General features: G+C 33.0%; 5 protein-coding genes, 2 long non-coding RNA genes and 1 pseudogene across 9 annotated transcripts; 4 read left to right on the top strand and 4 right to left on the bottom strand.

Moving 5' to 3' along the window:
- Positions 1–17090: 17090 nt before the first annotated feature.
- Positions 17091–19069, top strand: LOC120182897 (glycosyltransferase BC10-like). Its single transcript, XM_039187733.1, has 2 exons — positions 17091–17786; positions 18412–19069. Exons 1-2 carry the CDS (start codon positions 17091–17093, stop codon positions 19042–19044), a joined length of 1329 nt encoding a protein of 442 aa, XP_039043664.1. The 3' UTR covers positions 19045–19069.
- Positions 19070–21907: 2838 nt separating this feature from the next.
- Positions 21908–29093, bottom strand: LOC120183141 (plastidic glucose transporter 4-like). Its single transcript, XM_039187901.1, has 14 exons — positions 28917–29093; positions 28536–28804; positions 27188–27302; positions 26669–26736; positions 26143–26275; positions 25956–26055; positions 25765–25877; positions 24498–24591; positions 24231–24384; positions 23880–24026; positions 23712–23785; positions 22781–22869; positions 22539–22653; positions 21908–22229 (listed from the first exon to the last, which is right to left on the bottom strand). The coding sequence occupies exons 2-14, from the start codon at positions 28792–28794 to the stop codon at positions 22047–22049; spliced, it is 1644 nt and encodes a 547-aa protein (XP_039043832.1). The 5' UTR covers positions 28795–28804; positions 28917–29093; the 3' UTR covers positions 21908–22046.
- A 4340-nt stretch (positions 29094–33433) lies between these two features.
- LOC120182896 lies at positions 33434–34397 on the bottom strand. The gene is made up of 3 exons (XM_039187732.1): positions 34383–34397; positions 33557–34287; positions 33434–33521 (listed from the first exon to the last, which is right to left on the bottom strand). The coding sequence occupies exons 1-2, from the start codon at positions 34395–34397 to the stop codon at positions 33592–33594; spliced, it is 711 nt and encodes a 236-aa protein (XP_039043663.1). The 3' UTR covers positions 33434–33521; positions 33557–33591.
- A 35650-nt stretch (positions 34398–70047) lies between these two features.
- Positions 70048–71180, top strand: LOC120182895 (annotated as a pseudogene).
- A 2036-nt stretch (positions 71181–73216) lies between these two features.
- LOC120182833 (transcription factor bHLH75-like) lies at positions 73217–74545 on the bottom strand. The gene is made up of 6 exons (XM_039187692.1): positions 74104–74545; positions 73925–74026; positions 73763–73828; positions 73622–73690; positions 73440–73520; positions 73217–73327 (listed from the first exon to the last, which is right to left on the bottom strand). Exons 1-6 carry the CDS (start codon positions 74419–74421, stop codon positions 73232–73234), a joined length of 732 nt encoding a protein of 243 aa, XP_039043623.1. The 5' UTR covers positions 74422–74545; the 3' UTR covers positions 73217–73231.
- Positions 74546–89572: 15027 nt separating this feature from the next.
- LOC120183025 lies at positions 89573–104377 on the bottom strand. Of its 2 annotated transcripts, XR_005521906.1 has the most exons (4): positions 104303–104377; positions 104162–104205; positions 89783–89927; positions 89573–89676 (listed from the first exon to the last, which is right to left on the bottom strand). It is a non-coding gene; the product is annotated as an uncharacterized LOC120183025 (long non-coding RNA). The 2 variants fall into 2 exon arrangements; XR_005521905.1 differs by having other exon boundaries at positions 104162–104362.
- A 2961-nt stretch (positions 104378–107338) lies between these two features.
- On the top strand, positions 107339–108906 carry LOC120182935. 2 transcript variants are annotated; one of them, XM_039187752.1, is made up of 4 exons: positions 107339–107456; positions 108019–108217; positions 108312–108375; positions 108509–108906. In XM_039187752.1, the coding sequence occupies exons 2-4, from the start codon at positions 108057–108059 to the stop codon at positions 108788–108790; spliced, it is 507 nt and encodes a 168-aa protein (XP_039043683.1). In that variant the 5' UTR covers positions 107339–107456; positions 108019–108056; the 3' UTR covers positions 108791–108906. The 2 variants fall into 2 exon arrangements, with proteins under 2 accessions (XP_039043683.1, XP_039043684.1); XM_039187753.1 differs by having other exon boundaries at positions 107347–107456; positions 108022–108217.
- A 2946-nt stretch (positions 108907–111852) lies between these two features.
- Positions 111853–140013, top strand: LOC120182990. The gene is made up of 4 exons (XR_005521897.1): positions 111853–111966; positions 120004–120074; positions 139370–139492; positions 139851–140013. It is a non-coding gene; the product is annotated as an uncharacterized LOC120182990 (long non-coding RNA).
- Positions 140014–144179: the final 4166 nt, after the last annotated feature.

Raw genomic sequence — 144179 nt, 5'->3', positions numbered from 1 at the left:
CCCTGAGTTTATATGTTATGTATTTTGGCTGAGTTTCGAATTTATCTCTGACATTTATAAATATTATATTTTAGTCACTGATCTTAGGTGTTGTGTACTTTCTCTGATATTCAAATTTGGCTATGATAGTAATCTATTTTTTAGTCATTATCTTACTTTTAGTTTAATTATGATTCGGCCTTCATGTTTTTGGTTATTGCAGTTAGTCCTAGATGTTGTTTATGTTTATTTTCATTCTAGTGCTTGTAAATGTTTAATATTTGATTTTGGCTCTGTTTTTTTATTTACCGATTAATCCCTTCATATTTCTATTTATTTCATTTTAGTCCTTTGAAATTCATGTTTGTACTATTTTGGTCCTTTGAGTTTATATGTTGTTATTTTGGGTTTTTGTAATTCAAAGTACTTTTTGTCATTATAGTTTGGTTTGTAATATTAATTTTCTTTTATTTTAATCCCCTATGTAGTACATTTTTCATGTTATGTATCTATTTGTACCATATGTAATTAAATATTTAATTTATTTGTTGTAAATATTTATTTCACATATTTCTATTCTATTTATTTCCATTTTTCTTTATTTAAATATTGTCCAAATACTTTAAGAACACGTATGCGTAGAATGAGCGTGGAAAGTATCACTGGTCGAAGTGGTGCGATCCGATACGGCATTTTAACATAGTAACTTAAAATAAGTTGAGTACATTTTGTTAATTTGTGCAAATGATGCAATGTGTGTTATTTTAAATAGTATTTATTTTACTTTATGTAAATATAAACTTCAAATTTTTTTCCATTTTATTTTCGATTCATGTTTTAGTTAATCAATTTATTTTGTTGTATGCAAACGTCAATTTTATTTATATTCGATTCACATTTTATCAAGAGGGAAATATTCTTTATGGATGAGAAATAGTCGAGTTAGCTTTCCCGATGGAGGATTGCTAATTTCGAGATTTCTTTTCGAGTTAAAGAATTTTCTCTAATTATTTAATTCGAAGCAAATTAATCAACGTTCGATAAATAGATCATATTTTAACTTTATATTTGATTTATAATTTCCACCATTTACAACGATGTGTAAGCGACACAGTACCAATTTTGGGCGTTGTGGGGGTGTTTACCCTTCCCCGCACGTAACCGACTCCCGAATCCATTTAAATGAATCTTTGGTAACGCAGACCGAATCTTGTCTTAAAAAATGATTTTTCTTAAAATTGTTTTAAAAAGACGTTTTTAGGTATTCGACCTACCTAACCCAAAGGTTGATGGCGACTCTTTTTAATTTTATTCAAATCAATTCAAAATCACCCATTTTTTTCAAATTAAAGTCATAATTGTAATCGTTTTTTAAAATAATATTTAATTGTTTTACTTAAAAATGGTTATGACACTTCCGACTAGGTTTAGGGAGAATTTTAATGTTACCATACCTCTTTCACCAAAATATCTATTTTTATTTGCATTATCTAATAGTCATCTCATCCAATTAACGATGTTATAATTACTGATTATGTCGTATAAATAAAAATATTTTTATCAGTTAGATCAAACGGTAAGTGTATGTAGTTAATTTGATATGCCAATCTAAATCGATTGGCTCTATATCATATTCCAATAGGAAAATAGATTTAATAAGAACATGTTGGATTTTGGAAATGAAGATACAAGTGATGGAATTTTGGATGGTTCAAACGAGGTACGTAAAGAGCAATTATAGGCAATCGTGCAATGTAAGCAATGATGTATTAAGAAGTAGATTGAACATGTCTCCCTTGTGGTGCATGTGCTGATGTGCTGATGTGCATGGTTGTTGTTATTTGTCATAAATATGCTGAAATGGATGGATTGCAAAATTATGCGGCTTTTCATTGTGTTACTAAGCTATGTTACGTACATTTGGTGTTTGGGTTGCCCATTTTCATAATTATCGTAACCGTCTTTCGGTTGGGCCCAGGATTTGAGCTTCGACTTGGATTAAACGAATTGGAGTCGCCACCGACCATTTTAAAACGAATTTAGGTGGGTCGGACACCATCTTACCTGATCTGCGTTTTTACCAAAAATGTGTCGGGTTCGCAAGTCGGTTACGGTCAATGAAGGATTAGCACCCTTGAACCGCCCTTTCGGTACCAATTAATTTGTCTGTTGTCTTAGTTGAGAAAATTCGAAATTTAAATTAAAATTTAACAGACCCGATTCTAATAGTTACCTTTGATCGATTGAAAATATCCCTAAAAAATTAAAAGTACTATAAAAAATATCATAACTATATAATCCTACATCTACCCTAGAAATAATAACGATAAACCACATGTATTATTGATGGAAATCATATACACTACCATGCAAAAAATAAAAATAAAAAATATAAATATATATATATATATATATATTATGAAAGGCATAATGCACGGAAGAAGGGAATATGAAATGTACAATGCAAACAACTAACCTGCAAAATAACTATAATAATATATATATAATATGAAATGTACGCACGAAAAATGTTAATATTATATGAAATGCACACTGTACGAAATCAATAATAAAATATGTAAGATGTGTACAATCCTTTAAATGCACACAACACAAAAAAAAAACAATAATGGCCCACTTTGTTATAGTGCAATCGGGAGAGGAGTAAGACATAAAGCTCCCTGGATGCTTGGCAGTCAACTCTCTGAACTCTTTCATGGGTTCAGGCTCCCTCGAGTATACACTGGTCTCCAGCACATACTGGTAAAGATCATCGCTTTGCAAGAGGCTCTTGTGGTCGACCTCCTGGTGCCTACCCGCTAAGTCCGACAGCCTTCTTGACCACACCATGAAGATCTGCCTTGAATCACGTCTGATCGGGTTGATATGGTACCTGGTAAGTCTGCCATCATTCAACTTGTCTCTCATACCCATTGACGCCATTCCCACACCACTCTTAGTTGTCCTGTATGCAAGTCTCATACAGAGGAAGACGAAAGCAGCGGCGCCGAGGAAACCAAAAAAAAGCATCGCTTCATTGCTGCTGAAAGCAGAAACCATTGTGGATCTGGAACGATGACGTTTAGGTTGAGGACCAGGGGAAAACGAGTCAATGACTCCGAGAACTCCCTCTTCGGTTTGGTTCGAGCAGAGTATTTATTTCAGAGATTGGGCTTTTGGTCTTTGCTGGCTTCGATACTGCTCCCCTCTTGCTTTTCGATTTGTTTTTTTTTCGATGGGTTCGAATCTCACCATCGTTTTTACTCGGTATTCCTCCTTTGTATCCCCCAGTAATCGTGTATTTGCTTTCCCTTTTCTTTTTTTTTCGTGTCTTGATACATTGGTATTTATAGGATTATGTGAATCCTATTTTTTTTAGGAGTTTACATCCTAATGAAATACTAACATTTGGTTTGTTCGTGTTTGTTGGTGACTCTCCACGCTCGTCGGATGGTTCGGGGTTGGAGTCCTATTATCTCACGATGCTTGTTACCGAGAAGAATGGGGGAGGCGTGAAACTCGGTCTGTTGGAACTGCCGCGCGATGCTGTGGGGGGATCTACTAGGGTTCTGGAAACTAGCTTGGTTCGTGGGTCCAATGCTGCTTCGGGCCATTTATTCCTTCTTTGGCCACTAGTTTAAGTTGTGGGGCACCTTCACTTGGGCCTGTAATATGTAAACAATAAAAGTAAATAACATTAATACTAATATATATATATATATATATATATATATATGTAAATATTATAAAATTGCAGAGACGAAATTATGTGTCTACAACTGCCCCTCTTTGCTCATTATCGTGTAACGATAATAGAGCAAAGATTAAAAGACACAAATTTCATCCATTTTGAATATCCTCTGTCGTAGAGTTAAAATTCGATGTTGAGACTGGTTTAAAATGACTCCCTCATCGTGAGGTCGAGTTGATCTGGAAGCTTATGAGCATGATATCCTTCGTCGTGAAGTTGAGATCGAACTCAAAGCTCTTGGCAAGTGGCCTCTGAATTGTCTTCTGGCTCAAGATATCTCGTCGTGAAGGTGAAACTTGACCTGAAGACTTTGGTGTTGTGGTGTTACAGATGACTCCTTCGTCGTGAAGTCGGGTCAATCTGTTTGTGAAGTTGGAATCGTATATGGCCCCTTCGTCGTGAAGTTGAGCCTTGGAATTGGATATCCTTCGTTGTGAAGTTGAAATCCAAGTAAGTTGTACTGTTCCGAGTCCAATATACTCTGTCGTGAAGTTGAAATTGGTTCTGGAACTGGGAAATTGTTTGTTGACAACCAGCCGTCCCTTCGTTGTGAAGTTGAACTTGTGTTGTCTTGAGTCCAAATCCTTCGCTATGAAGTTGAAATTGGCTCTGAAATTGGGAAATTGTTTGTTGACAACCAGCCATCCCTTCGTTGTGAAGTTGAACTTGTGTTGTCTTGAGTCCAATATCCTTCGTTGTGATTAAATTGGCTCGAAATTGAGAAGTTTTTTTGTTGACAACCAGTGGTCCCTTCGTCGTGAAGTTGAACTTGCGTTGTCTAGAGTCCAATATCCTTCGTTGTGAAGTTGAATTTGGCTCTGAAATTGAGAAGTTGTTTGTTGACAACCAGCGGTCCCTTCGTCGTGACGTTGAACATGCGTTGTCTGGAGTCCAATATCCTTCGCTGTGAAGTTGAAATTGGCTATGAAATTGAGAAGTTTTTTATTGACAACCAGCAGTCCCTTCGTCGTGAAGTTGAACATGCGTTGTCTGGAGTCCAATATCCTTCGCTGTGAAGTTGAAATTGGCTCTGAAGTTGAGAAGTTGTTTGTTGACAACCAGCGGTCCCTTCGTCGTGAAGTTGAACATGTGTTGTCTGGAGTCCAATATCCTTCGCTGTGAAGTTGAAATTGACTCTGAAATTGGGAAGTTGTTTATTAACAACCAGCGGTCCCTTCGTCGTGAAGTTGAACTTGTGTTGTCTGGAGTCCACTATCCTTCGCTGTGAAGTTGAAATTGGCTCTAGTTTTGGAAAATTGTTTATTAACAACCAGCAGTCCCTTCGTCATGAAGTTGAACTTACGTTGTCTGGAGTCCAATTTTCTTCGTGCTCATGGTTGAGTTTGTGTCGAACTGGATTTGTTTTGAACTGGTTCTCGAACCTATATGAAATTGGTTCTAAGATGTCAAGTCGGTTGAGTTGTAGCTTCTTACTGCCGAGTTAATCAACCACCATCCTTCTTTGAAGGCGCTTGAGAATCGAGTATCCTTCATCCTGAAGTCAAAACTTGACTCTAAAAGCTGCAAAAACGTGTATGCTAAAATAATGAATGTGATGCACCTAAGTATGTTTAAGATGCATGCAATATAAATGAATTATGTGTTATCTTCTGGATGGAGTCTCGTGCTTTGTCTATCAATCAGGTCCTTGGAATGGATCGTGCCCCATTTGCTTCCCGAGCTTTGGCTTTACAGACATTTCATATCTGATACTGTTATGCTTGAAAAAAAATTTCTCCTTTTTCTTGTTTTAGGAGAGAGACATGATAAAAATGTTGTAAAATATTGTTCGCAATTGAATCAAATTGTAAATGTGAGTTCAAAAATATCAAAGGAATCAAGAGCTCTTTTAATGCTTTCAGAGTTACAAATCTTTGACAAATGTTCAAATGGATGAGTTGGCTTTAGGTTAGCCTCCTTTCTAAGGTTTTGGTAACCCAAAATGTCATTTTAAATACCGCAACATGCTTTGGCATTTTAATTGGGTGCGGACAAAATGACGCGACTAGCATGATCAATTACTAGACCTTTTATTTCGGTCCTCTGGAATCCTCCATTTGTTCAAGTTTTGTAAGCACCTCTAACAAAGGTAGTGCAGAAATATCGGTTTAAAAATGAAATTCTTGAGTGCTCGTGTGAATTCGACTATAACAGGTGTTCCTTAACTCCCTTAGTCCAACATTACCGAAAATTTCTTGCTCAGATGAATTTGATTTAATTTTCCATTGTCTGGCTAGCTGAATCCATAAAGTCGGGGCGTTTAACCAATTACTTTAGAGGGACAGCTTAACATTATAATCACTTTTATCAGGTTTAACTGAAGGGTTCATCTCATCACAAAGTCTTCGGCCTGACAAAAGCAGTGGAGCAAACACCGAATTGCCAAGTGTCCGAGCAATGTCATGGTTTGAATACAATCTATTCATAAAGACAGGGCTTTCGAGTTTCCTCTGTAACCAATTGCCTTAGTGGAATAGCTCAGTTTTACGAATTTAATTTCTTAAGATTGTCAAGAAGAACCTGTTATAGTCTAGGTGTTTGTTGAAAGTAAAAAATTTCATCTTTAGAGTTCAATTTTCAAGCAACTGACCTAAACTAGATTCACTTACTCGATTATTCCATCTGTGAAGATCATTATCATCACTGAACGTCTTAAATAAAAAGTATAATAATGTCATATGCAAAAGGATGCCCCATGTTGTCCGCACCTTATGAAAGGAAAATGTTATATTGGTTAATTACAAGAGTAGGGTACGGTGTTTGAGTGTATATTCTGGGTAAAGTCAAATTCCTTGTTTTAAATCATGTTACTTCGTCAAATATATGTAACTTTGAACCATTTCAGAGTTTCTTAATTCAGATGATATTCAAAGAATTGCAAGTTTGCAAAAGTGATTCATTGTTTAACATCTTTAAAGTAACATAAATTTATTTAAAAGTCCTTACAAATGAAAAAACAAATTCAAACAAAATGTCTCAAATGATGAAATGGTCTTCCTCACTTGGATGCCCCCAAGTTGTTGAAGTCGATCCGATTCTTGTTACGTATTTTCTGTATGATTCTCTTGATTGTGGAGTAATTCCCGATAGTGCGCCTTGGGACTCCGCTATGATTTTCGCAATGAGCGTTCTCATCATACTACCTGGGGTATGGGGCTTCATGGATTTCTCTGGATATGGTGACATCACGTGTGCGTCAAACAATTGTTGGTAAAGCTCCTGATATGTCATAGGATCGAAATGTTCTCATTTTTTATGAGACATGTGAATGTAATAAAAAGGGAAAAATAATACGAATGTAAAGAAAAATAACAAAATGCACAATATGTCTGAATGCATGATGCATGAAATGTTCGAGGCATTGATCCAAAAAATGTACCTGTTATTATAAATAATCCTTATTGGGACAAAAGTGTTATGTCTTAAGAGACAAATATTTAAAGGCATAGACCCCGAACAGCTTCTGATAGGTTGATCAGTCTTCTGCCTTTGTCTGTCACCGGTTGAATACCCTGTTAAACTGTTCCGGCTCCTTTGGCTAAAATGTGCAAATAATGAGCTTATTGCCCCAAAAAAGGTCTCGAAGGACTGCATCTCCGACTTTCACTCTCTACCGAGCTTGTTTCTAACGAAAGTGTCATTGGAGCCCTCCATCGAGAGAAACTATCCGAAGCTTGCTTCTTGAATTCGTCAGCAATGGCATCCAGCTCAGCTAAGGTTTCACCATCTTGTTCTTGTAGTTTTCGAAAGGAGTGACCGGGTCAGTGACCTTTTCCTCGTATTTCCCCTGCAACTTTGCCTTTGAGTATTCTTTGACCACGGTTGGACTTCTGAGTTTTTTATCTCTTTGTATTATAACCCCTTTGTCCGTTAATGCAGATTATTTACGTTTAACAAACACATTTTTGGTGGATCAACACCTCGTTTTAATGATGCGAATGATAAAAAAATGCCAAAGAATAAAAATGAAAGGGAGGAAAAAAAGTTAGTGAGATAAGGATAATAATAAAAAATTGATAAAAATAAAAAGTCCTACCCCACATGCTTATTATTCATACCCGTACATGATCTCTATCCCGCATGCTAATTTCAAACAAATCCTAACCGCATATTTGTCTAGTTCGCATGCTTTGAACAGAAAGTAAAGCAGGAAATAACTCATGCATCATAGGGTTTGAAATGAGGTTTTGGGGTGGGTTCAAATTCTCCATAGTCTCCCGGTTTAGGTTCTAAAAAACGATACTCGAGTTATCCTTGCCGGTGCCCCCTTGGACTTGCCAGACCCTTAGTCCTAAGCCCATTACAAGCTTGTGTGGACTAAGTTAAACTCGAGAGGAAACATTCCCTTATGCCCGCATGGTGAATAAATTCACACGAAGACATAAGGTATATGAATCCCGAAGGCTACTTGCTAGGCCCGCACGGTGAATAAATTCACACGAAGGCGTCGTTTTCACCCCGACTTAAATAGGGTTTGGAGCTCAGGTATAGAGCCTGAGATGAAAACTTTGAAAAAATCTGAAATCATTAAAAAATGTTAGTACAACTATTTATTTGAAAAAATAATCAAAGGTAAATAACTGGAATTGAATAAATAAATTTAAATTTAAATTTACCATTTTCGCATAAAAGGACAACCGAAAGTTAATTTCGGCCTGACTCACTTACATGTCCCCAGCGGAGTCGCCAAGCTATCGTAACCGTCTTTCGGTTGAGCCCAGGATTTGGGCTTCGACTTGGATTAAACGAATTGGAGTCGCCACCGACCATTTTAAAACGAATTTAGGTGGGTCGGACACCATCTTACCTGATCTGCATTTTTACCAGAAATGTGTCGGGTTCGGGAGTCGGTTACGGTCAAGGAAGGATTAACACCCTTGAACCGCCCTTTCGGTACCAATTAATTTGCATGTTGTCTTAGTTACGAAAATTCAAAATTTAAATTAAAATTTAACAGACCCGATTCGAATAGTTACCTTTGATCGATTGAAAATATCCCTAAAAAATTAAAAGTATTATAAAAAATATCATAACTATATAATCCTACATCTACCCTAGAAATAATAACGATAAACCACATGTATTATTGATGAAAATCATATACACTACCATGCAAAAAATAAAAAAAATGATATATATATATATTATGAAAGGCATAATGGACGGAAGAAGGGAATATGAAATGCACAATGCAAACAACTAACCTGCAAAATAATTATAATAATATATATATAATATGAAATGTACGCATGAAAAATGTTAATATTATATGAAATGCACACTGTACGAAATCAATAATAAAATATGTAAGATGTGTACAATCCTTTAAATGCACACAACACAAAAAAAAACAATAATGGCCCACTTTGTTATAGTGCAGTCGGGAGAGGAGTAAGACATAAAGCTCCCTGGATGCTTGGCAGTCAACTCTCTGAACTCTTTCATGGGTTCAGGCTCCCTTGGGTATACACTGGTCTCCAGCACATACTGGTAAAGATCATCGCTTTGCAAGAGGCTCTTGTGGTCGACCTCCTGGTGCCTACCTGCTAAGTCCGACAGCCTTCTTGACCACACCATGAAGATCTGGCTTGAATCACGTATGATCGGGTTGATATGGTACCTGGTAAGTCTGCCATCATTCAACTTGTCTCTCATACCCATTGACGCCATTCCCACACCACTCTTAGTTGTCCTGTATGCAACTCTCATACAGAGGAAGACGAAAGCAGCAGCGGCGCCGAGGAAACAAAAAAAAAGCATCGCTTCATTGCCGCTGAAAGCAGAAACCATTGTGGATCTGGAACGATGATGATGTTTAGGTTGAGGACCAGGGGAAAACGAGTCAATGACTCCGAGAACTCCCTCTTCGGTTTGGTTCGAGCAGAGTATTTATTTCAGAGATTGGGCTTTTGGTCTTTGCTGGCTTCGATACTGCTCCCCTCTTGCTTTTCGATTTGTTTTTTTTTCGATGGGTTCGAATCTCACCACCGTTTTTACTCGGTATTCCTCCTTCGTATCCCCCAGTAATCGTGTATTTGCTTTCCCTTTTCTTTTCTTTTTTTCGTGTCTTGATACATGGATATTTATAGGATTATGTGAATCCTATTTTTTTTAGGTGTTTACATCCTAATGAAATACTAACATTTGGTTCGTTCGTGTTTGTTGGTGACTCTCCACACTCGTCGGACGGTTCGGGGTTGGAGTCCTATTATCTCACGATGCTTGTTACCGAGAAGAATGGGGGAGGCGTGAAACTCGGTCTGTTGGAACTGCCGCGCGACGCTGTGGGGGGATCTGCTAGGGTTCTGGAAACTAGCTTGGTTCGTGGGTCCAATGCTGCTTCGGGCCATTTATTCCTTCTTTGGCCACTGGTTTAAGTTGTGGGGCACCTTCACTTGGGCCTATAATATGTAAACAATAAAAGTAAATAACATTAATACTAATATATATATATATATATATATATATATATGTAAATATTATAAAATTGCAGAGACGAAATTATGTGTCTACAATAATTATTGGGATCAATGATGGACGCAAGATTTTATGTTAGAATGACGAATTTCTAAAATTTTAGAAATAAACAAATTTATAAAATTTCAGAAGGCAAAAACAGATTTTCAATAAAAGAATATATATACAAAATTTAAATATATAATATTTTTAAATTTTTAACGAGGACGACTATACCCACCCGTTTCTCCCTCGGTCCATCCTTGCTAGGTTTTTTTTTAAATTAACCAAAAATATCTCTTGATTTGCAGTGTTTGAAATACATTTTGAACAATCAAACTCGGAATATAAATTTGCATCATACTTCAAAGATCATTTTACCAATGCATGAGGTGATCCGTTTGCGTTTCGCGGAAAATATTGAAACTTCATGAAAATGCAAGCTGTTAAAACTTTGGGTAAACTACTTGAATAACCATCCAACTTGGTATCAAAATGGCCAGAATTTGAAATTTACGTCAATATGACCACTAAACTATTTAAATGAGTTCAATATAATCATTTGACAATATTTAACATAAGTGTTTATGTGGCGGTTAAAAAGATTTGTGTAATTACATATTTTATCCTTAATACTTATACATTCAATCAATTTGGTCCTAATTTTATTTTAATTTAATAAATTAACCATCCAATCAAGATGTGACACATGTCACCATTAGATTAAATGACATTTTCTTTTGGTTAAAAGAATTTTTGAATTATTTTTCAATCATGACATAGCATTATCTTGTGATGATACATCCACATCACCGCTAATTTTTTAAAGATGACATACAAAAATGTAACATTAAGTAAATTTTAAAATAAATAATAGTTGAGTGACCAAACTAGAAACTAGATAATAATTGGTGACTTAATAAGCAATTTACCCTTTTTGGGCATAGGAGGAGTCATGGCCTAAGTAGGCCTAGGCCTAGCTACGCCCCTGTCTAAGCGCGCATGCCTCGCCACTAAGCCAACCTCACAATGGAATTTTATTTTACAACATATATATATTATAAAATAGTTAATGCTAGAACCAAAAAAAAAAATGCTTATGAAAGAATTTGAACCTAGGCCATGAAAAATTTGAAAGTTACAAACCACTAAATCAAACCATACATTTATATACTAGTTTGGTAGATTTCAGGTTCGTTTGTTTCACAGAATACAAATTCTGAAAAATGAATTTCGTAAAATGAATTATATCTCCTATAAAATATTTTCTGAAAATCATTTTAATGTGTTTGGATAATATTGTGTAATTTATTTTTCATTGGTTGATAAAATTTTTAAAAATTATTTATTATAAACTTCAAATGTAATAAAAATATTATTTATTAAGAAAATAATAATATTTTTTCAAATATTAGAATAATTTATCTAATATTATTTATGTCATTATTATTATTATTAAAATATTATATATACACTTTTAAATAAAAATATTAATATTTTTATATTTTATTAAATGAAAATATTATAATTATATTAAATATTTATTAAAATAAAAAATATTATTAAGTATATTAATTATTTATTAAAATAATAATAATATTAAACTATTAAAAATTATAATATTAAAATAAAAATATTATATAACATTTTAAGGAATATATTTTAAATATTTAACAATTCAATAATATTATTTTTATGAAATTAATAAATAATATTAGTTTTATTAATAATTTATTATAAATTCTTAAAATAAAAATATTATATTATATTATAAAAAATATCAATAAATATAATTTAATAATTTATATTTTTATTAAAATGATATATTATTATTAAATATAAAAAATAATAATTTTTTGAGTGTTTATATTTTGAAGTGAAAAGTTCGTAAAATGACTTAGCAAAATTAGACCGTAGGTCATTTTCCAGAAAATGCAAAGGAAATTCAGTTGAACAAAAAAAAAATGAATTACATTGACCATCCGTTTTCCACCAACCAAATATTGAAAAATGAGGAAAACATTTTTCGAAAAATCATTATATGGAAACAAATATACCTTTCATATAAACTTAACACTGATTTATACACTATTAAAAAATTAAATTTAAAATTTATATATTTTTAAAATAAATTTAATATTTTCTTTTTTCACATTTATAATTCAATGATTATATATAATCTTAAATTGAGTATTTTTAATTTAATTAATCATTTTATTTTTATTAAAAAATAAAATATGTATTTTAATTTATAAAATATAATGACTTTAAATTACGCATTTTAAACTACACAACCTAAAAGAGTTAACTAAAATATAAATAATTTATACACTTTAATTTTTAATAAAAATAAAATCATTAACTAAATTAAAAAGACTTAATTAAGATTATATATAATCATTAAATTATAAGAGTGAAAAGGAAAATATTAAATTTATTTTAAAAATATAAAAATTTAAAATTTAATTTCTTTTAATAGTGCATAAATCAGTGTTAAGTTTATATATAAAATCTATCAAACTATTATATAAATATGTGGTTTGGTATAGTGGTTTGGTATTTTCAAGTTTTGAATAGTCTAGGTTCAAATCCCTTCATAAACATTTTTATTTATTTTTTTCTTCTAGCATTAACTATTTTACAAAAAATATATATTATGTTGTAAATTAAAACCAAATCTTGAGGGTTGGCTCAGTGGCAAGGCATGAGTGCATGGTTCCCTCTCATGTTTAACCCACACCTGCACTATTATTGTTTGTCACTTTGCAATTTATTTTTCCTTTAATCAAATGGTAACACGTGTCACATCTTGATTGAATAGTTAGTTTATTAAATAAAATTAAAATCAGGACTAAATTGATTGAATGTATAAGAATGGAAGATTAAATATGTAATCATACCAATTTTGTTAAATGCCACGTAGACACTTCCGTTAAATACTAACGTCGGGTGAAGTTCGGTGGTCATATTGACTCAATTTTAAAAATGGTGGTCATTTTGATACTAACCCTATAATTGGGTGGTCATTCAAGTAGTTTACCCTAAGTTTTATGGCCTCCCGTAGATGGAAGCCCACAATAGATAAATGGGCTCTACGAGGGGTAAGTTTATTGATTATTAATATTTTTCAATTATTAATATTTTTTTCCCAAGGCAAAGAATTTATTAATAAGACTTGAAAAGTTGGAGTAAACTTGCTAATGCGAAAGAGGAAGGACTTGAAAATGTTTGAAGTGATTATTTAGAGAATTACCAATCATTTAACTTTTTATATATTTTCAGAGTTAATTGCACCAAATATTCTTACATTTATATTTTGAATTTTAAAAAATATAGAATTGAGTCGAGCGGCGGAGCATAATATATTTGATATAATTTTGATCTAATAGTATTTTGGTTCATGTAAAAATAAATATTAAAATTAAAAAATATAAAAAATTATTAAATATTTAATCAAGTAAGACCAAACTAAAGAAGGATAACCCGTGTTCTCAAAATTTTTTGTCTAATAATAATTTAGGTCATTGTAAGTCTAAATATTACACAAATTAAGTGTTATCTTGTGGATTTTGAGTTTTTTTTTATTTTTTTAATAAATCTAGGGTGAATAAAGAGTAATATATGTACAAAGACTCTCAACTATTTAACAATGAACGCTCATACCCCCACATGAGCAATGCTCGAACTTGATATCTCAAGGATAACAATAATCTCTTAATCACTAAGGTTGCTTAGTTCATGCTAAATTTTGAGTTTAAATACTTAATAAGTCTATATTTTTTTAAATATATAATATTTTGGCCTCTGTCAATATTTAGTTCTGGTTCCATCCATGATTGAGCCCCTATCAATTAACTCATTTCAATAGTCTAGACATTAACTTCGTTTTTTTTATTAACATTATTTTTAACAAGTTAGATTTAAATTATTCAGATAATAAATATACATATATTTCTGATATAAATTGCGTATTTTAATTTACTTTACATAAAATCCAGACTGATATTTAATGTTTAAATTATAGTTCTTTAAACCAATGATTAAAGTTACAAAAGAATTCATTGAAATAATATTCAGAGTTTTTAGTATTCAATTAATATGATAATCTATCAACAACCAGTTGATCTAGTTGGATGAGACACTAGGTACCTCGCCTCTGCAGTACCCGAACTGAATTAGACGATCAATAGCTCGTATATCAATGATTAATTCAAAAAAAATTAATATAATAATCTTCCTTTTTCCTATTTGAAGCAACTTGGAAAACTTTAGTGCATGCATTTAACCCGCTTTGAAGGATTTATCTTTTTTTACACTCTAAACGTTTTGAAAAATCAGTCCTAAAATTAATAATAAAATCAGTAATTTCTTAACTAGATATATTTAAGGATAGTGCTAACAGTTTAAATTTGAAAAAAGCTAAAAATAATTTGAATAAAAATATTAAGTCAAAACATGAGTTTTAATAAAGAATTAAATTTGTTTAAAATATTTTATCATTTTAAATTTATATATTATATAATCTATAATACATAACACTATAATGTAAACATTAAAAATCTATCAACATGTCAATGTACACGTGAGTAAAAAATAAAGTTAATAAATATATATATAACAATTAAACATTAAATAAATAAATATTTCAATATAAAAGAGCTAATATGATCATATAAAAAATGAAATTGATTAATCATTTATAAGTATAAACCGAATTAAGTAAAACTCTAAATCTATATTTTAAATTAAACAAACATGAACTGTGTTAATGTCATAATAAAAATGGATTCAAATTGACTCGCTGACCACGTAGCCTCTACATTCAAACTTCCTCACCATTAGTTTATATTATTTTTTTAACATTTTGGATTTATTTCCCTTAGTAAATTGATATATATATATATATATATATATATAATGCTAGAAAAGGTTGACAATCTTTCATGCACCGATATAGGTTTTCAGTCATTGCTTTGGTTGACTTTTTATTTTCTTTTTTGTCTTTTTTAATAAAAAAAATCAATCCTAGATTTATAATTATAGACCAATATAAATATCAAAGTTGCACATTATAAGGCTTAATTATTGAATCTTAAAGTTCATAAAATATTGTTCTTTATCATTAGATTAAAATCTCATCAATGCACATAATTCAGATAAAAATGAAGACGAAACTTTAGCTTTTATTTCGGCATAAGAGTAATTTTTGTTCTTGTAATAGATCCAATTTATCTTCGTTTATATCGTATTTTAGTATCAATTCACCTATCGAAGTTGTTCAATTGCATCATTCTATATCCAGTCCCTAACTTAAAACTCTAAATTATAAACCCTAAGCTATAACACAATAACATCTAAATCATAAACCTTAAACCTAATTTAGGACTTATAATTTAGGGTTTTAAGTTAGGAATAGAGTATAGAATGATGCAATTAAAGAATAAATTGATGTGAAAGTACGATAGAGATAAAAATAATAAATTGAATATACTACAAGAGGCAAAAGTGACTTTAAACCATAATTAATAACAGAAAAAAACACGTTAATGTATATAGAATCAACTTATAATATTGAAGTCATAGTAGACTTCAAACTAACCATAAGCACGTTAGCTCTCTTCCATGGTGACAACCGTGTTATTGAATATATGTATATATATATATATATAATTTGCATTTTTTAATACAAAAATGCAATCTATTAGTGACGAGAAAAATAATTTTATTATTTTTAAAAATAATTTATGAGTATAATATTATTTAAAAATTATTTACGAAGATGATATATAATTTTGTTATGTATGATATAATGATTGTCTTCTGTGAAATTTTAACTTGTATGTATCTTGATTTACGTGAAAATACATAAAATAATAATTAAATAAATAAAATTAAAAGAGTATCATACCTACCATAAATTAAATACTTTATTCTCTCTTTTTTGAAGTGCGTTTTTGCTCTGGTGCTTTCTCAAAATTTATGATTTTTTAAATGAATTTCAAACCCCACAAAAGGTATACTTATCAGCCACGTATATCGATAGAGAGTCATGTACGATAAAGATACAATCTATCAAATGTGCTTTGTGGGTGCACGTAGCAAAAACAAAAGTTATTTTCGTAAATAATCTTTGGACGGTATTATATTTATAAATAAATTTACAGATTGATATATTTAAATAATAAAATCGATAAAAATGTTATAAATTAATTATTGAAATTATTTTTTATGTGAATAAATTTTTTATTATTTTCAAACATCCGACTAAAGTTGATAAAGAATGGCTACACGTAATGTGTTTGAAAAGAAAATATAGCAATAAATGAAGGCAAAAGGATATTAAGGAATAAAGGCAACCCCTAAGCACATGCCTAAATCAAAGTAGATGTGTTTTTAAGTGACTCGTTATCACGCATAAATGTTGAATGCATTCTATTATACCCATATTGATCATAAACATATTAAACTATTATTTATTTCTGAAACATCATACCTCATTGGTTAGCCAAGTATGTGAAGTTTCTATGCGACGAGAGAAGTTTGTTATTTTTATGGGTGAATGTCATATTAAAGATTGAAATAATTTCCACTTGAGTTTAAAATATATTTATCAACATTACTCAACCTAAATTCAATTAACATTAGAAATCAAGTGGCTTTGCTATTCAAAGAAGTATTAAGCACTGCACTAATTTTAATTATCAAGGAATCAATCAAATCTTAAAGAAGTGAAACACATGCAGCGTGGCCTTTTCTTAAGCTTTAATCACCCTAACCCAATAGCTTTTTCCAAGTCAACTTTAACCTAATATTATGGTCGTGGCCGATGAACTTTGAACCACCGTGCATGTTTACAATCACTATTTAAAAACCTTCCGCCTCTCCCATTCCAACGCACACAACCATGGGCGTGGAGAAGCATATAGTTCAGCCATTTTTCAAGTCATTCACGACGAACAAACTCGTGTTCCATGTTATCACTTTCTTCATTGGTTTGTCAATTGGTATTCTCATCGCTTTACAGCTTAAAAGCTTCCCACTACTACTTTCTCAAGCCTCCTCTTTGGTCTATACTACTTCTTCTCCACCCGTTCCGCCGTTGTTATCGCCACCGCATCTGTTACCGTCGTCGTCGTCTTCGACGAATGAAAGCACATCGTATGGCTCTAACGTTACGGTTTCGTTGGAACAACGTCAGTCTTTGATTCCGCCATCGCCACCACCACCATTGTCATCGCCGCCACATCTGTTGTCATCGCCGCCACATCCGTTGTCATCGTCGTCATCTTTGACGAATGGAAGAACATCGTCCGGCTCTAACGTTACGGTTTCGTTGGAACAACGTGAGTCTTTGATGCACAATATGAGTGACGAAGTGTTGTTGTTGAGAGCATCCAGGGTTTCGGGAATGCAAGAATATTATCGTCCGAAGGTTGCTTTCATGTTCTTGGCGAGTGGTCCACTTCCCTTGGCTCCGTTGTGGGAAAAGTTCTTTAAGGGAAACGAAGGCTTTTACACGATCTATGTTCATTCACATCCTGATTACAATGTAACAATCCCTCAAACTTCAGTCTTCTATGGCCGAAGAATTCCGAGCCAGGTATATATATATTTGAGAATTTGATTTTTTTTACTCTAAAATAAAATGTTATGGGTCAAAATACTCAAAAAAAATTAAGAGTTAAAGTGATTATTTAGTCAAGCATTAAAGACCCTTTTGCCCTAAAATGAATCATTAAGGGTCAAAATGCTCCAAAAAAATAAGGATTAAAGTTACTACTTAGTCAAACGTTAAGGGTCTTTTTGTCCTAAAAGAAAATATTATAGACTAAAATGCTCAAAAACATTAAGGGCTAAAGTGACTATTTAGTTAAATGTTAAAGGTGAAATGATATGTTATAGTTCAAAATGCTCTAAAAATATAAGGGTTAAATTGACCTTTTAGTCAAATACTAAATGTATTTTTTTTCCTAAAATGAAATATTATGCGCCAAAATGCTCCAACAAAAAATGAATTAAAGTGATTATTTACTCAAACGTTAAAGATCTTTTTATCCTAAAATGAGACGGTAAGACCCAAAATGCTCCAAACAAAAATGAGTCAAAATAACTATTTAGTCGAATGTTAGGGGCATTTTTTGTATTATACCTTTTATTTTTAACTTCAATTTGTTGTTGTTGTTTTTTTTTTTTTTTTTTGCTTTGTTTTTTTGTTGATGAGACAGCCGGTGTATTGGGGGACTGCATCGATGATAGATGCAGAGAGACGACTACTTGCAAATGCACTTCTTGATGTATCAAATCAAAGATTTATTCTCCTATCAGACTCATGCATTCCGCTCTTCAACTTCAACATAACATATGACTACCTCATCACCTCAAACCTAAGCTTCTTGAGCGTATACGATGATCCCAGGAAACCCGGCCGTGGTCGATACAATCCCCAAATGTCGCCTGCGATTAATCTCACCGATTGGCGAAAAGGATCTCAATGGTTTGAAATGCACCGCGAGATGGCCCTTCACGTCGTCTCCGACCAAAAGTATTATTCGATTTTCCGAGAGCACTGTCACCCACCTTGCTATAGCGATGAACATTACATACCTACGTTGGTGAACATGTTTTACGTAGGATCGACCTCGAATCGGAGCATTACGTGGGTTGACTGGTCGAGAGGAGGGCCTCATCCGAGGAAATTCGGTTCTCCCGATGTCAACGAGGAGCTTTTGAATCGAACTCGAAATGGATCGGAATGTATTTACAATGGGAATACGACTTCAATGTGCTTCCTGTTTGCTAGGAAGTTTTCACCGGGCACCTTGAAGCCCTTGCTGCGGCTCCTTGATTTTGATAAGTGAACAACTTGTTTTTGCTCCAAGTTTTTCATTAACAGTTACAAACGTTGGATTTCACCTTATCTTTTTAGGCTGACTTGCGTGTAAAATCTCATCTATAAGAAACATTTAAATTTGTTACTTCTTTCAAAAAAAAATTATAGATTTTAAATATAATATAAAGAATTAATATTATTTATATGTCATGTTTAATTTAAATTACATGTCATATTTCAAAAATTAAAATTACATGCTAACATAACTATTATAAAGTCAAAGATACTATTTTATATATTTTAACAAAATTTAAGAGAGAAATAATTGTCGAAATATTACAGAAAATACGTTTATGCTTGCAATATAAAGTGATTTTTATTAAACTATAAATTATAAAATTGAATATATAATAGATTATAGATATTATTGAAAACATATATTAGTACTTACAAATGTAAAATTTATATTTAATAAGAAATGAATTTGTTTTTTAATACGAACCTCACTTTTGTTGAATGTTTTAAGGAGTTGATTACGGAATATTGTATGATTCGTTGGCGCTTATGGTGGCCAAAAAAATGTATTGTCGTGGAAACGAAGTAATGCTCCGTTTGATATAATTTTATTATCGGCTCTAAGGTGAAACTATCATAGAAGTCCTTATATTAGGTGATTGATTACATTTTGGTATTGCGTTTTGGTCAATTTATAAAAAGAAATAGTAAATTGACCGCTTGTTTAATTTTCCGTCATTCACGTTTAAATAATGATTTGACAATCATTAAATTGGTCTTTGTACTTATACATTTTTATATTTTTTATGTGGTAAATTATAGTCACTTTTATTTTATATTTATAAATTTTTCCTTACTAGATTTAAAAGATGTAATATTTGACCACTTTCATTTTTTTAATTAAAATATACTCACCGAAGGTTAATAGTCGTTAAACCTTTAACGATTTGTTAACGCGTTATGGTAAATATATAAAATTAAAATTATATAATTTCTACGTAGATTAAATTTTGATCACTTTCTTTTTATATTTGTATATTTTTGCTCATCAAATTCAAAAAACATAAGTTTGGTCACTTACGATATTATTTTGTTAAGTTTTGTTTATTTAGACGTGAAATGTCGTTAGCTTAATGATGTGATCCATTAGTAAAATGATTTAATTTTATTTTAACCCCTAAACTTTAGACAAAATACTGATATGAGTCTTTTATAAATTCAAATTAGTTTAGGGATAACATTTCAATTTATCCATTTTTATTTTTTTTCCTCCCTAAACCCATTATTGCTCATTTTCTCATCGCTTCTTCTTCAGACATCTTTGCTCCATTGCAATAACATTCTCGGTTCTAATTATTAGTTGTAATTTTTTGAAGTCAAATTAGATGGGTTCCCAATTGTAAGAAAGGGTATAAAAAAGTAATGAAGATCGTGAAAATTGTAGAGAATTCACTATTAAATCACCACGACAATGCCACCGCCTCAAGCCGGGAAAACTAGAGCTTCTTCAATGGCGACGTTATTGACGACATGGTATCAGGTTTCCATCTCCCCCGCATTATTGACCAACAAAATCCCTGTGAGGCGCGATCGAGTCGTCGCAAAAATAAGCTATTTAGAGGCCGACGCAATGGAGATGGTGCGACAGATCGCTCAGGCCACATGTGTTAACGATTATTCATAAGGTGAACATTGTTCATAGGGATCTAGAATTAGAAAATTGCTTGTTCTCGAGTAAAAATAAAGATTTGACGTTAAAGATCATGTATTTTAAATTGAGTTCGATGGATAAATTCACAGATCCAGCTATCGTGTTGTTTGGATCCATTGATTATGTTTCACTCGAGGCGTTTTCTCAAAGGAAAATTACCACGAAAAGTGATATTCGATTATCGGGTTATTTTGATCCATTGATTTGTATTCTTGTTCCTGGTTGGATTTGATATTTTGCAATCTCAATCTTTGGAAATTGAATTTTAGTTTGTATAACTAAAATTACCCAACTTTATTTTATCTCTAGATATCTACCCTCTCATTTTCTCTAAACTTGTGGTGTTATTTTTTTTTATTAGAAGTTGGAAATTTTGCATTATTCTTGAAATGCAACATGGGTCCTTGAAAGAAGACAAATGGAGCAATGGAGCAGAGACATCTGGAAAAAAAATATTGAGTAAAAAAACCTATTAAAATTGTTAAATTAAATAAAAAAACCCATAATCAATATTTTGTCTAAAATGTAGGGGTTAAAATAAAAATTAAATCATTTTACTAATAGACCACATCATCAAACTAACGACAGTCAATATCCAAGTGACCAAAACTTGATAAAACGATAATATAAGCGGCCAAAACTTAATAAACAATAACATAAGTGATCAAAACATATGTATTTAAATTTAGAAAACAAAAATATACAAATAAGAAAGAAAAGTGACCAAAACTTAATCCACGTATAATCTACGTGAAAATTATATAATTTTAATTTTATATATTTATCGAGCCACATCAACAAACCGTTAAAAGTTTAATGACTATTAATATTCAATGACTACATCTTAATTAAAATGAAACGAAAATGGCCAAATATTATATTTTTTAAAAATTCTATCAGATATTTATTTTGTAATACCATTGAAAAATATGACACGGCACTATCAATTTGGAAACGTGAAATCATTTTCTAAAACAAGAAAATTTCCCCAAAGGCATTCAAGGGTTTTGCATAGGGGCAAATTTGGAAGTTAAGCCCTTTTCCAAAGCTTTTAATGGAGGAAATGATGGAGATTAAACTGATGAATCAATTTGCTAGAAACGAATTGTATAAGAACTAGTTAGCTTATTTTTTTAGCTGAGGAACCAAAAGTACAATTCCAGAATTCAAGCAACAAACGTACACTTCACTAAAACTGGTTGCTTCTGTCTGGCCCTAACCGAAAGATGCAAAATAGGAATGTTCATGACATGAAGATTCACCAGATTCAGAGATTATCTGCATACCTCTGGATATTGTACAAATCAAGTTGTCGGATTCAGAGCTAGCTCTATTTCTTCCAAAGATCGCCCCTTTGTTTCCACAACGTTACCGGCTATGTACAAGACAGCAAGGGCACAAACTCCAGCGAACCCCAAATACACCGAGCTGATCCCAAACTTGTTCACAACACTCAAGAAATACAGGCCAATGACAAAGTTGGAGATCTGTAGGAACAATAGCACAGGCCACAGATGAAACAAATAAATACCCAGTTGGTAGAAGAATACAAAGATACAAGCACCAAATATTCAGAATTAATATAGGTATGTTTCGGGCATTCTCAAGTTTTCTAAGTTTCTCCATGTATTTGGAGAATGATATTGATAACTATGGGTACTTAATGGAAATAAGGAGTCTAGGTAACACAGATAAGAAAGAACAAAATCGTTGCTCCTGTTTAAGTATCTACATTTACAACTTTGCTTTTAGGGATATAAATATCATCTTTGGGAAGGTTCTCTATTGTGACTTACCCAATGTGTGCCAAGCGATAAAGCCACTGCTTTAGCTCTGATTCTGGAAGCAAATATCTCCGGCAGAAGAAGAGCAGGCACAGGACCAGCACCAAGCGAGAAGGATAAAACATAGCTGTGCAAAAGAAATCGAAACCAGGTTTAGATCTCACTAGTCAGTAGGAGGTGAAAACAATTGCAGGCATCAAACTAAGAAGAAAATTTGATTGGCTTCATTAATTTTATAAAAAGCGTCAACTCACAGAACGGTTCCAACAACAGCTAGTGTGCCAGAATAGGGAGCCAGGACCTTCCAAGTAAACGACAAAGAGAGTAGTAACATTGAAGCAGCCTTCAAAAGCCAAAAGAAGACGGAAAAATAAGACCAGTAAAAGATAAAAGATAATTAGTCTAATTAAGCAAATTGGTTATCATATCATGGTGTAATAAATAATAAAAAAGGACAACATATGGTGATTGAAGAAGCAAGTAAGCAAGTCTAACAAAGTTTTCAGGGTGGATGTAAACCATAGGAAACCAAACAAAATGCTATTATGGCATTTTTGCTCATAAAAAATCACTGTACATCGAAAGCATGGTTATTTTTTACTCCTTGTGAAAAGTACAATCCATTCAAGCATCCATGAACATGTTATTGACTTATTTCAACAACTCAATCTTTCAACACAAGTTGAAAAAATCCTTCCACTAGAGGGTCCTTGCCTTAGGGCAGTGGACTTCTTAGAGGGAGGTTTTTAATGATGCATCCTATTCCTATAAAAAAAAAACACAAGTTGAAAAAAGAAAAAAAGTAGCTCAATATACCTAGAAACATCTTTTAGACGAATGATTATCCTAGAGTTTCCAGTCCATACCTAACCTAGCTAGTGTTTCGCATGCAAGAAAGTTCACCAACTTTAACATATTTTGTAATTTGCCATTTCTAACCTAAAACTTTAACTGAAGTCTTCGCATCAAGGTAACATCAGTTTCAATTTAATAAAATTGATCATAATATAGACAAAAAAGATAAAAAGAAATGTTACATAGTGAGGATATATGGGAGATGTTTGTTTTATTTATTATGTATCTGAACTCAAGGCCCAAAATGCAAATGTTGGTGGTTTCAGTAGAATACCACACTCCCTGATTTGGTAAAAGAACTGCTACAAGCCTACAACTTAATAAACCTACCATTCCAGCAAAGCTCGTCATCAGAAGACTTTTTCTTCCTTGTCTGTCCATCAGAGAGGATGCAATAGCTGTGCCTGCAAAGCATATCAGAAGCCAGGAATGTCAAGTATCCTATGTGATTTTTTTCTCCCAGGAATTTATATTTTTGGAAAATAATTAAACACTAACCAAAGACATTCGATGCCCCAACAAGAGCGCTTGCTGCAACATCAGATGCAATTCCAGCACTACGAAACACAGCTGTAGAATAGTATACCACTGCATTTATCCCAGCTAACTGTTGGAATAAGAAAAGTGCAGCTCCAACACTCACAACTGCAACGTGATAAAAAGTCAAGAAAGGGCATTATTATGAAACATTAAAAAGCATTAGAGACTAGAAGGTGTAGCTCTGAGAGAAGAATCATAGGCTATATTATACATTATAATGAATCTTTCATATCTGCTTTCTCTTAATATTGTCCAGTAGCATTTCTAACAATGGATTTTTATTAATGGGCTTTCAAATTTCAGGTATACCTTTCCAGTAACGACTGCTAAATAGATCAAACCAGCCTGCTTCTTGTTCTATAGACCCTTGCCCTGCATTTTGTAATTCATGCATAACCTCAGCAACTCTTTCCTTTCCATATAATGTTCTTATAGCTTTTTCAGCTTCAGGAATTTTCCCTTGCTGCAAAATTTGCATGTTTAATCAAAAAATAATCAATATTATGTATATGATACATATCTATGAGATATGAACAGAAATTCAAAATAGAGAGATTCAGTAGTCCATTCAGAAACCTGATACAGCCACCGAGGACTTTCTGGGGAAAAAGCCATTCCTAGTGCCAATAGAATAGATGGGACAGAAGCAATGCCAAACATTGCCCTCCACCTAAATAGAAAAATGTATAAATAAGACAGAAATAAATAGTTTACTTGCAAAATAAGTCCTAACTACATTTTGGTGCATCATGCACCACATTATATTTTGTATAGTGATTAAGGCATTTTCTTGACTCATTCACTCAATCTCACCAACAACAAAAAAATCCAAAAATAAAGATCGACTTATTCACTCAATAACAGAGAAAAGAAAATAAATATTGATCAGAAGCATACCAAAACAATCATACATATTCTAACTGGCCACATGGAGCTTTTTCTTTTATTCAGTTATTCCATTTTTTATGATTTAGTACAATTTTTGGGGAAGGGAGGATTTGCACCAAGCTCTCTTGGTGGGGGGATAGAAAACCTATGATTGAGACATGCTTAGGTGCACATGGAGCACACATCCAACAGTACAATGAATATGGTATGAACAAATAACGGACAACAAAAAAGCCTAATCCCACACCATGCCGCATGGCATTGACTACATCAATTATATTGCACCTTTGTGTTTGTCTAAAAAAACATTTACGGGATATAATTTCTAAAAGAAAGATCTTTTATCCTTTTCGCCCATGTCCTAAGGTCTGTTCCTCAGCCTTTTGCTAGTAAAATGAATGAGGGAAAAAAGAAATTAAAATATGGAAGAAAAGAGAAAATAAATATTGAACAAGTACCAATAAGAGGAAGAAATGTCTTCAACGCTAGCAAGGGGAAATATATTATCAGATATAGCTACCAGAAATAGAAAGAATTCTAAGCATTATTCTTATACCAAATTAAAGCTCAAATTTTAGAAACACCTACCTAAAATACTCCTCAAAAGTTAGAGGGTCAAACTCTTTAGATTCATGATTGGTAGTTTCCAGACAAATTGTTAAAACACAATTCAAGGTAGCAAATTCAGTATGAACAAATAGTGATAATATCGACAGTTGAATTTGGGTATGGATGAAAGGGAGAAAGCAATTGAAACTTAAAAAGGCTAAAAAGAAGATGGGAATTAGAACCATTCGTATAAGTGGTTCTTTCCAAAATCCCTACAAAGGTGGTGGTCTCCAGTCTGAAGAGAAACTCAATGCCTTGATTATAGAAAAAGATGAAGAGCCAGATGAAGAAACCACTTTGAGGTCAATTCATGTGACACAAGTATAAGAGAACTAAGATAACATACCATTGTGGGTTTCCTGCTAAAGGTAATCCGGCCACCAATGCTGCAAGAATCCCAATACAGATAAAAAGTTGATTTATAGATCCAAGTGCTCCACGAATTTCAGTTGGTGAGATCTGACCAATAGAAAGAATATTAACAGATATTTCCAAAAATCAGACAACCAAAGAAAATAATAGTTCTGAAAATTTTACCTCAGATATGTAAAGAGGAACTATAGCAGATGATATGCCAATACCAATACCAGCCAGTAAGCGGCCAATTATCATAGTCTGAACACTCTGGGCTGTAGCACTAAAAACAACTAAGGCATTTTAATGCATTAATTTTCAACAAACTTCCGACTGTTGAGAAGCTAATAGTTAAGGAAATGATACAAACGTAAGAAATGCTCCAATGATAAGTGGAATGGCATCTAACTGAAAAGTCCTTGTCCTGCCAAATTTGTCTGCCAGTGCTCCCCCAGTAAATGAACCAACAGTAGCACCAGCAAGGAGTGTGCTGACAACCCATCCTACTCAAATTACCATCATATAAAAAAAAAGTTTAAGTTCTTCGAAAAGTTGGACAACTTAAAGCATAACAAATTTGGGCGTATAATCAAAATAACCAAATTGACTAAAAGGAAATACAACAACCCATCAACATCTGACATTGTTTGAATGATTAAAAATGAAGCAAATTATTTTTTATATATATAAATAAAGCACGCAACAAGAGATGAATGACAAGGAGCAGTTGAATGCCGTCAGTTCCACTTAAATTTCACTAAATAAGCTGCAAGCGATAAACATGTATTTATCAAGTCATAATACATATGTCAACACACAGAGAGAGAAAAACACAATAATAACGATGCAAGTTGAGATTCAAATTCTCATAGTAATTAAAAGATCACAATACATGCCTTGCAATACAGTGTTTTCAGCAATTCCCAGATCCTTAGCCAGATACTCGAGAGCACCATTTACCACCCTGAAGAAAGAAGAAATAGAAGGGAGGGGGTGCCATTAGATGCATGTAGAATTATCAGAAGCCAAGCTATAGCAACGAACAAATCAGCCATGTGGCAGAAATTGTAGCAAGCCAACTGCCAAGATATTGATCACAAAATCTTTGCATAAATTTCAGCAAGAAATTTATTTTCTGTAATATAATCAATGGGGTAATCTTATTCAATATTTCAACATTCCTAAACTACTGAAATATTCATCCCCATCACTTGCTGCAGGTAAATATATTTGGGACTCCACATAAATGAACCATAGAGAACCTTCTGATGCTTGGTTATTAATGGAGAATACTTGTCTGTTTCTAAAACACAAACTGCCCAAATAAATCATTGAGATGTTAATACCACTAAAATGACAAGTTTAGAACCAGGGAACAAGACCATGTTCTTTCTAAATTGAAAGGGGAAATATACCCTAGATGGTAACCAAATAATATAGCTCCCAGACAAGCAACACCAACAAATGGCAGAACTGTCCCAGAAGATTTCTCCTGAGAGTTGATCGGTGTCAAATCCTCAATGTCTCCACCTGCAGTATGATTTCAAAATGCCATTTGTAAGGTTATAGAAAAGCAGGTTAGAAAGACTAATTTATTTTGACAAAACTGAGATGCTTAGCAAATGATCCATGCACAGGCCAATACATTTGAATAGGAAGAATGCATGCTTCCAAAAAACTAACCCACTACACATTAGTGTCACATATAATAGGAGGCATCTGACAAGTATACATCCATCATTACCAATACAGCATAGATTGTTAATAGATTTTAGCCAAAAAATGTATGTGCAAATTAAACAGTCACAAAGAGAATTAGCTAATAACATATGCAAGAATAAAGTAAGATTAGCCCATTTAAATAATAATTATCCCATTCGCCATCATCATGATGCTATAGAAGATATAAAACCCACTAGCAACCTCATGAGACAAATGTTTACATATTTGCTCTATGGCTTAGAAAAGAAAAGAAAAAAAAGGCTCCATTGATTATTGTTGTTGAACCTTCTATTTGCTTCTAGAAACAAGAAGTAAACAGGATGTTTGGAATTTGGATACAAAATCAAGTAGCATTCCTAAATAATTATATTTAAAATTTTAACTTTTTAAACACCAAAATACATAAATTTTCTTGCATTCCCTTGAATGTGTGAGATTCAGTTTTAATCAAACAAAATATTTTATTACTTACTTTTTGCTTTTACTTTCCATTGATTATTAAAGATGCAAATAAGTAAGCAGCAAAACTAACAACAAAACAGAAACTAATTGATTCATATCTTTACATGATGCTCCCCACTATTCATGTAGACCCAACAATTCATATTTCCGTACTGTGTTCATATTTAATTTTCCCGTGCCATGCTCTTATTTAAATTATATAAATTTAAATAGGTTAATAATTTGTATTATATAGATTTTGATATTCATGTCAAATTCATGATTGAAACCGTTCTGTTTCCTTATATTTATTGTTTCCAGTATCCGTGCATCGTGTGCATAATTGATACATCAATCCAGTGCCTCCAAAGTTTTCCTATACGAAACATTTGATAAATAATTTTTGTTAAAATAAATGCAGATAATTAACAAGAGCAACATTTAGCCAAACAAAATCCCACCTCACTAACATGCAAATTCGTTCATTGAGAAAATCTTTCTCACATTAAAATCTAGAATTAATTTAATAAAAGAATCAACTAGAACACGGCTTTAAAAAGAAAAAGAAAAAAAACGAGGAAGAGAGAGAGAGAGAGAGACCAGACGCTTGAGCTTTGGCCGATCGAGATTTGGCCGAAGATCGAACGGCGGTTTTGATACCATTTGTAGCACGTACAAGTCCAGCTCCCATTGAAACGTCACCTGAGCTTAAACCGCTGCAAGTGGAACCACTTCGGATGCAAAGATTGTGATTCGAAGTTAAACTCCGTTGCCTAACTTCACTAAAGCGAGGTAAAACTCTCCGTTTTGGAATCTCTAAGCCTAAATTCCCTTTGACTAAATGTGTTGACGCCTGCATCCTGGATTAGCTGATTCGCAAATAAAATAAATAACCGACCAATCAAAAATAAATAAAAAGAAAATGAAATTAAAATCGATAAATTTAAAACGGAATCACTGGGAAGTGAGAGCGAGACGTACCGAGTCCGAAGGCGGAGCTGAGAAGGTGAAATGATGAGTCAGATCCCGAGTTGTGTTTGGCTAATGAGAACAGCTTCGGAAAATCTGTTGAAATGAGTAACAGTTCGCTCACTAGAAGCTTACAGCAAGAAAGGGCAAACTTGGTGGAGAAATCAATCAATCAATCAATTACTCTCTCTCTCTCTCTCTTTTCTTCAGGAAAACAAAAATGGTAGTAACTAATTCAGTTTTGGTGCGTGAAATTATATTACAATTAAATATTTAAATCATAATAAAGCTTAAATTAGAAGATTTTAAGAATAAATTTTTAAAAATAAAATTATATTTTAAATAATCTATAATGATTATAAGATAATTTTTTATAAACTTCTAAAATCTTAATTATTAATAATATATGTATATTTTATGAATATAATTGTTTAAATTTAAAATCTTGAGAGATAATAATAATTCTTGTAATAATTGAAATGGAATGAAACTTTTTGTTATTTTTAGTTTACTTATCTTCCTAGATATTAAATTTTATTTTAAAAAAATAAGATTCGGATGGAAGAATGAGTAAAAAATTTCAGTATTTATGGGACAAAAAAAATTAAAAATGAAAATGTGGGGAGTGTTTTTGTGTTTGGAATTAGATTTTGGATCAGATTTACATTGCGTATGAGATGGCGTGGATGCACGTGAGATCCGTTTCGTCTACGCCTCTCTCGTCCCATGTTCCCGTTGTTTGTTCACTAAGATGGTGTTTATTTTTTTATAGATAAAACATCTGCAGTCTACGGATCATATCTGTAAGTATATACAGTAGAAAAGGTGGATCAAAAGTCTGCGGTCTGTAAGAATAAGACTGTTTGTTTTTTAACGTCTGCAAACTGCTAAAATGAATTGAAATATAAATAAACTGATTTTTTAAACTTAAAAGAGTTTTGTAATACTGAAATTTAAATAATTTTAGTTTTACAATACTGAAATTTAAATAATCAATATAACTACAATAATAAATTATTTAAAATAAATCAATCCATACAATTACAATAATAAATCAATCCATATTTTAAAATAAATCAATCCATACAAATAAATTATTTAAAATAAATCAATTCATACAACTACAATAATAAATCAATCCATATTTTAAAATAAATCAATCTATACTAATAAATTATTTAAAATAAATCAATCTATAATAATAAATTATTTAAAATAAATCAATCTATACTAATAAATTATTTAAAATAAATCAATCCATACTAATAAATTATTTAAAATAATTTAATCCATATTTTATAATAATTTATTTTAAAATAAATTATTTTATAATAAATTATTTTAAAATAAATAATCTTATTAAATTATTTAAAATTATTTTAATAAATAACCATATTTTATAATTGTTCTTGAAGAGGTTTGAAGACCTTTGAAGACATAAAACCATGTTTGCACCAAGAAGAGCTCGCGCAAACGTTAGAAGAACTTCTGTCTTCTAAAAAACAAACGGTAACATATTAAAAATTTCAAGACTATGTATTCTTTTTACATCTAAAATTTTATTTTTTATTTCATTTATAAATTTAATCCTTCAATTTTTCAATTTAAAAATTTAAGTACAAATGGTAACATATTAAAATTGTTTTATTAAATTTAATGATGTGACATTTTTATATAATTGAAAAATAAAATACTATAGTGGACTTAAATTTAATAAAAAAATTATGATATTTATAACTAGACTTGGAATTTTTAAATCTAGAAAATAGATTAACTAAATTCATGAAGGCAAAAGTACAGAGATTAAAGTTCAAATGTATGAAAATAAAAACTTGAAGCATATTTTAATTCAAAAACCCAAGCAAAATATTTTTAATTTTTCTTTATTAAATAATTTGTTTTAAAATTGTTTATTTTCTAAAATCCAAGATTTTATTTATTAAAACATGTTAGTTTTCAACGAAAATAAAAATAAATAAATAAACTATCTATCTAATCATTTATTTATTATTTATGTACTCTGAATCTCGGGTTAATAGTTTTGGGTTAACTCGAGTGGACTTAAATAAATCCATTAGTCTTGTAGAGAAGCTTGGACCAAGTTAACCTTAGTTGAGCTTGGGTTTGGCCCAACATGTGACAAAATTGGTGTTTTTAAGAGGAGATCAAGACTTGAGTGACCAAAGGAGTAATTATACAATTTAAGAATTAAAAAGTTGAAAATCCTTAATGGCTTGATGATATCACGTTATCTCCTTCTCTTTTTCCTCACTCTCCCTTGTCTTCTTACTTCTCCTTCATCTCTTCATTCTTCCTCTCCAAGAACCAAGCAAAGGTGGTAACTTGATAGCTCAATAATCCTAGCCCGTTTAAGTGAAGATAAGAATCGAAATAAATGTTCCTAGAGCTTTCAGTCAAGCCCTCAACTTCCTTAATTCACCATAGTTTTTCAAATATGGATTTTGTGGGGTTTAACGAACTTAAGAGTTTGATCCGTTTTTAGGAAATTCAAGCCTTTGAAATTGTTCTTAAACTCTCCTTAACCCCTTTAGTCAGTCAATAATACCTTCTTTGATCCTTGTCTAGTGAGAGAAGTTAAAGAAAGCTCAAAGAGCAAGAACAAGGAAAATCTTATACTTTGGTGACCTTGAGGTGTTATTATCAGTAGTTAAATCAAAGGCAACTCACTTCTAACTCAACTCTACCATATGTAACACATTAGATGTGTTTTGGTAGGTTATATGAGTTATGAAGCATGTTCATGGTAGCTACACCTTTTGATGTTTTTCAACATGATAAAAGACCTATTATGACCTCTTTTAATCCTCATAAGACTTTGAAAACATTTGGGGACCTCAATAGGATGTGTTGGGGAGGCATTTTCGTGCCCAAAACAAGGTAATTCCTGGCACAAGTATCGTTACTAGAAGAACAGTATCGACATTATTCTTCAGGTGTTAAAAACAAGTGGTTTATGGGCATAATAGTATAGATACTCATGCAATGGCTATCCATATTGTAGATGTATCGATACTCGCAGGGTGGTATCGACACCGAGTTTACTTAGTCGATTCCAGTAGCCAGTGGTATCGATACTAAGGGTAGAGTATCGTACTCCCAGTAGGGGTATCGATATTGAGGTATTTTTAAAACATTTAACCTAAATTTGATATCGATAATCAGGATAGTATCAATACCCAACACTAGTGTATCGATACTCAGCCAAGAGTATTGATACTATCCTCCCTTATCAGCATAATACAGTCAATCATTATCTCCCTTGTTTGACACTCGAGAAACATTTAAATAGTTAAATGATCTGTTTAATCAAATTGAAACATATGTGGTCAAAAATATTTTTGACCATAATTAAGTGATCACCCGTGTAATTTACCCAAAATATTTTCCATGATCTTATAATAATTTTTTTCAAGTTTGACTACAGATAATGCATATTTGATTATTTTTATTGATCTACTCTTAATTTACACTATTGAGTTAGTTTTTTTTTATATTAATAGGTGTTTATGATCATCTAAATAGATTATGTTTGAGTTAAAATAAAATCAATTATCAATATATCGTAATCACTATATTTATTTCTAAGTTAATGTTGATAATACTTATCTTTTACCATCAACAATGATATCTGTTTGTATATTTTTGAGTTGTTTGATTAAATTTTTTAATCATTTTATTGTTGGATCTTATCATTATTTAATAACTTGTTTAATTTTTTTTGTTGATTTTAAGATAAATGTTTTATTAATATAATTAATATCCTTTGATTGTAAATCTTCTTTATGTTATAATATGATTATATTTTTATTTGTTTAATAAAATCGGTGTCGTTATTTATTTAAAAATACACATTGAATTCAAACAACATGAAATATATTGATTTAAACAAAGCATATACCCGACAGATATTGAATATTAAAATGAGATCAACCATGCATTTAATTTAGGGTAAAATATATAAATGGTCCCTGATTAGAGGACGTTGCTTTGTTGAGTCCTCTGATTAGTAAAAGTTATAAAATAGTTCTCTAACTATAGGATGTTGCTTTATTGAGTCATTTGACTTTTAAAAGTTATAAAATGGTCATCCGACTATTCATATATTCGAAACTCGTTATTTTCTGTTAAAATCCATTGTTTGAATTATATAGTCATTTAAGATTATAAAATCAAATTTTATCATATCTCAGCTGAGATGACTACCATTTTTTAATAAAAAAGAAAGAGTTTAAAATATATAAATAATCGAATAATTATTTTGTAACTTTTAATAGTTAAGGGACTTAATAAAGGAGTTTCTATAAATAAAAGATTATTTTATAATTTTTAATATTTAAAATATGTAACAAAATAATACTTTATAGTACGACCACCGTTTACCCTTTAATTAATTACCTTAACCAAGCAACAATAATAAGAAACCAAGCGAATGATATATGTATAGTTCTGAAACCGAAAATCAAGAAACATTCCAAGATAGGAGTCATGAACAGCAGAGACCTGAAAATCTTGATAAAATGCAGGGACAGAGAAAATTATTGAACAGACACCATGAAAACGCTGGCACCTGTCATTTCCATAAGCTTCTTTTGTCTTTCTTGGCACCAATTTCTCTGCACTTTCTCCTTCCTCTCAAATGGTAATTATCAACAAACTGAAATGCCAATCATTTCCTCTTGCAGTGGCAATTCTTAGCTTTCCCATTGGAGAAGTTCGAACCCAACCCGAACAAATTCAAAGAAGGAACATTGAGAGCCGGGTTAACATGAACACCGCCGATAATATTACCATGAAGCTTATAAGCAGTAGTATTCTTCTTCAATGGAGGCTTGAGATGCTTATGTGAATTGATGTGCTTAGGGTTACTGGAAGGCTGTTTAATACTCGGTGTTGAGCCAGTTGAATTGCTTCTCCACAAAAGTGACAAAGGGCATAAGCTCCGGCCATAACTATTTCCACAGGTGAAGCTTCTACTCCTTTTGAAGTTCCAAAATGACGACTTTGAGCTATGTTTCGTGGAATCAACATTAACATCCTCGGGAGGTGGTGGCGGCAACGGCGGAGGAGGAGGAGGCGGAGACCGGTGATGAGTTTGTTCGGAAGGGACGTTGTTTTTCTTGATGTCAGTAGGAAGGATTTTTCCATCGGAGAAAAGTTCATCGGCGGACGACGGTGGTTGTTGTTGTTGTTCGATGCTTTTGGCGACGCAGAAATCGAAATCGAAATCAATGCTGGAATTCAAGGACGAAGGTTTTGATGATGATCTGAGAGGGCGTTGATTCACAGGCACTTCATCAAATGAGAAAGATAGAGAGAAAATGAAATCCTGGGACTCATACCAGAGTTGTCCGAGGCTCTGAGCCTACTACCATTTTTGTTCGTAGCTTTTTCAAAGTAAAATGAATCTTTCGAAAACAGAAAGTCTGAACAGAAATAGTAAGAAAATTTGTGTTAAACCAATGGGAACCGCATCCAGACAATGACGTGAAAAAAAAGGAAAACGGGAAGAAAATAAGCAAAAAAACAAAGCAGGTCAGGAGGAGACTGAATTGAATGAATCGATTGCGTGGCAGAAGATAAGAGATCAAAATATAGACATTTTGCACCCAAAAAATAGACTTTTTGCACCAAAAAATAGACTCTATTATTTGTTATATTTTATAATTATTATTTGTACTTAAAACTTTGAAGAAGAAGAAGAATATGCTGCTATTCTAACATGGTTAGGGATGGGTACGTGTCGGATTCGAGTTCAATTTCAATTAATCTGATTTGATCTATATATATATATATATATATATATATATATATATATATATTATTTGAAATTTGAATCGATTGAAGTTTATGAGTGACTTTACCTAACTCAAATCATACTTGACGTTTTGATATAAAACTCGAAGAATTTGATTTGATCCGAAATATATATATATATATATATATTATTTTTATTCAACAAAACTAGGGTTATAATTAAAAAATATATATAAATGATTATTATTGTATTTATGCCTAAACAGATAAGGTAAATTTAAATTATATTTTGGGTCAGGTGAGATATTTTTCACTCTACACCTAAACATATCTTCTAAAATACCCGACTTGACCTCAATTCGAAATATTTTTAAGAATTGAGTTGATAGAATCGAATCGGACCCATTAGATTCAGGTTTGTGCCAATCCCTAGACATAGGTATTCATTTTATATGGATCACAATGTTTTAGTTTTTAATAAAATAAACGTTATATAGATTAATGGAGGGTAGTGTAAATTATGGATTGGTGGCTTAGAAGATTTCATATCTCATATTTAATTTTGTGGGTCGTGATGTTTTTGGTAGCAACTACTATTACAATCATGATCAAGGACAAAACTAAAATCAAATATTGAAGGAATATCATTATCGATAACCGGTAAAAGTAAATTATATGAAATAAAATAACTTTACTGTCTAATTATGAAAAATAGTTCAAAAATCAATTTTATCATAATCGTTATAATTGTAAGGGTAAACTACACGGGTGACCATTAAAGTATTGTTCATTTTTATTATGACAATCGACGTTTTGATTTGATCAATCAGATAATCTAACTATTTAAACACTTCATTCAAACCATATACCTCTAATTTTTAACCGAAGTGATGACATGTCAATTAATAAAATTGACATAATTATATATGTGATCCATAATTTTTACACAGTCTATCAATTCAATCATAATTTAATTCAATTAAAATAAATTTAATATTCAATTGAATGGTGACACGTGTCACTACATGATTAGAGAATATTTTCTTAATTTTTTATTTGAATAATCAAATGAATTTTTAATTCAATAGGGTGGTGACATGTATGACCACCCTATTAAAGAGAGAAAAGAAAATAAGGAAAATGCACCAAGATAAGATCAAACCAGGGACATCCCAATGGACAAGGGGACAACTACACTCAGGTAAGCATCCCTTATGATCTCATCGTACAACATTTTTTTTAATATAAATTATTCTACTTAATGGTAGACAAAAAATAAAATGTAAATAAAAATAAAGGATTCGAATATGGAATTAAGATCATAGATGAAAACAATTATAACCACTAATCCAAATAAAGTATTTAAAGAAAAGTTCTAATATATTTTTTGTTAATGTAAAATATATTCTCAATTTTTATTTATTAATTATAATTTAATATTATATATATTAATTATAATTTAATATTATATACCCTTATTAATTATAATTTAATATTATTAAGAATTATTTTTTATTAAATTATATTAAAAATTAATAATTATTTATTCTATTAAATTATAATTTATTATATATTTTTAACTTTTAATATTTATTAAGAATGATTTTTAATAAATTATATTAAGAATTATTTCTTATATTAAATTTTATTATTTTATTAAATTATGATTTTGTAACATCCCAATCATCGGGTCAGTGACCAAAATGTAAGAACTCAAAATTTAGTGATTTAATTAGAATAATTAAAAATTCAAGAACTTAATGTGGAAATTTTTGGTTAGGAATTGATATTAAATTTGTATTAGTGGAATGGCATTATGGTCTTTTCACCTAAAATATTTTTTTATCTTTTCTCTTTTAAGGGATATAACACGTGGAATGATACAAAAAGAAGAGAAAAGTCTGGAGTTGGTTCTTATCTTCTTCATAGTGCCCGTGAACTCCACTTCCAAAGGTAAGTTTTTGTAAGTTGTTGGTTCCATCAATTTTTGGTTTGGTATTGGAAGCTTGTGTGTTATAAAAGCTTAAGGAAAGCTTGCAATGGATTAAAACAACAAGAAGAGTGAATTAGAAATGGATTTGTAAAATGGGTTTTGAAATGAATTTTTGATATGGTGTAGTTTTTGGAGTTCTATGGTTAAATTTGACTTATCAATGGGCTATTGAAGGAGACAGAAAGTTTAGAATGGATTAAGAGTATGATTGAAAACATTGTATGATTTTTAGATGTAAATATTCTAGTGAGATTTTGTATGTTAGGAAGTAATAAATGGAGAAAAGTTGGTTTGAATGAAGGAAGTTTAGTTTAAAGGCATAAAAGGAGATCAAAGTAGGAGATTTAGGTAAGTTTTGGTTAAAATTCGAAATGAAAATGGGAATTCTGGGCATGGGGTATCGGTACTGGAAGAATAGTACCGATACTTCTAGGCAAAATCAGATTGAATTCAAAGAATAATATTGATACTAGTAGAGTAGGGTATCGATACCGACTGGAGAGTATCGATACCATTTTCAAGATAAATTTCTAGAATGTCAAAATGGTATTGGTACCAAAGGGGGTATCGATACCATATAAGGGAAGTATCGGTACTATAGTGGTAGTACCGATACTAGTAAGCATTAAATGAGAAATTAAATGTTTCTTTTAGCTTAAGTTGTTATGATTGGATATAAGTGATTTGAAGTACGATATTGATTTTCAACTGTTATGTGTAGACGTTGAACAAAGTCAACTTTCTGTCAACTCGACGTTATAAGTATCTATCCAAAAGCGTTAAGGTTTCGTTTAGGACTTCATTGAGGCAAAGGTGAGTGCAACTTCTTCGTTTTGTATTAGAATTGAGGAAGGCTTGCGATAAGTCAACCTCAGTGTTTTCGATCGAAAACCTTACAATTTCTTTTATATTATATCTTTACAATGTTTTATTCAATTTCTATTATTTAAGATGTGATTAATGATTATGAGTATATGATTGTGGAAATGTGATATGTGAACATCGGTATACAAAAAATTCTCAATGTGAAAGTGCCTATGTGAATAAGAGATACTTCGAATAATGAATGATAAATAATTATGTGGTTAAAATCCCAAGGTATATGTATGAGGATTAGAGGTATAGTTGGCATGCCAAGAGTCGAGGGTTCTATGTGGTCCTTCGGGACAATTATGTGGCACTTTAGTGTAAACTTATGTGGCACTTTGGTGTAAACTTATGTGGCACTTCGGTGCAAATTACGATATGTGGTGATAGCATTAGTGCACAACCTCAATGTACTCAAATACCTAGAGTTCTCAGTAGTATACGTTGGGCATTTGGAAACAAAACTATATAAAACGAATAATATATATAAGTATACCTTCTTATTATGGAAAATAATTTGGAATTCTTTATGAAATGTTTCGATAAAATAATTAAAGATTTCATCTATAAAGTTAGTACTCTTTAGTTTTGACTCACTAAGTCATCGACTTAGTGAGCGATTTCCTCACGCGTAAGTTTGAAGAAATATGAAGGTTGTAGTGTTGAGGATAACATACTCCCGTGAAGATCAGATCAAGACAAATTGAATGTAGGTCTTATTTTTGAAAGTTTGTAAACTGTTGGCATGTACTACACGTTTAATTTGAAATGCTCTGATCTATTTTTGTAAACTGATACTTTTGTAACTATGTGAATTATTAAAGTTTTATGGAAGTATGAATAGAAGTTCATCAATTTATTTGAATCGAAAGGTTTTCACATTGTTAATATGAATAAAAGTTTAAATTTGTTCTTATTTGTGAATAATTTATGTATTGAAAAGTCAATGTGACACATCGGGTTCGTATCCGGGTCGGGTACGGGTTATGAGTGTTACAAATTTATTATATATATATATATAGCTATTAATAAATATATAATATTAAATTATAATTAATAAATAAAACTAAGAATATTTTTTTACATTAACAAATACGAATATATAAAATATACAAAAACTTTTCTTTAAATATGTGATTTAACATAATGATTATTGTTGATTAATCCATGATTTTAATCTTAAATTCGAATCCCCTTGTTATCATTTATATTTCATTTTTTTCTTTCATAAACTTGAATAAGTTATATGCAAGATTTTGTTAAAAAAAACAACTAAATGTAGGCTTGTAAACAAACCGAATGTTCAGCGAATCGTTCGGCAGGAAATTCATTCATATTCGTTTATTTATTAAACGAACGAACATGAATAAGATTTTTTGTTCGTTTAATTAAATGAACGAACATGAACAGATGGCTTGTTCGTCCATTTACGTTCGTGAACGTTCGATTATATGTTAGTTTATGTTCGTTCATTTATGTTCGTTCGTTTATGTGCGTTCATTTATGTTTAGCCCAATCTCTCTAGACCCATTTAAAATATTAAATCCCAATAAATTTTAATTTGATACCCATAAATATTTTAAAATTCAATTAATTTTAAATACAAGTAAAAAAGCTCAAAACAATTAAATAAAATATAATAATAAAATTGTTAGTGCATAAAAAATATATTTTCATTTATATTCATTTATGTTCATTTATTGTGTTCGTTTACATTCGTTCATTTGTGTTCGTTTACTTTCGTTTATTGTGTTCATTTATGTTCGTTTTCATCCGTTCGTTTATATTCGTTCATTTGTGTTCGTTTATCATTTAAATGAACGAACATGGACAAACTACATTCCTTAACGAACGAACATGAACAAGAAACTTTTTGTTCGTTTATGTTCATGTTCATTCATTTAAATACTCCGTTCGTGTTCGTTCGGTTCGTTTACAGGACTAACTAAATGACATGCTTACCTGAGTGCTTCGGCCATCACCTTTGTTGCTGGGATGATCCACATTCGTTTCTACCCAAGCTCATTATTTTGACTTTCTTTTCTCTCTTTAACAGGTGGTGACACGTGTCACGACCTTATTGGATGAAAAATTTATTTTATTAAATAAATGAAATTAAGAAACTATCCTCTAATTAGGTAGTGACATGTTTCACCATCCAATTGGGGATCAAATGTATTTTGATTGAATTAAATTATGACTAAATTGATATAATGTATAAATATTGAGGACCAAATATGAAATTCTACTAATTTTTTTAATTGACACATCATCATCTTCATTAAAAATTAACGGCTAGTGGTTTGATTGAAGCATTTAAATAATTGGATGGTTTGATAAATCAAATCGAAACGTCGGTGTACAAAATGAAAAGGGATAATAGTTTAGTGGTCACCCGTGTAGTTTACCCTAATTGTAAAACATAATTCATTTCAAGCTTAATATAACGTTTTCACATTTGTATACATAACTGAAGAAAATAAAACACGGTTAACATTTTCTTTCCCAAATAAAGAAGAAAACAATTTTAAAATAAGAAAAAAAATCAAAGAATACTATTTATTTTTAATTCTTAATGAGTAAAACAATGAAAATAATCATATTATTTAAACTGAAATTTGGATATAATAATGAATTATAATGTGGAAACAATCAGAAACAAACAACTATAAAAATTAAAAAGTCCTAAAAGTGATTGAATTAAAATAAAACTAAATATTAAAACCATCTTATAAAATATGTCGGTTATGTGTTTACAAAATATAGGTAAAAATAACTTGATAAAAAATAAAGTAATTATCTAAAAAAGAAATATATGTCACATGTAAAAGAAAATAGGGTAAATTATGCATTTAGTACATAAACTATTAATTTTGATCCATTTTAGTACCTAAACTTTCATTTTTTTCAAAACATACCTAAATTTTAGTTTTTGTTTCATTTTAGTACTCATGTTCAAAATTTTAACGTTAAGTTTTAGGGAAAAATGAAAGTTCAACTATTAAAACGGGCCAAAATTAATAGTTTAGGTATTAAATGCTTTAGTTTTTTAACGATGAGATATTAAAATGAAACAAAAACTAAATGTTAGGTATAGTTTTGAAAAAAATTGAAAGATTAGGTATTAAAACGGACCAAAATTGATAATTTAAGTACTAAATATGTAGTTTACTCAAGAAAATATCGCCAATCAAGCAACGATACATATACATATATATTAATATCACCAATCATTTAATAGAAGGAAAATATTAATACTATATTTAAGTATTAATAATAATTTAAACTTCTCAAGTGACTTTAGTTATTAAAAAGGAGTGTTATTTTCTTTTGGGATATTGGGTTCGAATAACTATATTTGTAGAGTGTATGTGATGCCAATGGTTGAAAAATATTCTGAACAAATAATATCTTTGTAACTGCTCCAAAATATTCATAAAAATTACTCTTGATAACTTATACATAATCAATATGAAATTTCACACTTCATATTACTAACACCATATACCTAAATTATTATTTTAACCATCGAAAGTAACATTAACTAATGTATTCACACCTTATAAATATAACTACTTGAATCTAAAACTTTAAAAAATAACAATTCATTTTATCATTAAGATTACTTAATAGGTTCTTATTATAGTTTGAGTGTATTTTATTATAGGCCAAATCGTGTTTGTATAATGGGTACCACATATACAAGTGTACAATTGGATTAATTAAGAACTTGGATCATCAAATTAATAATGTAATTTAATTGACATAATTGTTGAATTAATATTTTTATTTAACATTAAAATTTAAAATTGATTTTAGACTTAATCGAATTTGTCAAAACTTAAAAAAATTAATTTTTAAATATTTTCCAACTTAATCGAACATTTTCAAAAACATACTTAATCATTTTCGCGCTCTAAAGTTGAGTTTCCTAGTATTTTTGGCTCAAAGGATTGATCCCTTAGTAAAAGGATCGATCCTTTGAACAAAGGATCAATTACCTTGAAAAGTCTATCGATCGATCATTTGGATTCCAGTAAGTTTTAGATCGATCCCTTCACAAAAGATCGATCTCTCAAGGAAAAGAATTGATCCCTTAATGAAAAGGATCAATATCTTCCCTTAAAGGATCGATCCCTTTCTTGCAACGATCGAATTATTTAAAAAGGATCGATCCCTTGTGCATTAAATGATGTTTTTAGTTGTACGTAACATCTATAACGACTCCAACGGCTAGAATTGATGAAGAAGGTATAAATTGAAGGTCAAAGTATCCCAAGGCCAACAAGAACCATATTGAATCAACCTACCAACATCAAAGAATTCTTTTGTGCTAAATTTGTCAAATTCTTTGTTGTAAACACACTTGAGAGCTATATCATTTATTTCTTTCAGGTATGATTTTGGTGAGAGCGTATTTGTTGCAAACATATTTGGCTTTGTGAGACTTTCTTATATTTGCTTTGTGAGGTTTTCTATTATTTGCTTTGTTTGTAATTACTCTTTGGGAGAGTATGTAATTCAAGGTTTTTGGTATAATACCTGAAGTGTTTATAAGGTTACGCTTGATCCTTAAAGGTAAGCTAATCTAGTGGATTTGAGAAATCCTTAGTGTGGATGCTAAGGTAGTGGATGTAGACTTTGGTTGATAAAATTGAACCACTATAAATCATTGTGCAAAAGTTTTATTTTTCAATTGCTTTTGCACCAAATTTTTAAAAGGTCAATTCACTTTCTCTTAGCGTATTTCAGTTTATTGTAAGAGCTAATAATTGGTATCAGAGTGGGTCTTTGATGAGTGTCTAGAATCGTTAATATTTGCTCGTTATTTCTTTAATCTTGTGGATTTATTGCTGCTGATTTGGTTGTGTTATACTTATTTTCATACAGGGTCTTAATTTCCAAAAGTAGTGATAAAACGGGTTCATTCTGCATTTTTTTTATTATTTGGTCAAGGCTGGAGACATGGGCACGACTCTGGGCATGACACGGTCTGACGTGGAAGTTTCTAGAAGGTCCAATCAGCGACAGTTTCTAGAAGTTCTACTCAGTGCGCCTTCTGGAAGATGGACGAGCAGAGTTGCATTAGGAGACTTGTTTAGAGTTTGAATTTAGAAAAAAAATATCTTTAGGATTATTTTATTTTAATTTCTTTGTTTATCCTTAGGCTTTGAGAGGCTACAAATACCCTCTTTGGGTAAGCCTAAACACACAACTCAGATTACAATCTTCTTCTTCTTTCTAGTTTTATTAAAGATTTCTCTTTTATTTATTTATTTATTTTTCTCTCAATTTTCGATTTCTCTTTTTATTTTTAAGCATTGTTTTTAAATATGCTAAGTATGACTTTTGTCATGCTTAGCTAAATTTTCCATAAGCCGAGAGCTAAAGCGATGACTCAATTCCAACGGAAAAATTGAAACAAGCCCTTAATATCTTCATAATATCTCTCTCAATCTCTGTGCTTATTTTTCAAAATCAAAACAGTTTTCAAAATCAAAGATATACTTTGGTCTAGATTGTTGTTGTAATTAAACATGTGGGAGGAAGATTCGGTTTATAGAAAGAACATTCGACTTCTTGGGAACACACTTAGCGAGATAGCTTCGTCAAGAGGAAATTGAGATCAAAATTGACGGTTATAGAAGCAACAATCCGAGTCGGTCGCCATGAACTTAAACAGTAATTGATCTACGACAATTGATGTTGATTAGATCAATTTCTGAAGCCGAAATCAAATATTGCCTTGGGTATTCGATATACAAAATAGAGTCACGTGGATAGTCCTTGCAGACAAAGTAACCGACGTGAATCCCGAAGGGAAAATCTAATTCGATGATCTAAAGGAAATTGAGTCAAAGCGAAGCTTGAGGCTATTTTTACCATATCCATTAGCAATATTTATTTTCTTATTTTTTACCTTAATTACCTTTTTATTTAAACTCTTTTATTACTTAATCATTTTTTATCAAAACCCCCCATTCACTATATCACTCCTGGCATAAATATTTCAGACAAAAATTTAGAATTTTCTAAGTCCCTGTGGAATCGACCCTTACTTCTCTACACTACGAATTTTCCTTTATTTATTAATCGAGAAGAAGAAATTTTATTTTGACATCGAAAACGACAGTTGTCAAATTGGCGCCGTTACCTGGGACTTCGCCAAAGTTACTAATTTTTTGTTTGCTTTTGATTTATGACCAGGACAAATCCGGGCGCATTAGTGGAGTACGACCTGGAGATCGAATCCAGAGCTAGGAGACTTCACGCACAAATGCTTCAGGAAAGAAGGTGACAACAATCAAATCTGGAAGAAGAATCAAATTAAGGTGAATCCATTAATACAGAACCAATTTTGATTGCCGATCATACTATCAAAGAGTTAGCCATGGCACCTACTGAACAAGAGCCATTGTGCATTGATTTCCCCAAGGAGAAACTCCATACCAATTGAAAACTGGCCTTATTCATCTCCTCCCTATATTCCGCGGATTGCCAAACGAGAATCCACATAAACATCTCACGGAACTTTACATGGTCTGCTCCAGCATGAGACCACAGGGAGTAATCGAGGACCAAATCAAACTTAGAGCTTTTCCTTTTTCCTTAGCCTAAGGAATGATTATTTTATCTACCCCCTAATTCTGTTACTACATGGGCTCAAATGACTTGTCTTTTTCTTGACAGGTTTTTCCCTACGGCGAAAGTAAGTGAACTACGAAGGAGAATACTTGGAATCAAGAAGCTTGATGGAGAGTCGTTCTATGACTACTGGGAGCGGTTTAAAAAGTTATGTTCTAGTTGCCCACAACATGGGTTAACTGAACAAACACTCCTTCAATACTTTTATGAAGGATTAACTCCCTTGGATATGAAGATGATCGATGCTGCCAGTGGAGGAGCCTTGGTGAGCATGACTCCTATCGAGGCTAGGGACTTAATTTCCACGATGAATGCAAATTCCCAACAGTTTCGCACAAATAATGAACCTCATCGAAGGGTTCATAAGATAAGTTCATCTTCTTTGGAAAATAAGATAGATAAATTAACTGAAGTTGTCAACTCTCTTGTTGCAGGAAAGTCAGGACCAAACATATTATGTGAAATATGTGTATTACTTGATCATCTAATAGACAATTATCCATTGATTCAAGATGATACAACAGCTCATATCAATGCAGTCGGGAACTTTCCAGGACCTCGCCAAAGAGCTTACAATCCCTACGACAATACATACCCCCAGGATGAAGTGATCATCCGAACTTCAGTTATGCTCAGAACTCAATACCGAATCAAGGTTATCAAGTGAGACCACCTCCACTACCACAACATCCACATAAGACATCATTAGAGTCAATTGTCGAGAGGTTAACACTTTCCCAAGAAAAATTCTAGGTTCGTACTGAAGCCCACTTATAAGAGATAGACAAGCAAATAAGCCAACTGACTCAAACCGTAGGCCGCTTGGAATCACAAGGTAAACTTTCATCCCAAACCGAGGTAAATCCAATAGAAAATATAAGTGCCATCACTCTTCAAAGTGGTATAGTAGTTGCGCCACCTGTTTCAAAAGACGAAGCAATCCAAAAAGGGAAGAAGACTGATGATTTAGGATCCCAGAGGAAGAATGACAAAGAATAAATAGACGATCCAACGCCATCTCCCTATGACGTGCCACCACCTTTTCCATCAAGGTTAGTTAAAAGGGATAAACAAGCAGAGGAAAATGAAATACTAGACATATTTCGGAAGATGCAAATCAATATACCTCTCCTTGAGGTTATTCAAAAGGTTCTAAGATATGCCCGATTGTTTAAGGATATTTGTACAATAAAGAGGAAGCTTACCAGGAATGAGAAGATAAATCTAGGTGAATATGTCTCAGTAGTATTCCAACAAAAGTTACCACCGAAATTAAAAGACCAAGGTATGTTCATAATACCCTCTAAAATTGGTAAAGTTGGGATAAAACGAGCCATGTGTGATCTTGACGCTTCTATTAATGTAATGTCTCTCTTTGTTTACAATATGATTTCTAACGAGCCTTTGAAGGATACAAGGATATCAATTCAGCTTGCCGACAAATTTGTAATCTATCTGGAAGGCCTTTTGGAAAATGTGCTAGTGGAGGTAAACAACTTAATATTTCCTTCTGATTTTTATGTAATTGACATAGAGAGTGATCGCATCAATACTTCTTCCGATATTCTATTGGGGCGACCCCTTTTAAGTATTGTGCACACAAAGATTGATGTAAGAAGCGAGACTTTAACCATGGAATTTGATGGTGAGATTGTTAAATTTGATGTGTATAAGAAAATGAAACACCCAGACAAAGTGGAGAGCATAAATTATGTTGATATTATCGATCCTTTAGAAAATGAGTTTGTAGAAATTAATTTTTCTTTTGATCTATGCAGGGAGTTAGGAGATCATGATGAGGAAATCATGAAGTTCAAAAAATATTTTCTGATTGTGCCGATTTAATTCTTTCTATGTCTAAAGTTCTACCTTATGTTTTGCAGGCACCAAAAATTAAGTCGAAACCATCGAGGAATCGTTTGAGGAAATTAATTTTTGGTAAAAAAGATGTTTTGACAGACATTCTTTTCGACAAGATTTTTTAAGTTGGGAAATATCCGAAGAAATCTTTATGAGAGTTTTCAAATTTCTCATAAGGAATTTCTTAGTTGGAAAAAGCGAATGAAGTGGAAGTGTTTGTCACGGAACCTGTAGTCTGAATCAGGTCGTCGAGCTAACGATGTTAAACAAAAGCGCTTCATGAGAGGCAACCCATTGTTTTTAATTCCGTTACATTTTTAATTTTTAGTTTTATTTTTATTTTGATTGAGCATGTTTCATTTAATTTTTATTATTATTTTGCAGGAACTGAATGTTTTTCAAACTTAAACAACGAAGAATTGAGAGATTATCATCCAAACAATGCTAAATTTAAACCATAGGAGCATGTAATGGCGTGCAAACGGTGTGGTACCGATACCGTTAACTCCCTACGGTATACGTTAGCACACTTCTAAGGAGATCGACGCATGTTAGTAAAACCCAAAAAAATTTCCCCCCTTTTTGTTATCTTTTTTCCGCCGCACTCTTCAATCATTTTTCTCCCTTTGACCGTGGTAACTACTTCCTCTCGTCCATAACAGTCGACTTTCCCATTGTGTTTGATGCATTCGGCGACATCGAAAAATACTCTGGAGGTAAATTCTAATCCTAATTCCATTAAACTATTACTAATATACCATCCGGTTTATGGTTTTACAGAGGATTTTAAAGCCGTTTTCCACCGACAACACAACCTGACCATGCTTCTAGTTCACGACATTAAACCCGAGCTGTCCACTTCTCTGCCTCCCACCGTGGCCGAGGCCGTTGATAACTTCCTAAAAAGGCTACTTTTAAGGCCTTTTTCACTTAAGTTATTGTTTGTTTAAAAGATCATTTTAGGCATTTTAGGATCATGTAGTTGCATATAGTTGCATTTATGGTGGTAGTGTTATTTTATTTCTTAATGGTGCAGTTTGAGGGGAAATGTGCAGTTTGTTTGTGGTGTGCAGGGAATAGCAAGAAAAAGGATTCTTTGGGAAGCAATGCTGCGGCATCACATGTTGCTAAAGCAGAATGAAATGCCTCGGCATTTCTGGCACAGAAAAAGACAAAAAAGATATTTCTTCACAACGACAGCTGGCACTAGACAGCTCTCTCTGCACGTGAAGGACTGCTGTAACTGCTTTCCAGAGCCGCCAGAGGACCACTGCCACTTGGAGGATAAGATTCACGATCAACATGTGATTCTAGGGGTATGAGGGGTATTTTGCACCCAATAATATCATCATTACCCCTAGATAATTTTTTTATTATATATGACACCTCATGGGAGAGAGGAAGAGAGGATTCACGCACACGCATACTGTAGCAAAAATCAGATTTTTATTTTCTTTTTTCCTTTATTCTTCCTTGGGATATTCCTCCATTGATAAAGCTCCAAGGAGTGGCAAGCTAGGCGCCGAAAGGAGCTAGCGAGCTAGGTGGTTCACGGTGGCCGAAAGGAGACCTCTAGTGGCGTGTCGAAGGCTTCTTCCCAACTTCCCTTTTTGTTGTTATTTTATATTTATTTGTGGGTTGTTGGAATAAATATTTCTATGACTTTGTGTTTGAATATTTTGAACCCCACCATGAACTAACTTATTTGGTGGTGGTTGATTTAATGGTTATTTGAACTTTATTTTTAATGGTGTATTTAAGTTTATTTTGGTTCTTTATTTGCTTTGCTTATGAATGCTTCACCATCTAGGCTTGTAAGAGGCATGGAAATGTCCATTTCTTAGATGAAGATTAGGTATTCGGAAGAATCCTAGACTAAAAATACTTGTAAGCATTCGGAAGAAACGCAAGATATGATCCTCAAAAGCAATGTGTTATAGTATTTTCAAGCGGCTTTGAAATGGCCTAGGAATATTATAACTTAATCCCTTAGATCTCGTAAGAGACTAGGATAGGATTTCAACGACTAAAAAGGGTGTCTTTATCAATAGGGTAGGCTGGCCAACATCATTGAGTGAGAGCAGATGCCTTGACATCCTATTCTGTTAGGTTTTTTTGAACACTTTAGGAAAGCTCTGTCGAGTAAGTAAAGACCAGGTAGCTTAAATATACTTGAGAAATAAGTTTAGCGACCTTAGATCAATCCCTACCATTCATTCTCTTGGAAGCTTGTCACGTGAGGATTATTTTCTTTACATTCTATTTTTTTTATTTACTGTTTTTACCATTTTTCATTGCCTTGACATTTCACCATACTCAACATTAAACATCCATCATTGCCATTGCATTTCCATTTGCTACGCCATCAGACCATCACTCCATATCCACCAGTATACACATTTACATTGCCGTGACATTTGTATATATCAAGACTAACTATACTTAGATAGAATAGTGCATTGCTTTGGTTAGACTTTTGTAATTTCACCCAATCCCTGTGGAGACGATACTCACTCATCATTATATTACTTGAGCGATTGTGTATACTTGCACATTATTTGCGTATAATTTATAGTACTCACAACACGCGAACAACCGTGGTCGACATTAAATCTGGGGAGTACTCTATTCCTTCTCTTGCATTTTAATTTTACATTTTGAGGCAAAACGCTTTAAGTGAGGGGGAGCAGAGTGTAGATTGAATTTCCCTTTTGCTTATCTTTTTGTTTTGATTCTAGTATGTGTTGGTTGGATTTGCGGAAATTTTATTGAATTTCATTTGTCTTGTTGAAAATTTTTGGAATGCTATGCTTGTTTGGGAACACATGATTGTTTAGGTTAGGATGTTCTTGATAGCAAATAGCATGAATTGTGATCAAGTTGGTATTTTTGTGATATTCCATGATTTTGTTGGTTGAAATATTATTAGCTCAATGCATGAAACCAATTTGGTGAGATTTGAGCCTTTACGAGCATATCATTTTTGCTCTCATTTTTGTTTGATTGAGTGTGTCGAATTTGACATTGGTATTCTAGAACCTGTATTTTAAATATTGTCAAGATTACATCTGAACATAATGCTTAAAAATGATTTGGGCACTTTAGGATTAACCATTCAGTCTTCCCGACTAAATTGCCTACCCATGCATTTTCCCTTAGATAACTACTTTTGAGTCTATTTCCATTTCTTTGTTTTCACCATATTCATAAACCCGAGCCTTTTTATTTTATCCCTATTTTCTACTCTTTTCAGGGTAAATGAATAATTTAACCATTGTATTCTCCATCATAAAAAAAGAGCAGTTCGAAAAAGAGAAAAAGAAAAAAAGAAACAGAAAAAAAAAGAAGCTGTTCAAAAAAAGAGAGAAAAAAGACATGAAAAAATGGAAAAGAAAACAACAAAAATGTGTAAAAGAAAAAAATCAAATGCATTTCGAAAAGAAATTTGTTGTTTGATAGTTTGTCTTTTTATCTTATTGTGCTTAATGTTTTGATGGAGTTGAATTTATTATTTGTTAGTTCATTGCCTTGAATTTTTAGCCATATATTTAGTTTTTTCCTCACCTTTACCTAAGCCCCATTACAACCAATAAAATACCCTTTGATTTATGCATCTTGTTCTTATTAGTAGTGGAGATTTGATTTACTTGCAGGCCTATGGTAATATCATGTCGGTTCTGACATTAAGCGTTTCTATACCCCAAACACATTGAGTGATTTGAGTGAATCCCGGTAAGCTGTTGAGTTATGGGCATTAAGATTGATGAATGAATGAATGTTATAATTGTATTTGACTTGTTACAATTGTATTTGACTTGTTCCAATTGGTGATGTTCAATTGATTGATGTCTTGACTTGAATAATTCGTGTGGTCTCTACCTTGCTTCCTTGAATGTGAAACTTGACAAAGAACAGTAAATGAAGTTTTTGACTTATTTGATTATATCATACTTGAGGACAAGCATGAGATAAGTGAGAGGGAATTTGATGAGTGTCTAGAATCGTTAATATTTGCTCGTTATTTCTTCAATCTTATGGATTTATTGCTACTGATTTGGTTGTGTTATGCTTATTTTTGTGCAAGGTCTTACTTTCCAAAATTAGTGATAAAACGGGTTCATTCTGCATTTTTTTATTATTCGGTAAAGGCTGGAGACATGGGCACGACTCTGGGCATGACACAATCTGACGTGAATGTTTCTAGAAGGTCCAATCAGTGACGGTTTCTAGAAGATCTACTCAGCGCGCCTTCTGGAAGATGGACGAGCAGAGTTGCATTAGGAGACTTGTTTAGAGTTTAAATTTAGAAAAAAAAAACAATTATCTTTAGGATTATTTTATTATAATTTATTTGTTTATCCTTAGGCTTTGAGAGACTATAAATACCCTATTTGGGTAAGCCTAAACACACATTTCAGATTACAATCTTCTTATTCTTTCTAGTTTTATTAAAGCTTTCTCTTTTATTTATTTATTTATTTTTTCTCTCAAGTTTTCGATTTCTCTTTTTATTTTTAAGCCTTGTTTTTAAATATGCTAAGTATGGCTTTTATCATGCTTAGCTAAATTTTTCATAAGTTGAGAGCTGAAGCGATGACTCAATTTTAACGGGAGAATTGAAACAGACCCTTAATATCTTCGGAATATCTCTCTCAATCTCTGCTCTTATTTTTCAAAATCAAAACAGTTTTCAAAATCAAAGATAGACTTTGGTCTAGATTATTGTTGCGATTAAACTTGTGTGCGGAAGAATCAGCTTATAGAAAACACATTCGACTTCCTGGGAACACACTTGACAAGATAGCTTCGCCAAGAGGGAATTGAGATTGGAATTGACGGTTATAGAAGAAACAATCCAAGTCGGTCATCATGAACTTAAATGGTAATTGATCTACGACAATTGATGTGATTAGATCAATTTCTGAAGTCGGAATCAAAGATTGCCTTGGGTATTCAGTATACAAAATAGAGTCACGTGTTAGCCCTTGTAGACAAAGTAACCGATGTAAATTCCGAAGGGAAAATCTAATTCAATGATCTAAAGGAAATTGAGTCAAAGCGAAGCTTGAGGTTGTTTTTACCATATCCATTTACAATCTTTATTTTCTTATTTTTTTTACCTTAATTACATTTTTATTCAAACTCTTTTATTACATAATCATTTTTTTATCAAAACCTCCCATTCATTATATCACTCATGGCATAAATAATTTAGAAAAATTTAGAATTTTCTAAGTCCCTGTGGAATCGACCCTTACTTCTCTACAGTATGAATTTTCCTTTATTTATTAATCGAGAAGAAGGAATTTTATTTTGATATCGAAAATGACAATTGTCAGTCTTTATTGATGATTTAACAACTTTGAGAAGGTCCTAGGAGAGCTCTATCATCTTCTACAATAAACCGTAAAAAATGACTTCAACCTTCGGGTCTTACTACATCGAAGATTCTCAATCGATCAACAAGCCACCATATTTTAATGAAGTGAATTATGCTTATTGAAAGAATGTTGTTCTTCATTCAAGTAAACGATATAAGATCTTAGACCTCCATTATGAAGGGTACTCTATTCAAACCAATGAGATTAAAGATAGGAGTGAAAAAGAGAATAAGTTCTGACTAAATGCTAAGACCATGCATATTTTATTTTGTGAAATAGGCTCGTATTAATATAGAAAAGACACCTCTTGTTCAAATGTTAAGGAGATTTGGGATAAGCTCCAAGTCACTCATGAAGGAACCGATAAAGTGAGGGAAACGAAAATCGTTCTTCTCAATCATAGTTATGAGAACTTTAAGATAAAACTGGATAAAGACATCAAAGCTATGATAGATAGATTCTATTTAATTGTCGATGACCTCAAGGGATATGGAGTGATTATCCCCAACGAAAAATTTATGAGGAAGATTAGTTATTCTCTTTCAAATTCTTGGCAATTGACGAAGACAATGATCATCGAAGTAAAGAACATAAAGTCTCTCACTCTTGATGAGCTTATTGGTTCCTTTCTCACTCATGAGTTGATGGTAAATGATGAGCAAAAAGAAAAGATAAAGTAGAGAAGAAAGAAAACAAAAAATAAGTTGGTGTTACTTTAAGATCCTATACACACAAAGAATGCAATTCCGATGAAGATGATGAAGAAGAAGATAAAGAAATGTTCAATCTCTTCAAAAGATTCAAATGATTCGTGTCATCCAAAGATAAATAGATGAAGTATGAGTCAAAGAAGGAAAAAGATCCTATTATATGCTACAATTGTAAAAATATTAGGGAATGTGAAGTATAATTGCCCCATATTAAGGGAAAGAAACCAAATAAGCCAAATAAAAAGGCTTTTGTGGCTATATGGAGTGATGAAGACTCCACTAATGATGATCAAGATGATGAAGTAGCTAACCTTTGCCTTATGACCATTTAAAAAGATTCAAATGTATCTTCTAACTCAAATGAATTAAAATCATATTCTTTTGATGAGTTACACTATAACACCCCATTTTTACCCCCAATTAAAAACTCTAAAATTTAAGAGAAATTACTTAAATCACTAAATTAAACCTAAGGACTAAAGTAAAATTTTTAGAAATTTTGGTGATCTTTTTACAAAGAAAATAAAGTTCGAGCCCATTTTAAAAACCCTAGAAAAATTCAAGGTTTAACTCTATGATTATTCATTTTTTTATTAAGTACAATTCCTTCTCTATTTTAAAACCCACGCCACGCCTTCACTAATTCTTTTTTCCTATTTCTTTATTTCCATCGTTGTCGCTGCTTATCTCAATTATCTCACCGTGCCATCATCCTTGAAAAAGGTAGGTCATCGGTCATTATCCTAAAGCTCCACGACGTGATTCTAAGCCTCACCGGCGGTGGGGGTTACTCTGTTTCGAAATGCGGGAGCTCGGGCTCGTAAAGCCTCCACCAATATCATCTTGTTTCGGATGTTTACGATCATTTTGAGATTGAGTTCTCACCGAGAAAGGCCTAATCGGCCTGGGTCGCGCTGGACTGCGTTGATTGGTCGTGAAATCCCCCCACTATTAGTTTTGTTTTTTCACTGTCCATTGCCACTGAGTGTTAGCCAACCATTCAAGGCCACGTCAAGGTCAACCGTGATAGTCACCAACTCTTTGGACTTCACCGGCTGTAGTCCATTCCGTTATACTGACAATCCATTATATTCGAACCAAACCTGCAGTCGGTTCCCCCTTTGTAACCAGAAAATATTATTTGTTGTCGTAAAATTTTTATTAATTGGGAATTCGTAACTTTAGAGGACCTAAATTCGAACATTGTGATTTTGCAGAAAAATATCAAATCAAGAATGGAGTTCCTGTCTCTCCACCGTTCTCGTGTTGAGTGTGAGTTGTTAGTTGATGTATTTAGTTTTTTTGACAATGACATTAATATAATAGTAATTCAGTTATTAAATTAATTTGTATGAACTAGTTTGAATTGATCCATTACTCGAGTTGATTATGATAGGCGCTACGACAGTCGTTAGCTATTTGGTCGAGATGTTCTATGTTCGGTGCTACATTATTTTGTTTGAGTGCTTATTTGTTTGTTTGGTTGATATTGATTGAAAGCATGTTTGTCTGTGGGACTCATTGTGTTGGATTAAAAATACCATGTGTTATATGTTAAACTGTCGGAATTGAAATATTATTGTTGATTCGTAATACATGAGTATGTTGAATTACAAAAGTATATGCTTTGGAATATTTGTTATGAAATATTGTTATTTATATCGGATCAAACATCGGATATGTATGTTATTTACATGTCATATTGAGACGAATTTTGATAGGAGAAGTTTAGTGCATTCACTCGACGAGATGAATGTCACTTCAGATTCAGTGACTTCTACTTTCGTGGCTAACCCCACTTTAAATGTTGTGTTTTGATTGTAGATAGTGTGGTTCTAAGGAACCCACTATTCAGATAGTGTTACAAGAGTATGGGTGGGTGCATAAACATTTGCATAACATTCAAATTATGATTATTACTGTTTGATTGAGACTATGATTATTATTCAGATTATGTTATGACTACTGTTTGTTTGCACTTTAGACACACACTAAGATTTATAACTTACACCTCCATAGTTTTTATTTCAGTTACTCAGAATTAGGTGAACTGATACTTGGAGAGTTTCGTCCTTATTTTTTTCGAAAAATTATTTTTTTAGTATGGACTTTATTCATTTATTTTTAGAATTATTTTTTTGTAATTTGAGACTTTCGACATTGTGTTTAATTTTGGAACTGTTTATGTATGTTTCTAAATAATTATTATTTCTATAAGATTTTTCATAGACATTTATTTTAATAAAATTATAAAGTTTGAACTTGAGGATTGTTTATTTAGTTATAATGTAATTGTCTTTAGTTTTGAATTGAACATAGTTTATTCGAGGGAAAAGGATTTTAATTGACCTCTTTAGATTCGACCTAATTCTTCTAGGTAGGTTTTAGGGGGTTATATTTAGTGGTATCAGAGCTCAACCCTCGGATTGTATGGCTCAATCATAAGATTTTTGACAAAAAATATTTTTTACGCGTATATAAATATTTTCGGGGTAAAAATGGAACCTTATGAAAAAAAATTCTATTCTTTTTTTACTTGTTTTTATTTTGAAAGGGGTAAATAAATATTTTAATTCAAAACTCCAAGTATCAAATCCGACCTTAGTATTTTGCTATTTATAGATAGTTCATTATGTCACCCTGTAGAAATTCTCGATTAGCGATCAATTAAGGTTAATATCAATTTCGATATCAATCGGAGGTAGACCTAGGGGTTCTAGTTCGATTAGTAGAGTAGATCAGCTCAAATTAGAGATTTAGTTAGATTTGCAATCAAGCAACCTAAGTTGATATATACTACTCGGAGATATGAGGATCAAGATGAGTTAGACAAATTTGAGTATATCTTCGTAATTCTCTATATTTCTATTCTAGTAAATTTCGAGGCTGAAATTTTCTTTAAGAATGAGAGAATTGTAATACCACGTTTTTACCTCCAATTGAAAACCCTACAATTTGGTGAAAATTATTAAAATCCCTAAATTAAACTAGGGACTAAATTAAAATTTTGTGGAATTTTGGTAATATTTTTGTAAAAAAATAAAGTTTGAGCACATTTTGAAAACTCTAGAAAAATTCAAGGTTTAACTCCGTGATTATTTTTTATTAAACAAAATCCCTTCTCTATTTTAAAACATACTTTGCGCCTTCACCAATTTTTTTTCTTTTCCTTTTCTTTATTTCCATCGTTATCGCTGCTTATCTCCATTCTCTCGTCGCGTCGCTTTTCTTGAAAAAGGTAGGTCATTGTTCATCATCCTAAAGCTCCACGACGTGATCTTAAGCCTCACCGATGGTGGGGGTTGCTCTCTTTCGAATCGTGCAAGCTCGGGCTTGCAAAAACTCCACTATTTTCATCGTGTTTCGGATGTTTATGGTCATTTTAAGATCGAGTTCTCACCGGGAAAGGCCTAATCGTCCTCGGTCGCAGTTGGACAACATTGATTGGCCGTGAAACCCCTTTCATTAGTTCTATTTATTCATTGTCTTTTGCTACCGAGTGGTGGCCAGCTATTCAAGGTAACGGCAAGGCCGACCATGGTAGTCATCGACTCTTTGGACTACTACTGGTGAAGTTTCGTCGCCGACAATCCCCCTCAGTTATACTGATAGTCCATTATATTCAAACCAAACCCGTTGCCGGTTGCCCCTTTCAAACCCAGAAAGTATTATTTGTTGTAAAAAAATTTATTAATTGGGAATTCGTAATTTTGAGGACCTAAATCTGAACATTATGATTTTGCAGGAAATATCAAATCAGGAACCGAGTTACGTTATCCACAAATTTCAAACCGACCCGTAATACCCGTATTTCTCGTGTTGAGCCTGAGTTATTAGTTGTTGTATTTAGTTTATTTTACAATAAGGTTATTAGAATAGTAATTCAGTTATTAAATTAATTCGTAGGAACTAGTTTGAATCGATCCATGCTCGGGTTGATTTGGATAGACGCTATGATCGTCGTTTGCTATTTTTTCGAAGTGTGTCTCTGTTCAGTGCTTTATTATTTTGTTTGAGTGTTTATTTGTTTGTTTGGTTGATAATGATTGAAAGCATGTTTGTCTTTGAGACTGATTGTGTTGGATTAAAAATGTCATGTGTTATAAGTTGAACTGTCAGGATTGGAATATTGTTGTGCATTTGTAATATGTGAGTATGTTGAATTATCATAATCGAAATATATGCTTCCGAATATTTGTTATGAAATATTGTTATTCGGATTGAATCGAACATCGAATATGTATGTCATTTGCATGTCATATTGGGATGAATTTTGATAGGGGAAGTTTAGTGCATTCACTCGACTGAGTGAATGTCACTTTCGGATTCAGTGTCCTCTGTCTTTATGGGAGAGCCTACTTCAAATGGTGTGTTTTGATTGTGCATAGCGTGGTTCTAGGAAACCCACTATTTGGATGGTGCGATAGGAGTATTGGTGGGTGCATAAGCATTTGCATAACACTCAAATTTTTTTATTATTACTGATTGATTCAAACTATGATTTTTATTGGTTGATTCAGATTATTTTATGACGTGTTTGTTTGTAGTTTAGAGACACACTAAGCTTTATAACTTACACCCGACACACTAAGCTTTATAACTTACACCCATAGTTTTTATTTTAGATACTCATAATAAGGTGAACCGATACTTGAAGGGTTTCGTCATTATTTTTCCAAAAAACTATTATTTTCAGTATGTACTTTATTTATTTATTTATTTATTTATTTTCAGAACTAATATTATTTTCTTTATAATTTGGGACTTTGGACATTATGTTTAATTTTGGAACTGTTTATGCATGTTTTTAAATAATTATTATTTCTATCAGATTTTTTATGGACATCTGTTTTAATGAAATTATGAAGTTTGAATTTGAGGATTGTTTCTTTAGTTATAATGTAATTGTTTTTAGTTTTGAATCAAACATGGTTTACTCGAGGGAATTTTTTTTCAATTGAGCTCTTTAGATTTGACTTTGAATTATAAACATTTGTTTTAATGAAATTATGAAGTTTGAATTTGAGGATTGTTTCTTTAGTTATAATGTAATTGTTTTTAGTTTTGAATCAAACATGGTTTACTCGAGGGAATTTTTTTTCAATTGAGCTCTTTAGATTTGACCTAATTCTTCTAGGTCGGGTTTAGGGGGTTACATACAAGATGCTTATGATGAATTGATTCTGGAATTTGAGACCATGGATTCTAAATACAAGAAAATAATTTTAAAATTCAAAATAAAAAGTAATCACTTTTAAAAACAAAATTGAATAAATGAAACTTTGAAAAAGGATTTAGATTTTTCAAAAATTAAAATTGAACAATTTGAAAAAAGAAAATTTTTATTTGAAAAAAAAGCTTGAAATTTCAAGAAAGGAAACATAATTATTTCTAAAGATTCACCAAAGCCAATAATGGAAAAATGTTCAAATTGTCATTATTATGGTCATACTTCACATATTTTTCCTATAAAGAAAATGAAATTTTATAAAATTAGACAAGTATGTGTTCTTAAGGGAACTAAGAGCATTGAAACTACCACTCAAGACCCAGAACAATTTGGGCACCAAAAATCAATTAAATATCTCTTGTAGGTTTGTTGGAGCAATGACGAGAAATGACATTCAATTTGAAAGCTCTAGGCACGTTAAGGAATGACACTTGAAGAAAGAAAGAATTTAACAAATCAACCTTAATTCAAGTGGTAACAAGTTTTTAATTTCATACAATTTCATGTGCTTATGTTATTTTATATGCTTATATGCATGATAGAGTGTCCCTACATGGTGTTAGTTGCAATTAGTTAAGGAGAGTTGTTATTGCATAAGTTGCATATTTATGGTTCAATATGCTTATGTTAATAATTTTTTACCTTAAATTTTGCAATATTGATTATTGTTGTGAAATCATATTCTCCATGCTTGGTTTTTCTTGTATATGTTGATTTTGAGAATATGATGATTAAATGTAACAAAATTAAAAATATGCATGTGTTACGTGTTGTGAGTACTATAAATTATACACAAATAATGTGCAAGTATACATAATCGCTCAAGTAATAAAATAATGAGTGAGTATCGTCTCCATAGGGATTGGAAGGATATTGGATATTGAGTAAAGTTTATGCACTATTCTAAAGAAATTAATTATAGCTAATGGTATTTACAAATGATTATGCTGAGGCAAACGAAATGTGTATGAGTAACAAAAGGAAATGTCATGGAAAAGGAAAATGGTAAAGATAGCAAATAAATGAAATAACTTGATAATCCTCACACGGGAAACTAGTTCAAGAATGAGTGATGGGGAATGATTTAAGGATGCTAAACTTATCTCTCAGTCATATTTAATCTATCTAAACTTCACTTGCTCGACAGGGTTTGCTGAAAGTGTTCCCGCTATCTCTAATCAAAGGAACCTAACAGAATAGGATGCCAAGGCATCTGCTCTCACTCAACGATGTTGGAAGCCCACACTATTGATAAAAACACCCTTTTTAGTCATTGAAATCCTATCCTAGTCTCTCTCGAGTACTAAGGGATTAGGATATAGTATTCCTAGGCCGGTTCAAAGCCCTTTGAAAATACTATAGCCCATTGTTTATGAGGATATTATCTTGTGTTTCTCTCGAATAGTACAAGTATTTTTAGCTTAGGTTTCTCTCGAGCACCTAACCTTCATCTAAGAAATGAACACTCTCATGCCTCTTACAAGCGTAGATGGTGAAGTATTCATAAGCAAAGCAAGCAAATAACCAAGATAAACATAAATCTACCATTAAAATAAAGTTTAAACAACCATTAAAACAACCACCACCAAATAATGTTAGTTCATGGTGGGGTTCGAAATATCCATAGAACAAGCCATGAAAGATTCCTTCCAACAACCCAAAAATAAATAGAAAAATAGCAGTAAAAGGATGGAGGAAAAAGCCTTCGACGCGCGCTATCGGAGCTCCCCTCGGCCACCACGAACCGCCTTAGCTCGCTAGCTCCTCTCGGACGCCTAGCTCGTCACTCCCTCGAGCTTCACCAATGGAGGAACACCAAGAAAAATGGAGGAAGAAAAATGGTGGAGAAGATGATAATTTTCTGGGTTTGTAACCTCTCTTTTTCTTCCACACACTCTCTCTCTTGTGAGGTGTAATATATAATAAAAATATCTAGGGGTAATGATGAGGTTGTTGGGTGATTGTTGGGTGTAAAATACCCCTCATACCCCTAGAGTCACACCTTATGCGTGAACCTTATCCTCCAGGTGACAGTGGTCCCATAGCAGGTGGTTACAACCATCATTTCCCGTGCAGAGCCAGCTGTCCTCGTACATCTGTATCTTTTTGTCATTTTCTGCGCCAGAAATGCCAAGGCATTTCAGTATGCTTCAGCAACGTGTGATGCCACAACATTACTTCCCAGTTCACCTATTTTGCTTGTTATTTCCTGCACATCACTAAAAACCATACCTTTCTCCTCATATAGCACCTTAATAAAATAAAATAACACAACCACAAAAAATGCAATTATATGCAGCTATATACAAATAAAACGACCTATATGTACCCTTAAACAAACAATAACTTTAGTGAAAAAGACCTTAAAAGTAGTCTTTTTACGGAGTTATCAGCATGTTTAGGATCTTTAGAGCCATGTATGTTTGTGAGACTTGATTCAGACTTTAGTTGTAAAAAGTACAGATTAAATTAACCAATAATATTCTTTTTTTTTCATAATTTGGTGTTTCAAGTTGACATTCATGCACATTTAGTATCATCTAAGTCATTAAAATTAATTTCCTATAAGTAATATGACTTAGGTTGCAACAAATTCGAGTCAAGTGTCATCCAATTTTTTCCTCGGAGTAAAAAACACAATTTTCCAGAAAAATGATCGATCCCCATACAAAAAGGATCAATTTCTTTTCTGAAAGGATTGATTCCTTTTTGTAATGAATCGATCTCCTTAGGCCAAACTCATTTGGCAATACTATTTTAAGCCTATTTGAGTACATATCTTTTCCCACCAAGCCATATTTAAAAGAAAACACTCCCAAAACACCCAAACTTCAAATTTTACTCAAAATCTTTCAATCCGAATCAATTTCAAGGGGTTTTCGTGCGTTTTTCTTCCTTCAAACTCCTTTCAACTAATAATTTCATCATTTTAAAGTAATCAACACTTTTGGGAAAGAATGTTTCAAAATCCTATTTGTTTTAATTTTTATATTTGAACAAATTTGGTTGAATTAGGCGGTTAGAGCACAATTATTTTATCGCAAATCCTATTATTCTCTTGTCGGGAGCATTACCCATTGTCATTTTTTTCACAAAAACCTAAACTTTTATCTTACACCTAAATTCATTTGTAATTCTTCCTAAAATAATTTTTAACATCCTTTAAACATCTATTTTGGCCTAAATTTCAAATTTAATCAAAACTTTTTTCAAAATACCTAAGAGAAAAATCATGACTTCTAAAAGAGCTTCTTGAAGTAACCCTAAAGTTGCTTTTTGAATTGGCTAATATTTTAAAAGCTCCAAATCTTGCAAAAAATATAAAATATAATTCATTTTTTTTCATATCCTTTCATTAATGATACCCGAAAAATCGATTTTGAATTTTTAAATCTTTTGGATTTTCCTTATGAGCGAAATTTGAAAGACATGAAACTTTATGATTTCCTAAACTTTCATGGCCCTACTTATCCATCTTTGCTTCGAGCCTTTTACTCGAATGCTCATGAGTCATCCGCTCAAATTCAAGATGACACTACTCATCAAACCTGTAATATCCCAAACATCAGGCCAGTGACTAAAATGTAAGGAAATAAAAATTTGGTGGTTTAATTTAAATAAATTGAAAAGTTCAAGGATTAATTTTAGGATTTGTGTCTATGACTTATTATCAAAGATAGAAGAGTGGAAGGGCAATATGGTCTTTTTACAGGAAATAAATTTAAAATTCATTTCTAAACTCATTTAAGCATGTGAGGAAATAGAAAAGGGAAAGAAAAATCTGGAACACTTGGTTATTTTCTCTTCTTCTTATTCCTTTTGCCAGTGAACCTTGATTTCCAAGGTGAGTTACTTTCAAGTTGGTTGTTTCTTGAATATTTGAGTTGGTTTTTAGTCCTTGTGTGATATAGAAGCTTAAGAAAAGCTTAAAGATGATTAGAAGCTAAGAAATTGAGAAAATATGATGAATTAGAAAATGAGTTTTTGAGGAAAATTATGAAATCTAGTTAGTAATTGGATTTTAAATGCATATTTGACTTGCCAAAGGTCTAATTAAGGTGTTTGAAGCATTAGAAATAATTAAGAACATGTTTGATTTATGGGTATGATTTTTTAGTTTAAGTGTTCTATGGAGAAATTTAGATGTTATAAGGGGATTTATGGAGGTAAGTTACCTAGGATAAGTGATAATGAGTTTGAGGGTATGAATGGAGTTAAGAGTAAGAGATTTAGATAAATTGTGGGTGAAATTCAAAGTGAAATTTGGGTAAGGGTATCGATACTGGAAGAACAGTACCGATACTATAAGGGTAAATTGAAGAATAAAGGTATAAATGGGATGAACAATATTGATACTGATTGAAGTAGTATTGATATTGATATGGGGTATTGATACCAAATGTAAGATATCAATACTGTAAGTAGTGATGATATTGCAGAATGTCAAAATGGTATCGATACTAAAGTTGGTACCAGTACCATATAAGAGAAGTATCGGTACTGTAGGAGGCGTATCGATACTATTCAGCCTGAAATATTAGATTAGGTGTTTCATTTCGTTTATGAAAGTGCTAATTGGCTATTTTTTAATAGAAAGTTGGTATTGATCTTAGATTTATTGATGTGTAGATTTGGAATGAAAACGTACTGATCGAAGAGATATAACAAAGAGACTGAACGAAAGTTAAAAGGATTTCATTTAGGAGGCAAAGGTGAGTGCAATTTATATTTTTATATTAGATATGAAGGTGACTTGCGATAAGCCAATCTCAAAGGTTTTCGATCGAAAATTGTTTATTTTTTATGCAATATTTTATTACGCTTTATATAAAGTGTATTTTCAAAGTAGTGTTTTGATTTTATTTGTATCTGAATATGTTTTATATGAAATTGTTCTATGTGAAAACGTTCTAAGTGAAAATGTTCTACGTGAAAATACCCTATGTGAATGTGCTCTATGTGGATAAAACACACTTGAAATAATGAAATGATAAATAATTATATGGTTAAAACTCAAGGTATATGTATGAGAGTTAGAGGTATATTTAACATGCCAAGAGTCGTGGGTTCTACGCGATCTTTCGGGATAAATCTACGTGGCACTTCGCTGCAAATTCTACGTGGCACTTCGGTGCAAATTATATGAGCAGTGGTGACTGCATTTAGTGATCAACCTCAATGTACTCAGATACCTTGAGTTCTCAGTAATATGCGTTGGGCTAATAAAATAAAATAATATAAATTGAATAATGAATAACAATATATGTTATGTTTATTATAAGTATCTTGATTTCAATATGAATGTTTTATATGGATTGAATAAGCAAATGTTTTTAAATTTTTTATTACTCTCATTATTGCCTCACTAAGTCACCGACTTAGCGTGTGATTGTTTCACACATAGGTACAAAAAGATTCGACGAGTAAAGCTAGGAAATGACAGTATACAACTATAGAAATCAGATCAAAACTAATTGAATTATAGTTGTTTTATTTTGGTTACTTTGAAATTTTGTTGGCATGCATTATATGGTTTTAAATCGAATATATCTGATCAATTTTGTAATCATACTATTTTAAGTTATGTAAACATATTGAGTAATTATTATCATTGTTAATTATAAATTTTTAATAGTAACTTTGGTTTAAGGGTTTTATCACTTAAATACAAATAAAAGTTTAAATTTTCAACAAGTATTCAAGTAGTCAAAGTTTTGAAAAGTCAATGTGACACCTCGAATTTGTATCCGGGTCAGGTACGGGTTGGGGGTGTTACATTTATTAGTATCAGAGACATGTTTAATTGATTTTAAGTTCAAAACGAAGCAAATTATGATTTTAAAAGTGTACATGACAATGGAAGGTTATTTTTTTGATATGATAGGGTAAATTGTATGTTGTCCTTGCTAATAGAGTTAATAATTGCATCTTAATAGATTTTGGAATACGAGGGCTTCCGAAGTTAAACGAGAAATGGTCATGAGGGAAGTAGTAATTCATCTGGCCCAGTTAGCCAAGGTGAAGAACATGCACATTAGGGAGTGCCTATACAAGATCAAGAGATATTTTTTCAAACGTTGGACACGATTTTGACGCGTTTCCAATCGTCAGCTCCCTCAGCTCCTAGGTGAATGCGGAAAATGAGCTTAAGAGTCTAGGAGCACCGGAATTTAGAGGAGAAACTGGGGAAGGTCCTGTTGCTACGGATCTTTGGCTAAATGACGTTAAGAGAATGCTTGAGGATCTCCATTATTTTGAAATGGAGAAGCCAGATGGTGTAGTATCATTGCTACAAAGACAAGCACGAATATAGTGGACCAACGTGACAATGAGAGCATCTAGAGATCAAGCGACATGGCAATTGTTTTTGGAAGAGTTCAAGACCAAGTATATTGGTGATCAATTTATCTGTCAAATGAAACAATAATTCATGGATTTGAAGAAATGGAATCATACTGTGTATAAGTACGAGTGTGAGTTCAACAAATTGAGTAGATTTACAGCTGAATTGGTTCCGGAGGAAAAAGACTCATGTGATTGGTTTGTAGAGGTTTTCACCCTAGATTGAAGGAGTTGTTATTAGCGTTAAACCTTTCTAAATTTCAAGAAGTGATAAATCGAGCTAAAGCCTTAGAGCGAACTCAAAATGAAAGATATGGGGAAAAAAGACCTAGTGGAACAAGAGAACTGATGCCTCGTCAAGTGCATCACAATCAAAGAAACGCCGAGGTTCGGGTTTTCAACTTTAGTCTAGATTGGAGTCAATTGCATCCTTAGGTAGAGGATCAAATCCGGTGAAAGTTAAACAGACTCAATCTACTGAATTAAGAGCTGGAAGGCCAAGTCAATGTCAGCATTGTGGTAAACATCATAGTGGTATATGTCGAATGGTCTGAGAGTATGTTTCAGATTAAGTACACAAGACATTTTATCCGAGATTTCCCATTGTTGACCGGGGAGCCTGCATAGTCTGAGAGATCTGCTATTGTGCCTTAAAGAGGTAGAGATTGAGGTAGAGAAAGGAATCAATCTGAATCGACCAGTCAACCTGAAATGTGCTCAGCTTCTCGGGTGTATAATCTTAAGACTAGTGAAGATCGCGATGATCCGGAGATCATTGCAAGTACTTTCATTTAGTTGATAAACATGTTTTTGGGTTTGATTGATCTATGATCAACTTATTCTTATATTAGTAATAAATTGGTAAGAGAATTGATAATTCAATTAGAAGCTATAAGTAGTGAGGTGATTGTGACTAACCTGCTAGGGCATAGTGCTCAGGTGAATCAAATTTATCGAATGTGTCCTATAAGGATTCATGGAATTGAATTCCATGCTAATCTAAGGAAATTACCCTTTGATGAGTTTGAAGTTATTTTGGGAATAGATTGGCTGTATAATTTCCATGTCAATGTCGATTGTCGATTGAAGAAGGTAGTGTTGAAAAGTCTTGATGGATCAGAAATAATTGTGGATAGTAAAAGATAATCCATTAGCTAATGTGATATCGATAATGTCAGCCAATAAGCTAATGTTACAAGGATGTCCAGCTTTCATCACTAACGTAATCGATACTTGAGCCAAGGAGAGGAGATTGGAAGATATTCTGACAGTCTGAGAATTTCCAGAGGAGTTATCGGGATTACCTCTAGATAGAGAGGTGGAATTTCAAATTGAAGTTATGCCTGGAACAACATCAATTTCGATGGCTTCTTACAGAATGACCCGAAAGGAACTGAGTGAGTTCAAGACTCAGTTACAAGAGTTATTGAATAAAAGATTCATCAGGCCTAGTTTGTCATTTTAGGGTGCACCAGTACTATTTGTAAAGAAGAAAGATGGTTTGATGTGTCTCTGTATTGATTATCGACAACTTAACAAGGTGACCATAAAGAACAAGTATTCTCTCCCAAGAATCGATGATTTATTTGATCAACTCAAGGGAGATTCAATGTTCTCCAATATTGATTTGCGCTCTGGCTATCATCAGTTGAAGATTCAAGAAAAGAATATTGTAAAAATGACTTTTAGGACTTGATATAGCCATTACGAATTCATAGTAATGACGTTTGGGTTAACTAATGCACCGACATCATTTAAGGACCTCATGAATAGAGTATTTCAACAGTACATCGATCAATTTGTTGTTGTCTTCATTGATGACATCTTGGTGTATTCAAAGACAAATAAGGAACATGACGCACATCTTCGATTGATTCTTCAAATACTTCGAAATAATAAACTTTATGCTAAGTTGTCTAAGTGTGAATTTTGGTTACCTGAAGTGACATTCCTTGGACATGTAGTATCTTCAAAGGGGATTCAAGTGGATCCTCAGAAGATTAAGGCTATAATGGATTGGGAAGTTCCAAGAAATGTTTTTGAAGTATGGAGTATCTTGGGATTGGCTGGATATTATCAAAGGTTCGTAAAGGACTTTTCGATGATTTCCTCCCCTTTAACAAAGCTATTAAGGAAAAATGTGCCATTCAATTGGACGAATAAATTCCAAGAGAGTTTTGAATCCTTAAAGAATGTGCTAACGGAAGCTCCAGTACTAGTGCAACCAGAATTGGGCAAGGATTATACAATTTATAGTGACACTTCCCATAACGGTTTGGGATGTGTTTTAATGCAAGATGGAAAAGTAGTAGCATATGCTTCGAGAAATCTAAAGCCACATGAGAAGAACTATCCGAAGCATAATCTCGAGTTAGCAGCGGCGGTGTTTGCATTAAAGATCATCACTTTTTATATTGTGAGTATTGTTACGTTTACACGGATCAAAAAAGTTTAAAATATTTGCTGACTTAAAAGGAGCTAAACTTGAGGCAAAGAAGATGGATCGAGCTACTTAAAAACTATGATGCAATCATACACTACTACCCCGGAAAAGCTAATGTTGTAGCTGATGTGCTTAGCCGAAAGACTTTTACAGTTTTACGTATATTAGATGCCCGACTTGTGTTAAAGGACAATGGTACTCTGATGGCTGAATTGAAGCTAAAGCCTTTACTTTTGGATCGAATAAAGGAATTGAAAAGGAAAGATGATAAATGTTTAATAAAAATAGAACAAGTGGAAAAAAGTGAAATTAAGGACTTTGAGGTAAAATAAGATGGATGTTTATATTACAGAGATAAAGTTTGTGTTTAAAATGATAAAGAGTTAAAGAAATAGATATTGTTAGATGCTCATTGTAGTCCGTTGACCATGCATCCAGGAGGGAACAAGATGTATCAAGATCTAAAAAGGCGATACTGGTGGTCAGGTATGAAAAGAGTTATTACAGAGTTTGTTGTAAAATGTTTAACCTGCTAACAAGTGAAAGCTGAACATCAAGTGCCTTCAAGACTATTGCAATTGATCTTTATTCCTCAATGGAAATGGGAAAGAATTACGGTGGATTTCGTAACGAGTTTACCTTTGACACCGAAAAAAAAAGAATTCAATTTGGGTAATTGTCGATAGGTTGTCAAAGACAACCCACGTCATTCCTGTTCGAATTGATTATTCAATGAATAAGTATGCATGGAGTTTACCTTTGACACCAAACAAAACGAATTCAATTTGGGTAATTGTCGATAGGTATCAATTGAGTATCAAGATGACGCCCTATAAAGCTTTATATGGAAGAAAATGTCAAACACCATTAAATTGGTTTGAATTAAAAGATCGAGACTTAGTGGGGCCAGATCTAATCAAAAAAGTTGAAGAAAAAGTGAAGATTATTCAAAATAATCTTAAGATAGTTGCTGATCGACAGAAGACTTACGTGGATTTGAAGAGAAAAGAAATTGAATTCCATGTAAGCGACAAAGTGTTTCTTAAAGTATCACATTGGAATAAGATTCTTCGTTTTGGCGTAAAGGAAAGCTCAGTCCTGGATTCATTGAACCCTATGAGATCTTAAAAAGAGTTGGACCAGTGTCATATTAGTTAGCATTGCCTCCAGAAAGGAAAAGATCCACAATGTCTTTCATGTATCAATGCTTAGAATATATCGATCAGATCCTTCGCACATCATAGCACCAAAAAAATAAAAGTTCAATCTAACCTGACCTATGAGGAAGAACTAGTGCAAATTTTAGCATATGAAGTCAAATAGTTAAGTAACAAGACAATCTCGTTAGTTAAAGTTCTTTGGAGAAATCACAAAGTAGAAGAGGTGACATGAGAGCATGAAGAGGACATGAGAAGACAGTTTCCTCATCTCTTTGTACAATGAAAACTCGAGGAATAGTTTTCTTAAGGGGGAGAATTGTAATATCCCAAACCTCGAGCCAGTGACTAAAATATAAGGAAATAAAAATTTGGTGGTTTAATTTAAATAAATTGAAAAGTTCAAGGATTAATTTTGGGATTTGTGTCTAGGACTTATTAGCAAAGATGGAAGAGTGAAGGGAATTATGATCTTTTTGCAGGAAATGAATTTAAAATTCATTTCTAAACTCATTTAAGCATGTAAGGAAATAGAAAAAGGAAAGAAAAGTCTGAAACTCTTGATTATTTTCTAGTCTTCTTCCTTTTCCCTGTGAACCTTCATTTCCAAGGTGAATTACTTTCAAGTTGGTTGTTTCTTGAATTTGTGAGTTGATTTTTAGTCATTGTGTGATATAGAAGCTTACGGAAAGCTTAAAGATGATTAGAAGCTAAGAAATTGAGAAAATATAATGAATTAGAAAAAGGAGTTTTTTAGGGAAATTATGAAATCTGGTTACTAATTGGATTTTAAATGCATATTTGACTTGTCAAAAGTTTAATTAAGGTGTTTAAAGCATTAGAAATGATTAAGAATATGTTTGATTGATGGGTATGATTTTTTAGTTTAAGTGTTCTATGGAGAAATATAGATGTTATAAGGGGATTTATGTAGGTAAGTTAACTAGGATAAGTGATAATGAGTTTGAGGGTATGAATGGAGTTAAGAGTAAGAGATTTAGGTGAATTGTGGGTAAAATTCGAAGTGAAATAAGTGAAATCTGGGTAAGGGTATCGGTATTGGAAGAACAATATTGATACTATAAGGGTATATTGATGGATAAAGGTATGAATCGGATGAACATTATCGATACTGATTTAAGTAGTATCGATACTGATGTAGGGTATCGATACCAAAGGTAAGGTATCGATACTGTAAGTAGGGATGAAATTCCAGAATGCCAAAATGGTATCGATACCGAAGTGGGTATCGATACCATAGAAGAGAAGTATTAGTAGTGTATGAGGGTACATATACTATTTAGCTTGAAATATTAGATTAGATGTTTCATTTCGTTTATGTAAGTGCTAATTGGTTATTTGTTAATAGAAAGTTGGTAATGATTTTAGATTTATTGATGTGTAGATTTGGAACGAAAGCGTACTGATTGAAGCGATATAGCAAAGAGATTGAACGAAAGTTAAAAAGATTTAGTTTAGGACTTACGTGAGGCAAAGGTGAGTGCAATTTATATTTTTATATTAGATATTAGGACAACTTGCGATAAGCCAACCTAGAAGGTTTTTGATCGAAAACTGTTTATTTATTTTTATGCAATATTTTATTATGCTTTATATAAAGTGTATTTTCAAAGTAATGTTTTGATTTTATTTGTATGTGAATATGTGTTATATGAAATTGTTCTATGTGAAAATGTGCTAAGTGAAAATTTTTACGTGAAAATACCCTTTGTGAATGTGCTCTATGTGGATAAAACACACTTAAATAATGAAATGATAAATAATTATATGGTTAAAACCCAAGATATATGTATGAGAATTAGAGGTATAGTTGGCATACCAAGAGTCGAGGGTTCTATGCGGTCATTCGGGAATTATATACGGTCCTTCGGGACAAATATACGTGGCACTTTGTTGCAAATTCTACGTGGTATTTCGGTGCAAATTATATGAGCAGTGGTGACTGCATTTAGTGCACAACCTCAATGTACTCAGATACATTGAGTTCTCAGTAATATGCGTTGGGCTAATCAAATAAAATAATATAAATTGAATAATGAATAACAATATATGTTATGTTTATGAAAGGTATCTTGATTTCAATATAAATGTTTTATATGGATTGAATAAGCAAATGCTTTAAAATATTTTATTACTCTCATTATTGCCTCACTAAGTCACTAACTTAGCGTGTGATTTTTCACACGTAGATACAAAAAGATCCGAGGAATAAAGCTAGGAAAGGGCAGCATACAACCGAAGAGAATCAGAACTAATTGAATTGTAGGTGTTTTATTTTGGTTACATCGAAATTTTGTTGGCATATATTATAAGGTTTTAAATCGAATAGCTCTGATCAATTTTGTAATCATACTATTTTAAGTTATGTAAATATATTGAGTATTTATTATCACTATGAATTATAAATTTTTAATAGTAACATTGATTTAAGGGTTTCACTATTTAAATGCAAATAAAAGTTTAAATTTTCAACAAGTCTTCAAGTAGTCAAAGTTTTGAAAAGTCAATATGACACAACGGATTCATATCTGGTTCGAGTACCGGTTGAGAGTGTTACATTTATTGGTATCAGAGCCATGTTTAATTGATTTTAAGTTCAAAACGAAGCAAATTGTGGTTTTAAAAGTATACATGCCAATGAAAGGTTAAAAATTTCTGATCTGATAGGGTAAATTATATGTTGTCATTGCTAATAGAGTTAGTAATAGTAACTTAATAGATGTCGGACTATGAGGGCACCCAAAGTGAAGCGGGAAATGGTCATGAGGGAAGTAGTAATTCACCTGCCCCAGTTAGACAAGGTGAAGAACAGGCGCATCAAGGAGTGTCTGTACAAGATCATGGGATCTTTTTCCGGATGTTGGACGCGATTTTGACGTGTTTCCAACCGTATGCTCCCTCAGGTCCTAGGATGAATGTGGCAAAGGAACTTAAAAGTCTCGGAGCATTGGAATTTAGAGGAAAAGTTGAGGGAAGTCTCGTTGCTGCGGATCTTTGGTTAAACGATGTTAGGAGTATGCTTGAGGGTCTCCATTGTTCTGAAATGAATAAGCTGGATATAGTAGTCTCATTTCTATGAGGACAAACACATATATGGTGGACCAACGTGACAATGAGAGCATCTAGAGATCAAGTGACGTGGCCGTTGATCCTACTGCAGACTTAGGCAAAATTGCCAATGAATACAAGCTTTGGTTCCACATTGATGCAGCTCATACAGGAAATTATTGCATTTGCCCTGAATTCCGGCATTTCCTCAATAGAGTTGAACTCGCATCGTCTCTCAACATGAATCCGCACAAATGGTCTCTCACCAACATGGATTGATGTTGCTTGTGGCTTAAGGAACCGCGTTTCTTAATCAATTCATTGTCATCCAATCTGGAATAGCTATAAAACAACGCAAGTAAATCCAACAGTGTTGTGGACTACAAAGATTGGCAAGTCACATTGAGCAGACGATTTCGATCACTGAAGCTTTGGATCGTAATCCGCCGGATAGGGGCGGAAAACCTAATGCAGCACATCCGTTGCGATGTCAGCCTGTCTAAGCAATTTGAGGCACTCGTAAAATAACATGAGAGGTTCGAGATCGTGGTTCCGAGGAGGATCGCATTGGTTTTATTCAGGCTTAAGCCAAAGCAGGGGATAGACTTCAGCAAATTAAACCGCAAACTGCTGGACGCCATAAATTATAGTGGACGAGCTTTCATGACGCAAGGAGTGGTAGCTGGGATTTACGCCAATCGATGCGTCGTCGGAGCAACTCTAACCGAAGAGCGTCACATGAACGATCTATGGATTCTCATTCAAGAAAAAGCTCAACTCGTACTGTTGCAATGCAGCCAGTAAATTTCCGATCTATACTTAGTGCATTGACATTTCATATACAGTTAGTAAATTTAATGATCATGAATAACTGAAAACGAATTTATTTTTATTTATTTTGAAAAGTAGTTTCTAATAATGTATCATTGTTCAAATAAAAAAACATTGCCTTGCCAATCACGCACCACAGCCTGCTGGCCCCGGTTTCCCTCTCGCCTGCAAGAAACCACCACAGTCGGATTTATAAAGAAACTTCTGTTCATTTGGGTTGTATTATCAATTTTTTGGTGTACACATTTATATGATTTTTTTTATAGAACATTACCATTTATACAGAAAGTCTTGTTCATTCCTTTTTTCTCATCTTTTGTTGTTGTTGTACACATTTATGTTGAGAATAATAACATTTTTGTTGGACCTAAAGTAAACATATTCATTAAGTTAAATAATGGGTAACTGCTAAAAGAAAAAAAATTCATAGCGGTAGAGATGATTTATCGCCATATTTTATGAGTCATCACCTTACTGCCATAACCTTCCTAAGATTCTCTCCTCAATTGAACCCCTTAAGCTCAGACTTCTCTTCAGGTCACATCCACTGGACGATTTTCTATTTCAGATTAATATTTCTTTACAGTAATATTATTTAAAACAAAATGTTTGACAGTTGTTCATACTATTTGACACTCATAAAGGTTTAAAGGTTGAATAGAGTTTTCATTAACAGTGTTGAGAAACCCATACTGCCCCCATATTCTTATGAACATGATATGCCCCATTCAAGCTGTCCTCTCCCTGTCCCTTTTTCTGAATGCAATGCACCTGTATTTCCCTAATTTAAATCCCCTTGCAAATGAATTGATTTTAGTGTTAAAATAAAATGATGTTCTCTCTAAAAACCCGATTTGAACAGTTGCGTCTACAGTATGTACATTATCAATAGCAACAAATGATTTTAAAGAGATAATACTTTATAATTATCTCAGACTATTCTAAAAAAAAAATCCCCTGAAATATGTTTATGTATTCCATAATTTCAATCATTCACCACACGAATTGGCAACATCTGTGAGTTTCTGTTCATCAATGTATATATTTTTGGACCCATTAGTTTTTGTCAATCCTAATACTGTTTCTTCCCCTTTATTGCTTGATGTTTGGATAGAGCAACACTTATTTGATAAAGTGTTGGTGATTATCCGAAGAAATGATGTAAACATTGCGTAAAGCTTTATGAAAAGCAAGTGCTTTAAACCAACCAGTGATGCTCCAACACAATTGGCTTCTGAGTTATTGTTTAATGTTCCAAATGTATTTGTCTTTGAATGTTCTTTTGTATGATTGATTTTGGAAACACATGGAAAGTTAGGCAAATATCAAGTCACTTCTGGCAAAGTTGATTTCCTTTGGATAGCTATCAAGCCTCGTAGTGTTTCTATTTTTCTAAAGCGCGTGTCCGGTATTTATATCTCATACATATTTGGAAATGATTATGGGCATGATTAGTGTTGATGGGATTGGGAAAATAGTATTACGACGGATGCTTCGTCTTTTTTTAATTTTATGGAGAATCGCACTCGATGATTCTGTAAAAAAAATATTGAGAGTGGATGCTTCGTGCCTTGGAAGTGACACGTATATCAACATTTAGTGTCAACCTTAAGGTGATGATGAATTGACGACTATTTCTAGGTTGACAAACTAAATAGATTTGACTGTCAAATAATAGATTCAATTTTAACCGGTCACGTGATATTGTTAGTGATCCTGTCGAAGGATTACAGCTGACCAGAGGATATGAAAATCCAGAGGTTATAGAACCCCCGAAGTCTTCGATATTGCTAATGTTGACAAAGTGGTTGCGGAGGTAGAGTCATTAAGGTAGTGTAAATTTTTTAAATTTTATATCTTTTTATAATTGTTGGATAGTGAGAATGAATGGAAATAACTATAATTATAATTTTTCGTAAGGACAATAGATATCTAACTAGACAGATTTGATTTGCAGGAAAGTGAGGTAGGAAGCATATTTAATTACTTTACAACAAACAAGAAAGAAAGGGCCAAAAGTGCAGTCAAAGTGGCCATCTCAAATTGAAGCAATCCTCCTCTTCTCCATATCCATCTTTTGCCCATTTCTCCATCTGTTGTCCTACATGTGAACCTGTCCCCTGCATCATTTAGCTCCCACAATCACTCATTTTGACAGAACACACGCAATACAGTTAGCTTTTTACTTACTTTTACATGATTATGTTGGAAATGAAGTTGCTTGATGTATACCTGTGTCTTTTTGACACATTCGATTTCCGAGTTCGGGTCACAAGAAGCAGCAGCTGCTGCGGCGAGCTCCATCGAAAGAAACTGAAATTAGAAGAAAAGTTGGTTCATAAGGTGTTTGTAATATTTATTTGAGAGCTACGAAACATGAAACCTTGTTTTTACAGGGCAGTCAGTCAATTTACCTCTATTTGGTTTTGCAATGAATGAACATAATTGATTATCTCATCCAGCATAACAGCCATCCCCATCGTCTGTTGAAATCCAGTTTAGTGCTAAATTTTGTATGCTCCTTTCTAAATAAAGAAGATATGCATTCGATGTACCTTGTGGCATCCTGGAACAAGGTCCTGCAAGCACCTCATTTTCTCGTTTATTTTCTCCCTTCTAACCTAATAAAAGAGAGGCAATGTTACTTGTAACTTAAGTCATCTTTTCATTGTTTTCTTCATGGGATTGTTTATTTGGAAAAGAACAGATAAACCTACCCTTTCTGCTAAACTGTGACTGTCAGTAGCTTGGCCCCTTTTTGCTCTTACATGAATTACTCTCTCCTCGTTCTTCGCTTTCGTCTTCCCTTTCTCGAATCTCTGGGGGGGAAACATTAATAATATGTTAAAAAGAGATGTATAAAGGCTCAAACCTCAAAAACAAGTGGATCACACACATTTCTTTTCCTGGTATTGGTGTTTCCTCCATGCTCATTAGTGGAAACCACTGGAGATATAGTGCTCGGTTGTTGTTCCACTGCTTTTCTCTTCTTGCTTTCGATCCAAACACGTTCGTTCTCGACCGCCATCGAAGTATGATCGGTTGGTGTTGTTGCAGTGAGACTGCCTGTGAGCATGGCCGGAAATTCAGGTAATCGGTGGGCCAACAAGGTTTCTAGTGAGAAGTCAGCAGGAATGTTGAAATTATCCAACAGAACTGAACTCAGCTCTGAAGACTGCTTTGTCATTTCCATGCCTATATCCATTTCTGACATAGGCTGAGGGAAGTCCTAAAACCCTGCAGGTGTTGTCTCAACTCCACTAGTATAGAAGGCAAATTACAGACCTCAATTATGAAATAAATTATAAACAGATTGAGGACAATATATATATATATATATAGGGGTGCTTAATGAGTTGAGCATCTCGAACTCGACTCGATCAAGACTTGGTAAAGCTCGACTCGACTCGAACTCGAGCTCGACTCAAAATCTTAATGAGTTGAGTTGAGCAAAATCTAACTCCACTCGATAAGTTCGCAAGCAACTCATTAACTTTTTTATAATCTTTTTACTAGTTATCTTTAAAAAGTATTTCATTAAAAAAAATACTAATTTACTAATAGATGATAAATGACCAATCTATTAAATTTTTAATAAATAATAAAAAATACTAAATTATTAATTAATAATTATTATTGTACTACCAAAAAAATAAAGCTCTAATTATTATTTTAATATATTTTTAGATTGTTATTTTGGAGTTTAAAGTTTCAATTTGTTTCAGGAACTCTTTTGATAATGTTTTGATTATATTTATCAAGTTATGTTTATATTAAACTCTATATAGTATTAGTAGATTTTATCTTATAGTTAAAAAATAAGATAAAAATTTTGGTGAGCTTAATGAGCAACGAGGCGAGTTACGAGCTTAACGAGCACGAGTAGAGCAAAATTTTAACGAACTTAACGAGTAATGAGTCAAGTCGAGCACCCAAATTTTTTAACGAGCATGAGTCGAGCACTGCTCAACTCACGATCAACTCACTCGATAATCACCGTGTGTGTATATATATATATGTGAGATTTCCTTATTTAATCCTGAACCTTTTCTTTTGGTAGGGTCCATTGAGAAGATTACAGATATCCAAATGGGATGGGCCAATGCAACTTTTGAAGTGGAGTTCAAACATCAGAATATATGTGGTTTAAAGTTGCCTTTTTTCTATCATGGGAAAAGATAAGGGTTCAGGACTTGTAGTCTTATGTTACAAGGATTCACCGGCTACGGTCGCCGTATCGATGTCGACGTGACATGAAACTGATGTCGACCTCGTGTGGAATATCAATCAAGAACAAAACCTTGCAGCAAGGAGATGGACAACCGATTAATAAATCATTGCAAAAGCTAAAGTCATCTCACTAGACAATATTTTAGCCATAGCAAATTGCTAATACTCAAGGTGACAAGAAACTTACGATTTAAGGATCTTTAAAGAGCACTAGACGGCGGCAGCAGCACCCGGGGAAAACTTGGCTACGGCCGAGCATAAAATGGCAGATGATGAATCAAGGAAGCAGCAGAAATTTAAATTACGATTGCAGTGGCGTTTGGACATTAATTATTAAACTAACATTTTGTAATAAATTTGTTTTATAATAATATTTTTCTAACGTTTTAGAGATGAATTTTATACCATTGTTGAAACATAAATGAGCTCAGTTTGTTGGGCTTCTCGGCTATGCATTTCCTATGGACTGAATTTAGAATCCATTGAGTCTTACGTGATGATTGTTGTGATGGTCAAAAAGAACCTGAGATTATTTTTTACCTTAGGAAAGATGTGTTTGATTGATCGGTGATGTACTCATGAACATACCTAAGATGTTATTTTACGAGAAAACGAATTTATATAATTTTAAAAAATAAAAATAGATTATTAATTGAAAATAAAAAATATTTAAAATACATATTAATTTAAAACTTTTAAGGAACAACACTTTAATCCCTTGAATCCATCTTTAAACGCATTAGATATGATGCAATTATTATTTTAAATATATATTGACTTCAATTGAGTCTTGTAATTGCATTATATAATTGATTTGTTTGATTGTGTACTTAAAGAATTATGTTTTTTCCTTCTTGAAAAACAAATTGGGTTTATTCACAATTTTTTTACTTGATGATTTTGAGTTGTGTAAAAAAAATGATCACCGACATGTAAATTTAGGGATGGACAGGGGTCGGGTTTCGACCAACCTGACTTGATATGGAAATTTTACATTCTTCACCCGACCTGACATGAAAAATATATACCGTCCATCCGAACCGACTTTTTGAGATAAAATCCAAACCCGGAACTATATGAAATAATAATAAAATATTATTTTTATTCAATAAAATAGTGATTTAATTGAAAAAATAATATATAGATGGATATTATTGTAATTATTCCTAAATATATAAGGTAAAATTATATTTTTTCGAGTAGGGTCGGGTCGGGTATTTTTCACCCTAAACCCGAATCTGACCAACCCAAACATGACCTTTAAAAAAACTCGACCCGAACCCAAAATCTTTTTTAAAAAAACATATCGGGTCGGTTCGGAATCTATCGGGTTCGGGTATCATGCCCATCCCTACATGGAACTGTCTCGTGGTAGTCTATTTTATTAATCTTTTAAATTAAACCAATCATGATATTAAATTTAATAAATATAGGTTTAATTAAATATTTATATAATTTAATATTTGATGTCACGTGAAGATATATATTATGGATTATTTAAAAAAATTACATTTTCAATCTAATAACCTTCTTTATTATTCTCAAACAGACAAACTTACAAATAAATGTAGATTTCTATAAAAATGTCAAGAATACACGAAAACTCGATATTTTAATATTTTGATTCTCTCTCAGTATTCTTTAAATATATATTTTTTTACAAATCTTATTTTATTCATCTAAAAGAAACCAACACTTCAAATAATTACAGACGATACGACTAACCTATCCCCACAAATAAATCCAAAAAACAAACAAAAACCGGAGGCTTTAGCTAGAAACCCCATTCAACAATTAAAAACAAATTAAGACTATAAAATTTTCTATGATCAAGTCTTAAACGAGTATTCTTCTTTATCTGTAAAAAAAAAAAATAGTAGTGAATTGCCTTCCTCCTTCACATGGAGCCTACTATTTCTTTCTAGGAATGCCTAGGAATAGTTAAACCTCCTTATACGAGTCTAAACTAAGGCACTTTATCCAATCTAGGCCTAAATAACTCTCAGACTCGTCTTGCTTTATACTCTCCCTGCAAACAACTACCGCTAATAGCAAGATCATCCCTGAGATTGACCAGTTTCTTCCAAGCACAACTATAGTTGTCCTTAATCTTAAATTGCTAAATAGTATCACCCTTCAACAAATATTCCTTTACTCAAGCTACCCAAAGAGAACTCGATTGGGATAAAACAAGCCCCCATAGACACTTTATCATAAAGATTTGTTACAAACAAGCATGTCCTTAACTTCAAGACCCCTTCACATTTAGGGAGATGGATTTTCTTCCAACTAACATGAGCTCCACGAGCAGAAGTATCATTACCTTTCCAGAGAAAAGTAACACAGACCCTAGTAATATACTTTATAACTTTTAAAAGCAACAAGAAAATTTTACACCAAAAGTTTTGAATAATAAAAGTCACCGCCTGAATGAGTTGTAACCTACCAACAAAGGAAAGAGACTTAGCCGGCCAGCTTCTAACTGTTTTCAAATTCTGCCCACCAATACATCACAGTCCACATAAGATAGACTATTAGTAACTGAGGGCACACCCAAATACCTCACAGGAAGAAAACCCATCATAAACCCAGACGACTTAACCAATATGTCTATATCAGAAGTTCCCACTCCAAAAAAAATAATTCACTCTTAAAAATATTCATCTATAGCCCAGACATCGTGTGAAAAAACTCCCAAAACTCTCTGGACAACCATAACAGAAGTGTAATTACCCTTTATAAATACCAAAAGATTGTTAACAAAACAAAGATGTGTTAACTCAATTCTTTTACATTTAGGATGAAAATCAAACACTCCATAATTCCCTGTTAGATTCAACAAACATGATAGAACATTCATAACCATGATGAACAAATAAAGGAAAAGAGAATCTCCTTGTTGAACACCTTTTTCACTAGAAAAATAACCAATAAGTCTCTCATTTAACCCCACAGAGACTTTGGGCCTAGTTACACAAGCCCTGATCCACCCTATAAAATGTTAAGAAAAACCCAATACTCTAAGGGTGCGTTTGGTTCACGGAATGTAAGATTATCAGTGGGAATAAAAGATTACTAGGGAATAGGATTACTGGGAATGTTGTATTTTGTGTTTGGTTGGTTTAGCTGGAATGTAAGATTACCGTGTTTGGTTAAAGGAATCAAAGATTATTGGAATGTATATTTGACCAAATTGTCCTTATTATATATATTTATTTTTTTAACAAGTTGGAAAATATTTATATATTTTCTTTAAAAAATTTAAATTCATAAAATTTATATAATTTTTTTTACAAAATTGAAAATATAAAAAGGTTTAATGAAATGGTAAAATTTTATTTTAACTCCGGAACTTCATATAAAATTTTAATTATAGACTTTTTTTGTAAATCTAAAATAGTTTAAGGATAAATTTGTAATTTAATCTTCGTAGAATTTTTATTATTTAATGACAGAATAAGGATATTTTTGAAAGAAAATTTTTTTAAGGGCATTTTAGTCCAAAACACCGATAATCCAACAATACCTAAGGAAATGGAGGTAATGACATTCCCGGTAATATACCCCAAAAAATCCACTATTGGTAATATAAGATTACCGGGAATGACATTCCTGACCAACCAAACGGGGGAATGTGGATTCCATTCCCATGGAAATCTCATATTTCCCCAACTGAACACACCATAAGAATCTGAAAAATAAACTGCCAATTTATATAGTCAAAAGATTTTTCTTAAATAAACCTTTAAGGCACATCTAGGCGACAAATTTTTTTTTCCTATACCCCATTACAGTTTTCTGAACAAGAAGAACATTTTTCTCAAAATCCCAACCAGTCGAAAAACACTCTGATTTGGCAGAAAAATATATGGAAGTCGTTCATTCAATCTATTTATCATAATCTTAGTGATGCACTTTTACACTGTACAAAAATACGGAATAGACCTAAAGTCAGTAGCTCAGATCAAAGTAGGAATTTTAGGCACAAATGTAGTGACAGTGGAGTTAAAAGAATCATGGAGATAATTCATTTGAAAAATACTACATTACTCTTTAGAAACCACCCCTAACAATCCTCCAAGCAGCCTGGAAAAACTTAGCAAGACAACCATCCGAATCAGGCACCTTATTGTATTCATCGTAAATACCACATTTTAATCTCCTTTTGAGTAATAGGAGCAATTAGGGAGTTATGCATATTAGCATTCAATTCCACTCCTAAAATTTCCTTTGACAAATCATCTGAAATCAACTCCACCTCATCATATGCGGTACCAAGCGAGCCATAGAAAAAATCAACTAATTATAATCCTTGAGTATTTGAATAGTGTTATACTTCTTCCTAATATTAACTTGACGAGAGAAAAATGAAAAATTATAATCACCCTCTTGAATATATTGGATCCTAGCTTTGTGCTTTAGAAACTTCTCTTTTCCCTGCTTAAATCACTAATGCTTTAGAAACTCTATAGCCACCTTTTTCTCATGCACAATTACTTCCTCAGGGGGATTAACCATCACTAATTGTTGAACATTAAAGAGCTCAAGTTGCTTCTCAACTACTCTATTGAAAATATTACTAGAGCATTCCTTATTTAACCTGTAACACCCTAATCTGGTCCGACTCGAAGATCGAAGGACCAAGGTATTACACGGACTATTGAAATGACTGACTCAAAACGTTTTCTTAAAAACTATGTGAAATTTACCATAATAAAACCATCTGTGACAGTTAAAAAGTAAAACATAATAAGGATTTAGTTTACAAAATGCATGGAAATACATAATGCTAAGTCTCCAAAATACAATAAGTTTAAACAAACTTATGACTTGAATTAATACAAGGTCCATAAAGTACATGCCCTCTAACAGATTCAATATATACTCTAAAAATGGGCTGATCGGGAATATATCGATCCTCTACTGACTTGTTCAAAGAAACAAATTCCACAATGTTACACTAATACCTATATTATACTACATGCATTCATTTTTATGAACATGTTGATAAGTAGAAGTATGAGCATAAAGAAGTATTCAGTATGTGTTGAGGTAGGATACTCTTGGGTATCAGGGTGAGATCCGAAATTTTCTGCATCGGAAGCATATACCCAACTAACTTACTCCTTTGATTCATGGGACATCTACACCCAATTGGCAGTTGAAGTGCCTTAGCACTAGTTGACATATCCAGATAACTCTAGCGAACCAACCATGTTTACATACCAAAGTAGTTCAGGTGTCATGATCGTTTCTCGAGCATCAAACAAGGGCTAGTTTTATGTCATCCTAGTTTATATCATTTCTAGTTGTGTTTACAATTATGTAAGGTGTTGTCTCTTGTAGTATTATTCCATAAGCTTGGACGACTCTAGACCCCTTTTACCCAAAAGTTTAACTTATATGGATTTTTTATCCAAATCATGATGAGGGTAACGTGTTGAAGTATCAATACTCCCCTTAATATCGATAAAAATTTTGTGTTTGATGTTTGGGAAAATAAGGTGTGCATCGATACCCTTATTTAGAGTAATGATACCCTTCCTATGGTATTGATTCTACCTTGAGTTTCGATACAAAAATGCTTATTGGAATTGAAACTTTAAAAATTGGTATCGATATCCCTCATCAAGTATCGACACCCTATGAACTAGTATCAATACTCTTGACCCCTTAAATGCCTTGTTTTAAACCATCCAAAGAACAATATTGGTATTGTTCTTCCAACACCAATACTCATGCCTAGAATGCCTTGTTTTAGGCATGAAAATATACCCAAGACCTTACCCATTCTTCCTTCTATGTCCACTAAGAAATGTTTAAGCCTTTTGAGAGTTATTAAAGATTAAAAAAAGTCATCTTTCATGCTTAAAAATATTACAAATGGAATTCACCATGAAAATGCTTACACATGTTTCATGAACTCAACTAGCCAACCATGCACATCTAATGAGCTACATGTGGTATAGACAAGTTAGAAATGTGTTACCTTAGTGCTATGTTGCTGGAAAAACGTCCTTATTCAACCAAGAACCAATTTCTCCTTGCCCTTGGTATTGGAACTTTCTTCAATCTCTTTCACTAATCATGATAAATAAAACGAGTTATTAACCTATTTAGGAGCTTAAGATAATGTTAGGAACATTTCCTAGAGCTTAAATCTATCAAACATGTGTTGGAATTTATGTTTTCTTAAACCCTCTCTAAACCCCCATTTAGGATCACTTGGCCAAACCTTGATTTAAAAAGCTTGAATGAAAGCTAGTGAGGAGTATATTACAACTCTCGGCGTTTACAAATTAGACTTCCAAGACTTCAAAGATCCAATCTTTGATTGATCTTTGGAGAAGAAGAATATGATGAATAATGAGAAAAAAGACAAGGAAGTGTGGGAAAAAGAGAATGAAGGAATCAGACGTGATATCATCCCAATTAATGGGATTTTAACCTTTCTAAATAAAATTGTAGTAATTGTTCCCTTTGTCATTCTTCTTTCAAGTTTAAACTAAAGTCAACCCTTTTTCATAATATTTGGGCTTTAACCAAGCACAAGTCCATTCAAACTAGGTTAAGGCTCCATACAAGTTAGTAAATTTGTATAAGGTCCTCTTGGGTTAACTCGAACTCCTAACCCAAGATTCAGGGTGTTACATCTCTCCCTCCTATATAGAAATTGTGTCCTTAAAATTTACCTAGATAGAAGAGGTGAGGGTACTGAAGCTGCATGTCCTCATTGATTTTCTATGTCGCTTCCTCGACTACGTGGTTCCTCCATAGAACCTTCACCAAAGGAATTCTCTGGTTTCTTAGTTATTTTATTCTTGTTTCTTAGTTATTTTACATCCTTATCTAAGATCCTGATCGGCTCTTCTTCGTAGGTCATGTCTTGACTCACTTCAATATATTCTAAGGGTATGACGTATGAAGGATTGTATTGATACCTCCTAAGTATAGACATATGAAACACATTGTGGGTATGCTCTAGCTCTAGGGGTAAGGCTAATCGATAGGCCCCTAGTCCAACTCTCTCTATAATCTCGTAAGACAAATGCAGCGTAGAGTTAACTTTCTTTTACGCCTAAATCGAAGCACTTTCTTCCATGGGGAAACTTTAAGGAACACCTTGTCCCCAACTACAAACTCTATATCCTTACGCCTTAGGTTAGTATATGATCTTTGTTTGTCATAAGCTTTTCTCAATCGAATTTGAATTAATTAAACATTCTCTTCAATTTCTCGGATTAGGTCTAGGCCTACGATCTTCTCTTCAATAAGCTTTGTCCAACAAAGCGGAGTCTTACACTTGCATCCATATAGAATCTCGAACGGAGCCATCTGGATGTTTGTCTGATAACTGTTGTTATATGCGAACTCCACTAATAGAAAATGGTCCTCTAAACTTCCCTTAAGGTTTATGATGGCGCATCTAAGCATGTCCTCTAAGGTCTGAATAACGCACTCAGATTGTCCGTTTGTTTGAGGATGGAAGGTGATGCTAAAATGTAGCTTTGTACCTAAAGACTCATGAAGAGCTTTCCAGAATCAAGAAGTGAATAGAGTGTCTCTATTAGAAATGATCAAAATTAGAACCCCATACAACCTCATAATTTTATGGATATAAAGTTTCACTAACCTTTCTAACGTGTAATTCATCTGTATTGGAAGGAAATGGACTATCTTGGTTAAACAGTTAACTATAACCCACACTACATCGTATCTCTGCTTAGTCATCGATAACCCCGTTATGAAGTCCATAATCACCATGTCCCACTTCCACTATGGTATATAAATCAAATGAAGTAACCCTGAGGGAACTTGATGTTCCACCTTTACTTGTTGGCATACTAAACATTTAGCAACAAATTCAGATATCTCTCTCTTCATTCCTGACAACCAATATAGTGGGCGGAGCTCTTGGTAAATCTTGTTGCTACTCGGGTGAATTGAAAGTGGGCTACAATGCACTTCATGAAGGATTTTGTTACGCAACTATTCATTCTTGGGTACGCACAACCTACCTCTAAAGTAAAGTATGTTTCCCACATGCATTTCATAACATGGGGTCTCACCACGGAGGACTTGCTCTGCTCGAGCTCTTCAACAATCGTCAGAACTCTGTAACTTCTTAACTTCGCTCACTAACTCGAGCTCAACTCGCAACTCAACTAACAAATCTCTCTTCTCAGTCAAACTCAAACCTGCTAATAAGGCTCATAACTCCAACACTAATTTCCTGCTCAAGGCATCCGCAACAACGTTTACTTTACCCGGTTTGTAGTCAATCACAAAGTCATAGTATTTTAGTAGTTCTACCCATCTACGTTGTCTCAAGTTCAACTCTTTTTGGGTGAGTAGGTACTTAAATTTATTGTGATCCATAAAGATATGACACTTTCCCCCAAACAAGTAGTGCATCCAGATCTTTAACGCAAATACCATTACTGCAAGTTTTATGTCATGAGTAGGGTAGTTACGCTCATGCGGTTTGAGATGACGAGACATATAAACCACTATATTCCCTTCACACATCATCAAGAAATATCTTAACCTGTTTAATGACACATCAACAAACACAGTGAACTCCTTACCTGACTTTGGTTGAGTTAAAACGGGAGCTTGGGTGAGAATTATTTTTAACCGATCTAAACTCTTTAGGTATTTTTCATCCCATAAGAAGGGAACTCCTTTTTGTAGTAATTTATTTAACGATGTCACTATCATCAAAAACCCCTTGGCAAAACGACGGTAGTACCTAGGAAGACCCAATAAGCTAAATACCTTAGAAATATTCTAAGGCGGTTCCCACTCTAACACTGCTTGAATCTTCTAGGGGTCCACTTCGAATACCATCTATCGCTACTACATGACCTAGGAACGAAACTTCCGTTAACCAAAATTAACACTTCCCAAACTTTTCATAAAGCTAAAGCTCCCGAATCATCTACATGACGATACAGAGATGCTAAGTGTATTCTTCCTATGACCGAGAATACATAAGGATGTCATCTATGAAGACCACTAAAAATTGATCTAGGTATGGGTGAAAAACTTGATTCATCAAGTCCATAAATTCCACAAGGGCATTGGTGAGTCTAAACGACATTACAAGAAACTCGTAATGGTCGTACCTTATTCTATAAGTTGTCTTGGCTATGTCGACATTCTTGACTTTCAACTGGTAGTACCTTGACCTCAAATATATCTTAGAGAACATATACACCCCTTTAAGATGGTCGAAGAGATCGTATATCCTAGGAAGAGGGTAGCGTTTCTTGATGGTCAACTTATTCAATTGCCTATAGTCAATATACAACCTCATAGATCCATCATTCTTCTTAACAAAGAGGACAAGTACTCCCCAAGGAGAAACACTTGGTCGGATGAAACCCTTCTCCAAAAACTCTTGGATCTGATTCTTTAACTCTTTTAGCTCTGTCGGTGCCATGCGGTAGGGAGCAATGGACACTGGTGCTGAGCATGGTAACACTTCAATGCTAAACTCAACCTCTTGATCATGTGACAACCTTGATAGATCTTTTGGAAACACATCAGAAAACTCTTGTACCATGCAAATATCTTCTAGTGTTAAAAGTGCAACTCTAGTGTCCATAATGTGAGCAAAGAAGTCTTTGCACCCTCGACTAATTAATCTCTAAGCTACTACCACATAAACAACCTTGGTAGGCCAACTGAACTTCTCACTAGTAATTACCATTTTAGTGACATTATCTTTCCTGAGTTTGAGTTGCCTCGCCTTGTACTTCAAACTAGCAACATGCTCTGAAAGTTAATCCATGCCCAAAATCACATTGAACTCTCAAAACGAAAACTCCATTAAGTCAACTAAGATGGTTTAAACCTAAATTTATACTGAGAAACGACAATGAATGTTATCAAAAAGGACATCTAACCCCATGAGACTAGACACCTAAACCCCTATTTAAATCCTCATTTGGAATATTCCTTTCTCAGACCAGGTCACAACATATGTAGGAATAGGTGGAACCCGAATCTACTAAAGTAGTGACAGGAATAGAAAATACTGTAAATGTACCTAAAATCACATCTGTCACATTGAAATCCTCCTAAGCTCGAACGACATATTGACGAGAAGCCACTTTAAGCTCTAAACCCACTACAAACCTTACAGTACCCCGATTAAACTTCCCCGATGTAACCCCACCACCTCTCAAAGACCCTCGACCTCGTTGAACAGATGCAGTTAACCTCTATGTCGAAGCGGGGGCTACACCCTAGGCCCTAGGATAATCCCTGATGAATTTCTCAAATAAACCATAGATGAAGAAACCTTCGGACACTCAAAGGAACTCACTGGGATGTCTCCCATCATAAGTGAGGTACATTAGGTGGAATAGAGTCCACTCTGACCTGTTGACACCTAATCTAGAAGATGACAACAAGGGTCTTCTATGAGGGACGGATCTACCCAAATAATCGAAACTTTAAACCAGGCCCCTAGATAAACAATGACCTCCATGAGAACCCTTGGCTCTCTTATTTAATGACTAAGAGGGTCTAGTTGACTTTGGAACCCTCCGACTCTATCCTACCTTATCGCTTGTATCTTGCGCTCTCCTACTCAATATTCTCTCAACTACTTTTGCTTGTAAGGTCTCTCACTAATCTATCGCGTCACAATTCAAAAGGGCGGTGAAGAATTCCAACTTGCCTTTAAGAGTGAGGTGTAATTGGCGCAACGTATGGAGAGTCTCTCTATGCCACTAGCCTACATTGATGGGGTCATCGTCCTCGGAATCATAAAAGTTAGTGGTCTTGTACCCTAAAGATAAGATCAATATCCTATGAATTGGTATCAATACTTTTGACCCCTTAGTACCTTATTTTGAACCATCTGAAGAACAATATTGGTATTATTCCTTTAGTACAGATACTCAGGCCCATAATACCCTATTTTAGGCATAAAGATATCTCGAGACTTTACCCATTCTCCCTCATATGTTCACTAAGTAAAGTTTAAGCCTTATGAGAGTTATTAGAGGTTAAAAGAAGTTATCTTTCATGCTTAAAAATCATAAGCATATCTAATGAACTACATATGGTATAGACAAGTTATAAATGTGTTAACTTAGTGCTAGGTTGTTGGAAAAACGTCCTTATTCAACCAAGAACCGATTTCTCCTTGCCCTTGGTCTTAGAACTTTCTCTAATCTCGTTCACTAATCATGACGAAGGAAATGAGTTATTAACCCATTTAGGAGCTTAAGATAAGGTTAGGAACATTTCCTAGAGTTTAAATCTATAAAAAAATGGTTTGGACTTCATGTTTTCTTAAACCCCCTCTAAACCCCCCACTTAGGTCACTTGTCCAAACCTTTATTTAAAAATCTTGAATAGAAGAAAGTGAGGAATATATTACAACTCATACCTTGGTGTTTACAAATTGAACTTGTAAGAGTTCAAAGCTCCAAACTTTGATTGCTCTTTGGAGAAGAAGAATAAGATGGAGAATAAGAAAGAAGACCAGGAAGTGTGGAAAAAAAGAGAAGGAATAAATCAGATGTGATATCATCCCAATTAATGGGATTTCACCTTTCAAAATAAAAATGGTGTCATTGTTCCCTCAATCCTCATTCTTTCAAATTTAAAATAAAGTCACCCCTTTTCGTAATATTTATGCTTTAACCAAGTCCAAGTCCATTCAAACTTGGATAAGGCTTCATACAATCCAGTAAATTTGTATAAGGTCATCCCGGGTTAACTCGAACTCATAACTCAAGATTTGAGGTGTTATATAACTGTTTAAGGGATTTTTCAACCAGATGGTATGATCATAACAATCAAGGGTAAAAAACTCCACTACTGCAATAGGGAATGAACTAGACCAAGCTTGATTCAAAAAAAGTGTATCAAGCTTCCTAGACAAAGCAACCTCTTTCATTCAATTACACCAAGTAAATAAAGAGCTTAAAAAAGATTGGTTAACTACATCCATACTTTTCTGACAATCCAAAAGCTCATACATCGCTCTAGTAATACCCTAGCTTCCATCAAAATCAAAACTCTCACTAGGGTGATTAATGATGTTAAAATCACCAGCAATAGCCCAAGGAAAATCTCCAATACTATCTTTAGAAAAGATTAAATCTCTTCAAATACCCATTCTTCCTTCTTTATCATTACTCCCATAGATAAAAAAGAAGAAAAATAATTTATCCCATTTTTTCAACCAATAATGAATCACTTGATCAGATTGACTAACCACATCAATCGTCCAACCACCTCTGTACAAAACCCAAAATCGACCAAGTATTCCTGTAATTATGAAGTAAACTCTAGCCATCAAAACTACCTTGAACAATCACACCAATATTTTCTTTTGGATCCTAGTTTCTATTAGACAAAGCACTTCCACATCTAAACATCTAACTAATCTAAGAACTCTTCTCTACTTAGAGGGGTCATTGAGCCCTCTAACATTCCAAAAAAGCACATTCGTTATAAAAAGGGGAAAGAACCACCCTTAGAATCTTGATTTAACTTACCATATTTCCTATGTTTCATCTTATTTTGACCCTTAGCCTTAGCTTTAGGCTTCAACTACTCCATTAACTCTGCCACCCCCTTTGCAACAATCATTTTTTCATGGAGAATTACCCTTAACTGCTTGGTTTTCATCAACAACAACCAATAAATCAAATTTATTAGAACTCTTTACCGCCAAATTCCCTAAAACAACACCATCAACCATAGTACCAACCACAACAGCACTAGGACCTACCCCTACATCAAGAACCACCCTAGAACTATCAATCACAGTATCATAACACACAAGGTCTGCACTTTGTAAAACTGTATATGTTGCGCACCTAGCCTTCATCAAAATAGTGCTATCAAGAACATTAACATATTGTCTAACCTCAATATTATGCTCAACCACAAAACCAACACAAACACTGTGTGATTTGTCATTTACCATTTCCATGGGAGAAACAACCTTCATAATACACTTATCTTCAGAGTGACCAAAGATAGAACAATGACTACACCATGAAGAAGACCAATCCAATTCCACACCTCTATAACTTTCATCTCTCCCAACTCCACCTTTATAGAGCTTGGAGGAGAAAACTTAGCATCGACCTAGACATAAATTTTTGCATACTCCAATTTTTGTTTTAAAGTAGTCACCTTATCCATATACAATGACTTCCTGCCAAATAACTTAAACCTTGTTTTGAAAAGAGTTCCAAATGGACATGCCATAATCGAAACCAAAGTGGAGTAGTATCCAGATTAAACACCTCATATAGTAAATTAGGTGACCATTTCCACATCATAATTGATTTTTGTTGAATATGCCAAGGACCTGACTCTAATACCCAACCACGAACTTACAAAGATAAAAAGTTGATGATATATACACTCGGGGCCAAAAATCTTATTTCAACATAACCCTCCCTACCCTATAACTGATCAACAGTCCTTTGAAACACAATAAGAACGGTGATATACCATAAAAAATCATAATTAAAGAATTTCCCCATTTCTTACCACCATCTATCAACACATCTTGAGGATGTTTAACTAAGATTTTACCATTTAATTCCACATGAGGGAAATAGCTCAACGGCTAATCAAGAAATAAAGATTTCTAATTAGGAATCGTACATAACTCATCAACAGAAGCTTTCACGCCATTCTTTATCATTTCCCAACTTCCATAGCTTCCAAATCCACAATGGTGGAAAATCAACCAAATAAAAATCTCCAAGGGCATAAGATTCTGATTCTCCAACCACACCCAAAACTACTATGAGCAGAGACACTAGAAGAAAGAAAAAAACACTTAAACAAGCCTCACAATCCCAAAAGAACAGCAAAATTAGAAAAATGGTAAAGTATAGTAATGGTCACTGAACTTTTCTAAAGCTTTCATTTAGATCCCTCAACTTTTAAAACTTGCAATACAATACATTTAGTATGTTTACAATATGGTTCCCAACGTAACTGTTGGGGGACCATATTGCAAATAGACTAAATGTTAGGGTACTGTATTACAAGTTTTAAAAGTTGGGGGACCTAAATGAAAGCTTTAGAAAAGTACAATGACCATTACTATACTTTACCCTAAGAAATATGTTAAAGGCAATCAAATGCCTACATTTTCCATAATTTACGATATGATTACGAACTATGAAACATTCAAATTTCAAGCCGTATATACTTACGCAATTGAAAGTAATTGGAGCTCCAGGTCCTATAAAAGAAATTATAAACAACAAAAGTAGTACATTATTTAATTTACGAATTATGGAAAACCAATAGGAATAACCCAATACACAGCTGATTTTGACATTGCATACCGATCTCGAGATCATGCCATGGATGAGCAGCAACAGCCCTCTGGGTTAACGATGAAAGAATCCTTTCATTCAAAGGAGCATGTGAAGAGTTAGTGAGAGTTACTGGCAGAAGACTTGGTTGGAGTCTCAATAGTTAGAGCCATAACTGTAAGTTAAAACAATGTATCAACAACTACAAAGATTGTTGAATCAAATTAACCACACTAAAAGTTCTTTCTCATGTTAGAAGTAATAAGCAACGAAGATAAAAAATGATACAAAAATGTCACAGTATCTGTTACAATTTTTAAAATTTTCCTTCCATAGAATATTGCTTAACTAATCAAATTCTTGTAAAACTATGCAACCAAAACAAAATCATTGACACACATCGGATAAAATTCGTTTCACTTTCACAAAACTTTCGAAGCAAACTTCTTCACATAAATATTCTACAGTCGATTTTCCAAAAAACTGTGGATTGTGTATCAAATAAATGTACGTGTATAACTTAACAAACGTATATCTACAGAACTATTGCCACTTAAATCAACACAAAATACAATATTTGATCAAAAACAACTGGTACATGCATCACAAGGCTCACATCAAAGGAAGAAGTAATAACTCTTCCAAATGATCTACTCTTCCAAATGATCTACTCGTCCAAGCATTGGAAAAGAAGATCAGAACAGAAGCAAACTTGAGACAACTTTTTGAATGGGATCCTGATATTTTTTTGTCAAGTTGTCTTCTGTAGATACGACCTTATATCTCTTATCTTTCCAATGGTTTTTGAATCGCATCAATCCGATATCGAAAACTCAAGATATGTCCATTTTACTGAAGATGGTGCATGCAGGAAATCCTATGCGGGATTAATACGTAATTTTGTAAATATTACGAATTTTCAATATTTATATTGATTATTTGTAATATAATTTAATATAGGATGAAGGATTATCTTATAGGATTAGATTTATTATTTTATTAGGAATTAAGGTTGGGTTAAAACAATATTTTTAGTTATTATTATTTTATTAGGAATTAGAGTTAAGACATGTTTAGTTTATTATTATTTTATTCTTTAGTTATTTAGGACCTTTAGAACTCAGCCCCTATATAAAGGAGGCTTTATTCAACTTTGTAAATCGGATTTCTTTGATTAATAATACAACGAGAGTTCGTTTTTCCAAGTGTTGATTGCCTTGTGCCTTCGAAGCTTCTTCTCCTGGAGTTCTTTCAAGTTCTTGTGAGGGAGATTAATCTTCGCACTCCAATTTGCTTTTTCATTGCGACTAGGAGGGTTGGTTAGAGCCATATTATCGTGTTTACCTTTTCATTGCGACTAGGAGTGCTCGATACGACCTTTGCCATCCACCTTCACAAGGGAGATCTTTTGATTTCTTGATTATCATACTTTTATTTTTAAGTTCTTTATCTTTTGTTTATCTCGTTCTAATCTTGTTTTTCACCTTGTTTCCAGCATCTAAAAGAAACCCTAAGAACCCGACTTGAATGCCGCCACCTTCCCCTATTCTTTCCCCTTTGTTCTTCATCGAGTCTAGAGCTTTCTAGGTTTGATTCTTCACCAAGAGAAACGTTCATTAACCCGCCACCGCTTCCCTATCAATTAGTATTAGATTTGGGCCAATTCTTGGAAAGAAGAAAGCAATCTTGCTTGTTTTTGCACACAAAACCGTCAAGGTACCCTAACGGAGTTAGTTCGCAGAAGATTCATTGTTTTAGGTTCTTTTTATTTAATTTTAATTTAGATTCAAATCCTTCTTATTAGTTTTCTATTTAAAAAAAACAAAAAAGGCAAAAAAACAAAATAAAAAAAACAAAAAAATCCAAAATTTCAAAAGAAAATTGAAAATGAAGGTATTTAGGGCTGATTTCCTCCAGATATCATATTCATCCTAATAGAAATCTCCAGTCCAAAATTCACCCAAATCGGAGTTCATTAGAACCTTCAAATACATCCTTCAAGTTTCCTCGGCAGATTCGGTTTAGGATCTTGTCGAATTTATTGAACATTCTACATAAGGAATTTTGTGGTGAAAATTTCCATATTTGAACTTCATATATTGAAGATAATTTAAACAAAAAATCAGAATTTTTGGAGATAAAAAAAACCTTCGAACAAAGCGATCAAGAAAAGTAGATTGTTTGAGAACTCGTCGTTCAACAGAGTCTACTGGATACTACTGAAGGTATTTGGTTCTGAAATTTTACAGGTGGTTTCTTGACACATCGAAAGACATTCAAGAATTTTTCCAAAATTTTAGGACATTGGTAACACCCTCAAAAACGTTGCTCAAGTTGATCCAGTGTTTTTCAGGTTTCTGGGTTGGTTCTTTTTTTCTTTGACTCCTTTAGGTTATTTTGTTTTTCCTTTTATTGTTCTTTTGCATTATCTAACACATTTTATTTCTTGTGTTAGTAGGACTAAAGAGTTTGTATACTTCTTCCTTCTTTGTGTTCTCGTTCTCTTGGAGTCTAACCCTTGTTTGGCCTCTTAGAGCTTTTAGGTTTTCTTATCACTTTTGCTAGTAATCAAACTCCGATACGACCTGTGGAAGACTACTTGGTAAAGTGAGTTTTAAAGAGTACAAGATCGGCTTACTTGCCTCTCGTTGTGTTACTTTCTTGGAGTGACTTGTGAGGTTTCTTGCTTTGTTTAACTTTCTTTCTTTTATTTTTATTTTACTTTAAAATTTTCTTTCGAGTGTTATGATTTCAGGATGGGCGACAATAACAACAAGACACTTACGGCTATCTTAGCCACACTTGCACGACTTACGACTCAAGTTTAAAGATTTGATGAACTTACCAATACCATGAGAGAACGACAAGAATCATAACTAGATCTATCAAACCCAAATCCAAGAACAAACAATGCTGAACTTTTGGTACCCAGGCAAGAACAACCACGTTTCCAAGCACCCGAACTCTTTGCAAAACCAAAGTTCATGATCCCGTCTTTCAAAGGAGACAACGATCCGGACAGGTACATCGATTGGGAAGGAAAAGTTGATCTCATGTTCACATACCATTGCTACCCCCAAGCTAAACAAGTTCCCCTTATCACTATACAATTCGAAGGATATGCTCGAACTTGGTGGATGCAAACAAGGAAAAAGATCCATAACTTCCAAATTCCAACGATCACTTCTTGGATCGACCTCAAACAAACCATGAGGAATCGATTCCTACCGACACATTATACACGAGAAGTTAAACTACAACTACACCGACTTCGGCAAGGTAGAAGTTCAATTGAAGACTACTACAAGGAGATGCAGTCCTTACTCAATAGGGCTAACATAAACGAAAAAGAAGAGGTCACCGTGTGAAGATTCATATTCGGCTTGAACTCAAACATCGCTGATCTTCTTGACCTCCATGGGTACGAAAACCTTGAAGATACACTAAAGAAAACAATGACAATTGAAGCACAAATCTAAAGGAGATTCTGATTCAGAGAACAATACGAAGGTACTTCATCCTCTTACGAAGGTAATCCTTCAAATCCTTCCTCATCTTCAACTCCATCTTCTCTAAAAAAGCCAAGAGATGACAAACCTGACAAGGAGAAAGAATGACCAGTAAAGAATGACACACTTCCAACCCCTAAAGATAAAATGATAATTTGTGAGGAGGTAAGGAAAGCAAAAAAAAAAAAAAGAAAAAAATGAGAAAGAGGCAAAATCAAAAGAGGTCACTAGTTACAAAAGCCAAAAGAATAATGATTCATGGGTGGTGAGTGAACCTAAATGTGAGAAGAAAAGAGTAACTCAAAATCAATGTGTGAGCACAAAAGAATTGAGAGAGAACCTTCTTTACAAATAACCTTCCATCCTTGTTCACTTTAGGGAATCAATTTCGATTTCTAACATTAACAAGGATTTGCCTAGTGTGTTTTCATCTTTGTTACAGGATTTTCAAGAAGTGTTAGGTGATTCACCTAATGAATTACCATCGAAATGAAGAAAGCAACACAAAACCAATCTAATTCAAGGTTCCATCATACCTCGTCAAACATACAATATCGAAGAAACCAAAGAGTTAGAATTGTTACGAAAAGGCTACATCTAGGAAAGCCTTAGTTCGGACGCCATCTTAATGACGAAAAATGATTTGAACAACTCCACAGGCTTTATAGTTCGTGCACAGGAAATGTAACACCCCCAACCCGTACCAGACCCGGATACGAGTCTGAGGTGTCACATTGACTTTTCAAACTTTGACTCTTGACAAAATTCAAAGAAAATTTAAAACTTTCATTAAAGTAAAAGCAGTTTAGTTACATAATTTGACCACAATAACCAAAATCGATCAGAGCATATTTAACTCAATCAATTAGTACATGGCAACTATATTCAAAATAAAAAAATCATTTAACTCATCTATTTTCTGATCTTAAATCTTGTAAGGGAGATGCTGACCTGTATTGCTCCTCACAGCTTCTATATTCACTTTCGGTAACCTGCGGGTGAAACACTCACACGCTAAGTCGATGACTTAGTGAGGCATAAAGAAAACACATCTAATGGAATTCTTACCCACTAATCATGCATGACTGTTTTATGCTATCAAATTATACAACTCATTTACATATACATCAACATATATTCATGTATATTATGTAACAGATACCAAAACCCCTATCACACATATATCATATCATGCAATTCATATCACACATCATATACATATATCATATACATTGTTCTCATATCACCAACCTGTTTATCCTTACTAATTCCCTTGTCATTACTTCAATTCCGTCATATGAGCATATAATGAATATAAACATATTATATATATTTTAATATGCCACAATACATTACTAATTTCTATAATCATATAATACATAAACGCATAGCATCTCATATCACCATGACATATATGCACTTCTACCATGTCACGAGAAATACACATATCATTATATCAAATTATGTTCTCTTTTCAAAGCCCATGTACACATGTGAGAACTATAGATATGTGAGTCTATAGAGGTTGTGCACTATGCTGTCACCACAGCTCGTATAATTGCACCGAAGTACCACGTAGAATTGCATCGGAGTGCCGCGTAGAATGGCACCGTAGTGCCACATAATAATGTCCATAAGGACCACATATCATTCCTTAAGAATCATATACATATACTAGGGATCAAGTATGTGTCTCACCAGACTTCACACATGTTCCAAAGAATACATATATGTCCCGAAGGACCACATATCATTCCTTAAGAATCATATACATATGCCAAGGATCAAGTATGTGTCTCACCAGACTTCACACATGTTCCAAAGAATACATATATGTCCCGAAGGACCACATAGACCCTCGACTCTTGGCATGCCAACTATACCCCTAGCTCTCATGACACATAACATGGGCATTAATATTTATGTTAATATACATTCACATATACACATAGTCATGTAGTTCTTTCACATAGCTCATCGTCATATAAATCACATATCCCATATACATATAAACACATGGTTCACTTACGCGTAGAACATTTTCATATAATCGCATAGTCATATAATATTTCATATAACATATATTTTCTCTTTCATATATCTCATATCATGTACCATATCTTGTGATCATATAATCATGTTACTTATAATCACATAACTTCTACTCATAGGGTTCAACATCATTAAACTTAGTTCACTTTTTCATATTATCATACATTTATATACTCTTATATGTCCTATCAATAACCTATAAACTTACTCATATTCTCATATATACTATTTTAATATAATTTGTATAGTAATATTCTATAATTGTATCATATAATGATTTTACCCAAGTACTCCTTTATAAAGTTTATATTACAGGTTCAATTAGTATCATTCTATCCTATAAATAATTTCCACTTATTTTATATCATTTTCCCTTTTCACTCACATAAATCATCTATTTATTTAGTTCAATTTCTCATGACTTCCACAATACTCTTTAATAAAACTTTGTAGCTCTTCACTTTAATACATAAACCATAGTTTCCTTTAATTTATCAATCTTCTCTATATAACTTATGTATCCTTATTTATGCCCTCGAATTCATACTATTCTCTTAGAGTCTCCTAACATTTCTCGCATAATCACTTATACCATATCATATGACTTATACTTGATTATCTTATTCTCTCATGTTCATTTCATTTCTTATGACTCTATCATATAACTTATTCCATGTTCTTCCATTATTACATAATAAAGTTTTACATAAATCATATAACATATACAAAGCATATCATTATCTTTAGTCATGCATTCATACAATCAATGTAATACATATAATCACATATAGTTATAACCAACACATAATCATGTCTATGACTTCATGCATATTACTCTAGGAAATAGACTCATCGCAAGTCTTATTTCCATTAAACACTACATGTCACTAGTATGCACTCACCTTGGCGTAACTAGTCAATTCCAATCTCTTTTCTTTCACTTGATCGATCTTACTTGCCAAATGTTCCAGAATTGCTTTACGCGCAGAATCTACATAAATGTACATTTTGAGGCAATCATTAGATACCTACACTTTGTAATTGGATACTAGCAACTTAAACGAACTTATTAAACCCATATTCACAATTTTCCTTTAGGGGGGAATCGATTCCCTCCTGTGGGGGAATCGGTTCCCCTATGAGATTCTGGAATTTCTGGTTCGTTTGAGGGGGTATCGATTCCCCTTGAATGGGTACCGATTCCCCTAGCCCAGAAATCATATTTTCAACACGAAATTTACTTCATTTCATCTTAAACACTTCATATTTCAACCTCTTTCATATACTAAACTCAAACACACATACTTAAACCCATTTGTACTCATTTAACCCATCTTAATTCTCAAAATCCTCTCCTCTTAATGAAATTCAATAATTATACTCAAATTTCAACATGTTCTAAATTCCTTTCTATCACTCCAAATCTCTTAATTCAACTATTGACAAGTCAAATTCAACTTAAAATTCAACTTATCAACTTTATTTCAAGATTTCATTCAAAAACTCAAAATCTTTAATCTCTCCTAATTCCACCATCCTTTGTTTTTAAGATGATTTAAGCTTTCCTTAAGCTTAATTATCATCCAATAATCATAACCAAATCCTAAATTCAGCTAAATATCAACTAACAAGAGATCTTACCTTTGTTTATGGCTTCACGGTGGAAAAGAAGAGAATGAAGAAGAGAAGTCTGGAACTCTCTCATATTTCCCACATTTATATAATACTCATAAAGGGAAGATAAAAATCTTTCCCATGAAAAGACCATTTTGCCCCTTTAGTTCATCTATCTTTGTTATTTAATCCAATATTAAAATTCTTTACTTAAATCCCAAGACTTTTAATTTCATTTCTAAATTGAACATAAAACTTTCAAAGTTTGCAATTTAATCACTGACCCTGATTTGGGATGTTACAAATCTTCCCTCCTTTAAAGAAAATTCGTCCTCGAATTTTCACTGCATGCCTTTATGATATCACATCTTCTAATATTTTCATATTGCTTCCCTTAATATTTCCTGCCACCGCTACAACCTACCATTTTCCCATACTCAATTCTTCATATACGTCTACATCTTTATAAGTCCATATAATATTATTTATTATATAGATAGCAACCCCAAATCCTTAATCCTCACTATTATGGATCATTTGATCTTTTTCATCATTTTCTATGTGCTTTGCACATAAATCAAGCTTTTGCTCATTTCTTAATCCTTGTAAGTATTATTATACACCCAATCTTTTCATATAACCCTTACGTATTTGTTCAAAGAATAATCACCCATTCTCGTTCTTCTAATAATTGAAAATTGTATTATTTCAATATCAACTTATAACTTATATCTTAATATACCTCTTGTCTTACTTGATCGTTTAACCTCCATCTTTGTCTTTTCCTATCCCTTTATTCTTTCATTCCTTCCAAAATCAAAATTTCCTTATAACATAGATCACATCTTTTCTTCAGGCTCTCATACTCTTTTCATATCGTTTATACTTATCCCTGATTACTGATCTTCATCGCATCTTCATAACTTTGATAATCCGCTTTACTTATACAGAACCTCTTTCTTTACCATCTCTTGTACTTGTATTTTCTTCCTCAGAGCTCCTTTTTAAACATACCAATACTTATTTCCTTGCCCACATCATATTTATATGATCAAAACCATATCCAAATCCACATCATACTTGATTAACTTAACTTTATATTTTCTTCAAATCTTAGAACTTTATTATCCATACTATTACAATTAATCATTCACAACTTTTCCAATTTAGGGCATAAGACCTAATCAGACTAATCATATTCATCTTCTCAGTTGAAATCCAATCAGTGCAATTTACTCACTTATCCAGCCCACACTCTTATCCGTATACAATATTATTCTATTGTTTCCTCTATTATCTTACATTTCTGTGATCAAAATACATAATCGTGTCTCAATTCACACCCTACTTAATTAATTTACCCTGACATCATCTTCTAATCCTTTACCTTTGATACACTTACCATCACATAATTCTGTTAGTCACCACCAATTATTCCAATCTAAAGCATAAACCTTCATCGAACCATTCATATACATTCATTCCAGTCGGAATTATCTCAACAATAGTTTACTTAACTTATCAAATCCACATTTATTATGATCCAAATATACAACTGTATCCAGATCCACCTCATCTTTGGTTTTTCTGTTCTGACAATATCTCAAAATCTTATAATTCACATACATTTTCCATCACATAATCTGGTTAGTCAACGCTAACTCTTTTCATCTAGAATGCAAACCCTTATTATAGCCACACTCTTGCTTATACACAATATTATCCCTTTGTCTTAAATTCATAAACTTTATCTCCATATCTCTTATACACTTGTCACCGATGCATCTATTCTTGAATTCTTATACAAATACTCACCACATTCTTTGATCTTTTTAACAATCTTAGAGTGACACTTGTTCACCATATTCTATCTTATCCACATAATAACAAAACTACTCAATATCGTGTTTCCGATTCAAAACAATGAAAACTTTCTATCATTATTCAGATATGATTTCAGCTTTCTGAAATCAACTTTTGATCTTACTAGGCATTTCCTGAGGTGTCCGCTCTTCATCCTGCCTGGCCAGGGCAGGTGAATAGCTATCACAGTCAGGAATATCACCTTTCACTTACTTCGAAATTATCACGATCGGATTTCTACTGTATTAAACTATTCTTATTCTATTAGCAAGACAACATACTCCTTACACAATCAGATCAGAAAATTTTCACTCTATGTTGGCATGTACATATTTTATGACACTTTGGACTTCGGTTTATGCCGAGAATCAGCTAAACCTTAGCTCTGATACCATTAAATGTAACACCCCCAACCCGTACCCGACCCGGATACGAGTATGAGGTGTCACATTGACTTTTCAAACTTTGACTCTTGACAAAATTCAAATAAAATTTAAAACTTTCATTAAAGTAAAAGCAGTTTAGTTACATAACTTGACCACAATAACCAAAATCGATCAGAGCATATTTAACTCAATCAATTAGTACATGCCAACTATATTCAAAATAACAAAAATCATTTAACTCATCTATTTTCTGATCTGAAATCTTGTAAGGGAGATGCTGACATGTATTCCTCCTCACAGCTTCTATATTCACTTTCGGTAACCTGCGGGTGAAACACTCATACGCTAAGTCGATGACTTAGTGAGGCATAAAGAAAACACATCTAATGGAATTCTTACCCACTAATCATGCATGATTGTTTTATGCTATCAAATTATACAATTCATTTACATATACATCAATATATATTCATGTATATTATGTAACAGATACCAAAACCCCTATCACACATATATCATATCATGCAATTCATATCACACATCATATACATAAATCACATACATTGTTCTCATATCACCAACCTGTTTATCCTTACTAATTCCCTTGTCATTACTTCAATTCCGTCATATGAGCATATAATGAATATAAACATGTTATATATATTTTAATATGGCACAATACATTACTAATTTCTATAATCATATAATACATAAACGCATAGCATCTCATATCACCATGACATATATGCACTTCTGCCATGTCACGAGAAATACACATATCATTATATCAAATTATGTTCTCTTTTCAAAGACCATGTACACATGTGAGAACTATAGATATGCGAGTCTATAGAGGTTGTGCACTATGCTATCTCCACAGCTCGTATAATTGCACCGAAGTGCCACGTAGAATTGCACCGGAGTGCCGCGTAGAATTGCACTATAGTGCCATATAATAATGTCCATAAGGACCACATATCATTCGTTAAGAATCATATACATATAATAGGGATCAAGTATGTGTCTCACCAGACTTCACACATGTTCCAAAGAATACATATATGTCCCGAAGGACCACATATCATTCCTTAGGAATCATATACATATGCCAAGGATCAAGTTTGTGTCTCACCAGACTTCACACATGTTCCAAAGAATACATATATGTCCCGAAGGACCACATAGACCCTCGACTCTTGGCATGCCAACTATACCCCTAGCTCTCATGACACATAACATGGGCATTAATATTTATGTTAACATACATTCACATATACATATAGTCATGTAGTTCTTTCACATAGCTCATCGTCATATAAATCACATATCCCATATACATATAAACACATGGTTCACTTACGCGTAGAACATTTTCATATAATCACATAGTCATATAATATTTCATATAACATATATTTTCTCTTTCATATATCTCATATCATGTATCATATCTTGTGATCATATAATCATGTTACTTATAATCACATAACTTTTACTCATAGGGTTCAACATCATTAAACTTAGTTCACTTTTTCATATTATCATACATTTATATACTCTTATATGTCCTATCAATAACCTATAAACTTACTCATATTCTCATATATACTATTTTAATATAATTTGTATAGTAATATTCTATAATTGTATCATATATTGATTTTACCCAAGTACTCATTTATAAAGTTTATATTACAGGTTCAATTAGTATCATTCTATCCTATAAATAATTTCCACTTATTTTATATCATATTCCCTTTTCACTCACATAAACCATCTTTTTATTTAGTTCAATTTCTCATGACTTCCACAATACTCTTTAATAAAACTTTGTAGCTCTTCACTTTAATACATAAACCATAGTTTCCTTTAATTTATCAATATTCTCTATATAACTTATGTATCCTTATTTATGCCCTCGAATTCATACTATTCTCGTAGAGTCTTCTAACATTTCTCGCATAATCACTTATACCATATCATATGACTTATACTTGATTATCTTATTCTCTCATGTTCATTTCATTTCTTATGACTCTATCATATAACTTATTCCATGTTCTTCCATTATTACATAATAAAGTTTTACATAAATCATATAACATATACAAAGCATATCATTATCTTTAGTCATGCATACATACAATCAATGTAATACATATAATCACATATAGTTATAACCAACACATAATCATGTCTATGACTTCATGCATATTACTCTAGGAAATAGACTCATCGCAAGTCTTATTTCCATTAAACACTACATATCACTAGTATGCACTCACCTTGGCCTAACTAGTCAATTCCAATCTCTTTTCTTTCCCTTGATCAATCTTACTTGCCAAATGTTCTAGAATTGCTTTACGCGTAGAATCTACATAAATGTACATTTTGAGGCAATCATTAGATACCTACACCTTGTAATTGGATACTAGCAACTTAAACGAACTTATTAAACCCATATTCACAATTTTCCTTTAGGGGGAATCGGTTCCCTCCTGTGGGGGAATCGGTTCCCCTATGAGATTCTGGAATTTTTGGTTCGTTTGAGGGGGTATCGATTCCCTTTGAATGGGTACCGATTCCCCTAGCCCAGAAATCATATTTTCAGCACGAAATTTACTTTATTTCATCTTAAACACTTCATATTTCAACCTTTTTCATATACTAAACTCAAACACACATACTTAAACCCATTTGTACTCATTTAACCCATCTTAATTCTCAAAATCTTCTCCTCTTAATGAAATTCAATAATTATTCTCAAATTTCAACATGTTCTAAATTCCTTTCTATCACTCTAAATCTCTTAATTCAACTATTGACAAGTCAAATTCAACTTAAAATTCAACTTATCAACTTTATTTCAAGATTTCATTCAAAAACTCAAAATCTTTAATCTCTCCTAATTCCACCATCCTTTGTTTTTAAGATGATTTAAGCTTTCCTTAAGCTTAATTATCATCCAATAATCATAACCAAATCCTAAATTCAGCTAAATATCAACTAACAAGAGATCTTACCTTTGCTTATGGCTTCACGATGGAAAAGAAGAGAATGAAGAAGAGAAGTCTGGAACTCTCTCATATTTCCCACGTTTATATAATACTCAAAAAGGGAAGATAAAAATCTTTCCCATGAAAAGACCATTTTGCCCCTTTAGTTCATCTATCTTTGCTATTTAATCCAATATTAAAATTCTTTACTAAAATCCCGAGACTTTTAATTTTATTTCTAAATTAAACACAAAACTTTCAAAGTTTGCAATTTAATCACTGACCCTGATTTGGGATGTTACAGGAAATCCATGTAAATGATAAAAAAGTAAAAGTAACACGAGACCGGCCCACACCATCTTCCATTGCCAAGAGTTGTCGAATAGTGTTAGGTGACCCTCCTGACGAGTTACCACCTGAAATCCCTAATCACTATGCCATATCAATGAAGAGTCACGATTTACGGGAGTCCAAAGGTAAGTATTTTATTACTCATTTTAATGACATTGTAACGTATTTCTTCTCCTTTTTACAAGGTAAGGCTCGTGAAGTTGTCATCCATACTAAACACAACTCCTTTAAGTACGTAATAAACCGAGGTAAGCAAAACACAGTAGACGATGCACTACTACGAAGGTTTTACAATCCATAAATCTCCTCCCTAGAATTCTTAATTCATGAACCACACTTAGGAGACTTAAGGGATTACTTTAACAAACCAGTTGACATGGTTTTTAAACACTCATTCTTGCCACACAAGAATAAAACCATGGGGAAATTATCTGAAGCAATCATACAGAAAGCCAACAGTGGTCGGCGCCATGTTGAATTTCAACCTAAACATCATATTACAAGACTTGTATGCAAAAGAGGATTTCAAGACTACAAGAAATCATATCCTACAAAGAAGAAACCTCGACTAAAACTCATAAAGACACATCACATTGATCCTGATTCGAGGTCGAATCTTTTTGAAGAAAGGGAGGATGATACATGCATCATAAGGCTCACATCAAAGGAAGAAGTAATAACTCTTCCAAATGATCCACACGTCCAAGCATTGGAAAAGAAGATCAGAACAGAAGCAGACTTGCGACGACTTTTTGAATAGGATCCTGATCTTATTTTGTCAAGATGTCTTCTGGAGATACGACCTTCTATCTCTTATATTTCTAACGGTTCTTGAATCACATCAATCCGATATCGGAAACTCAAGATATGACCATTTTACTGAAGACGGTGCATGCAGGAAATCCTATACGGGATTAATACGTAATTTTGTAAATATTACGAATTTTTAATATTTATATTGATTATTTGTAATATAATTTAATATAGGATGAAGGATTATCTTATAGGATTAGATTTATCATTTTATTAGGAATTAAGGTTGGGTTAAAACAGATTTCTTTGATTAATAATACAACTTTGTAAATCAGATTTCTTTGATTAATAATACAACGAGAGTTCATTTTTCCAAGTGCTGATTGCCTTGTGCCTTCGAAGCTTCTTCTCCTGAAGTTCTTTCAAGTTCTTGTCAGGGAGATTAAACTTCACACTCCAATTTGCCTTTTCATTGCGACTAGGAGGGTTGGTTAGAGCCATATTATCGTGTTTGCCTTTTCATTGCGACTAGAAGGGCTCGATAAGACATTATCCATCTATTTTCTGCAAATCCATCATCACCATCATCATCTTTGCCATCCACCTTCACAAGGGAGATCTTTTGATTTCTTGATTATCATACTTTTATTTTTAAGTTCTTTATCTTTTGTTTATCTCGTTCTAATCTTGTTTTTCACCTTGTTTCCAGCATCTAAAAGAAACCCTAAGAACCCTACTTGAATGTCGCCACCTTCCCTTATTCTTTCCCCTTTGTTCTTCATCGAGTCTAGAGCTTTCTAGGTTTGATTCTTCACCAAGAGCAACGTTCATTAACCCGCCACCGTTTCCCTATCAAAAACTTCGAAACGTGTACTTCAAACGCACCTGTAACTGTTTCCAGTTCTTACAAACGGAAGCTTGGAAAGAAGCTAAAGAGGAAAAAACAACACGGATCTCAAAAACAGAGAAAAAGAAGTTAGGCAAAAGAGTGTATGAAAAAGAGTAAATGAGAAGAAAGAATAAAACCCTATAAGACGTAGGGAGCAAAGCAAGCTGTACGAGTTCCCCCTCTCTTTCCTCGTGCCATTAAAGGCAACCCCCGTCAGTAAAGACAAAATAACAAAAGTGCGAAATTTAATTAAAATTAGGGTAAAGTATAGTAATGGTCACTGAACTTTTTTAAAGCTTTTATTTAAGTCCTCCATCTTTTAAAATTTGTAATACAGTCCTTTAACATTTAGTCAGTTTGCAGTATGGTCCTCAATGTAACTATTGGGAGACCATATTGCAAACGGACTAAATGTTGGGGGACTGTATTGCAAGTTTTAAAAGCTGAGGGACCTAAATAAAAATTTTAAAAAAGTTCAATGACCATTACTATACTTTACCCTTAGAAAAATCATGCAAAACTAACAAAGAAGAAAAAGCTATACATGCGCAAGATAGACATGATACCGTGCACAAAAAAGCCACCCAAAAATCTATATTAGTTTATTTTGTGTAATTTTTTTATGGTATATATGACGAGTTCACTCTTTAATTGTTATTGTTGAATTTATAATGAAAACCAAAAATACCATTTCTTTGTTTGATTTTTACATTAGTATTCCATTGATTTTGTAAAACAACTTTTCAATTTTTTATAGGTAAACTATATCAGTGACCATTCCACTATAGTCCCTTTTTATTTTGACTATCATTTTTGAACTTTTTTAAATCGGATCATCTAACTATTTAAATTCATTTAATCAGGTCATTTGTCGTTAACAATTAACGAAAGTGCTGATGTAGCAGTTAGTAAAATTAATATAATTGCATATTTGATCACTCCTACTTATATATTCTATCAGTTTGGTCATAATTTTAATAAATTAAAATAAAATTAATCTTCCAACTGGATGATGCCATGTGTCACCATTTAATTTGATGATTAAATTAAATTATTTATTTATTTTAATTTAATATATTTATTTTCTACCAATTAGAGGGTGACATAGTGGAAAGAAAATTGAAGCACAAAGAGGGGGGATGTAAATTGAGACTAGATTACTTAGCTGAGAAGAAGGAAGACTAAGCACTAGGCCAAACTAATTGTTTGGTTCAAAGTAGATTACATAAATATTATTTCTTAGGCCAAGAAAATTAAAGCTAATTGTTTGGAATCAGACCAAAACTAACATTGCAAAAAATATTTTTATCTTAAATTCTTATATTAAATTTAATTCACATCTTTAAATTAAAAAATATATATTTTATTTTTAAATTCATATATTTAAAATAAATTTTTATTTTTTAATGTGAAGATAAAATATATTTTAAATATACAAATTTAAGATAATATATATATAATGGTAAGCTGTGTATTAAATTTAATATATGAATTTAAGATAAAAATAAAATTTATTTTTCAATATTAACATGGGTTCGGTTCTAAACAATTAGCTTTGGCTTTTTTGGAGTATACTTAAACCAAACAATTAGCTTGGCTGAGTGGTTGGTCTTCCTTCTTCTCACCCAAGTGACCTGAGTTAGATTTTCATGCCCCTTTCTTTGGCTTTAATTTTAAAATGGTTTTAAATAGTTAACGATTGAATGCATGATTGAATGATAAATGACATGATTGAATGCATTTAAATAGTTAGGTGACCCGATTGATAAAAATTTTAAAATGGTGTTCAAAATGAAAGGGGCTATAATTGGGTGGTCAATGATATAGTTTACCCATTTTATTATACCATTACATAAAAAAGATGAAATAATTTATTTTATTTTCGTTATATATTAATGTAAGAAACTTTGGAGAGAATGATGATGTTGTCATGCATTTTTCTTGAAACATACGATGTTCTCATTCAAAAATTTCAGATCCGGTTCATGTGACTTATCGACCTGTCGATTCGGTTAAAAGATATATAGTATTTATTTTGAAAATATATCATTTTTCGGGTCAGGTATTCGACCCGTTAATTTTTCGGGTTTCCAAGTCACAAAATCTTACTTAATCGGATATCCGCTGATCCGATACCGTTTTATTATATATATATTTTTTATTTTTTATTAAATTTTTATTTATAATTCTCAAATTATTTCACTCTAACATTCAAAAATTCCAATTTCTTAAATTTTATCACCATAACATTCTAAATTCTTAATTTCTTAAATTATTTCACATTAACATTATAAATTATTTTTTAAATTATTTATTTTAACTTTGAAACATTTGAAATTTAATTATATTTTTTATTTTAACTTTTAATAAATTTTCTTTCGTTATGTAATTTGAATTTTTAAATTTTATGTGCGAATGATATATTATAAACCTTTAACTTTTAGAAATTTTATATATATAATTTTAAAAATTAATATAATTTAAAAAAAATTATAAACCAAATACCCGTGACCTAAAAATACAAGTACCCGGATGTAATGGGCTAATACGCGGGCCGAGATTTTAGTACCCAAAAATTATGGGTACCTAGTATTTCGGATACCCAAAAATACTGGTACCCGATTTTGAACACCCCTAGTTTTCATATTTTATTTGTATTGTTAAAAAATTATTATATTATTATTTTTTTAAATTAATTTAATATATAATAAGTTTATAAGTGGTGATGATGATTATAAAGAGCTGAATAACATGATCAAATAGTAAAACAATAATTTAAACAAAAAAAAAAACTTATTTTTCTTTACATATTCATGAATAGTAAAAGTAAAAAAAATATTGTCCAAGAAAAAAACACCAAATTGATGGGGTATTGATTTGACACTAATGTGTAAGGAATTAAAATAAAAAACAAAAAGTTATTTAAATTTAAAATTGAGTAATTAAGATGTAAATTTAGTCCTAAGTGATCAAATTATAAATTTATATAAAAAATATTTAAATTCATTACACATTTAACGATAAAGTGACTTAATTGTTATAATCGATAAATATAATGATCTAATTATAACTGTTTAAAATAAGATGGTTCATTTATATATTTACTCATAAAATCATGACATGTAGGTAATTTATCCATTTTAAATAATTTAAAATAAAGAAACGGTGTCGTGTTACAATGGTACAATCCCGCTCTATATAAGTTCCTCCACCTTCAGCGGCTATCTTTCCCCACGTCGTGGCACCCACCCTGTCTCTGCTTTTTCTTCTTCCGAGGGATTACTCCTTCAGGTAATCTAATCTGAAGAAAAAAAATCAAATATTCATCTTTAATGGACAACTAATTTTATGAATTCCTCTAAAATTTTCAATTTTGTTCATGATAGATCTGTCTTTTTGTTTTCTATCTTCTCTCTCTCTTTTTTCTCAATTTCTATTTCGTTCCATTAGAAAAGCAAATCTGTTTTGTTGTTAAGAGTTCAAACTGTTTCCATAACAGATCTGTTAAGTTTTTAGCTGTAATAGTTGAATCTACCAACTCGATGCTTTTTTCTTAATTCATTTTCTCGTAATTGACCCCTAGAGTTTCGTTTGTTCTTTGAACTCTCTCTTTAATCGTATAAATCCGTGGATTTTGTTACAATCCACTTCGCGAACCTGTGTTTTTTGAAGGTCTGGATCTAGATCTGCGGTTTTCTTCGCTTCTACTTTTTCTTTGTTGTAGTTGTTGTTATTGGATGCTGTTATAATTAACGAAATCAAAACTAAAGCTTTGGGTTTCGCTGTTTTAATTTTCTAATCCTGCTTGTGTTTGTTAGATCTGGATGTTGACTTTTTGTTTTGTTTATTTCAGTAGGCGTTCTTTACGAAGCTGTTGGCTTTTGAGCGAAGATGAATCCCTGCAATCTTCAACGGAACTCTGCCGTTTCTGCTTACGAGGAGATGAGAGGGTTGATCTCAATCTCTGATGGCGGCCCTGTGGTTTGCCCTAAGCCGAGACGAAATAGGGTTCTTGCTAACAATCCCGTCAGGCCCTTGAGATTGCATATGAGGTATAATTTCTTTTAGTTTTACTCTCTCTATTTGGTTTATTGGTTTGATTTTTAGGGTTTATGATTCAATTGAGTTACGTTTTCTTGATTGCAGTCATCAAGCCGAGGTAAATGATTTAAAAGCTGGTGCAGAGCTTCTAGATATCATCCTCAAGAAGGTACTTTTGATTCTGAGAGATGAATTATTTATTTATTTATTTATTTATTTTTGTTTTGATTTTAAATATCTAGTCTGATATATTTATGTTTGAGCATGAGCAATATTCGTTTACAATCTTTGTTTTGCATCAGGATATGGAGACAGAGCAATCTGCACACGAGGTAGCATCATCACCCCCGTTTTTTTGTGGGTCGCCTCCAAGTAGGGCTGCGAACCCACTTGTGCACGATGTTCGATTTTGTGATGAAACACTTGCATCACTGCAAGTTCCATCTCCGTCTCCATCATCATCGGCACACAAAGTAGGGTGTGCTAGGATGAAGTTTGGCCTTAAACAGCCCACAGTTAGAGTAGAAGGATTCGATTGCCTTAACAGGGATCGCCAGAATTCCAGAATCCCTGCTATGGCTTAGACACTTAAATTAAAATCAAAAGTGTAAATACAAGGAAAGCTAGATGCCACCACCCTCCACCGATTCAGAAGCCGAAGCAAGATTAACGAGGGAGGATTTTTGGGTAATTTTGAGAAACAGTGAGAATGAAGAGACGAGTTTCTGTTTAGTAGTGTATATATATTTGAACATGATGTGTTTTTTGCTGCTATTGGATTAGTAATATCTACTGCTTTGGGATTTAGCAAAATCCTGTTTTTTGTTGTAATATAAAGATTTTGGGGTTTTTTTATTGTGGAGATCACCATGGAAAAACAAGGAGGAAAAAGTGTATAGATCCAGTAGGTGGTCTGGTCTGAATTTTGTTGCACTATTATCACTCTGTATATGTATTTTGGTAATTGTTCAATGTGAATGTTATTTATCCTTTTCGAGCTTTATCTGATCTGATGCATGCTTTTGGGGCAATATGAGCTGCCCCTGATGAATGGCGGCCATGTCGATTGTCTTTAATGTTAAAATGTTGTATTTGGACCATAACGCGTCTTTGAATATTCTTCTAATATTGTACTCCATTTATTATCATTTACATGAAAAAAAAAACACGAATAATAAATTATTAGGTCTACACTATCCTCTTGATTACTAATTAAATTTATAGACAACTAGACTTTAAATTATTATTTATTTCCTATTTTATTTTTGTTTATTATTCATTACTATAAACTAACATTGAATTTTGTACATTTCAATTAACTTCTATATGATATACACCTAAAGTTTATTATTCTTAAGAATATATTTTCATATTTACATTTCCATAATTGGTAATCTGTCATTCAATACATCAATTACACGGTGGGTGCTACACTCAGTCGTGTTTCATGTAGCATCATCCATGAATTCCATCTTAGTAATAATAGAGAGGAGGGAGGGGACGGGGAATGGGGTGGGTTTTTTTTTAATATAATAATTTTCTTTTAGATTTTTTTTTTGAAAATAAAATATTCGAAATTATCAAAATACGACACATATCATTTAACGTAATATTTTAATAATCGTTTGTAACGTTAGACACCTAAATGAGTCGAAAAAAAATTAAACACCCATTAAAAAATAGTGTAATTTAGACACTTATTTTTTAATTAAACTTTAATAAAATTATAAATTTAATATTTATACTATAATTTTCTTATCGATTTAACTCTTAGTTATTATTTTGATTATCATTGTACTCTATCGTCCTTTTTCATTGAATAAGATAATATGATCCATTCAAAAAACATCACACCTGAATAAGACTTTTTATTATCAAATTGATCCTTTATCTATTTGACTGTCTAATATATCACCTATTATCGTTCACAATTGAATAACGCAAATTGATTGACCAATAAATAACTAATATAGATAGACACATAATTGGAAAAATAAAGTTAAAACATGATACTGCAAATTGATTGAGGGTAAACTACACGTTTGGTAATTGAACTTAATCATCTCTTATTTCACTTATCGTACTTTTAATTTTTTCAATTTACTCATTAATTTTTTTATCACTCTAGCGTTAAATAATTAACAAAATTATTAAATGGTCATATTTTAATCAAAATGACATCGTTTTAGTCTAAAATTTAATTTTTTTCAGGAATTTAAAACTACATCATTTTGATAAGTTGTCATGCCATAGCACCGTTTAATTATTTAATGACGGAACGACAAAAAAAATTCAATCTATAAAGTTCAGTGAGTAAATTGAAAAAACTGTAAGTACATTGAGTGAAATAGGAGATAGGATAAAATTTAATTACTAAACGTATAATTTATCGAATTGATCGATCAATAGATAATTAATATAAACACATAATTTGGAAAAATAAAGTTAAAATATGATAATTTTTCATGTTATTTTTTAAAAAATAATCTAAAACGTGTAATATATTTAATGCGAAAAAGTCATTCTATTTTTGTTCCAATCATGTGCAACTGTTAATCATTTATTGATATAATAAAATTTCTTCAAGGATCACAACGTTAGATGTGATATAGTTCAATAGCTGAATCATTATTTAACCTTGATAATGTTTTTCCTTAATATTATTTTTCAAATTTTGAAGAAATTTCTAAAATCTTAAAAATATAAAAATTTTAAAATATCAAATTTATGTTACAAATTTATATATTTTTAAAAATTGTATTAAAATTTTTAAAAGAAATAAAATTCATAAAATCGTTTAAAAATATAATAAGCTTCATTAAAAATTTGAAAATTATCAAAAATTAAAAATAAACAAAGTTTTCTAAAGAGATTTTAGATTTTTGAAGAATATTTTATATTTTAATGATTTTATTGAATTTTAATAGTTAAAAAATGTAATTAAAAATCAATTGATTCAGTGAGATAAGACATTTAGTTTCTTAATTAAGATTAAATGTTCAAATTTTATTATATCTTTTACTTTAATATTTAAGAGTTATAATTTTAAAATTTTAATGTTTAGGATTTAAAACTAAAATTTATAAATAAGACATATTATAATATAAAAAATTATTTATAAAAGAAAAACTTTCAACTGTAATAATAACTTAAAATAAATTTTATCTAAATTATATTTAATCTAAATTATCTCAAATAAGAGTCAGTGCACGTTTCTAATTTTCTAACAAAAAAGTGACAGCACAAGTTCTGTACGATATCGTTTTGCCGTTTGGCTAATATTTGAAACCGTTCTTGTTTTGTTTTGTTTTTTTTTGGTAAATTACGCATTTCACAGTTTTGATATTTTAGTACTTAAACTTTTAAATTTTTAAAATTATATTTAATTTTAATTTTTGTTTCATTTTAGTATCCATTTAAAATTTAACTTCAAATTTTGATTTTTTTTTGAAAATTTAGGTACTAAAATAGATCAAAACTGATAGTTTAAGTACTAATAACGTTAAGTTTTTATTGGTGTGATACTAAAATAAAATAAAAACTAAACTTTAGGTATGCTTTTAAAAAAATTAAAAGTTTAAATACTAAAATGGACCAAAACTAATAGTAGGTACTAAATGCATAATTTACCCGTTTTGTTTTTTTTTTTTAATTTTCGGCCAACAGTTAAGTGAACCAACTTTCCACTGCGCCTTTTTTTCCAACTCAATACTTTGAAGTTTGAACAATTCTCTTTGCCTTTCTTCTCTCCATAAATTCTGTACGTCAACAATCTTTCTTCATTTTCTACGTTTAGAAGTTTATAATTTATTTTTTATTTTATTCCTTGTTTGAAATTTAATGATCGTGAAAAAAAAACATTTGCTTTGATGGGTATATATTCCTATGAAGCTATGAGTGATTGTTGAATGCATGGAAGATAGCCGGCATTTTTGAAACTTTGTTTTAAGTTCAGATTTGATGTTTCAAGAACCGTGTTGATCAAGTATTTTAACTTGTTTGACTGGTAGATTTGTGGGTCAGTTTTAATTTTGAATTTTCTCCATTTAATTTCGTTGAAACTCTACATTGGATGCAATTGTGGGAAAATGAACAGGTCAACTATTTCTCATATGATGAATTGAGTCGCAAAATCTTCTTCTTTTTGTGTGTGAATTGTTACACATGTCTCCATGAAGACACTGTTCTAATTGGCAGGTCTTTAACCATGGAGGCTAGTGGGGATGATATAAAAGCCTAAACTGTCCAGAAAGAGATACCCCATTTGTTATAATATGTGATTTTAGTTTTGAAGTTTTAGGTTAAAAATCTATTAATGACGAATGCTGCAATCAGAGTTAGGAAAAAAATTGAATCCTTCAAGACTTGTTTTTTTTCTTCTTCTCTTTAGTGCATTGGATGATCTATCTAATGGGATAACTTTCATCTAATATTATGTTTGATTCTCTTTTTCAATTTTGAGAGAAGAATAGAATCATTAATGGGGTTGATCATCATACATAATTGGATTGAGTTTTTTTACTTGTTTTCCCTATCCTATCCTCTTTATAATCTACTTTATTAAACATACTCGAAGTTTTTGCTGCATAATTTCCAGACTTGGATTATATTCCTTATCTCTTTAAATGAAATTACTCTATATGATTTGTTGAAATTGAAAGGGTGTACTATTCTAGGATTTATTCAGTTTTAAAATGTTCGTCTTCCTAGAACTGTTAAAAATCATTTTTTTCCTCTTGCATACGGCATGCTATGGTTGGTCCACCAATTATGAATTAAATTTCCATCTTAGGCCAAATTATTAAAGAATGATTGAGAGTAGCGTTATGATTGGCTATATTTCTCTATCTCTCTCTTTTACTTTACTCCGAGGAATCATGATAGTTAAGTAGTTAACATTCTATTTCTAGAAGTAGAGTTACGGTTACTTTTGTTTGTTTGTTCGGTTTTTCTTGGCATTTCATTGTAAGTTTGGTTCTTTAGTTGACATTTGACATCTTTGATACTTCCACCTTCCTAGTAACCAGTACACTCCTTCAAAAGTTGTGAGCTTAGGAGCTAGTCTCTCATATTCATTGGACAAATTTCTTATAATTTTTCTTTCCCCAATATAGTGGAAGACCACCTTTAGTCAGTTTGGGGCTTAAACTTGCCTTGCATCAATTTTACTTTCGCTTCACCACAATATTTTCTGTTGTTAATCTTGGATTCCAGGTCGTATACTTGCTGACATTTTAGCTGACATCTTATTCAAAAGCAATGCAACTTGCTTCTTGTCACCAGATGTTGTCATCTCTCCAGCTGTAGCCTTTGTGAGAAAGCAGCAAGATAAAAGATTTCCCTATATGTATACCATGATGATTATGATTGTAAACGTAAATAGAATCGGATGCAGAATTACATCCTTCAGGAACCAACGCCTTGTAGCTCCCCTTTCCTCTAAAATATCTCAGCATGGTGGTGAACGCTGCTTTGCATTTCATGGTGTCGTATTGCTTCATGACTTGGTTTTACTGGCTTTACTTCAAACTCCTTAAGTGCATTTGTTTTGAATTATTGGTGGTGGTTTTCACTTTTGAGAGCTAATGGAAAATTTGCCATAATTATGCACTAGATCTGTGTCTTTTTTAATAATAAAAAAAGAAAACAGTTATGGGAGGTTAATATCATTTCTAAGTATACATTTTCTCGTAAAGTGTTTTTTTTTTATTCGTCAACCATTTTCATTTCTTAATTTGTTTGATATGTTAGTAAATTTCAAGGTGTAGTAACTATTTACCTTGGCAACCTAAAATAATTATATTGCAATGTAAAATACATGAATACTTTCCTTGATTTCAAGTAATTGCTAGACTGCTCGAGAAACTCTCATTTTTGCACTAGTATCTGAAAAAGTTACAAATCCAGAGCATACATTTCGAGAGTTCTGTTGGATATCAAAATTACTATGTAACTTGTTAGTCTTTTCTTATCCTCTTTTTATGTTTTACGCAAAAAAGTATTTCTGTTGTCCTTCCATCAATGTTAATATGCAAGGAGTGTTGGGAAATAAACTGAGAACGAGTAATTTCACTATAACTAGATTAGTGAGAAAGCAAAATAAAAGCGGAAAAATAATACCCGAAATTGATAACGGAGTTCAGCTAATTTTGCTTACGTCTCCGGACTGCTGCATATATTTTACTAAGAGAGAAATTTATATGTGTTTACAAAACACTCACTACTCACAAGAAAACTCTCTAGTATTGGGAGAAAGAAAATGATTTTGGGATGATTTTGAAGCTAAATGAGCTAGGGTATTTATAATTGAAACTTAGGGACTAATATTTGAAAATACCCTAAAGTCTAATGACTAAAAATAATTAACCTTATTACAAAATTCAACAAAATTAGGCAACCTTATTTTTGTTGAATTATCTAGCCGCCCATGTTGATTTAGTTCAGCTGCCCCACTTGCAAATCTCTTTTTTTTTATTTGACTTTCAACAATCTCCCACTTGAAGACTGATTTTAATCTGTCTTCACACCTCGATCAGTGCAGCAGCATTTCTCGTCTTATTATTCTAGCATGCCAACTAAAACTGAACACAAATTCAGTTTGTCCGTAGTCACCGTCTTTGTCAATATGTCTGCTTTGAGCTCCGCTAATCTTTTCAAGTTTCAAAATCCCATCTTCCAGAAGAGACCGGATAAAATGATATCGCAATTGTATATGCTTCGTCCTGGAATGAAAAGACGAATTCTTCGCTAGATGGATAACACTTTGACTATCGCAATACAAGACATTGTTTTCTTGTTTCTTACCTAACTCTTCCAAGAAACTTTGGAGCCAAACCATCTCCTTGTTGGCTTCTGTAACAGCGACATATTCTGCTTCAGTTGTGGAGAGAGCAATTATCTTCTGTAGTTGAGAAACCCAACTCACTGCAGTACCTCCTAGAGTATAGACATACCCTGTAGTGCTCCTTCTGATGTCAACATTTCTAGCTAAGTCAGCATCTACATAGCCTGTCAGTATCGAATCTCCACATTTGAAACAAAGTGCTTTATTTGTAGTACCCTGCAGATATCTGAGGATCCATTTGACAGCTTCCTAGTGTACTTTGCCCGGATTATTCATGTACCTGCTAACAACTCTCACTGCTTGAGCAATATCTGGTTTGGTACAAACCATGGCATACATCAGACTTCCAATTGCTGAGGCATACGTCACCTTCACCATGTGTGCACGTTCTTCCTCCGTCGTTGGTGATTGTTCTTTAGAGAGTCTAAAAAGAACACCTAAAGGTGTACTTACTGGTTTAACATCTTGCATGTTGAACCTGGAGAGTACTTTGTTGATGTACTCATCCTGTGATAACATCAAAGTCCCCAACTTTGTGTCTCTCTTGATCCTCATCCCAAGAATCTGCTTTGCAGCGCCTAGATCCTTCATAGCAAACTGCTTCGACAATTTTTGCTTCAATTTTATAATCTCTTGCATGTCTGAGCCTACAACGAGCATGTCATCAACGTACAATAATAAAATAATGAAGCTGTTGTCGAACCTCTTGATGTAACAACAATGATCTGCTTGGCATCTGGTAAAACCACTGCTACTCATGAAGTTATTGAACTTCTTGTACCAATGTCTAGGAGCTTGTTTTAAACCATACAAGCTCTTCTTCAACCTACATACCATGTTTTTCTTGTCTGCCTCTATTAAGCCTTCTGGCTACCTCATATAGATTTCTTCCTCCAAATCACCATGAAGGAAATCTGTCTTTACATCTAACTGCTCAAGATGTAAATTCTCTACAACTACAATTTTCAACACCAGTCTGATTGTAGACAATTTTACGACTGGAGAGAAAATTTCATTGTAGTCAATACCTTCTTTTTACTGAAAGCCTTTGAAAACCAATCTTGCTTTGTAGCGTTTGCTCCCATCGTGCTCTTCTTTGATCCTGTAAATCTACTTGTTATGGAGCACTTTCTTGCCTGGTGGTAATTCAGCTAATTCCCACGTCTGATTTGACATAAGCGAGTCCATTTCATCTTTCATGGAAGACTCCCACTTGACTGAATCCTCCACCTGCATTGCTTCATCATAGCACTCTGGTTCACCATTGTCAGTCAGTAATAAATAGTGCAAAAAAGGCGAATAACGCTGGGCTGGTTTAGGAATTCTGGAGGAGCATCTTAGTTCTGGTGTGCCTGGTTCTTCTTAAACTGCTTCAGGACTGATCTGAACATCATTTCCAGAAATCTCCTCGAACTCAACAAATTCCTTTGTTTCAGCTTCGATATTTGAGCTACTTGATTCTATGGTTGACCTGTCTTTGTACATCACATTCTCATTGAAAATGACATCTTTGCTTCTGATGATCTTCCGATTTTCGTAGTCCCAAAATCAGTAACCATACTCATCACCACCATAACCAACAAAGACACATTTGTTGAACTTAGCATCAAGTTTACTTCTTTCAGTAGAGTCTATGTGTACATAAGAAATACAACCAAACTCTCTTAAGTGTGAAAGGTTTATTTCTTTCTTGCTCCAAACTTCCTCCGATATTCTACCATCCAAGGGAACTGAAGGCCCACGGTTGATTAGGTAAGCTACAGTGTTGATAGCTTCAGCCTATAGAAATTTGGGTAATCCGACATGTATCCTCATGCTTCTGGCATGTTCATTCAGAGTTCTGTTCATGCGCTCTGCTACGCCATTCTGCTACGGTGTCATGGGAACTGTTGTCTCTATCTTGATCCCATTGTTTGCGCAGAAATCTCTGAATCTACAATTTCTGTACTCTCATCCATTGTTAGACCTCAACCACTTGACTTTCAGACCAATCTCATTTTCCACCATGGCCTCCCATTTTCTGAAGGTATCAAAGACTTTTGATTTCTTCTTCAGAAAAATAAACCCACACCTTCCTTGTAGAATCATCGATGAAGGTGACATAATATAATGAGCTTGCAAGAGATGGAACTGGAGATGGTCCCTATACATCAGTATGAACCAACTCTAACTTTTCAGCCTTGGGTGTCTTACCAATCTTTGCTAAGCTGACTTTCTTTTGTTTGCCAAAGGTGCAATCCTCGCATAGTCCGATATCTATATTCTTTAGATCTGACAGCTTCCCTTTTTGACAAAAGTGTCTTCATCTATTTCTCGCTCATATGACCAAGCCTCTGGTGCCATAGGTTTGATTTTCCACCAGCATCTGCTGCAACAATGATATTCTCTAAGTTTAAGGTTACATAGAGAGTACCAGTCTTCTTACCACGAGCAATGACGAGTGCTCCTTTGGCAATTTTCCATTCACAGCCTAAAATAGTTGTGCTATATCCTTCTCCATCAAGCTGTCCAATAGAAATCAAATTTCTTTTGAGACCAAGAATATGTCTCACACCTTTCAGCGTCCAGGTGGTCTGGTTTGGCAACTTTAATCGAATGTCTCATTTTTCGACAATCTTCAAGGTTTCATCATCAGCTAGATGAACATTCCCAAAATCACCACTGACATAGTTCTCCAAGATTTCTTGGCATGGGGTGGAGTGGAAAGATGCCCCTGAATCCAAGATCCATGATTCAATCAGACTTTTGACGCTTAGAATCATGGCATCACCTATCTCCTCAGTCACATTGGCAGATTCCTGTGCGTCGGTATCTTTCTTCAGTGCTCGACAATCTCTTTTAAAGTGACCCTTCTTGCCACAATTATAACAGGTATAATCTTTCTTTCACGTTCTTGATTTTTCCCTTTTGGATTTGGATATGCCACGATTTGAATTTCTTTATGAAGTTCTCCCTCTAGACTCCGTGTGCAAGGCTGAGGAGGTTGATGCTTCATCGGATTCTCTCCGTCGAATTTCTTCGCTCAGTACCAGATCCCGAACATTGTCGAATTTTAATTTGTTGTTTCCCGACGAGCTGCTGACTGCTATAACAGTAGCATTCCAACTGTCTGGTAGAGATGATAAGAGAATTAAAGCTCGAACTTCATCATCGAATTCAATTTCCACTGAACTCAACTGGGTTGTGATTGTGTTGAGTTCATTTAGGTGTTGAGCCACTGATGCCCCTTCCGTCATCCGCAAATTGAATAATCGCCTCATCAAATGAACTTTATTTGAGGCCGATGGCTTCTCATACATACTAGAGAGAGTCTCCATAAGACCCGCCATGGTCTTTTCCTTTGCTATGTTGAAAGCAACATTGCGGGATAACGTGAGTCGGATAACTCCGAGGGCTTGTCTGTCGAGAAGGGCTCAGTCTTCATTCTTCATGCCCCTTGGTTGTTTTCCTGAGAGAGGTTGATATAGATTTTTCTGGTACAAAAAATCTTCAATCTGCATCTTCCAAAAGCCAAAGTCCGCACAATCGAACTTTTCAATTTTCACCTTCCCTTCCATCACCTCCGTCGACAAATTCGTATCGTCGACAAAATTTTACTATTCACGAAATTCACTATTCATGTGAATAGTAATGAATAGTAACCTCGCAAAAATTGACAAAATTCGCAACCAAAATCTCTGATACCAGTTGTTGGGATATAAACCGAGAACGAATAATTTTCCTATAACCAGATTAGTGAGAAAGCGAAATAAAAGCGGAAAAATAATACCCGAAATTGATAACGGAGTTCAGCCAATTTTACTTACGTCTCTGGACTGCTGCAGATCTTTTACTAAGAGAGAAATTTACAGGTGTTTACAAAACACTCACTACTCACAAGAAAACTCTTTAGTATTGGGAGAAAGAAAATGATTTTGGGATGATTTTGAAGCTAAATGAGCTAGGGTATTTATAGTTGAAGCTTAGGGACTAATCTTTGAAAATACCCTAAAGTCTAATGACTAAAAATAATTAACCTTGTTACAAAATTCAACAAAATTAGGCAACCTAATTTTTGTTGAATTATCTAGCCGCCCATGTTGATTTAGTTCAGCCGCTCCACTTGCAAATCTCTTTTTTTTATTTGACTTTCAACAAGGAGATGTCGCTTCGACATACTAGCAGCTGTTATGTTTGACCTACTTCTTTGCCTTATTATGCATAATACACTTTGTTTTTGAACTTTGCAACTTCTGTTTTAATTATTATTTACATCATTCATTGCTACTCTGGAGATCGATGACACCGATAACACAACCATTGGTGTTACACTTCAACTCATTCAAGAATGGCTTGGGTGGGTGAATGATGGTGCTGCTACTATGAAAATTTTCGACATTATGGAGAAAGTTGTGTTTTATGAGAAAATGGTTGATCATAAAGCCTATCCCTTTCCAGTTGATCGCCATTTGTACAGTGTATGGATCTCATCTGCTAGTCTCAGGAATTAGGAAGAAGTATTGTGCCATAGGTTTTTTATCCGGTTTCTATTATGTCATGCTCTTTTATACTGTTAAAATCTGCATGGCAGTTTTGAAGATCGGAGGTTTGAAAACTGAAATCTTTATTTTCACGTTGATATACTAAACTTTATTCTTTTTTTCCCTCTTGCATCTTCTTGTGAAACATTAAAATTCTGGGCAACTTAATCAATCTCTCAGTAAGCATTTACAAACCCAGTTGAATTTTATGGATGGTTCCCTTCTTAAAATTGTTCTCAACATTTTAAGTAGGTTGAGATGATAACAGCCGTTAATTTTGAAGTCTCAAATGTAATTATGCAGGAACTATCTTGTAAATTTTGGCTATGGGCATATCATGCAGAAATGAAATTCATTATAGGTTTTAATGCTGCACTGTGCTTGGAAATGACAAATTTATGTATTTTTCTTTTTGATTGAAATATGCCTCCAGAATCTATCCGAGGTATGGCATGTGGCCGCACTTGCTTGCTGAGGGAGTGTTGGTGCTGATCCTTCTTTAAGGTAGTCTAAATATTTTCAGGGTCTATATATAGCATTCAATTTTCAAGTAATACCAATACCATATTGTGTGTCTAACAAAAGTAATCAATCCGATGACTGTTGTGTTTATATGACTTGTTTGGTAACAGATTAAGACAATATTTCCAATTTTGATTATGAGATACTATAGAAAAGATTAATAAAACTGTAAGAATTATCCTCTAGTGCAAATAAAATCATCGAAGCTTGCAATTACATCTTGAATTCTCAATGAGCAGTATATGATACAAAAGAGACCATGTAGTTCTTTTTGATGAATGATACATCTGTTCAAGGAAAAAGATTATTTCTTCTGGTACTGGGTATAACTTCATAAGCAGCATTGCTTCACCCTACTGTAATGAATTCATGTAGATAAAGGTTCCATGTCCGTACATGGAACATTTCCATTTTCACGTGCAGAATCATTGGTAAGACTGGCTAATCAATAGAGTTATTGACGTAAAGACGTGAAGATACTCGTTTTTTTTTCATTTGAATATTATTTATATTTATTATTATTATTATTATTATAATTATTATTATTATTATTATAATTATAATTATTATTATTATTATTATTATTATTATTATTATTATTATATTATTATTATTATTATTATTATTAAATAATTTTATTTACTATTACAGACCCAACCCAAATACAGAGGCCCGGATTCGATGGCCCAAACATTAACCATAAATGGTTAGGGTTTGTATCATCTCTGCCCTAGCCGCCAACAACAACAGCCGTTGGATCTGGCCTTGTATCATCTACGCTGTTCCACGCAAGTCTACATGCTGCCACGACGCCAACCGAGAGCTTCCAGAATACTCAAGCCCAACCGTCCACATTCAAAGCCACTGTGAGTCACCACTAAAGTTTGGTGACTCACCAAACTGCCACCATATTAACCGGTCCGAGGCTAGTACCGGAGTGGCTATAAAGCCTCAGTTTACCTGCAAAAGAGAAGGAAGAAAAAAAAAAGAGGAAGCAAGCCACAGAGAACAACATAGGAAAACAAGTAACCTAGCAACCACTAAAACACCAAAATAACCAGGAAAAGACGGAGAGATACTTACCGAGGAAGCCACGCCATTACCGGAGTTCATACGAGCCTCCACGCGTCACAAAAAACCTTCGAAAACTGAAGGTATTTTCCTAGATTTGCTCCGATCGGGGGCCATTTAAGAGAAAAGGACACCGGAACCGTCATTAGGACGGTCCGATCTATATTTTGGTGTAAAATAAAATTTTTCGGCCACCGGATGCGGTGACTGGCGGTAAGGTTGACGGCGGCACAAGGCTGCCGGCCGGTGCTCTCTCTCTCTCAATTTTAGAGAGAAGCGAGAGAGAGTTTTAAACTCTCTCAGTTTAGAGAGAGAAGAGAAAAGAGAGAAATGAGATGGTGGCCCGAAGGGCCAGCTATAACCGGGTATATATACCCTCTCTTAAACGACGTCGTTTAAGGGAGGGCCTTTGTGTAATTTCGTGCATGGCTAAATTATTCCCGCAGCCACTGTAACTTTGAAAACTTACAATTTGATCCTTGTAGCATGTTTTTATATATATTATAATTTGGTCTATTAATTTTTATTCATTATAATTTAGCCACTGATTTACTTATATATTTTAGGTAAAATAACCGATTTAGCCCTCATAATTTTATTAATTAATATTTTAAACCCCGAATAGCATGTTTTAATTTCTTTTAATTTGATGTACGAATTTGATATAATTTTAATTTAGTCACTAAATTAATAAAGGGGTAGAATAGCATGTTTAGCCACTGAAATTTCAATTAATTAATTACGAATTATGATGTTTAATTTTAATATATTTTAATTTAGTCATTAACTTTAAATTATTAGTTTATTATTTTTAATTTCATTTATTTTAGTTATTGTTTTAATTTTATATGTTTATTATCAATATATTTAAAATATTATTATTATAATTATATATATAAGAAATAATATATATTTTATTTTACTTTTTATTAAAATCCTTTATATAAATTATTTTTATATAAAAAAATATAATCCTATTTTAATAATATTAAAGAAAAGGACTGTCTTAAAGCACCTAGAAGTCCGTTTTCGGATATTTTATCCTATAAAATATATACTAATTTTTAAGAAACATTTTATTAATATTTATTTTTTAATATCGAAGAAAAGAGCTGTCTTAAAGCACCTAAAAGCCCTTTTCTGATATTTCTAAATAAATAAATATCTTATTTATATAAAAATTAATAGATTTTATTAAAATTATACTAATAAATTTGAAATAACAGAATTATAGATTAAATATATATTTTTGAATCATTAAAATTCTAATAAAAGAGACAATTTATAATTAAAAAGTACCGAATTTTGGGTGTTATAGGGGTGCTCATCCTTCCCTAAACGTAATCGACCACGAATCCTATTTTAGTAAAATTTTTGGTTATATGCAGATCAGTTTATCTTTTAAATTATGTTTTCTTAAAAACTATTTTAAAAGATTGTTTTTTTTGGTATATTGTTTTTTTGGTATTTGACCTACCTAACCCAAAAAGGTCACTGGCGACTCCCAAAATATTTTTTAAATCAAAATCATTTATTTATTCGTTTTATTTTTCCCGCCAAGTAAAATTTCGTACCCGGACGAAAACTGGTTACGACAGCTTGGCGACTCCGCTGGGGACTGGTCAAACTTTAAAATCAATTACAAATTGTCTCTATTAATTATAAATTAAAAATTCATATATTTAATTTTTTTAATTCTTTCTTTTCAAAATTTATTATATATACTTATTATTTCCATAATATTGATATGTATATTATTTTATTAATATTTCATTTTATTTACAAATATTTTATTTCATTATTTTATTTTTTCTGTCAGAGGTTTGAACATTTCTCCTCACACACAACACATGCATTGCATAACATAAGCTTTTTAATCAAGCTTGTCCCTTTTAAGTGGGAGTAAAAGCAACGTCTTCCGTGAGAATTTATTCTCTGTGTCAGACCTAACAAGTAGCTTTCGGGGTTCATATGGTCTATGTCTTCGTGGGAATTTATTCTCTGTGTCAGGCATAGAGAAGTGTATCCCCTCGAATTGAACTCTATCCACTTTAGTCTGTAATGGACTAGGATTGAGGGTTAGTAGCCCAATGGGGGCACTAACAAGGACAATTCAGGTACCTTTACTCTTAGAACTGAAACTCTACATATAATAAACCTTAGAAACTCTTCTGATCTAAAGCCATGCCGAAATTTTGTCCAAAATAGGTGTACACAAAGGAGAAATGATTTCTAACTTTTTCCTTTTAATTTATTTATTTGCTAAATAAATTGCATGAAAATTTAAATTATTTTAAGTATGCTATGTAGAAAGCATCTTTAATTAGAAATATTTGGATAGATGTTATTAAATTAATTTTTACTTCTTTATTATGTGAACCAATTCATTTCTTTTTGTGTGTTCTGTTATTTTTGCATAGCATCATACAGGATTAAATGTATTGATCTTCGTATTAATCGTCTTATTGGAAAACCTTCATCTATGGATAAAAAGTGTTCAAATCAAATAGCTCCAAACTCAGAAGTAAGATAGTGGGCTGAGAACTTACAAAGATAAGGGGGAGATAGTCTGCAGGATGATTATGTACCTGAGTTGGCAAGTTATGTTCCGGTTTTGCTAAAAAGAAATTATATGCAAGATTTGCGAGGCATTTGGGAGAGTTGGGACTCAAACAAAAAGTTACAGTTTTATCAGACTTACGGGGACATCCCATATTTGCTCTATGTAGAAGTTGATGATAACTTGCTTCGAGCCCTGATTCAATCATGGAATCCTGGTTATAATTGTTTTACTTTCAATAAGGAGGACTTGGTTCCTACTATTGAAGAGTACACAACTTTGCTACATATAGAAGGGGTCTTGGAAAATCGAATTTATTCAAGGCCAGTTAAAACTCAACCTTTTCGAGTTAAATTAGCAAAGATTACCGGAGTACGAGAAGAATGGATAATAGCTCGTACGAAACAAAAGGGCGATAGCGAAGGCATTGCTTGGACCAACATTAAAGAACTTATTCAGAGTCATCCAGATGATAAAGTACGATTCGATCTCTTTGCTCTGGGTATATATGGTATGGTCATCTTCCCGAAAGTATTGGGATATATTGAGGCTGCAGTAGTAGATTTGTTTGAGCAGCTACCAAAAAGGGTCAATCCTGCTTCTGTAATTCTAGCAGAAACTTTCAGATCATTAAACTCTTGTAGAAGGCTAGGAGGTGGACGATTCTCAGGATGTGCCCAATTGTTATATGTCTGGATCCGTAGCCATTTTTGGAGGACAGAAAAGGTTTCATACCGGCGCTTTAGTACGAACTACTCACCATTGAAAGAATTTATGGAACAAGAATGGCCGAAAGAAATTACGAAAGATATGTGGATCAATGCCTTTTGAAATCTGTAAAGCGATGACATTGTTTGGCGAGCCCCGTGGCAAATCCAAAGGGAATTCTTTTACAAATGTGGTGATTACAACTGGGTGATGCTGCTTGGATTATGGGGATGAACCGGATATGCACCACTTCTGGTTATAAGGCAATATGAAGGTCGTCAATTTGTTCCTGTCACTGTTGGATTACATTCGTCTGAGTTCGCATTCTACGGCAAAAATTATAAAAGAAATATCATGGAGGCCTTTACAGCTTGGAAAACAACTTTTTGTATTCGAGCTAAAGCAACAAAAGAAATGTTAACTCCCGATTATGAGGAATGGAGATCTGTCAGGAAAAATGAAAATATTCCTCTACCAGACCAAAATGAGGATATCTCTATGGAAGATCGCATTAAGGTGGTTCCATCAGAGATTGAAATCCTGAGAGCTGAGTTTGAAGCAGAAAGAGAAGGTTGGTCGAAAGAATTAGAGCAAATGAGACAAGATAAAGCTATGTTGGGTGTTGACGTTGACTTTCATTCAGCACAATGTGCAATGCTGAGAGAAAACAAAGAAAAAGTTGATGGTGAGTTTAGAACATTAAAGAAAAATTACCATGAGCTATACAAATCCCGGAGGGCATCAGGACCGAGCAGATCAATAGTATAAATGACCAAATAATTGAACATCGAGAAAAGCCGAGTTGAAGATTTGAAAGGAAAGAATAGTCGTCTACTCAAAAGCCTTGAGAAAGGAAATCAGAAAATGGAGGATTTTGAGGTCGATAGAAGGGAGCGAATTATAAAGCACAAAGCTGAAAGCCGTGAGATCATGAATGAAATGCAGAGAGAAAGGGATCGAGCCAAAGAATTAGAAGAGATGAAGAACGGCATGCTTGAGAAATTTGAAGGTGAGAAAAATACCATGTTCAAGGGATTTAAATCTGAAATGAACAATCTGATTGCCGAACTTGAAGTCAGGGGCCAAAGGATTGAAGAGTTCAATGTTGAAAAAGAAAAATGGGAATTGGAGAAGAAGAGTTTCAACACAAGACTTGAGGTAGAACAAGAAGTGGCTAGCAATTGGATGCAAAGATGCAGAAACAAGAATGTTCAAATCCAGAAGCTTAGTCAAATGACGCAAGAAGCACGAACAAAACTCGAAGAAGATCTGGATCAGTCTAGAAACAAAAAACTCAGAGTTTAATGCTTACATTTTGCAACTTGAAGAGTCATTATTTCAAGAAAAGGTTCGTCTAGGACCTAGTGATCTTAAAGAAAGTTATGAGGAGAATGCTTCACTGCGAAGACGCATTAGAGATCTTGAAAAAACTCTGCACAGTTGTCAAGTCAGAATCACTGAGTTAGAGCATACTCTCGAGGGAACTAATGAACAATGGCAAAAATCGATTGATTTATATGTAAAAAGAAGTGAAGAAAGAAACAATATGGTATTCGAGGCTATGGTACAAATGAGCGAAGTTGCCAGATATGTTGGGGAGCTAGCTGTTGAAGCAAAAATAATTGAACATCACGTTGATCCAGTTTCTAAGTTCGAAAAGAAGATGTCATGGTTGATGAAAGAAATAATAGAGCTTAATAGGAAAGCTACGTCGTATCTGTAGTTATGAACTATTATAAAGAAACTTTTGTATGCTGATGGAAGTTGTTCTATGACAGTTAACTTTTTGGGATCAATACCTTTTGAATACATTCATTATTCATTGCATTATTTTCTTTATGTATAATTTTTATTTTACATTAAGATAAACATCCATTAATTAAAATTTGAAAAAAAATAATATCAAAAGAATTTTTCAATTGCAGTTATTTTGGCCAAACGAGAAATACAACATCACTATGGTACCATACAAGCTACTAAGAAAATCATGGAGGATAAAATACAACGTATTGAGGAACAACATAACAAAGAACAAGCAGAGATGAGAATGAAGTTAGAGAAAATTGAAGCCAGTATTGCAAACTCACAAGACAACATGATGCAAAAAATAGAAGACATGCTCAAAAAGCAGGCTACCATTGGAAAAATTCATGAAAATCCTGTATCTTTCGACCAAGAACCTATGTATCCTCTATGTTTCCCACCAGAACCAATTTATCACTCTGGTACTACACGTATACAAATCCATACCCGCACATCAGCACTTCAAGAGGCCAAACCACATGAAAATCAACAAGTGGATCCTGCATCTTCAAGCAAAAATTCGCTTATATCATATGTGAAAATAGGGGATTTTAATACTGAGCATCTAATCCCAGATTTGAATGAGCTGAATGAGAAAGAAAACGTAAATGAAGAATTGACCAGATAGATCAGGAGCTTAGAGGAATGAATGAAATCCGTAGAAATAACAGAATCATTCTATGGGTTTGACGCTAGCGAGTTGAGTTTGGTTTCAGACCTAATCCTCCCCATCAAGTTCAAATTTCCTGAATTTGAGAGATATGACGGTACCACATGCCCTTCATCCCATATTACTATGTTTTGCCGCAGAATGACAGGTCATTTGAAAGACGAGAAATGGTTAATTCATTGCTTTCAAGATAGTTTGACAAGACCAACCTTAAAATGGTATACTCAACTGACCAAAGCCAACATTAGATCATGGAAAGATCTAGCAAAGGCATTCCTAGAGCAGTACCACCACGTGACAGATATGGTCCCTGATAGATGGACTCTCCAAAATTTAGAGAAAAAGAATAACGAAACATTCAGACAGTACGCTCAGAGATGGCGTGACACAGCAGCCCAAGTTCAGCCACCTCTATCAGAAAAAGAAGCCACAATAGTGTTTGTCCATACTTTAAAGGCTCCTTATTTAAGTCATCTAATGGGGAATGCAACCAGAAATTTTGCAGATCTGGTCATTTCTGGAGAACTCATTGAAAATGTCTTGAAAAGTGGCAAAATTGAATCAAACGAGGGGACTAGTTCCAAAAGACCTATGTACCGGAAAAAAGAGAACGAAGTCAACAATGTAAACTCTTACAACAAGGATACTTCGAAAAGTGTTACAATAACCCAACCAAGGGTTAAGAAAGAAGAAACAAACACTAATCAAGTATAGTCCAGTGGATCTCGAAGGGAAAGTGAAAGGTTTTCTTTTACACCTTTACCAATACCCTATACTGAGATCTATGATTCGTTGTTAAAAGCAGATGTCATACGACCCTATCCATTGGTTCCTATGCAACCACCATTCCCTCCATGGTATGATGTAAAAGCGCATTATGTTTACCATTAAGGAATTACGGGTCATTCTATTGAAAACTGTTTGGCATTCAAAAGGGTGGTCCAAAATTTGATCAACACTGGAAAGTTGGAATTCAATTCACCAACTACATCAAATCATCCACTGCCAAATCATGGAGATAAAAACGTAAACGTAATTCAGGAAGAGAACAGAAAGAAAGCAAAAACTGACGTTTCTGAGATTAAATCTCCTTTTGGTTGGATATTTCAACAACTCTCCTTATCCGGTATGATTCCACAAGAATTCAGTCCAAAGCATAACGAAGGCAAGAATTATTGTGAATATCATCAAGAGAAGGGACACGGAATTCAACTATGCCCTAAATTTAGGGATTTAGTGCAAAAATTAATGAATAACAAAGAGACAGAATTCTTTGAAGAAGAACCAGGGAAAAGAGAATATGACGTTTGCTCATCAGAAGATTATAAACCTAAGCAGAGAACAAGTGATCCCGTGATTATTAATATGAAATCATCTACAGTGAATCCTGCACCAACAAAGTCGAAAGTGGTTATCACTACTCTTTTACCATTTCCATATAAGGATACCCGCAAGGTACCTTGGAATTATACTACCAATGTTTCAATGGTAGGAGGATCTATTTCTCTGGAAAAAGAAGAAGAGAAAATACAGAGTGAGGATTCGACGTCTGGAGCAGTGAGTGAAGTCAGATTCTTTACAAGAAGTAAGAGATGTTACTCTCCCGAAACATCAAATGCATCAGAACAAGTAAAAGCAAAGGGAAAAACTACAGTGATACCTCAAAAGGTATTTGATGATGAATCCCCTCCAACAGTCAATGAGCCCATAACAGAAAAACAAGCACAAGAATTTTTGAAGTTTCTGAAACACAACGAATATAGTGTGGTTGAACAGCTACATAAACAACAAGCGCGAATTTCAATTCTTGATCTGTTGATGAATTCAGAAGTACACAGAAATGCTTTGATAAAAGTTCTTAATAAAACATTTATTCCTGAAGATATATCTCTCAACAAGCTTGACAGGATTATGGGACACATAGCCGCTGATAATTACGTCACGTTCACTGATGATGAAATACTGGAAGGTGGAATGGGGTCAGTGAAAGCTTTGAATATTACCACACATTGTCATGGTCATGTTTTGCCAGGAGTATTGATTGACAATGGATCCGCTCTTAACTTGATGCCTCTGGTTACACTTCGAAGAATTCCGGTGGATAAATCGCACATGAAAAGTTATCAGAATGTAATACGAGCTTTTGATGGCACTCAAAAAGAGGTGCTTGGGAAAATGGAAATATCACTGCTGATCAGACCAGTAGTGTACAATATTGACTTTGTGGTGATGGATATCCACCCTACACATAATTGTTTATTGGGGAGGCCGTGGATTCATTCTGCAGGAGCTGTTCCTTCTTCATTACATCAGAAACTGAAATTCGTTGTTGATGGACAACTAATATGCGTAGGAGCTGAGGAAGAAATCATTGCGTCTGTAACAAGTGATGTTTCGTATATTAAAACCAATGATGATGCTATCGAATGCTCTTTCCGAGCTTTAGAATTTGTCAATACAACCTTTATTGCTGAGGGAAGCAAAATTTCACATCCCAGATTGTCTGATTGCACCAAGATGACTGTACGATAGACTTTAGGCATTGGAGCTAAAACTGGGAAAGGTTTAGAAAAACATCTTCAGGGGAGTTCAGTTCCTGTAAGTATAAAGATGAAGAAAGATCATTTTGGGCTTGGATTTAAGCCTAATATTCAACAAAGGAACAAAGAGATGAAAAGAAGAGGTGAAAATAGAAGAGCAAAATTGAAAGGAGAAGAAATTCCTTGGGAGCGCATGTCTTTCCCTCCTTTGAAGTCCACATTTAAATCCGAAGGAATGGTTAATGTAGAACAACAGCTTGTTGATGCTCTCAAAGAAGAAAATTCAACAAAAGATCAAAGTAGGGTTGAAAAAGCTATGGGAAGATTAATTATCAACATGATCACGAATGACAACAAGATTGACAAGTACTTGGCTGGAATTCGCCCTTATCTTCCTGGTGAAACACTCAACAATTGGACTGCTGAAGACCTCCCTGTAGTTTTTAGTATTAACACAGAGTAATACTCAGAACTAATCTTTATGTTTAGCCCAAGAATATAAAAAGTTTTTGTTATTTTGTAAAGGCAGTTGTTAAGTTCACTTAATATCAAATATAAGAAGTTTTCTTAAAATTCTCAAATGACAATCATTCTTTACATTTTTACAATTTTTACATTCATTATTTCTCATTCTTCATAAATTTACTATATCTTTTCGGAAATATGTCCGACTTAAACTTGCAGGTGTCACAATGTTAATAGCCTGCTTATTCCTAAATTTAATCAAGAGATAAATTTAGAGCGGCCCACATGTTTGGAGGAAGTCAATGAGTGTGAGGATGAAGAAGAATGTGATGTTCCTACTGAATTGTTAAGACTGGTAGAAAAAGAAGACAAGCAAATTTTACCTCATAAAGAAGAGATTGAGACTGTAAATCTGGGAACCGATGAAGAAATGAAAGAAGTGAAAATTGGTACTACTTTGTCAGCCCAGATAAAACAAGAACTGATCGATCTTCTTCAAGAGTTCAAAGATATCTTTGCCTGGTCTTATCAAGATATGCATGGTTTGAGTACGGATATAGTGGTTCATAAACTTCCAATCAGTTCAGAGTATAAACATGTTCAACAAAAGCTCAGACGAATGAGGCCAGAAATGTTGTTACAGATCAAAGAGGAAGTAATGAAGCAAATTAATGCAGGTTTCCTGCAGGCAGCCAAATACCCAGAATGGGTAGCCAACATTGTTCTAGTACCAAAGAAAAATGGGAAAGTTTGAATGTGTGTAGATTACAGAGATCTCAACAAAGCTAGTCCGAAAGATAGCTTTCCATTACCTCACATAGACACATTTGTGGACAATACTACAGGACATGCATGGTTTTCATTCATGGATGGCTTTTTAGGATATAATCAGATAAAAATGAATCTCGAGGACATGGAAAAAACAACATTTGTAACCATGTGGGGCACATTCTGCTACAAAGTAATGCCATTTGGATTGAAAAATGCAGGGGCAACGTATCAAAGAGCCATGGTAGCTCTGTTTCATGACATGATGCACAAAGAGATTGAAGTATATGTGGATGACATGATTTCCAATTCCCGAACCGAAGAAGAACATATTCAAAATTTGAGAAAGCTTTTCCAGAGATTGAGGAAGTATCAATTAAAGCTCAACCCCTCTAAATTCTCTTTTGGGGTAACTTCCAGGAAGCTTTTGGGATTTTTAGTCAGCAAAAAAGGAATCGAGATTGATCCAGATAAAGTAAAAACAATTCAAGATCTTCCACCACCCAATACTAAGAAAGAAGTCCGGGGCTTTTTGGGAAGATTAAATTATATATCTCGGTTCATTTCTCAATTAACTGACAAATGTGATCCAGTGTTCAAATTACTCCAAAAGAACAATCCTGAAGTCTGGAATGATGAATGTCAAGAAACTTTGGATATTATTAAGAAATATTTATCCAATGCTCCCATTTTAGTGTCACCAGTGCCTGACAGACCGTGAATTCTCTACTTAACATTCTTTGAAAATTTGATGGGATGCGTACTGGATAGCACGATGAATCTGGAAGAAAAGAGAAAGCCATTTATTATCTGAGTAAGAAATTTACTGATTGTGAAATTCGATACCCACCAATACAAAAATTATGTTGTGCCTTGGTGTGGGTTACTCGAAGACTCAGACAATACATGTTATATCATACCACTTTGCTGATATCTAGACTTGATCCTTTAAAGTTCTTAATGGAATCCCCAGCTTTGACAGTCAAAATGGCTAGATGGTAGATATTATTATCCGAGTTTGATATTGTATATGTCAACCAAAAATCAATAAAAGGAAGTGTCATAGCTGATTTCCTGGCCAGTTGTGTATCAGATGATTATCAGTCTCTGAGTTTTAATTTTCCAGATGAAGATTTGTTGTGCATATCCATGAATGAAGAAGTCATAACAAATAATGAATAATGGAAGCTTTATTTTGATGGAGCATCCAACGCCTTGGGAGGTAGTATTGATTTCTCCAGAAAATATTTATTATCCTTTCACAAGCAGACTGGAGTTCTTTTGCACCAATAACATGGCAGAATATGAAGCTTGTGTCATGGGATTGAAGGCAGCCATAGAAAGGAAAATTACATTTCTCACGATATACGAAGATTCATCATTAGTGGTGTATCAATTACGAGGATAATGAGAAACAAAAGATCCCAAATTGTTGGAATACCAAAATTTTACCCTCAAATTAGTGAAAGACTTTGAGAAAGTCACCTTCAATTATCTCCCTCGAGAGGAAAATCAAATGGCAGATGCTTTGGCTATATTAGCTGTTATGTTTCAAGCAACTAAAAAAGTTGATATGATGCCGATCAAAATGCAAGTATATGAAATTCCTGCACATTGTTACAGTGTGGAAGAAGAGACAGATGGCAAACCATGGTATTATGATATCCTGCAATATATCAAGTATCAAAGCTATCCACAAAATGCATCTAAAATTGATAAAAGAACATTGAGAAGAATGGTTGCGGGATACTTTCTTGATGGCGAGACTTTATACAGAAGAAGCAATGATCAAATGCTATTGAGATGTTTAAATACTAGCGAAGCCAGAAGCATCATTGAGGAAGTCCATTGTGGGATATGTGGAACACATGCAAATGGTCTTTCCATGGCTAGAAAAATAATGAGATATGGATATTATTGGGCTACCATGCACACAGATTGCATTGATTATGCAAGGAGATGTCATAAATGCCAGATATATGTAGATAAGATTAATGTACCTCCATCTCCTTTATGTAATGACTGCACCTTGGCCATTTTCTATGTGGGAAATAGACATCATTAGGGCAATCACACCAAAAGCATCGAATGAACATTGTTTCATCTTAGTAGCAATTGACTATTTTACCAAGTGGGTTGAAGCTGCTTCATATGCCAATATTAAGAGGTCTACAGTCTACAAATTCATAAAGAAAGAAATAATTTGCCGGTATGGGCTACCAGAAAGGATCATTACAGATAATGCTCTGAACCTAAACAACAAAATGATGACTGAACTTTGTGCACAGTTTAAGATCAAGCATGCAAACTCAGTAGCATATCGTCCAAAGATGAATGGGGCAGTTGAAGCGGTGAATAAGAACATCAAGAGAATCATTACAAAGACTACTGAAACTTACAAAGATTGACACGAGAAGTTACCTTTAACTTTATATGCATACTGAACTACTGTGCGAACATCTACTGGGACAATACCTTTTTCTTTAGTCTATGGGATGGAAGCAGTCTTACCAATTGAAGTTGAGATTCCATCACTTCGAATCTTGAGAGAAGTGAAATTGGATGAGTCTGAATGGATCCAAGCTCAATTTGATCAATTGAACCTTATTGAGGAGAAGAGATTGAAAGCTATTTGCCATGGACAGATATATCAGAAACGGATGATGAAGTATTAGACAAGAAAATACATCCAAGAGAATTCCAAGAGGGTGATCTAGTGCTGAAAAAGATCTTGCCTATACATAAAGATTTCCATGGGAAATGGATGCCTAATTGGGAAGGGCCATACGTTGTAAAAAAGGCCTTTTCCGGAGGAGCATTGATCATGGCAGAAATGGATGGAAAAGTTCTGAGAAACCCAATAAACTCAGATTCTGTCAAGAAATATTATACTTGAAGAAGAAGAAAAGAAAAAATGTTGAAAAAAAGAAAAAAAATAGAAAATGAGGGTCATGATGAAAACCCGCAAAGGGCGTCTTGCAACCAAAGGAAGGATTTGAGTTGAAAACCTGAAAGGGATGCTCAAATGCATGTTGATATTAGGCATCTGGAAATTAAACCTTCTTAAGATTTTGATAGCTTGGGAGGAACTTCACATCTACAAGCATTCTGACAACGTTTGAGATCTTCCAGACAAAAGCTTACTTCAGTGCTCTAAATTATATCAAGTTGATTAATTTAGAAATACTTGTGCTAATAATTTATTGAGTCATTTGAATTTTTATCATTCCTATGATTGTCATGACTTTAAATATATTTCTATATATTTATCATTTATTCCAAGTTTATCTTTTAGAAATTTAATTTTTATTTGAAATTCAATTTGTTTCATATAAACATCCTGTAAATAGATTAATATAATCTTAAAAACAAACAAAATATTTCTGGCTATTACTTCATGTTAATACTTTTAAGTACATGGAATCTAAAGTAAGTCTTATCGACATTTGCAATCACTGTTGAAAAGCAAACAAGTTTTGTCCATCATAGAGTCATTTGGAAGCGGAACAAGAGGAAATCCGTTCTCAATTGGCAGATTATAAATATAGCCCTTTTCCATGCAGCAGTACAAAAATGCTTCGAATCTACAAATTCTGGCTCTACATCGTATAAGTACCGTAACATTTCAGCCCAAATACAACTGGAGCAAATACCACGTTATAATAGTAGAAATAAGGAGGCCCAATAGTATCTTCTGGAAGTGTTGTTTGAGTTATCTGATCTGGTTCAGTAGGAACTCCAAAACCAATCATTGGATTAGAAAGATGAACTGCATGATCGTCTTCATTAAAAAGCTTCTTTTCAAGCTACTTCTACTTCTTATTTTTCTAAAGAAAATCATAGCCCAAGTTTTGCCTTTTCTTGTAATTGGAATAATTGCATAATGTCTTCCTATCTTTTACCAGAAGAAGTGTGTTAGTAGCATTAACCATTTGAGCAGCACATATAAAATCCGTCAACTCTGCAATTGATGAATCCGTACCACATCTCTATGACTATTGAAGACTTAGCATCTGAGTATCCCATTTTCGTCAAGTATAACAGTTTACTCTCCTCATCATAATCAGAATTCAGGATTTCCTCGGTATCATAAGAACTATCAATATATGTGAAATCACCCTGAAAGATCGCTTCATAGTTAGATGAGTAGTTATCAGAATCAACATGTTGTATGAGTGCGGACTTTTCAAGAGCCTATATTATTGAGTTTTATTCTCAAGTGGTTTTGCGACATCATGCAAAAATTCAGGCATATCTACAACTACACTCTTCAAAGATGATAGATTCTCCGTTCAAAGAGGAAAGATTTATTGGATTTCTACACAATTGAAGAAAGACTAAGTTCACCTCTTTGAAATTAAATAAAGATGAAATTAACATTCATGCATCATATTTAGACATTTGCAAAATAGGTGCATTTTCATCCATTTTATCCATGTTAAATATTTGACAGGAAATTCAAAGATTTTAGAAAAGATTCAAATCCATCATTCGATGGATCAACATTTCCGGAAGAGTTCATAATGAGAAGAACTCATCTGAAGAAGGAATAAGAAGTTCATAATGAGAAGAGCTTGTTCAACCTTTTTCGTGACTCTATCGCAGAAGGAGATATATCAGCATCAACTTTTCCAGAAAGAGTTCATAATGAGAAGAACTCATCTGAAGAAGGAAGAAGAAGTTCATAATGTGAAGAACTTGTTTAACCTTTTGCTCAAATTCATCACTTGATGGATCAGCATTTCCAGAGAGAGTTCATAATGAGAAGAACTCATCTGAAGAATGAAGAAGAAATTCATAATGAGAAGAATTTGGTCAAACCTTTTGTTTGAATTCATCATTCGATGGATCAACATTTCTGGAAGAGTTCATAATGAGAAGAACTCATGTGAAGAAGGAAGAAGAAGTTCATAATGAGAAGAGCTTGTTCAACCTTTTTCGTGACACTATCACAGAAGGAGATAGACCAGTATCAACATTTTCAGAAGTGTTCATAATGAGAAGAACTCATCTGAAGAAGAAGGAGCAGAACTTATTCAACCTTTATATAATTATATCACAGAAGGAGATAAATTGTCATCCCCAGTGGAAAAGTTCATAATAAGAAGAACTAATCCCAAAGAAGAATTTGTTCAACATTTCCATCATAATCAAGTGAAGTCAAATGAAAAAAAACTTATTATTTTTTCGTCTTTGCCCTATTCTTATTAACACAAGAATAAGCAAAGAGGGGTAGCTGAAGATACTCATTTTTTTTCATTTGAATATTATTTATATTTTATTATTATTATTATTATTATTATTATTATTATTATTATTATAATTATAATTATAATTATAATTATAATTATAATTATAATTATAATTATAATTATAATTATTATATTATTATTATTATTAAATAATTTCATTTCCTATTACAGACCCAACCCAAATACAGAAGCTCGGGCCCAGATTCGGTGGCCCAAACAGTAACCCTAAATGGTTAGGGTTTGTATCATCTCTGCCCTAGCTGCCAACAACAACAGCCGTTGGATCTGGCCTTGATCCAACGGTCCCCATATACTCCAGATGCAAACCCTAGGGTATGATACCCTAGGGACACGCGGCCGACGACGCTGTTGCCGCTGATCTACGTCGTTCCACGCTAGTCTACATGCTGCCACGACGCCAACCGAGAGCTTCCAGAATACTCAAGCCCAATCATCCACGTTCAAAGCCACTGTGAGTCACCACTAAAGTTTGGTGACTCACCAAACTGCCACCATATTAACCGGTCTGAGGCCAGTACCAGAGTGGCTATAAAGTCTCAATTTACCTGCAAAAGAGAAGGAAGAAAAAAAAAAGAGAGGAAGCAAGCCACAGAGAACAACAGAGGAAAACAAGTAACCCAGCAACCACTAAAACACCAAAATAACCAGGAAAAGACGGAGAGATACTTACCGAGGAAGCCACGCCATTACCGGAGTTCATACGAGCCTCCACGCGTCAAAACAAACCTTCGAAAACCGAAGGTATTTTCCTAGATTTGCTCCGATCGGGGGCCATTTAAGGGAAAAGGACACCGGAACCGTCATTAGGACGGTCCGATCTATATTTTGGTGTAAAATAAAATTTTCTGGCCATCGGATGCGGTGGCCGGCGGTAAGGTTGACGGCGGCACAAGGCTGGCGACCGGTGCTCTCTCTCTCTCAATTTTAGAGAGAAGCGAGAGAGAGTTTTAAACTCTTTCAGTTTAGAGAGAGAAGAGAAATGAGAGAAATGAGATGGTGGCCGGAAGGACCAGCTATAATCGGGTATATATACCCTCTCTTAAACGACGTCGTTTAAGGGAGGGCCTTTGTGTAATTTCGTGCATGGCTAAACTATTCCTGCAGCCACTGTAACTTTGAAAACTTACAATTTGATCCTTGTAGCATGTTTTTATATATATTATAATTTGGTCTATTAATTTTTATTCATTATAATTTAGCCACTGATTTACTTATATATTTTTAGGTAAAATAACCGATTTAGCCCTCATAATTTTATTAATTAATATTTTAAACCCTGAATAACATGTTTTAATTTCTTTTAATTTGATGTACGAATTTGATATAATTTTATTTAGTCACTAAATTAATAAAAGGGTAGAATAGCATGTTTAGCCACTGAAATTTCAAGTAATTAATTACGAATTAGGATGTTTAATTTTAATATATTTTAATTTAGTCATTAACTTTAAATTATTAGTTTATTATTTTTAATTTCATTTATTTTAGTTATTTTTTTAATTTTATATGTTTATTATCAATATATTTAAATTATTATTTTTAAAAATATATATATAAGAAATAATATATATTTTATTTTACTTTTTATTAAAATTCTTTATATAAATTATTTTTATATAAAAAAATATAATCCTATTTTAATAATATTAAAGAAAAAGACTATCGTAAAGCACTTAGAAGTCCGTTTTCGGATATTTTATCCTATAAAATATATACTAATTTTTAAGAAACATTTTATTAATATTTATTTTTTAATATCGAAGAAAAGAGCTGTCTTAAAGCACCTAGAAGCCTTTTTCTTATATTTCTAAATAAATAAATATCTTATTTATATAAAAATTAATAGATTTTCTTAAAATTATACTAATAAATTTGAAATAACAGAATTATAAATTAAATATATTTTTGAATCATTAAAATTCTAATAAAAGAGACAATTTATAATTAATAAGTACCAAATTTTGGGCGTTATAGGGGTGCTCATCCTTCCCTAAACGTAATTGACCACGAATCATGTTTTGCTAAAATTTTTGGTTATATGCAGATCAGTTTATCTTTTAAATTATGTTTTCTTAAAAACTATTTTAAAAGATTGTTTTTTTTGTATTTGACCTACCTAACCCAAAAAGGTCAATGACGACTCCCAAAATAATTTTTAAATCAAAATCATTTATTTATTCGTTTTATTTTTCCCGCTAAGTAAAATTTCGTACCCGGACGAAAACTGGTTACGACAACATGCATTTAAAACTATGACGGAAGTGGACATAAGTCGATTATTTTTTTGGATTTCAGATGCTTTCTTGACACTTGGAATAGCATACTGATAGGTAGTTATGCCAATAGAGATTAAAAATGCACACCAATTAATTTCCGCATGATTAAATGAAAGAGGCACATTAATATTTGTAGTAGAAATCTGATCCTAGTTATTTCTGATGCCCGCAAGCTTCATTAGAAAGGATATTTCAGATGTTGAACTTCATTAAAGACCATAAAGGTGTTAATTTATTGTATGTGGGGCTGTTTTGCAGGCTAACTGTTTTCACCAATAGATATCTATTCCTTTTATCCTATTTCTGCTGCCCAAATCTTGTCTATCTTGTTTATCTGTAACAGGGTCTCTTCTTGAGCAAGTGAGGGAACAAACCGATCTATTTCTTGAGCTTGGACAATATCGTTTAGTAATAATTAGGATGAGATATACAAAATATAGTTATGCTAATGCAACTAAGATGTCTTAAGCTTGTGAGTCGTGGCATTAAAAATAATATGATGTGGAAAAAGGAAATGATCAGTGTACGAATCCTTTGTAATGGATGGGCAGGATATTTTGTTGAAAATGATCAAGCCAAATTAGTCTTTTGATAGCTGTTAGAGAAAGCCTCGTGAAAATGGGAAAATGAAGAGGCAAGAGGATGAAGAAAATAGCAGAAAACAGGATTGGAAACTGATTAACGTTACTCTTTTAAATGGTGAACCAGGAACTAGAAGCCTCTAATTATCTGAACACCTAGGTAAGTACTTTCTAATTCTGCATAATTCACCGGTGTACTGCAGTTTCAAAAGGTGAAACATAAAATACCAAGGGTTATGCTATACCCTAATTTCATGTTCGGCAATTTATTTAAATACTCTCGCCAAATTCTTTTAAGGATAAATGAATTCGCAAATGGAAATTGTTCGAGTAGCCTTATCGTTTGCAGAGGTATCAATATATGTTATTGATTTCATCTTTTGAAGGGTTTTAGTTGCTAGAGTTTGTACATTTCCATGCGTGAACAACTTCAGTTGTTATTCTAATTTCTTACTGTTACTTTTATGGTAAGGCATATGGGAGTCAATGCTTTTCTCTTTTGGGTTTGTTTGCTAAATTTGTCGCAAAATATCATTTTCATGTTCCTCTCTGTTATTCACAGGAAGAAAGTAGGGAGGAGAGTGAAATCATGTTTGTTCATGATCTAGCAGCGAAATTGAGTACCGGAAAAGGCCCCCAGACTCTTTTCCAGTTTTCTGATCTATCAGTAACTAAGCCTGATACGGTATAGATTTATTGCCAACATTTTTTACATTTTATCAAATGTTGACCCTGAAAAGTGAAAACTTTGTATTAAGGTCTTTAGTTTAATATGAGTATTTCCACCTAATTTACGACATGCTGACCTTTGGTTCTGACTTTTGGCGGTCACAGCTTCAGTGTATTATTTCACTATGCTTATCTCAAATTTCTTTCAATTTTCATGAAAATGCTATTTACGTATGTGTGCATGCATGCATGTGTATACGTACGGGCACACGTATATTTTCTTCTACATTAGGTCAATTGGCATGTTGTTTTAAACACTGAATGATATTCATTTTTCCTGACAATAACAACATAAATGCTCCCTGTTCAATTAGGTAACATCCTCCTCCAGTATTCGAGTTTTATCAAACCATTACAGCTTAGGCGACTGGTCTTATCAGGTAAGCAAATACTTTGGTAAGAAATCTTGCTCTTTAATAATATGCAGATTTTATTTGCATAGCTTGGATTTTCTTGAATTTTATTCACCCACTGTAATAAAAAAAAAATCAAACCTGTGTAAACAGACGTCTTACTTTGGAAATCCATTTCCATCATCTTATTTTGGAAATTCAAATGTGAGATTAATGAAAAGCCTGAAGGTATTTTTCTAAATGTTAAATATGGTAACTTGTCATAAATTTGCATTTATCGGTTCGTATTGGCTATACTATTGTAAATTTTAAAAATCCCATACTGGCTTAAAAACCTGTCGCTTGTTTAAAGACTACATATTAATCAATCATCTATTTTAACTCATTCTACAATCCTAAAGCTATATAAAATTAAAAGAATTTTATATTGTATAATTGAATCTATCCATATATATATATATAGTAAACAATAGTGTGAGTAATTCTTTTGGGGTCTAATTATTTGAATTGGTGTGAAAGGGTAAGACACCGTTGAAGCAAAGAAGGAGAAAAAGGCATTACTTTTTTCAAAACGTGGAGGGTATCATTGAAGACATACATGAAGACATGAATTGTAATTTGTCAAAATAAGGATGGAAAATTTTCATGCAAGCAGTTACGCTTTTCAAAACGTGGAGGGTATCATTGAAGACATACATTAAACCATGAATTGTAATTTGTCAAAACAAGGATGGAAAATATTTTCCATCTAATGCCCCCACACACTCAAAAATTGTCGGTTGATGGTTCCCAAAACTTACATGAGCTCCACGTGGCCTTCTTGCATGGCCACGTAAAGATTAAGTTTTTGAAACGCTCTTCCTTTTCACAGTTGATTATCTCATGGAGTATCAACTTTTAGGCAGATTTCTTGACATGGTAAGTTCAAATCGACTGTGAAAGTAGGCTCGTTTTCACCTAGGAAATGGAAAAACCTAGATTGTTTTTTCCTCACTTGACAAAACATGCTACGTGTAGACACTAGTTTTTTTGCCCATTTATTTTTATTTATGATTTTATTATTATTATTATTATTATTATTATTATTATATATATATATATATATATTATTAATATTATATATTGTTATTATTATTATTTTTAAATTTATATTACAGGCCCAAAATACAACAACCTGAGGCCCATTTACATATCCCGAAGCCCAAAGAGATACAAACCCGACCCAGTTTACAAGCCCAACCTGGTCCAGGACCAAGATTAACCCTAAATTCGATTAGGGTTTATATCATTTCCAGCAGCCAACAACTCCTTCAACCGTTGGATCTGACCTTGATCCAACGGTCAAAATGGTCCCAGCAGTAAACCCTAAGGTATCATAACCCTAGGGCCACGAGGCTGTCGCCTCCACATCTACATACACTGCCGACGCCGACGCCTCGCCAAAATGCTCCAGAAGCCAACTGCCCCTCCACACGTCGAAGCTCTATGGTGAGTCACCACCATAGTTCGGTGACTCACCTCGAGGGCCATTCTTTACCCGATCCAAGGAGGACACCGTCGATGGCTATAAAAGCCATCGACCACCTGCAAAGAGAAGAGGACGAAGAGAAGATACCGAACGGAGAAAGGGAAAGAACGAGGACGACGACCAACGATAGAGAGCAAAAACACAACCACAACAACCAAGTAGTAAACCAAAAAAAAAAGGAAAAGAGCCTTACCGAGAGGACTACGCGACCATCAGAGCCTTCACTCGCCTCTGGAGAACTAAAACGTCGAAGGTGAAAATCATAGATTTACGACTATTGTGGGCTTTTAGGTTAAAATAACCTTAGATCGGGCTTTAGGACGACGGGATCTACATTTTTGGGTAATTTGGGAATTTTCGGCCACCAACGGCGGTGGCCGATGGTGACGATTGACGCCGAAAACGGTGGTTGGTTTTCCTCCGGTGACCTGATATCCAGAGCTTTAGAGAGAGAAGCAAAACGGAGAAGAAGAAGAAAATGGCCCAAGAGGGCCGGTTTTAGGGTATTTATAGCCCTCCCCAAACGACATCATTTTGGGGATGGGTGTGTTAGAAATTTCGCACGTGGAAAAACCCTTTCCGCAGTCATCCCAGTTTGTAACATTTGCAATTTAGTCACTGGAATTGATTTTCTGGATATTTTAATTTTGTCTTCTAATTTTATTTTATTTTTATTTTAGCCATTTCCAGTATATTTATATATTTAGGGTAAATACTATATTTAGTCCCTCAGATTATAATATTTTATATTTTAATCACTAATTAATAATTAAGGATAAATTACACTATTCATACATAGATTTTAATAATTTGAACTAGATTCTTTAATTTATATACTTTACGTGTTAGTCTTATAACTTTTAATTCCTTTTATTTTGGTCACTTTTTTATTTATTTATTTATTTCATTTTATATTTCAATACTTATAGTCCTTTATTTTATCTTTATTATATATATATATATACATACATATGAAAAATTCATAAGTATTATATGATTAATTTCACAAATTAATTAAATAATGATATTTATTTATTTTTTAGTATTAAGAAAGGGGTTGTCTTAAAGCAACTAGAGGTCTTATTCTAATATTTTTAAAATAAATAAATATTATCCTTATAAATATATATATATATATACTTTAATTTTATTTGCATTATTTTTTAGAAAAAATTATCATATTATTATTAGTATTTATTTATTTTTTAATATTAAAGAAAGGGGTTGTCTTAAAGTAACTAGATATCATTTTCTAATATTTTTAAATAAATAAATACCCTATTTATAAAACACTAAAAATATATATTTACTTTAGTTTTATAAAAATTATTTTTCTTTAAATTTACTCAATTTAATATATAATAAGAGGATCATAAATTAAATTAAATTTATATTTGAATTCTTAAATTCTATTATTAGAGACAATTTATAATCGGTAGAAACCAATTTTGGGTGTTATGGGAGGTGCTAATTCTTCCCCAAACGTAACCGACCACGAATCCCTTTTTATTATTAAAAAGAACAAATTTTTGGTTAAAATGCAGTCGGGTTTATATTTTAACTGATGTTTTCTTAAAAACTCTTTTAAAAGATGATTTTTAGGTATTCAACCTACCTAACCCAAAAGGTCGATGGAGACTCCCAAAACATTTTTTTAATAAAAACCATTTATTCATTCACATTACTTTTTCCGCCAAGGAAATTTCATGCCCGGGCGAAAACTGGTTACGACAGCTTGGCGACTCCACTGGGGACCCTGGTCAAACCTAAAATTATATATTGTCTGTATAATTAGAAATTGAGAATCCAATTTTATTTAATTTATGATTCTTTTTATTTCTTTCAATTTATTTTATACCCTTGTATATTTATTTGTATTTAATTTCTTTTTAGATATTAATTTTTGTGTAAAAATTTCTCCTCACACATAACACTTGCATTGCATAACATAAGCTCCATACTCGAGCTCTTTTCCCTTTTAAGTGGGAGTGAAAGCGACGTATTCATGAGAATTTATTCTCCGTGTCAAACATAGAGAAATGTGTCCCCTCAAATTTAACTCGATCCGCTTAAGACTGTAATGGATTAGGATTGAGGGTTTGACAGCCCAAGGGGCACCAACAAGGACAATTCGAGTACCTTTACTCCTAGAATTGAATCCCTGCATATAATAAACCCTAGAAATTCACACGATCTAAGACAATGCTGAAACCTTGTCTGTAGGTGTACACAAAGGAGAAATAAACTCTAGCTTTTAATTTATTTGATTTTATTTTTTTCTTCTAAATAAATGCATGCGAACTAGTAATTATGCGGTTAGGTTAATTTTTCTCAACAAAGCATGAAACTAGAAAGCATGAGGTTAGGATACCATGATAGATAGAATCTTTTCTTTTCATTAATTGATACTAACTATTTTATTTATTTATTTATTTTTACATTTATTTTGCTCTAACTTGTTTATATTAATTTCTTTTGTTTGCATTACATTTGTATTGCTCAATACATTTCCAAATCATGCATTAAAACATTCATTCATTAAAATAAGGATTTCGATCAAAGTGATCTTGGTTCTTACTTGTAGCAAGAACGCTTAGCACGACACAAGAAAATGTCTAAAGAAACTGAGGATAGGCTAGCCAAATTTGAGATAGAGCAAAAAGAGACGCAGGAAAAATTGAGGAGTAAGTTGGCACAAATTGAAGCTAATATTGTAATTTCTCATATCGATCTACTGAACAATATGAAAGAAATTATTAGGA

The sequence above is a fragment of the Hibiscus syriacus genome, unplaced genomic scaffold (genome assembly GCF_006381635.1).
Source record: "Hibiscus syriacus cultivar Baekdansim isolate YM2019G1 unplaced genomic scaffold, ASM638163v2 tig00112738_pilon, whole genome shotgun sequence".
Classification (NCBI taxonomy): Eukaryota; Viridiplantae; Streptophyta; class Magnoliopsida; order Malvales; family Malvaceae; genus Hibiscus; species Hibiscus syriacus.
This window is presented reverse-complemented; position numbering and strand designations above follow the sequence as displayed.

Bases quoted from the DNA above. Each gene is read 5' to 3' on its own strand.
- LOC120182897 (XM_039187733.1), top strand. From the start codon at position 17,091: ATGGGCGTGGAGAAGCATATAGTTCAGCCATTTTTCAAGTCATTCACG. The intron at 17,787-18,411 runs GTATATATATAT...TTGATGAGACAG, and splicing joins GCCGAAGAATTCCGAGCCAG to CCGGTGTATTGGGGGACTGC.
- LOC120182833 (XM_039187692.1), bottom strand. From the start codon at position 74,421: ATGTCAGAAATGGATATAGGCATGGAAATGACAAAGCAGTCTTCAGAG. The intron at 74,027-74,103 runs GTGTGTGATCCA...TTTCCCCCCCAG, and splicing joins CCAATACCAGGAAAAGAAAT to AGATTCGAGAAAGGGAAGAC. The intron at 73,691-73,762 runs GTACATCGAATG...GGATTTCAACAG, and splicing joins TTGTTCCAGGATGCCACAAG to ACGATGGGGATGGCTGTTAT.
- LOC120183141 (XM_039187901.1), bottom strand. From the start codon at position 28,794: ATGCAGGCGTCAACACATTTAGTCAAAGGGAATTTAGGCTTAGAGATT. The intron at 26,056-26,142 runs GTTTGTATCATT...AGTTGTTTTTAG, and splicing joins ATCATTGGAGCATTTCTTAC to TGCTACAGCCCAGAGTGTTC. The intron at 24,027-24,230 runs GTATACCTGAAA...ATCACGTTGCAG, and splicing joins TAGCAGTCGTTACTGGAAAG to TTGTGAGTGTTGGAGCTGCA.
- LOC120182935 (XM_039187752.1), top strand. From the start codon at position 108,057: ATGAATCCCTGCAATCTTCAACGGAACTCTGCCGTTTCTGCTTACGAG. The intron at 108,218-108,311 runs GTATAATTTCTT...TCTTGATTGCAG, and splicing joins CCCTTGAGATTGCATATGAG to TCATCAAGCCGAGGTAAATG. The intron at 108,376-108,508 runs GTACTTTTGATT...GTTTTGCATCAG, and splicing joins TAGATATCATCCTCAAGAAG to GATATGGAGACAGAGCAATC.